The sequence below is a fragment of the Rhineura floridana genome, chromosome 7, assembly GCF_030035675.1.
Source record: "Rhineura floridana isolate rRhiFlo1 chromosome 7, rRhiFlo1.hap2, whole genome shotgun sequence".
Classification (NCBI taxonomy): Eukaryota; Metazoa; Chordata; class Lepidosauria; order Squamata; family Rhineuridae; genus Rhineura; species Rhineura floridana.
The window spans coordinates 21,981,788-22,100,061 of NC_084486.1; the positions used below are offsets into that span (position 1 = coordinate 21,981,788).

The window sequence follows — 118,274 nt, forward strand, 5'->3', positions numbered from 1 at the left end:
TCAAGATAATTAAAATCAAAATATTGCAGAATGCATTCTAGTTACATTATCAGTTCCCAAATACAATGACTTAGTTCCAATTGACTAGTCAATAAGCTAGGTGAGAACTTGATTGTGTCTCTAAACAAGAACAGAATAGCAATAGGAAACTCCTGACCCCACCAAGCTACACCCAAGCCCAGTGCCACCTTGTGACTAAACTATGTAATGATGCTATCTGCACAGGCCTTGTGTTGCTGACCAAACTGCAGGGAGGGAGTCATAAGAACACAAGAAGTGTCAAAGGCCTGTCTAGCCTGCCAGCATTCTGTTCTCATAGGGGACCTCCAGATGCCTTGGGAAGCCTGCAAGTAGGACCTGAGTGCAAGAAAACCCTCCCCACTTGTGATTCCTAGCAACTGGTCTTTCCAACGCATAGCACCTCCAACAGAGTATGTAGAACGCTAAAGCTACCCAAGGGTCATCACTATAGCTTAGATTCAGGAGAAAGCAATAAATGGTGGACACGGGGTAACTGGGTAGGAGAGATGTCACTGGACCAGAGGCAGACAGAAAGCCTCTGGAGGGTGGACTTGACCCATGGATGCCAGTTGTCTGCTCCTGGCCCAGCCTCAGAGGGGAGTCTCAGATCATCTATCCAAGTCCAAAGAATAACGCCGTAACTCTCTTGTTCTGAAGGCTGGAGTATGGAATAGCGACCAGCAAAGCAAATAAACTATCATGAAAGGATAAGGTGTTTTCTCCTTTTTTTCTTTGTAGCTTTACAGAACTGGTTTTTAATCCTTACAGGAAAGCTGGTGATTTTCCCTCTCCTGCCCCCTCTTCCTCATTCAGTGAAGCTTTGGAAGGTTTTCTACACTAAGCTGACACATATTTTTCTCTGAGGTAGCAGCTAAGGCTCTATTCCGGTACAGCCATTCTAGCCAGCTGCTAGAGTCCTCGTCCCAGCTATTGCCCCTGCTCCTGAAGTACAAAGGATCAGAGATGGATTCCAAAGGCAGCTCCATTTGCTGGATATTGCTGAAGGTCACGATAATACTGGGTATCTGGGCTGCAGATGATCTGTAAGAAGAGTCTTCTCTCAAGCCAAAAGTGTTCAGGTTGTCACCTATCTTAAGCAAGCATGAAAGAGAAAATGTAAACGCACAGTGTGTCTGGCTTGGCAACAGCCCATGGAAAAAGAAAGCAACACATATTTGCCAAATGCACTTGGAGGAATCCACTCTTGCCAAGCCACAACAGGCCTCAGGACAATATATATACGAAGAGAGGAATTGGTAAAGAGAGATAATTTGTCTAAACCCACATCCAAAAAACCCAAGGTGAATACAATACGAGCAACACCTGTCAAAATCCCCCTCTTAAATGCATCTATTAAAAGTACAGGAGCCATGTTGCCTTTTGTATCCGGGCCCCCTAAGGGGTGGTAGAATGGACTGTATCACTATGCACTGCAAATGGGAGATACGATTTTCTGAATTCTTCTGCCTGCAGGAAGAAAGAAAGCGTACCTGGGAGAAAGGTTCTAGAATAACCTGTGCCCTGCTACACTACTTTCTACTTGCAAGGAAGATTTCCTTTTTCATAGATGAGCATTACAAAATATCATTCTCACAGACACACACGCACACACACACACTCCTTGCACTTCGAAGTGGTACAGTCTATTCTAATACCTCAGGACTCTTGTCACCTCAATCTCCTGCATGTAGAGACTAGTCCTCAGATTCATACTATGGATTTACAGCAAGAATAGGGAACCTCCAGCCTGCGGGCCTAATTAAGCCTGGCAAGCCTCCCCATTTAGCTTGCAAGACTGTTTCAGCCAAGTCCTGCCCCCTGTCCCACTTTTGACACCATATATGATCAGGTGTGGGGCAGGTAAAGGCAGGGATTGGATGAAAGCCACTTTGCAGGCACCACCAATTCTGTCCCCTGTGAAGCGCTTACCAAGCACAAACTATTGGCTGATTTACAGCGCTTGGAAAGTGATGTGGACAAGCTTCCCAAGTCCTATCAGCTTGCTTAGAAACCCCTATGCTCAGCACTTCTCTAGCATGGAACACACTTTTTTGTCTGTGTGCTTTGATTTCAAACTGCACGGACAAAAATGGGTCACCTGACATCACTGTGTGTGGCCCTGTCCACCTGCTAAACTTGGCCCTTGGCAAGATCCAGTTCCCCACCTCCTGATTTACAGTACAATCCTATGCATGTCTACATAGAAATCCCATTAAGTCCAGTAGAGTATAAGCTTGCAGTCTAAGGGAAGAATGCAGGTGGTCTATGTGAGGCGTCCTTCCCTGGCTCTCCCTGTCAGGTTCCTACCTGCGCGTGGCTACTGCCTGTCACTAGGCACCACCAGGGACTCCACCAGTCCAGACCGCTCTCTCTTATGGTTTCTCTCCCGACTCTAGCACAGATCTCAACAGATCCCCCTGCTAGGCAACCACCAGTAACGTCCCAATACTAGTATTCCCAGAGACTCTGAATACTGGTATTGTTATTCTCTTCACCGCTGCCACCATTTGTTACAGTTCTCCTTCAGCCTTGGTCATTACCTTACCCTCCCTTCTGGTCTGTGAAACCCCAGCCAAGGATCAGGCCTTTGGTAAACCAAATTAAGTATTTATTACAGATAACAAAGCTAACAAGATTAACAAGATTTCTTCTTAAGGCACATAAGCATATGGTTTTACTCAATACTAATCCGAACTCCACCTCCCTCCTTCTCCACTCTCTCCTGGCAAACAACTCTCTAAACCCCACCAAGCAACCCACTCAGTTCTCTTCTCTCCCCCAGATTCCACTCTCACTCTTCCTTTTATACACTCAGCCATTTTAAACACTCAGCCAATCATCTCGCATTCTACTGCCCATTCACTCCCCCTCTTTCACTCCACTTACCATGTATCTTCTAAACAACCAACACTTACCATATATACATTAATATAGGAACATCACATTTCCCCCCCCTTAAACAACAGCAGAGTATTATTCCTGTTCCAGGATTTATACGTCGCGTTAACAAATAAAAGTCTCTATGGGGAAAATGTCTTTCTTTGTTCTTCTGTCTGGTCACGTCACTGCAGTCCCAGCCACTTGCCTGGAAAGTCCATCGGCCAGTACATTGTCCTTGCCTTTTATGAACTGGAAGTCCACTTGATAGTCCTGTAGGGCCCAGGACCACCTCTGCAGCATAGTGTTATGGTTTTTCATAGTCTGCAACCATAACAAGGCCCGATGATCCGTAGTCACTGTGAATCTTCATCCCCACACGTATGGGCGCAACTTGTTCAGTCCCCACACGACCGCTAGGCACTCCTTCTGGACCGACGAATAGTTTTTCTCCCTCGGCGTCAGCCCTGCGACTCAGGTACGCCACTGGATGTCTGGTGCCTTCTCTCTCCTGTAGCAAGACGACTCCCAGCGCCAGGTCCGACGCATCTGTAGCCACGATGAATGGTTTCTCATAGTCTGGTGCTATTAATATGGGTCCTTGGCACAAGGCTTGCTTCAGTAGATCAAAAGCCTTCTGACATTCATCCATCCATACCACACGCTCAGAACACTTCTTCTTTGTTAATTCATGCAAGGGGGTTGCTATTTCCCCAAAATTTCTCACAAACTTCCTATAAAATCCAGCCACACCCAGAAATGCCCTTACTTGTTTTTTGGTTAAGGGGATCGGCCACGCTTGTATTGCCTCCACCTTGCTCCATAAGGGGGTGATTTTCCCACTCCCCACCTTATGTCCTAAATAGATTACTTCCTTTAGTCCAAACTGGCATTTCTTAGCTTTTATTGTGAGGCCTGCTTTTCTTAAGGCCTCCAATACTGTTGTCAGGTGTTGGACATGCTCAGGCACCGACTTGCTAAAAATGGCCACGTCATCGATATAGGCCACTGCAAAATCTGACATGCCTCGCAACACAGTATTGATTAGCCTCTGAAATGAACTTGGTGAGTTCCTTAGTCCCATGGGTAAGGTCACAAACTCATATAACCCATCTGGTGTACTGAAGGCAGTTTTGGCTCTGGATTGCTCGTCTAGTTCCATTTGCCAAAATCCTTTACAGAGATCTAGTGTAGAGATAATGGTTGCTGCCCCCAATAACTCTAACATTGCGTCTACCCTAGGCATAGGATACGCATCTGGGACAGTAATTTTATTGATTAGCCGATAATCAATGCAAAACCTGGTCGTTCCATCTTTTTTCGGAACCAGGACAATACTTGAGGCCCAGGGACTGATGGATTCCCTGATCACTCCTAATTCCAGCATATCTTCCACCTCCTTTTTGATCTCATTCAAAACTTTCCCATTCACACGGTACGGAACAGATCTGATTGGGGCATGATCTCCAGTATCAATGGAATGTATAACTATACTGGTTCGGCCAGGTTTGTTGCTAAAGAGATTCCTATAGGTTTTCAAAACTCTCAGAATCTCCTCTTTTACTTCCTCCTTCACCTCCTCTGACCATTCCACTTGATCTACCCCTCCTTGGTCTTTGCTTTCCTGTACCAAATCTGGAAGTTCAGGCCCACTTCCCTCAGGGAATAAGGTAACTTGCAATACCTGTGCATCCCTGGTATGGTAAGGCTTCAACATATTTACATGAACCACTTTGCTTTGTTTAATTGGTCTGTGGTAATTACATACATCACTGTGTCAAGCCTTTCTCTGATGGTATATGGTCCTTCCCAGTTAGCCTGTAATTTGTCATGTTTCCTGGGTATGAACACCATAACCATATCTCCCACATCATACACACGTTCCCTGGCTGTTCTGTCATACCAGTAACTTTGCTTCTGCTGAGCTTGACTGAGATTCTCTTTCACCACTTCCATCATTTGTTTCACTAGTTCACATTCATCCTTTCTCTCAGCAGGCATCCACAGTCTATATAAAATCCCATTCTCACACACAACTTGATTCCTCAGTTTGTCAGTGAAAGGAATCTGTTGGGTCAGAGCTTGTTCCTTTATTTGATTCAAACTGATATCTTTATGCAGCTCTTCCCTGAATTGCTCTGCCTCTTCTCCAGAGACCAGCTGATACAGTTTGTCTCCTTTAGCAGGCCTGCTAGTGGTTGCTATGGTGACCTGAGGCTGGTTAACAGATTCCACCCTGTTTGTTTCAGCCCCCCTTAATATGGCTTCTTTTTCTCTGCCAATTTGCTGTCTGGTCACTACATAGATCTTTCCTTGGGCGCCCATTACATCCCTTCCCAGTATTACTGGTTCTTGTTGCTGGGCATTAATGCCTACTTTATATCGGCCCTCTCGGCCTCTCCAAGTCATATCCACCAGGGCCACAGGCAAACTTTCTGGTTGACCCCTCACTCCTTGGATAATCACAGTTTCCTGAGGTAATATTACCTCAGATTTTATTAAATCTGGCCTCAGTAATGTCTGAGCAGCACCAGTATCAAGCAATGCCCAATAATTTGCCCCTTGTACACTCACTTTCTCTCTCAGACTTGAATCAAGGTCTGTTACTTCTGTCCAGTTTATCTGGCAGAACTGAACCTTTTTCGCTGTTTCTAAAGCCTTGGGCTCTGTTTTCACTGCCCTTGTCTGAGCAGGATTACTAATGGGGTTGGCAACCTCACATTGAAAACGTAGGTGCCCCGGTCTACCACATTTGTAGCATAATTTCTCCTCACTTTTAGGGTACACAGATCCACTCTGGGGTGTCCTGTGCCCTTCAGATTTTACTGGAGGACTCACTCTCTGTGGTACCACATCCCTTCTGCCAGCGTTATATGGTCTGGGTTTAAAATCTCTTGATGTTTTCCCCACCCAGCCAGTTCTGTTGGAGGCGAAGTGATCAGCCATCTCTGCGGCCTCCTGCACCGATGTAGGGGAACGGTCTTTGACCAGGAGCCTTATTTCTGGTGGTAACTGATGGTATAATTGATCCAATATCATGAGGTTTTTCACCTCCTCCACAGACTGAGCTTTTGCACTTGTCAGCCATTTCCCAAATATGTCCATCAGTTTTGCCCCCAGCTCCACGAAATACCTCCCTGTCTGTATCTGGCAGTTTCTGAAAAGCTTTCTAAAATAATCAGGCCCCAATCTGAATCTTTTAAACACTGCTTCTTTGAATTCAGCATAGGTGACGGGCCTGTCTGAGGGGAAATATTGGTATACCTCTGCCAATTCCCCTTTAATCAGGTTTGATAAATGCTGCATGTATTTATCTTCAGGTAGCCCCCACAACTGAGCTGCTTTTTCAAAGGTGCTGAGGTAAATTTGAGGATCTTGACCAGGCTCATAGACAGCAAAGTCCTTTGGAGTAATTTTTATTTTTGCTCCATCTCTGTCCTTTCTTGTTTCATCAGAATGAAACTTCTCTCTTTCAAATTTTAACTTTTCTACTTGTAATTCGGCATCCACTGCTCGTTGCTTCTCCCTCTCCTCAAACCCCATTCTCATTCTCTCAGTTTCCATCTTCAACTTCTCAGCTTCCATCCTCAATCTCTCAGCTTCCAACTCCCTCTGCTTGTCTTTTTCCTCAGCCTCCCATCTTAACTTCTCTCTCAAGTACTCTATATAAGCGGGATTGCTGAAATATCCTTCTGGGATCTCTTCCCTGACAGGTTGTTTTTGCTGGGCAGTTGCAAATCTATAAGTGCTACCCTCAATTCATCTACCCCTTTACCCTCGTGAGGTAAATTGAATGTTATGCACTTCTCCACCAGCTCCTCTCTTTTCATTTTTATATATTCAGCCATGGTGTTTGAGTTCACTCACTCTTTGCCACACACTCTTTGCCAGTCACTCTCACAAAAAATCTTGTTTTGTTATTTCTGTTTGCCACACCACTGTTCTGGATTCTCTAGTATTCGTATCTGGATTCTCTGTTGTTCGTATCCCACCGCTACTGCCACCACATGTGAGGCGTCATTCCCTGGCTCTCCCTGTCAGGTTCCTACCTGCGCGTGGCTACTGCCTGTCACTAGGCACCACCAGGGACTCCACCAGTCCGGACCGCTCTCTCTTATGGTTTCTCTCCCGACTCTAGCACAGATCTCAACAGATCCCCCTGCTAGGCAACCACCAGTAACGTCCCAATACTAGTATTCCCAGAGACTCTGAATACTGGTATTGTTATTCTCTTCACCGCTGCCACCATTTGTTACAGTTCCCCTTCAGCCTTGGTCATTACCTTACCCTCCCTTCTGGTCTGTGAAACCCCAGCCAAGGATCAGGCCTTTGGTAAACCAAATTAAGTATTTATTACAGATAACAAAGCTAACAAGATTAACAAGATTTCTTCTTAAGGCACATAAGCATATGATTTTACTCAATACTAATCCGAACTCCACCTCCCTCCTTCTCCACTCTCTCCTGGCAAACAACTCTCTAAACCCCACCAAGCAACCCAGTCAGTTCTCTTCTCCCCCCCAGATTCCACTCTCACTCTTCCTTTTATACACTCAGCCATTTTAAACACTCAGCCAATCATCTAGCATTCTACTGCCCATTCACTCCCCCTCTTTCACTCCACTTACCATGTATCTTCTAAACAACCAACACTTACCATATATACATTAATATAGGAACATCACAGTCTACTTGTATTAGCTGTTAATAATTATGTTTAATTGTTACCAAATCAAGATATTAGAGTACTCAGCAACTGAAATTCAACAGGGATAAATGCAAAGTTCCACACTTAGGAAAAAGAAACCAAATGCACAGTTATAAGATGGGGGATATTTGGCTCGGCAATATGACATGTGAGAAGGATCTTGGAATTGTCATTGATCACAAGCTGAATATGAGCCAACAGTGTGATGTGGCTGCAAAAAAGGCAAATGCTATATTAGGTGGCATTAACAGAAGTATAGTTTCCAAATTGTGTGAAGTATTAGTTCCCCTCTATTCAGCACTGGTTAGGCCTCATCTTGAATACTGCATCCAGTTCTGGTCTCCGCACTTTGAGAAGGATGCAGACAAACTGGAACAGGTTCAGAGGAGGGCACCAAGGATGATCAGGGGACTGGAAACCAAGCCCTATGAGGAGAGGCTGAAAGAACTGGGCATGTTTAGCCTGGAGAAGAGAAGACTGACAGGAGATATGACAGCACTCTTCAAGTACATGAAAGGTTGCCACACAGAGGAGGGCCAGGATCTCTTCTCGATTGTCCCAGAGTGCAGGACACGGAATAATGGGCTCAAGTTGCAGGAAGCCAGATTTCGACTGAACATCAGGAAAACGACAATAGAATCAATAACCTAGAGAGGTAGTGGGCTCTCTGACACTGGAGGCCTTCAAGAGGCAGCTGTACAGCCATCTGTCAGGAACGCATTGATTTGGATTCCTGTATTGCACAGGGGGTTGGACTTGATGGCCTTATAGGCTCCTTCCAACTCTGCTATTCTATGATTCTATGAAAGCATACACTAGGAGAAAGTGTGTTCAAAAATGTGTATATTAGTGAAAGCCCTGTTCAAAAATGCATTTTATTGGGGGAAATTGCTTGCAAAAATGTGTATATTAGATAAAATTGCATATAAAATGTGTATATTAGGAGAGGGTTTTTTTTTTAAATCACCAAGTGATGTAGAAATAGGAGAAATTGCATTTAAGATTGGGAAAATGACATGGACAGATGCTTCCAGCCTCCTGCACTAGGGAAGAACTTTTAATAAAGAAGGACCAGATTCTTTTGATTGCTTTTGTTTTATTGGCCATGAACTATGCAATGGTGACTGAACTATACTCCTTCCATAGCATTTTTAAAATATACACCAAGAAGCAAATACTGAGCTGTGAAATATAATAATATGCACTATTACTGCTACCAAAAGTGTATTACAGTCCAGAACAAACCAGTGACATATTTTAACTATAACAAAATGTAAATGTACTGCCTTCAAGTCGATTCCGACTTATGGCGACCCTATGAATAGGGTTTTCATGAGGCTGAGAGGCAGTGGCTGGCCCAAGGTCACCCAGTGAGCTTCATGGCTATGTGGGGATTTGAACCCTGGTCTCCCGGGTCACACTATAACAAAGGTGTGAACTATTAATATCAGGAGCAGACAGCAGGGAGGGGTGAGGCTGTGCACCTGGCCTCCCAGCGGTATTGTTGTTGCTTACTGGGAGGGATGAGGCAGTGGGGAGGTCAGAACTGTGCAGGTGCAGCAACAGACCCAATCTAACCCTTACACCAGTGTGCCTGACCAGTGCCAACCTCCCCGCCACCTCGCCTCTCCCCCTCCTGGTAAGCAGCGGTGATGCCACTGCTGGGAGGCCAGGTGCACTGTGCCACCTCTCCTTAAAAGCATCTATTAACATCTCATTTGGGCATCTCACGTGGAAGGTATTTAATATATGGCACCATTGCATTTCTTTCCTTGTATATCCCATCCCTGATAATATTACACAAAATATTCCTACTATGAAAAGAAACGAGCAATCTGTGATATTCACCTCTGCCACAGAAATGTCATCAGCATCCCCTGAAGTCTATAAAAGAATGATAAAACAGAGACAGTAGGCCTTGGATATACAGATGCCTATCCTTCTCTAAGTGTCCTGTGAGCAAGATTTCGTACGTTATAATTATAATTATCACTAACCATACAAAGTGTTGTGCCTTGTGCAACTATGGAAGACCAGTTGTGGAGAAGGGGATCTAAAAGGAGAGGGATGAGGACTGGCCAATTGTTTAGTATTTTATCTGCCATCCCAGGATTGGGGCCACTCTTTGTACTAGTGCTGCACTGCACACAAGAATATATGACCAAATAGACCATTATGCCCAGTTCAGTGGATCACTCCATCCCTCTCCACCCCACCAATTGCTAATGAGGTTAGAGGATAAGATCGAGATTATTCCAGTAGCCAGTCATCAAACAGCAGCAGGCACATAGGAGCCACAGCAGGTGACACAGCTTGCACATCAAGAAAGGAATAACACAGGGCCATAATAATGCTCAGCTCCAACACCTCTGGAACTGTGAACATGCAAGAGGGAAAGCAGGGAAATTGGTGACAGGGGGTCACAAAGAAAGGGCAGTAAGCACAAAAGGAACCACTTGCACAAACACAAACAAAAGCACCCAACAGGAAAGAATGGTTGCAAGCTGAATAAAGTGTGTGTTTTGTGCATGGGGTGAGGTGGGGGGGAGGAAGAGACAAGCGACATTGCCTGTACACAGTGTTGCTTTGTTCCCTCCTAGCCACTATTTATAGGAATCCATTATTTATGGGACACAACTGCAGTCACAGAGAAGTGAAAGAGTATGTTAGATTTTCCAAAAACAAAAACCACTGGATGAAAACAAGCCAAAACGCAAGAGTATAAAAAATAAAATAAAAATGAATAAAGTAAAATATATTCTGTCAGAACTGCCCTTCTGAGCACAATAATTGCAGACAGTGGTGGAGAGCTGGAAATACAATGCTCGATGTTTGGATTTTTTTTTTAAAAGAAACTAAGGTTGCCACTTTCCCCCACCCCCTCTGGCCCTACCTCTGTGACTCTGGCAGAAATTGGATGTGCAAAATGGAAGGATCCAGTATGATATTTCCCCCAGTGGAGGAATGTGGTAGGAAAATATTCAACTGTTAAACTTGTGTGAGTTGGGCTGTTATCAAAGCTACAGGAGCATGGCCAATGAAAAGATGGCAACTGTGACTCTAGTTAAAACCAACTCCAGGCAGATCTACATTAAAGTGTGTGCGTGTGTGTGTGTGTGACAGATCTAGATACCAAAAGGTCCCCAAGTGCCATCATTTGCATTCACAGATATGATGCACACCATCTCCCTATCTTGGATCCATCTCACCTGATCCCCTCCCCCCAAGGAAAATGCAATGGTATGTGCTGGACAGAAGAACAATATCGACCGTGTTCTTCAAGCTGGGCACTACTCCCCTATTTTGTGACAAACCTTGTGTTCTGAGATGTGGGGAATTTTCGAATGTGAGTGACGCAGGATCTCCTATGCTGCAGAACTGCCCAAAAGCTACAGCATATGTGAAAAACATAATCAGAGAGATGAGGGCCACTTGATTGCCAGGCATCCTTTCAAATTAATAAGATGACACATGTGACAGCTGCTTGTCAGTGTTGGAGGCTGTAATCATGCCAATAGACGAGAGAAGAGGAAGGAGATTAGGTGACGTCACAAAGGCAATCAAGCCATACATACACAGGCTTGCTGTGGTTTTCTCTCTATGATTTCTGTAGGGAAATACTTTTCAAGGGCAGATATTTCTCACAAATAAACAGTCAAAGGCAGACCATGCACGAGCTGCCAAGTCCCCTTCTACTTGAGTCTCCTATGGTAGCTTTCTGATACAGGCTACTGAAGGCGGCATTTTGGAGGAGATGATGGAAAGGCAAGGAGAGAGAAACTTATGGAATATTATACAGAATGATACAGAGATCTGCAAATCAGCCTGCTCTGAGAATGTAACATTTGTTACCTTTTCAAAAATCCCCAAATTGCAGCTTTTCAGTTCAGGTTTGACTTTGATGTCACTCATTTCTGCAGTGCCTTCACCCATGTCATACAAAACATGCCCGCTAGCACCTCTGGAGGAGTTCGGACTAGAGATATCTGCTTCTGTGTCAGTCCAATCCTGCAGTGATATGCTAACATGAAGGCTTTTTAGATATTTTCTATGGGTTTAATTACATTCCCTCAAGCAACTGAGTTAGGTGCCAAATAGATCTAAGTAGTGAAAGGAGCCAGATATGTAAAAGGAACTTAGACAAATCCTGTCTTAGGGCCAGCAGAACCAGGCAGTGTGGCTGTTCCTGGACTGGACCCATTCAGGCTGCCAATGGGGTCAATGTATATGTTGCAAGTTTGAGTGCTCCTCTACTGAATATTTTAAAATCTGTACAAAAACATTTTGTATATCAGAAAGGTTAGACCAAACCTTTCTCCCCATTATGCTTGATTCATAAATATTACCTTTAGTCTTTTGCATTGGTCACTAGGTACCATTACAGTCCTGCCTTGACTATGAGTAGAAGTCCATGCGAAACTAGGGCCAGACTTCAGGGGACCCTCAGTACAATTTAGCTAATGCAGACCCCAGCCACCAATGCCCCTGCTGGAATACTCCCTTCCCCAGCTTTTAAATCTATGTTTAAAAGCTTGGTAGTGTAGTGGATAAGGTGTTGGACTACGACCTGGGAGACCAGGGTTTGAATCCCCACACAGTCATGAAGCTTGCTGGATGACCTTGGGCCAGTCACTGCATCTCAGCCTCAGAGGAAGGCAATGGTAAACCCCCTCTGAATACTGCTTACCATGAAAACCCTATTCATAGGGTCACCATAAGTTGGAATTGACTTGAAGACAATCCATTTCCATTTCAACAATGTCTCTAAGTTGAAAAGGTCTTTCTAGCTGTTGTGGCCAACTGTGGCAGTAGCACAGGTGTTTTCTGGACCACATTTTTCAGGGAGGCAGCAGGCAGCTAGGTGGTCACTGTTATTTTGATCAGGATGAGACCAGGGATAAAACAGATCTTCTTTATTTAATAATTCTCAAACAGTAAAACATCTGAGCTTGTTCTGTGCTTGGCCTCACCCAGCACACACAACACTGACTAACTCACTCCAGTAACTAAATCAGTCTAGCTCCCCCTAAGGTGTGTAACATCCTCTAGAGAACTCTTTCTTTGCTGTGCATCTAACCTAAAGACACATTTCACGAAAGTCACCATGAATGGGAGCTAAGTTTGGCTCTCAAATGGTATCCACACACCTCCACTCAGGCCTGATGGTGAGTGAATGGGTGGCAGGGTGGGCTGGTGAGAAGCCCTTCTAAGCCCTGCAGTGCCCAACCTGGTCAATTGCTGGCACCAAGCCTCAGTCCTAGGGACAAGTTCAGAGTAGGGTAAGGTGCCACTTCTGCCATCCTCAATCAATGCACAGATGTTGGGGTCAGCGGGGCACTTGATGACTAGCCAGTGCAACTCTGCTCCCAGCTCACAGGTTGATTTTCAATGAGTGAGTCCAGGTTTGAAGAGGGCTAAGCCCTGGAACCCAACTAATCCCTGACTTTTTTCCCCCAGGCTCTGCCTCCTTGCTGGGGAGTGGAGACAGTCTTCTGGCCTGCAGTAGTGCTGCATTGTCTCTCCACCAGTTCTCCAGCCATTGGAGGTTCTCTCTTGACTGTGAGGGGCAGTTCCCCCCCCCCCGAGCAAATCAGGCTCAGAAGCTGCAGCCTCTGTGGGTTCTGATTTGGGATTCTCTGGCCTTGTACCTCTATAGGGTCTCCTGACTCAGCTGCCTCCTCATTCTCTGTGCCAGTAGTCAGTCAGGTCACTGCTTGGAGCCAGAGCTATATCATCCTTCTTTCAGGAAGGTCGTCAAGATAATGTTTCCAAGTGCAGCTTGCTTATTTATGTATGTATATATGGTTTTTTAAAAGACCACTTTTCAATAGGTAAATGCATTTGTAGGAGTGAACAGCAGTCAGATGGAAGCATACTATATATAATGGCACATTGATAGTATACTAACAGACCTTAAAAGGAGCTAAATACGCTCCCCACCCCTGTTGAAACCCATTTTGAGGCTGGGGAGGAGAGGGGGAAGAAGCAGGTGTTGCTCTTCCCCAAATTTTGCTGACTGCAGCCCTCATACATTGTCTCATAGAAATCATTGAGACACACAAAGCCCTTTCCCATCTATATAGTGGTACCATTTCTTGGTCACATCAGAGTGTGACAAAGAGACAGGAACCTTTTTTTAAAAAAAAAAGAGTACTCATCCTCGGATATAAGGAGAAATCTGAGAGGCACTGGCCTTGCTGTAAAGAAAGGGCCCATTCTGAAAAAGAAAGGGAGCCAAGAAAATAATGCATGGAAGTGTTGAAATATTTATTTTGTCTCATGTAGAAATGTGTATGCTATATGAGCACGGACACTCCCAAGTTGATTTCTTTTAATGAGATCTGCTTTGTTGGATTTTTAATCAGGGATATAATATATACAGTGTTCAGAACCCTCACAGCTGAAATCTCCTGGAAGAATTCAGAGCATGTCAGCCTCCCCTAAAAGCACATTAGCCTAAAAATGTAACAGCTTAGGGGACATTATAGCATTTTTGTGGTTTTAGAGCTCATGTAAAAACAACAACACCCCATTTGAAAAATAACACATTAATGTGCCTCAAATAGCACAGAAGGAGAATCTCTCAGACTCCCAAGTGCAGAACTGCTTCTGGCTTCTGCACAAGGAACAACATTTGGTGGTACTTAGCAGTGATGCAGCAAGCTGTTAAGAGCTTCTGAAGGTGCGGTGCAGGGCAGAATTGATCGATTTGTCAATTTGTCTAAACCTGCCATCAGATTTCCTTCTAAATGCAGCCCACTTTCCCCTACAAAAGCATTAGCCCTCACTTCACCAACTTGTGTCCTTCACCTTGTCAGGGCTGCGTTCTGTGTTATTGCTGCAGATGTGATATGCCTCCCTCATGCTTCATGTATGCACAAAAAGATCTTGCAAACGAGAAACTCAAACCTTCTGTGAATTGGGCTCTGATCACACAGGAAATCTGAAAAGAGCTTGTTCGTAAGGGTGAGGAAGATGTGAGCCCCCCAGTGTTGATGGACTATAGTTCCCATCATCTTTGACCATTGGCCATGCTGCCGGGCCTGATGGGAACTGTAGTCCAACAACGTCTGGAGGGCCACTGGTTCTTTATTCCCACTGTACATGATCAGAAGCCTCCAGGATAGCTGTAGCAGTTATTGGTTCTGACAGGTGCCACCGTTAGCTGGAGAGTCTGTTTCTATCCTTCTCACTATTGTGACGCTGCATAGCCTCTCATTCACGGGTTGGCAGCACAGGGATTTTTCTTGCAGCACTCAAGAGGAACCATCTTCCCATTCCTTTTTGGAAGACTTTCTTGTCCTGCAGTGCTGAAGCCGGAGCAGGAAAGTGGCAGGGCATAGAGAGGGCTGAAATGGGGCTGTCTGGAGCACCCTATCAGATCCAATAGCTGCTGCAGTCAGCCAGAAGCTTCTGACCACATGGCACTGCTTTTAAGGTCTCCTAAATCAGGGCTGAGTAATGCAGATCTGAAAACCTCCAGAGTTTTCCAGCTTTCTTTGGGTCCAAGTTGGATGTTCCACTCATTCACATATGATGTGTTCATGGAAGTGCAAGAGTGAGTCATAGTTCCCAGTGTTCGCAGAAGGTATCAAAAAGCAGGGTTAAATAATAACATTCAACATGTAATTCTAAAAACTGCCTTGCTAGATCTGACAGAGGTACAAGCTCATAATAGCACACATTTTCTTCCATGCCTAGACTAAATGCCTGGAGGAGGAGGGGGGCTATGCCTGCTGGCCCCACCCCCATCATTGCAAACCCTGTTGCCCTCTACCTGCCAACATCTGTGCATTCCGTGTCATGCCTGAAATAAGCAAATGTAGATGTCCTGCTGAATATGTGGACAGCGAAGGGAGGGGCAATGGGAAGTTCAATGTCAGGGGTAGGTGCAGTCCTAGTTCCTCCTCTATGCATATATTCTGCACATGGAGTTGAATGTGTGTAAGGAGCTATGATTTAGTGCAAAGGTAGCCAATGCGGTGCCCTCCAGATGTTGTTGGACTAGAACTCTCATCATCCCCTATGTCTCCAGCATCCTGTGAGCCAGTCAGAGTAAAAGGAGAGGAGTCAGCTACTGAGAAGTAGCTAACAGTATCCCCTTTCATGCTTATTGGCTCCTAGGGACATCTGGTGATATGGGAGAAGGCATTAACAAGGACCTCATTTCCAACTCAGCAGCAAAACAAAGTGGGGGAAAGGAGCATGGCTGTGACTAATATAAAAAAACTCTGCATGTCTGAATTTTCCACTACACATACCAATAAACTATGGTTTATCACTATATGAAGAAGACTCAAGCTTATCTGCTCCTCTCTTTCCTCTTTTGGCATAGTTGCAAGGAAGATATTGTAAACTCTACCTTTTTTAAATTAACCACAGTGTAGTCTTACATCTATAGCAGGACAAACTGTGGTTAGTCTTAATAATGCTTTACCGAAACAAGCCAACTTCAAACTATTCTTTATGACATTGGCTTTGTTCAGTTAACCATAACTGAGGTTAACTACAGGGTTAGAGTTCACACATAATGCTAAATTGTGATTCATTGAAAATAGTTGTGAAAGTTTCCAGTCTCCTCCTTGTTGCTTTCCGAGTAGATGAGAGGGAAAGTGGGGGCACATAAGCTTGTGTATGTAACATTAAGCCATAATTTATCATTATGTCTGAATGTACCCGACATTAATATACTCTGCTGCTGTTGTTTTATTGATTTGTTCTCTTGTAATCTGAAATGTTGGTTACAGCTTTTCGTTCTTTTTGGGCTGCCTCAAGCTTGAGGAGAGGCAGGCTACAAACAACACATGTACGATGTTAGAGAGCCTCCTTCCTTCCTAATTTTTCTCTTTATTTTTTTGTTTATTTCATTCACTGTCATGGCCATTCTGGCTCTTATAGCTAATTCAATTTTTAAATAATAATTTAAAAAGTCACCACAGACGATACTGTGTGCCTATTGCTTAAGCTAGGGATGGGAAACCTCGGGCCCAGATGCCAAACAGGGCCCTTGTGGCCTCTCTATCCAGCCCCCGGGTCTCTCCCTAGGCCCCACCCCACTCAGGCCACACCCCTCACCAGCCCTGCTCTGAGTCCTCCTTGAGTGCTGTTGCCTGGCTGAAAGGGGTCTTCCAGCTGTGATAATGCCTCACGCTGGCCAGAACTGCAGTGTGTGCGTGTAGAAGCCTCTGACTTTTGCATAGCTAAAATGTAGCCTATTGTACAAGGTCACATCCATTGTTCTGCTTGCTTTTGTCTCTGGTCCGCCCACCACTGGAATGTGGCCCGCACAAAGCTCCTCACCAGGAAATACAGCCCTTGGGCTAAAACAAAAGGTTTCCCATCGCTGACTTGAAATGGAAATGGACTGCCTTCCAGTCGATCCCAACTTATGGTGACCCCATGAACAGGGATTTCATGGTAAGCAGTATTCAGAGGGGGTTTACCCTTGCCTCCCTCTGAAGCTAGTCTTCCCCAGCTGGCTAGCTCCTGCTTAGCTTGCCACAACTGCATGAGCCAGCCCTTTCCTTGTCTGCAACTGCCAGCTGGGGGGCAACTGGGTTCCTTGGGACTATGCAGCTTACCCACGACTGCCCAGGTGGCAGGGCACGTAACCCCTGAGCCACTCACTGTGGGGGTGATCTTTAGCTGGCCCTTGACACGAGCGAGGATTTGAACTCACAGACTCTGGACTCTCAGCCAGGCTCTCCTCCCCACTGTGCTATACCAGCTGTATTTCTAACTTAAGCACTGACATATCTCATCTACCTACCACCTTGCTCTATGCCCTTTCACTTATGCCACATGTTAGACAATGTAGATTAAGGTTTTCCTTACAGATTCACTGTCTGAGGCATAGGATAGCCATCTGTTTCCTGTCAGCAGCCCATTTATATCCGAGGACTGGCTGGTGACAGTAGGGCATCTGATGGAGGGGTAGCTCTAAGATCTGGAGTCCTAATGAGAAACTCTTAGCAGAGATCCAAGGCACGGAAGAAATTTTGCAGTTGCCATTCTGACAGCTAGAGCTAGAGGGAGCCCCAGCTGACGAAGCGTCAAGGCCCCAGCTGACAAAGTGTCAAGGCGAGTTAAGCAGCAGAGCAAGTTCGGCAGCAGGGCGAGGAGGCCAGGGCCCCCCACTCTGCCCGTCTGTTCCCTGACCTCAACTAAACCGCAGTCTCCAATCCATTGACGTAATAAACCTTAAACAAAACTATGCAGGTAAGAAGCCAGCAGGGGTGTGGGGGCTTTCCAGTGTTTTGCACCGCCTGCAGCATGTACGACTATCTGCCTGTTGGACAGAAGTCGTGGGTATGCTCTCGGTGCAATGAGCTCCTGGCTCTCCAGGAACAACTTCATTTCCTTGAGGCCAAGGTGGCGGACCTGGAAAAGCTGAGAGAGGCAGAGAGGTGTGTGGAGGAGGCCTTCAGGGACGTTATAGCTGTGTCCCACTCCAACGATGATAGCTCTTCTGCTATCATGGACAACGATGGTCTCGGGGAAGGAGAGCATCCAGCTGAGGAAGAGGGAAACGATCCCTTAGAAGGGACCCATTCCTTGGGGATGAGCAGCTATCCTCTCGTGCCGAGGATATATCTCCAGGGGGTGGAGGGATCCTTGTAGTGGGTGATTCGATCATTAGGAACATAGACAGTGGGGTGTGTGATGGGCGTGTAGACCGCAAGGTGTTTTGCCTGCCTGGTGCGAAGGTTGCGGATATCGCCCGTTGTTTAGATAGTTTCGTAGACAGTGCTGGGGAGGAGTCAGTGGTCGTGGTGCACGTTGGCACCAACGACATGGGGAAATGCAGCCGTGAGGTCCTGGAAGCAAAATTTAGGTTGCTAGGTAGAATGCTGAAAGCCAGGACCTCCAAGGTGGCTTTCTCTGAAATGCTACCGGTTCTACGCGCAGGACCAGCCAGACAGGCCCAGCTTCGCAGTCTCAATGCGTGGATGAGACGATGGTGTCGGGTGGAAGGGTTTGGATTTGTTAGGCACTGGGGAACATTTTGGGACAAGCCGGGCCTGTACAAAAGGGACGGGCTCCACTTGAACCAGAATGGAACCAGACTGCTGGCACTTAAAAAGGTGGCAGAGCAGCTTTTAAACTGACTGAGGGGGGAAACTCGACAGGAGCTGAGAAAGGTCCGGTTCGGAATAAACCTCCCCCCTGGGATAAAAACCAAAGAAATGATGAAATTTTAAAAGGGGTAGGCCTAGAAGTAGGCATTGTGAGAGCAGGGGCACAGGATATAAATTCAGAAGAGCAAAATTACCACAGGCCTAACCACAAGTGCCAAAGACACTTGAAGAGAGACACTGCTTACAAGTGCCTGTACGCTAATGCTAGGAGCCTGCGAACCAAGATGGGAGAACTGGAGTGCTTGGTCTTAGAGGAGGGCATTGATATAGTGAGCATAACCGAGACCTGGTGGAATGGAGAAAACCAGTGGGATACGGTTATCCCTGGATATAAACTATATCGGAAGGACAGGGAAGGACGTATTGGTGGCGGAGTCGCTCTATACGTGAAAGAAGGCATTGAATCCAGCAAGCTCGAAACCCCAAAAGAGGCAGACTCCTCCACAGAATCGTTGTGGGTGGTGATACCATGCCCCAGGAGGGACTTAATACTGGGAACGATCTATCGTCCCCCTGATCAAAATGCTCAGGGAGACTTTGAGATGAGATATGAAATTGAGGAAGCATCCAAACTAGGAAATGTGGTAGTAATGGGTGACTTCAACTACCCAGACATAGACTGGCTGCATATGTGTTCCAGTCATGACAAAGAAGCAAAGTTTCTAGATATTCTAAATGACTATTCCCTAGACCAGTTGGTCATGGAACTGACCAGAGGGACGGCAACCCTGGACTTAATCCTCAGTGGGGACCGGGACCTGGTGCGAGATGTAAGTGTTGTTGAACCAATTGGGAGCAGTGACCACAGTGCTATTAAATTAAACATACATGTAACTGGCCAATTGCCAAGAAAATCCAACACGGTCACATTTGACTTCAAAAGAGGAAACTTCACAAAAATGAGGGGATTGGTAAAAAGAAAGCTGAAAAACAAAGTCCAGAGGGTCACATCACTCGAAAATGCTTGGAAGTTGTTTAAAAACACTATATTAGAAGCTCAACTGGAGTGCATACCGCAGATCAGAAAAGGTACCGCCAGGGCCAAGAAGATGCCAGCATGGTTAACGAGCAAAGTCAAGGAAGCTCTTAGAGGCAAAAAGTCTTCCTTCAGAAAATGGAAGTCTTGTCCAAATGAAGAAAATAAAAAAGAACACAAACTCTGGCAAAAGAAATGCAAGAAGACAATAAGGGATGCTAAAAAAGAATTTGAGGAGCACATTGCTAAGAACATAAAAACCAACAACAAAAAATTCTATAAATACATTCAAAGCAGGAGACCATCTAGGGAGACAATTGGACCCTTGGATGATAAGGGAGTCAAAGGTGTACTAAGGAACGCTAAGGAGATTGCAGAGAAGCTAAATGAATTCTTTGCATCTGTCTTCACAGTGGAAGATATAGGGCAGATCCCTGAACCTGAACTAACATTTGCAGGAAGGGATTCTGAGGAACTGAGACAAACAGTGGTAACGAGAGAGGAAGTTCTAAGCTTAATGGACAATATAAAAACTGACAAATCACCGGGCCCGGATGGCATCCACCCGAGAGTTCTCAAAGAACTCAAAGGTGAAATTGCTGATCTGATAACTAAAATATGTAACTTGTCCCTTGGGTCCTCCTCCGTGCCTGAGGACTGGAAAGTGGCAAATGTAACGCCAATCTTCAAAAAGGGATCCAGAGGGGATCCCGGAAATTACAGGCCAGTTAGCTTAACTTCTGTCCCTGGGAAACTGGTAGAAAGTATTATTAAAGCTAGATTAACTAAGCACATAGAAGAACAAGCCTTGCTGAAGCAGAGCCAGCATGGCTTCTGCAAGGGAAAGTCCTGTCTCAGTAACCTATTAGAATTCTTTGAGAGTGTCAACAAGCATATAGATAGAGGTGATCCAGTGGACATAGTGTACTTAGACTTTCAAAAAGCGTTTGACAAGGTACCTCACCAAAGGCTTCTGAGGAAGCTTAGCAGTCATGGAATAAGAGGAGAGGTCCTCTTGTGGATAAGAAATTGGTTAAGAAGCAGAAAGCAGAGAGTAGGAATAAACGGACAGTTCTCCCAATGGAGGGCTGTAGAAAGTGGAGTCCCTCAAGGATCGGTATTGGGACCTGTACTTTTCAACTTGTTCATTAATGACCTAGAATTAGGAGTGAGCAGTGAAGTGGCCAAGTTTGCTGATGTCACTAAATTGTTCAGGGTTGTTAAAACAAAAAGGGATTGCGAAGAGCTCCAAAAAGACCTCTCCAAACTGAGTGAATGGGCAGAAAAATGGCAAATGCAATTCAATATAAACAAGTGTAAAATTATGCATATTGGAGCAAAAAATCTGAATTTCACATATGCGCTCATGGGGTCTGAACTGGCGGTGACCGACCAGGAGAGAGACCTCGGGGTTGTAGTGGACAGCACGATGAAAATGTCGACCCAGTGTGCGGCAGCTATGAAAAAGGCAAATTCCATGCTAGCGATAATTAGGAAAGGTATTGAAAATAAAACAGCTGATATCATAATGCCATTGTATAAATCTATGGTGCGGCCGCATTTGGAATACTGTGTACAGTTCTGGTCGCCTCATCTCAAAAAGGATATTATAGAGTTGGAAAAGGTTCAGAAGAGGGCAACCAGAATGATCAAGGGGATGGAGCGACTCCCTTACGAGGAAAGGTTGCAGCATTTGGGGCTTTTTAGTTTAGAGAAAAGGCGGGTCAGAGGAGACATGATAGAAGTGTATAAAATTATGCATGGCATTGAGAAAGTGGATAGAGAAAAGTTCTTCTCCCTCTCTCATAATACTAGAACTCGTGGACATTCCAAGAAGCTGAATGTTGGAAGATTCAGGACAGACAAAAGGAAGTACTTCTTTACTCAGCGCATAGTTAAACTATGGAATTTGCTCCCACAAGATGCAGTAATGGCCACCAGCTTGGACGGCTTTAAAAGAAGATTAGACAAATTCATGGAGGACAGGGCTATCAATGGCTACTAGCCATGATGGCTGTGCTGTGCCACCCTAGTCAGAGGCAGCATGCTTCTGAAAACCAGTTGCCGGAAGCCTCAGGAGGGGAGAGTGTTCTTGCACTCGGGTCCTGCTTGCGGGCTTCCCCCAGGCACCTGGTTGGCCACTGTGAGAACAGGATGCTGGACTAGATGGGCCACTGGCCTGATCCAGCAGGCTCTTCTTATGTTCTTATGTTCTTAAGAAACTGAACCTATCAGTATTTTTTCTACCTAAATGAAGCTGCAAGAATAAAACATACATACGTAATATTTTCATTCTTTTCTTCACAGGCTGAAATGGAATTCATTGAGGTGGAGGGAAGAGGGAGAGAGGCCATATAACATTAAAGACCTCTTAGGATTGTAAAAGACAGTTGTAGAAAGCTATAGTTGGACTGTAAAACTCTCATCCAGTTTATAGTTGTGTGCAACAGCATATGCACAGACAGAAGCACATGATGAGAGTGTGTATTCCCTCAGTATAGTGGGAAATAAATATTACCATCTGTGTCATGGAATGTGAAGGGAGGCTGCATCAAATGAACATACACACTTTTTGCCTGTGCATGTGGTTTTGATCCCTGCACAATGCACATAAACTGCCTCTAGATGGACTGTTGCATTTTCAATTCAGTTGGCAGAATCTCCATGCGGTGAGCAGTTCCTGGGTGACAGTTTATCAGTTTCATCTGCTGCCACTCAGTTTTCTCCTTGCTACCAATAAAACCATCTGATCTCAAAGACAGACGTGCATGCAAACTTCACCGTTCTACATATAATATCCAGAATAGTTTTAAAAAATATCTCACACACATTTATTGTACCCCTCTGTATATGCTAAATGGTCTTTACCACTGTAGGCGAATCAGAATTCAGGAACTGGCAAGCAAAGACATGCCAACAATTCAGTAAAATAAATCATTGAGCCAGGAGTGTATTCTGACTTTACATGTCGGGTGGAGAAGGTTTGTCCTACACTTCTAACAGTTGGGTATAAGAAGGAGGAGGACATGGGGGCTGCTTGTCATGTCATAGGACTGGAAGGGTGAGAAAAGCTGTACCTGCCCAAAATCCCTGTATGTGCACAGCTGTTAAAACCACCTTGTAAATAAGCCTGCAAAAGTTACTAGTATTCTGCCTTTCTATGCTGGATATAGGGGAGGAAGGAAGCCCCCTTTGCATCTAGCATGGCAATGCAGGATCCTGGCCTCCATTTTTGCCTTCTACCCAAAGAGGCTGGTGGAAGAGGGATGGATTTGATGGACGGGCTTTCCTCTCTCCGTAGGCAGTATGGCAACCAAGCAAACTGGCACAGGAGAGACCAAGAGATCAGTCCCTTCTCCACCAGCCCACTCACTCACTCACCAGCATGGCATTCCTTGCTGGTTCTAGCTACTGGGTGAGATGTTAAATATACAGCTGTGTTAAAACTACAGGAGTTGCATCCTCTCTGGTTGCCCAAAAAGAGGGCCTGCCATCTGTTTCAATCCCCACTTTTTTTTAACAAAAGGTGACACCTACCTGTGTTTGGGGTGGACAATGGGATAAATGGTTGGGTTGTAGATGGCTGGAGCTTTGGCAATCACTGCAGGGATTGAGTTCATGAAGGATGTGAGGACATGAGAATACCTAAAATAAGGCAAACATACTTTAGACCGAATTTGCCCGAGTATTCTTTGTGCTTCTTTTCTTTTTTACATCATATATTGCCCATCTGAATGTTCTTCCACAAACTTCTTTCAAGTGCTAGCCACATAGTGTCAATTCAGACATGCAAAACCTTCTCTTTGATGCACCTCAACTGAGCGTGGGGACACATTCACATGGAGAACAGATTTATCAGCCTCCTCCCTGATCTGAAAACAACAGCTCAACAACAGCATAATTAAGTAAATACATTAAAACAAAAGCTTTCTGTTGAAATAGCGCTATCACTCAAGGCTACTTGAGCCATTTTCCATTCAGTCTTCATCCTAGTACCATCTGGACTGATGCTTTGAACAGCCCTGGGAAAAGTAAGCAAATTAAGTAATGTCTTCCCAGAATAAAAGTGTGGTTAGCTAACATAGAATGTATTTCCTTTTTTTTTAAGGGCCACACAATAGATAATAGTTTGGATCCAAAGATCCATTTTCATGAGTGGAAGCATTTCCATCGCACACATAGGAGTGTGTGTGTTATCAGTTCCCCTTTCCCAGATGCAGCCTCTCGTGTCGGTCAAAAGTCCTTCCGGAGAGTCAGCGGCCCTCTATAGAGGAAGCTGCCTTATATCACGTGTGTGTTTGGAAGGACTCTGTGCTGCTGAAGCTGTTGCCACCTCCCCATAACTTTGCCATATTTTCTTCTGCTCCAGGTATATAAAGGGAAGGGACTGCCTGAGGCAGCGCCTCAGCGCATGCCTTGGCGTCGTGCAAAGTGTGATGCTAAGTGCACACTTAACGTCACACTTGGAGTCGTGTTGGAGTCTGGTGTCCACCACCCACCAAGAAAAATCATTGCTGCAAGTGCTGGAGAGAGACGGGCAAACCAACAAGTTGTTGTAATTGAAAGCCTGCCCTTCTTTAGAGTAAATATTCGATACTTGAATGGTTATTGTTCCTTAGTTGAGAGATTAGGAAAGTGCCATTGCCTACAATGTGGAAAAAGTGGTTGCTATACCCCCAGGGTGAGAGCGTGGTGGGCATAGTTTCTGCCCCCTTGAGTGAGAGACAAGGGGGAATGTTTGGTATGAATGTTGTATTTAAAATTTGTGTGTGCATTATCTTTTTTCAGCTGCAGTTAGATGAAATGCTGTTATAAAGGGGGCTGGCTGTTTTAATTGTTTTGCTTTTTTTATACTGTGATTAAGAAATGAGTTGATTTGTTCAATTTATTATGTTTAAAAATAAGCTTGTTGTAACTTGTTTTTTCTTGAAGCTTAGGGAATATTCTGTTTAGTCTACTATGTCTGTTTTTTTTTTCTTGTACTCAATTTTATATGCAATGTTTATATGCTGATACTGAAGAGGATGTTTTCGTCAATTAATTGTATTTTATTTATTGTGTTTTTTTGTATCTGCTGTTTTAAGATGTTTTGACTTACGTTGTACACTGCTTAGAGTTTTATTTAAATACAAGTGGTATATAAATAAATAAATAAATAAAATATCAGGTCAGGCTATGCATCTATCAAGCTCAGCATTGTCTGCTCTGAGTGGTCCTCCAGAGTCTGCTATCTAGTCTTTTACTAGGGATTGAACCAGGAAGCTGGTGAGCAAAGCATGCGCTCACTGAGCTACAGTCATCCCTGCTCTGAAGCAGAACCAGCACTTGGAAAGGTCATTTTTTTAAAAAAGTGAAGTAGTTCAAGTTCAGCATGTCCCAAAAGGAATTAATTCCAGGTCATATTCATCCCTTTCCAAAATGAACTCGTTCAGTTCACAGTCAGTTCATAGTTCGATTCAAGTTCATCCAAATGATCCTCAGCATTTTTTTTCAGCATTCAGAATGTTACTAACTTCTGTGCTGAAGTACAAAATATACTCAAGAAGGTTAAGACAGTGGAATGTTAATGGTTTGATTTATTTTTCCCAACAATTAGTATCTTTAAACTTATAGGCCCAAAGAGTCTGAACAGCAAAAAAAAAAAAAAAAAAAGTAAGAATGAATTTGAAGATGAACTGGAAATCATTCAAAGTTCTACCCCCAAATAAACTTATTTCACACTCAGATCACTCTGCAATTGTGGGAACGACTTTCAGGTGTAGTTCAGAGATTTTTGACCTAATTCAGTGGACTTTGTTAAACGGAATTAATTCATTCCAAGCACTGAGCAGAATGCAATGAAATGATGGGAGCTACATGCTCCCATCCTCCCAGGGGGAGTCAGAAACTCCAATTATGTGTGAGCGCTTCTGCTTCTTCAAGTGGATCTTTAGGTACAAGCCTATACAACATAATTACATACTGTTTTCTTCCCCCCAGTATAATCAGTTGTAAGGTTTGTATTTGCCAGGAGCAGTCAGCAAATTTTGCTTGAAAACTCAAAACCGTTTTTGGATATGCTCCCAAAATTTTTTCCTATCCTAGAGCACATCTATACTACCAGCTCGAAACAGTTTCAGACCTGTTGGGTTGCCTTGTGTCCCAATCCAGGGACCTTAGGAATTGTAGTTCTGTGACTATGAAGAGGCCAGAGTCAGTTCTCTAACCAAGAAACACTGGCACCATCACAAAACTATAGTTCCCAGTTTCACTGGGGCACATAATTTTCAGTGAGGTTTAAATCTGTTGTGTAGATCTGCCCATTTCAGAGTGTAGTTTGCATGCAATGCCATTATAAATCTAATCATGCTGTGAAGACATGGATACTTCCACCCTTCCTTCTCCCTGTATCATTTCTTTTTCACTTAACGTGCCCTCTCCCAATCTTTACTTTTATACTACTGATGCAGTAAAAAATGCAGATATGTCATCCTTTGTACATGAGTGTACCACAGATATGGGGAACTTTTGGCTCTCGAGATGTTGGCTATGCTTACTGGAGCTGATGGTAGTTCAGCAACATCTGGAGGGCCAAAGGCTCCCCTCACCTGCTGTACAGTTTCATCATTCTGCCCTGTGCCTGTCAATCTTGGGGGAGGATTCTCCAAAACCCCTCTCTATAGCAGCAAAAGCAGAACAACTTACGCAAACTAAGAAAATAGACATAAATTGGACATCATCAATGGGGATTCTCAGTGGGTCTACTCTAAGCATGACAGGAGTCTGGACAACAAATGGTTTATTATTTGTAAAGTGCTTTCAAAAGCATGCATGAAACAAAGTAAAATCTAGTGGACAAAAAGATGGGGAAAGGGACAGGCATAATACAAAGAGAAATAATAGTTTGCATAATTTATACAGGTTGCAGAATTATGCTTTTCATGGCACAGAATGAGGTTTTCTTTTTCAAAGCAAAGAGTACAAACAGCGCCTTAGATGGACCTTTGGACTAATACAGCATGTCATTTCTTAATTGCAACCATGCTTCTCATTCATCTTTGTAAATTAGAGTCCAGTAAACTCCAATTCCTCTTTATCTTTTCATATCCTATGGAACAATTTTCTAAATCAGTCACCCTAATATCTATCTAAAATCTGGTCCAAGCGTCTATCAAAATAACATGGATCTTGGTGCAGAATCTACAGGCATTTTTCCCTGTACTTCATGTCCCTGTTTTGTTTCCTGCTGGCTGGAGGTCACAACTTTTTCTCCCCTTAAAGTAACCTTCCACTAATGCAAACAGTGGGAAGCTAGCATATGGGTGACTCATATGCTTGCATTCCGGATGGCTCTGAAAATGAAGACATATATGATGGCAATTAGAATGAAGAACACAAAGCAGAAGAGGAACATTGTGTAGGCATGGATTGAGGGGGTGAAGGTCAAATAATTCCTGGAACAGGAAGTCAGGAGGCCCTCCGGAACATAAGCATCTTAACAGAAAGACAGAAAAATGTTTATTCCCTCCCAAAAGTTATTCAATTTACATTTAAAATTAAAGTAGAAACACATTTCAAACTTGCTAAATAATACTGTAAGCCACATTTCAGAGGGCAGCCTCTGGAAGTAGATTATTTTTATTTTATGTTTTTACAAGGTGCATAGTGAACTCCCAGAGTTTGTTGACATTCAATGTCTTTATCCAGACACAAAAAAGCCCCAACAGAGTCTTGTGGCACCTTAAAGGCTGACAGCTTTATTCTGGCATAGGCTTTTGTAGACCACAGTCCACCTTATCAGATCCACAAACTGTTGTCCTGAGTAACAGGTCAGTGGTAGGCAATATTGAGCTAGATGGACCAAGGTCTGACTCGGTATAAGGCAGCCTCCTATGTTCTTATGACAGGGATCTGTGAAAATCACCCCCCTCCTGCACAACTGCAAACGTGTTTTGCTTGCAAAGGAGACTTCCATTTGTCCAAGAGCACTTTAGGATGCAAGCTGTAGCACTGTGACAATAATTTCCCTGTAACTGAAAAAAGACAATAATAATGGACCATGGAGAATGAGTATGTGTTACAGGGTAAACAGGTTCAGTGCAGCTGAGATTTGACATTGTCCTCTCCTTGCTTCAGCTCCTGTAACCTAGGTCTCTCATTACAGAGATGGCTTTTAAGTTCTTGACCTCACCGTGGCCACAAACCAGATTGTGCAGACTGACACCTCACTGGTCCCCAGTCCTAGTGAGAATAAGTTTATTTGATAGGCTTTGATGAATAACTAACATATCTCCTTTTGCTGCCTTAAAAACCATACCTCTTGCGAAGCAGACTATTGAAGTGCTCAATAAAACCACCAGAAGAATAGAAATTATATTTAAAGAAACACAAATTAAAGAGGAAATATTTTCCGGATGGATGCTGTGCAGGAATAAAATTAACTGTGACTATTAAACTGCTTTTAGCCTCAGTGATTCCCAGCATTTCTAGCAATAACTTCTATAATTTCTGCTTTAGAAAAGATTATACCAGATGTCAAGCCCAGCTTTCCTTATTGGTCCTGTGAGAGCACATATTTTGGCTACAAGGGGAATCTAATTATAAAACCAGTGATTCTAATACCCTGTAAGTGATTATTCTGCCTCATCAAATTATGCCTCTCTCTTTGAAGTGTGTTTTCTCTGCTCTCTTCAGCCACTCATTAAGCAGAAGAGTCTCTTGTGAAAGCAACTGAAATTTACTTTCTGTGCGTCTTACACAGAGAACACATATCCCTTTACTGAGCTGGTTTTTACAAGGCCTCAGTATGCAAGGCCTCAGGATTGGCCAGCCTGCTAGATACACTGAGACCTTTGCCTCAAGGGACACGACAGGAAGGGTGACAGATCTGCACGTCCTCACCTGGCCAGACCAGGGCCGGATTAAGCTAAGGAGGGCCCCTAGGCTGATTGGTGTTTGGGGGGCCCTTCTCCTCTTAGGCAATATTTTTCTCAAACCCCTTACAATGAACCCTGCCTATACATACAGTATGCACGCCACAAACAGCGAAGATTAAAAACAGCGATCAATACTAAATATTGGTGCAGCGCGCAGGCGCAGCAAAGTTATGGAAAATAAAATGTTTAATGGACCGGGTTTTTTTGGCTGGTGTGCATTATGTCTTTTAATCCATCCATTTAGAACGTTACGAATGTGATTGCAAAGTGCAAACATTTTCTTTTTGTACATAATGAAAAATCTATATTATAATTTTTTTTAGCTTATGCACGGGCACCCAAGAGCTCCAGGCCCCTAGGCTTCAGCCTACTAAGCCTAATGGATAATCCGGCCCTGGGCCAGACTGCCCCCCCCCATTTAGCACTCTAGGAGCACTGCAGCTGCTTTGCTACTGCAACAAGGTGCTCAGCGGCACTCCTCCCCATGCTAGAATGTCTCGTTCTGGCGTGAGATAGCCTGAGATCACCAGTGCTTTGCCACAGCAAATACTGTTCAAAGCTTAACAGAAGGAAACAATTAAACATGAAGCTCTCACAGCTTATGACCCTCCAGCTTTAAATCTTTATTTATTTATTTATTATTTGTGTTTGCAGCCAAATGGTCCCGAGTCAGGTCACAAAAACAGATCAATCAAAAAAAGTGCAATGTACAATTAAAACAGTTAAATAAAACCAGACACAACTAATACCAGAATAACAAAACAGCAGCACAGAACTGCAAGTGCACAGCAGTGTAGGAGAAGGGAAAATATCCACACAACTAAAGGCCTGGGTAAAGAGGTGTATCTTGACCAATAATTGAACAAAAAACAGGGCTTGGAAAAGTTCCTTTTTTAAACTACAACTCCCATCAGCCCAATCCAGTGGCTATGCTGGCTCGGGCTGATGGGAGTTGTAGTTCAAAAAAGTAACTTTTCCAAGCTGTGAAAAAAACATATAGAAATTAATGAGCCCAAGTTAGTCATGTCTATTAACTTCAATGGATCTACTCTGAGTAGGCCTTAATTGAATACAACCCAATGAAGTTAACATAAAAGGTAGAAAATTATACTCTCCTGATCCAGTTCCTGATTAATACAAAAGGTGTTCATGCCATCTCTCTTTCTTTTCTTTCGTTGCTGTTCTCTATCTAACTCTTTCCCACATTCTCCCTCCCACCCCTGTGGCTAACTATGAACCGTATGCCAAACTGCTAAGTAAAGTAGGATATTCTCCTAGTTCCATGCAACTAAGAAATTCTGTTTCACAACTTGATGGGCTGGAGGGAATTAAGAGGCCAAATATTCAATTAGGAGAGGAAATAAACTCTAATTGCTCTGTAAATGCTGTTATAAATGCTTTTCTCATGTTGTTTATATTTCTAAATATTGCTTTATGTTGCTGTGTTTTGATTAAAAGTTCAGAATATCATTCTCTTCCATATGAAGACAATAATATGCTTTGAATGATGCACTGAACATCAATACACTGACTGATTTGTTTCTGTTTCACTCTTGAGTCTGTACTCTTTATCACTGGCTCTGCTCTGCTCTTTGTCTCACTGGGTTGTTAATCTGAACTCTGATTAGAGGACCCAATTATCATTGGTGCATTGGCCGTGTGTTAATATTGATGGGATCTCCAAATTAACATGGAGGATGCAATGCAGATTCAAATATACTGCCCTCTCCTATAAATTTGTACCTTGTTTCCCATCTCTATGACACACTGTGACAGGTTAAGCCTTATAGAAGTAGAACGTTGGAAACTGGCCATAGTTAGATATATATGGACAGAAGATGCCACATGATCAAGGCTTTCAATATGGCCCTTTTGTGAACAATAACAATCATTCTGAATATATTATAACCCCCACCCACAACCCCCCTGCATTTATTCATGCTCACTCTGACGATAGAAGCTTATGCAAATATTATGCAAGATGTTTTCCCCCCATTAGTTTTCATCCTTGATTTTTATCTCTTTTCTGTGTAATTCACTAATGAGTTTTCCAGCACAAGTGTCACTGCAATGTAATTGAACGGACTGTAAGCATTTCAAAGCTTTCCCCTTGGTTATATGTCTTAGAGATTTGTTAGCTGTGAACCAGTCTCTTTAGAGAGAATTTCTTCATGTTAAATATGTAAATCCTTTTTATCTGTCACCAGCTCTAAAAGGCCATTATATAAATTCCTGTTTTCCCTCTCAGTATCAAGTAACCATATTTTGATTCTCTCACTTACTCCATCCAAAGAAGAGGGCAAGGCTCCAAGCTAAAGAATTCAGCCATACTCCTAAAAGGATTAGCAGAGCCTTCTTCTTAGATATTACTCCAATGGAGGCCAGGGGTCGTGTAATCACAGGATACCTGTCCGGGGCTATCACTGTTACAGTGATCATGGAAGCAGTGCCGAAAACGGCTCCACAGAAAGCTCGCAACCTTTCCAGAAAGAGCACAGCAGAGTTAGCACACAGATCAAAATGCACACTTATTTTACTTTGCTTAATCATATGTACTAAGTGTGGGGAACCTTTGGCCCTCCAGCAATTACTAAACTACAACTCCCATCATCCCTGGCCATTGGGCCTGCTTGCTGGGGCTGATAGGAGTTATAGTTCAGCAACATTTGGAGGCCAAAGGTTCCCCATGCCTGACATGTACTAACAGTGATCACAATGATCCAAGCGTCAGTCCTTATGGACAGCCAAAATGGCACCACATGCATACAAGAGGGAGGTATCAGCAGACTGGGGAGTGGGACCCTGAGGTTTGCAGAAGTACAACGAAGCTCTAGAAAAAATCTTCAGGGTTTTTGAGGACTGAGCATGTGTGGTGGGCATGGGACTACAGCATCATGTGACTTACCTAGGTGTTTAGGCTCACATGTTTCAACCATAAGATCAGCTTAACCTATACACAAGCATCATGTAAGTATGCTTTGGGCTTGTTCAGTGAGCAGGGCTGGATAGGAGGGAGATGCCAGCATGATAATTTGGCCTTGATTCTGAGGCTCTGCTGCAGAGCTTCCAACAATGGGTGAAGGCAGACAGACATTCTTATGTGGAGCTTGAACACACCTTTGCTGCACTGAGACATCCAGACTGCTTGCACCACATTTTATTTAGATCTGGATTGGTGCCATGTGAAAAGTTACGGGAGTTCAACTCTTTCCCCCCTCCAACTAAAGGAGTAAGGGGTTCAGCAAAGGCACGGAAAATAAAGCAAGATTCATCTCAAGATTTTGATTTAGTTTGAGAGTGATGATGCAAGGAGAGAAGTGAAAGCATTGGTAAGGGGGTCAATTTTCACAAAGGCCTAACACAGGGAATGTTGTGTGTCGCAGTGCTGGCTGGTGCCCATTGGGACTGGTAGGATGGAAGGCAGGGAGACCAACAGTAGGTGGAGCCAGAGCCAACAACAGGCAGAGCCAACAAATTCTAGTTTTGTTTCCATGCTCCTCCCTGCTGAGATCTATGAGGGCAACACTGAGGGTGAGGAGGAGGAAGCTGACAAGCAGTGCCACTCCCTGAAATAGTTATAAGAAGACATGCAGATGGGGAATAGCTGAGGGCAGATGGAGATTATTGGGGCTACGCCCCATTTGCCCTCATACCCTGCCTCCATTGCCCCATTGTAATATACAGCAGGAAATAGAACTCCAACAAGTCGTAGGATATTTGATGTGGCTTCTTATTACTCTTTGGGATTAATCAAAGCATGAAATGAGATGACCAGGAGCTATTGCACTGCTGAAAGGAAGGCATTACATATCTATTGCTTGATCTCTTCTTAAGAAAGGTCCTTTCCTCCCACCTCTTCCTTTCATTCTCTATTTCTTTTCACTTCTATCTTTCTTTCTTCCTTGTCTCTGGGTTGGGGTTTGCCATGTGTGTGACAGAAATCCTGGTTTATGCTACCCAACAGGGCAAAGTGAAAACATGTTTAAGTTACGACAGCACTGGTCCCATGGACGGCTTTGCCTAATAGAAGGGGGTGGAGTGTGTGAAAAATTGGGAAACCATCAATAAACCATGGTACATTCATTGCAAAAACCTTCAGTGACAGCTGACCGAACAATAGCAGTCCCTTGGGCAGTTATACAAACTTCCAAATCAGCCCATTCAGTCTAAACGATTCAGAAGAATTTGCTGCTAACACACCTTTCTTGCCAAATATCCATCATTTATTGAGGCTGTTGGTGAAGAAAACTGGGCCCTGAGTGATGGACATTAGGAAATCACTGACAGCCAGGTTGATAATGAACATGTTGGCTGGAGTCCGAAGGCTCCTATGAGAGAACAGAAGGGAATGAATGCATTGGAGACTGATGGGAGTTGTGGTCCAACAACATCTGGAGGCACACTGGTTGGGAAAGGCTGCTTTAAGGGGATGTCACTGCTATATTTCTTTAACTGTAGAGCAGGCATGGGGAACCTCAGACCCAGGGCCCAAATATGGTTCTCCAGGCCTCTCAGTCAGACCCTTGGGACTCTCACCAGGCCACCCCCCCTTTTCCTTCCTTGAGTATTTTTGCCTGGCTGGGCTGTGTTCTGGAGCTCAGTATAACAGCCCTTGCTTGCCTCAATGGGGACACAGAGGAGTGTGTGAATGCAAAGTCTTCCCGTTTATGGGCAATGCATTCAGGCACAGTGGTGCCTACAAAAATGTGCACTTACATGAGAAATACAAGGGCAAGGGCTGCAGCTAAGCGGTAGAGCACCTTCTTCGCTTGCAGAAGGTCAATGGTCCAATCCCTGATTTCTCCAGGTAGGGTTGGGAACACACCCCATACCTGAAACTTTGGAGAGCCACTGCCAGTCAGTGTAGGCAATGCTGAGCAAGATGGCCCAATGGTCTGATTCAGTATAAGGAAGCTTCCTAGGTCCCCAAGTCTGTCTTTTTTTTTTTTATAAAGAACAATGTAACATTACAAGCACAGAACAGCTCTTTTTCGTACAACGTGAAACTATTTTTCTTTTCCTTACAAATGAAATGGTGGACAAACGTTTTATCTTATCTTGATCAAAACTGGGTAGGGCCACCAGAGACCAGCTCTTCCTGTATTTGCATGCAACACAGTGAAGTACATGGACAGGCTTTGATCATTAGCCCCGTGACACAAATAGAATGCATGCCTCTTTGAATGTCTCTTCTACTGTTCTCGGATGCTGGTGATTAAGAGGAAATTAAAGCAGATGTACTATGAATTTTCTGCATCTGGGTCACACTGAATTGGGAGGGCATTTCCCACTGCTGTCCAGATTAGCAGTAGCTTCCAAATAGAGGGATTAGGCAGAATGATTTTATATTGCCTGCAACATTTTATTTGATATTAGCTGCCCATGCCGTGAAGAAACTGCAGAAAGACTCATCTTTGGGTTTATCCTTCTGCCAACCTGCACAGGAGGGGGAAGGAGGGAGTGTCATGACCGTTCCCTCAGTCCCTGAGCAGTAATAGCTCTAAGGAGGAGATGGGCCCATTTCCTGGCCTAACCTGAGTAGACCCACTGGCACCAGATTCCACATCTAGCCCCACCAAACACCAATAATGTTGGTTTGTCTATGGACTCTAGAGAATGCACTAGTGACTCCTCCAAGGATTAAGAAAGCCCTGCAAAGTATCCGCGGGCCAAGTCTCCTTAATCCCAAACCCCACTGCCTAAAAGGTGCACCAAAGGATACTGTTCCTTTATCTAGGAGGCTGCAGCCCTCATAAAGTGGCGCTTCTGTGGACCATTCAGCCCAGACTACAAAGTTTTTGCAGTTGCAACAAGCATGTGCTGCTCAGGCAACTTTTTCCTAGCTGTTGGAGTGCTGCCTATGGTCCTGAAACTCTTGCTCTTGAACCCTGACCCAGCACTCTTGGCCCTGTCTAGGGTCTTGACCTTGCTCCTGCACACTTGGGCAGTCCTAAGCCTGTCTCCACCATCTTGTTTGGGTTGTCACCAGAGCTTGGAAAAGTTACATTTTTGAACTACAACTCCCATCAGCCCAATCCAGTGGCCATGCTGGCTGGGGCTGATGGGAGTTGTAGTTCAAAAAAGTAACTTTTCCAAGCTGTGGTCAAGACAATGGATATCATGATGGATCAGAAACAATGGATTGAATCATTTTCATGTCCATGACCTCAGTGTGGTTCATGAAATTCATCCCTTTTTTTCTAATCTGGACAGCATCTCCTTTCATATATAATTAAAATAGGTTTCTGGACCTCATGATTGTGGAAAAATCAATATCATCTAATTATTGTGGTTGCTTCCCTTAGTAGACTGAAGCCATGCCACAGTTGCTTTTTTCTCGAACTATTCTCATGATATCTTGACACTACACATTTATTTCCTAAGATCCTCTCCAGCCTCTGGTCTAGTTCTCACTGAGGTGGTTAACCTTAGTCTGGTCTGAAATACTTCAGAATCCAGGTGTGGTTTGCACGACTCATTGTTTATTCATACAACAGCTTTCACTGCACACATAAAACTAGCATGACACAGAAAGGGCTAGGTCTGAACATTTCACCCTGAAATCTAGTTTTCTAAGTGAAGGGGTTTTTTCCCATAGTGAAGGAGCATTCAATCACACAAGCCCCTCGCCTCCCCCACAACCTGCAGCCTGAAATGATACCACCCAGGCAAAGCATTACTGCTTCTAGCGAGAGGACTAGGCCTCTGTCCTTCCCTACAAAAAGCATAATTAAGAAAGGCAATCTCTACAATAAATACAGCACCAGAGATATTTAACACATAGTTCAAGACTCCTTGAACATAATGTAACATTCCATAGCTATCATCAGAAGACTGATTTTCTGACAAGGGTTGTTGTTGTTGTTATGTGCCTCCAAGTCGACTACGACTTACAGTGACCCTATGAATCAGTGACCTCCAAGAGCATCTGTCGTGAACCACCCTGCTCAGATCTCTGACAAGAATCCTTCCTTTCAATGTCATAAGATTCGCCTGGAATGGAAACATTGATTCCTTGGGCACTTTTTAAACTGTTTTTCTTGAAACAAGTGCACACTTTTACACAGTTAAGCTGTTTCAAGAGCAGAACAGTTTAAGGATCAAAATGCAGTAAGAGCAAAGTGGCCAGCTGAGATCCAAAATTACCGTTTGCTCACCGCTTGATTCCTCCCAAATGGAAATGCCCTACAATGCAATGAGAAGCTATATAATAGTCAGGGGAAGGGCTGTGGCTCAGTGGTAGAGCCTGTGCTTTATATGCAAAAGCCCCAGCATCTCCAGGGAAAGCTAGGACAGACCCGTGCCTGAAATTTTGGACAGCCACTTCCAGTCAGTGTAGGCAACACTGAGCTAGACGGACCAATGATCTGACTCAGTGTAAAGCAGCATCCTATGTAGGCTCCTATGTTCTCTGGTACATTTATCATGAAAATATGCGTGAGGGATATTGTAAAGCAGAAAGGAACTACACTGAGTACCTGCAGAAAGCAAAGATGACCAACAGCAGAGCTTGGAAAAGTTACTTTTTTTGAACTACAACTCCCATCAGCCCCAGCCAGCATGGCCACTGGATTGGGCTGATGGGAGTTGTAGTTCAAAAAAGGAACATTTCCAAGCTCTGACCAAGAGGTTACCAAGAGCTCCTGTGATCCCACTGCAAGAACGAACAAGCATGGGCTGGGATGTCCACTGTTGGGAAAGGGGGGGGGAGGTTCAGCATGGTCAGCTCCTATAAGGAAAAAGAGAGTGGCAGAAATTCACAAAGGCTCAGTTGCCTTTCAGCCACTGATGGGCAGATGTCCCAACGGCTCTTGGAAAGAAAGAAGAAAAGGCAAAATCTGGATGGAACAAACATTTCAGAGAAACAAATTGTTTTCCAGTTATTTTTGCTCAGCTTTGGAACGCAAACACTGTTGCTATGGTTGGAAATGCTTGGATTAAAGGGCTATTTTGGTTTGTATTCTCGCTTGAGAACCAGACATGTATGTAAAAGAAAATGTAACCACCACCACCCCGAAACAAGAGACAAGAAAAATACACAGGGATCTGTCTGACATATTATCTACAGTGAAAGTTATATCAGTTTTATAGCCCCCCCCCCCGAAATCTGGAAACTATAATTTTGTGAGCACCCTCTGTTAGGGTTCTCTAGCCCACCCTCCTCTTCACAAAACAGTTCCCAGGATTCTCTGGAGAGAAGGAATGACAAAGTCTTTTTGGCATCTGGTGAAACAACTTTCTAATTTGAATATATATAGGAAGGCAATAATTAACATCTTATATGCTTTATGCCTGTGCTTACTCTGATGATGATGATATAAAAAGTCAAAATTTGCACCAAGATAATTTATATTCTGTGCCAAGGAAAGCTGAGTGCTGCCACTTATGTGTATTCAAATTAAGCTGATTTGAATTTTTCCACTACGCCTATCCTCCCCCCCCCCCCGGCTAATGAAGGGGCCATAAGATGACTTATGCAGATCATGGAATCCCTCTGGAAATCTTATTTTAGCTATATCCAGCCTAACCGTTATACTTGTTTCACCACCCCCATCTACCCCCTGCTTTTTGTACCTTCTAGCTTGATGAAGAGTTCTGGAAAACTCAAAAGCTTGCTTGCTATTTTGTGACATTTTGGTAGGTCGTAATGAAGGGGTTGCCTAACTGTGGAGTTTGGAGATCTTATTTTAACTATATCCACTGCCTACTTATTGCACTTGTCCCCATCTCCATTTGCCTCTACCACCACCCCATTTTTTGTAACTTCTAGCTTGATGAACAGCTCTGCAGAACTTGAAAGCTTGCTCCCTTCACTATTTTGTGACATTTTGGTGGGTCCTAATAAAGGCATTGCCTAAAAGGCATTGGAATTGATGTTGTTTTTCCCCCTTATAGACCAACATAACTGCTTTGCTTTTTCTACTGGGGTGGGGGGAAGAGACAGAGAGATGTGTTAGGACTGTCTACAGAGACATGGCAATCCATTGATGTTTAATGCAACACCTCTCAGAACACCACCAAATGCCTCTAGTCCAGAGAGATTAGAAGCAGCCAGCTGGAATTGCTGGGTGGTACTTCTGTCTGAAGGTCATCACGCCCTTTCTTCAGCCACGAAAGAATGAGGTGCAGAAAGAATCTTGCATCTGAGACTTCAGGCCGCTTGGTGCCAGTATGCCTTCACTGTATTGATAGGAGGTGAAGGCAACATCCAAACCACAGCATCTCCAAAGAACCCGAACTCCCCTCATGCTGCTACTGAAAATAAATGGAGATAGAAGTCTTCCTGTTTAGGAACACTGACGGATTTCAAATTGCTCCTGACAACAATGAAAGAAAGCACAGAGAACGTTAGCTTGTTACTGGCATTATCCATGCAGATCCTTTTGAACCAACAGGTTCCCCCCCCCCACCCCAGCAAGGCTGTAAGCAGTTTGCTGAAGGCACTGGAGGGTAGGCATGTAGGCAGCCTAACAGGATCCCAATCCTTCTGGGAGCCCAAAAAGCTACGGCATAGAATCTAAGCCTTAGATGATAAAGAAGAAACAAGATCGTGTGTGGGGAGAACATGACAAACGATTTATAAAATAATGAATGGAGTTAGGGCGTGTGTGTTCCCCTCCCTCTCCCATGAAATTAGAATCTCTCAATGCAACTGACTGGCAATAGGTTCAGGGCAGTCAAAAGGAAGGGCTTCTTCACACAATGTACAATTAACTTGTTGAATTCACTGCCACAAGAAGGGGAAGAGACAGTCACTAGTTTAGATGGATGGATTACACAAATTCACAGAGGACAGGCCAATCAATGCCTATAAGGTGTGCTAACTAAATGGAACTTTCATGGTCAGAGGCAGATCCAGACATAAGGCCAGTTGCAACAGGAAGCAGAATGTCCCACTCCCCCACCCCATCTAGGAGATTTTTCACTGAAGATGGGATACATAAAATTTAAAAACACTTCAGAATTATTTTTTTAAAAAACAGAGTTTTAACAATCTTGTCAATCTTGTAAAGCTGGACACTGGGAAATGTATTTCCAAAACCAGGGGCCATTTTCAAAAGTGACAGGTTCAATCAGTTTTTGCATTTCCCACATTTGAAATCCTAATGAAAAACCTACATAGGCTTGGAATATACTTTGGGCTGCTCTACATTAGCAGCCAGAATTGACACGTTCAATACTAAAAGGCAGAAATTGCATGTGACAACACCCAAGATGTTAAAGCTCTTCACTGAACTGGTGAACTCTGCATTTTAAAACAGCTTAAATCACACGAGCAAGAAAAAAATTTTTGTACACTGTTTTGTATCTGTTTTGTACACCGCCCAGAGAGCTATTAGCTATGGGCGGTTTATAAATGAAACGAAATAAATAAATAAATAAAATCTTTAAATAAATAAATAAATAAATAAATAAAATCTGGGCATATATTTCCCATTTCATTTTTTTAATGCACACAAAATGAAATGTCAAATTCATCCAGTGCCTAGCAGGGAAATGGTTGCAAAATATCCTGACCCGACTATGTTTACATCGCTGAACATTCTCCAGTTTTCCAATATCTCCATATAATCCACTCAAAATATTATGCAGCAAACTAGGTCATTTTTCATGGATGATCATGCCATTGTTAAAGATTTACTAAAAATAATACAGTGTTTGCACAAAATCAATTAAGCCTAACAAATGTGCAGAGAGGAGGCAATCATATCTTCTAAGGCACCAGGATTGTTTCCCCAGGATTCAGCATTTCTCTACAAAAACAAATATAGTGTCTTGTCTAACATTCATATGAAAAGAAAAGAAGTGGACTTGCTCTGTTTCCTTCCATCCGGTACAAATTCAGGACTAGCTCCAAGTCTGAAGGAACCCTTGGCAAAATACCCTCTGCTGCCCCCCCTCTTATCACAGAGGACCCCCTTAGGTAGGCTCTAGTGGGCTTACCTGCTAGCAGTGGGCAGCATCAGTGTTCTGAATCACCGACAGATTGTTGGGAGCCACCATTTTCATTCCCCACTGCCCCAATGTTGCGTCACTCTAGGGATAGCCCTTCAGATCCTGCTGAACTCCGATGATCATCAGCTACGGCTAGCTGTGGTCAGGAATGATGAAAGTCATAGTCCAATAGCATCTTGAGGACACCACTTTGGCTACCTCTGCTCTGGGGCAGCTATCTTCAACCTTGGGTCCCTAGACGTTGTTGGACTACAAATCTCATCATCCCTGGTCATTGGCTAAGCTGGCTGGGGATGATGGGAGTTGGAGTCCAGCAACATCTGGAGAAGGTTGGGGAAGGCTCTTCTAGGGCACTGCAGGAAAAGGAAGGCCTGAGGCAGGTGCCGGAGGTTTCCAAGTGCTGATGCTAGGCCTTGGCAGGAGCATGTTTGCAATTAAAAATCTGATCCTACCTTTTCACCGGTACCTGCGTATTTATTCAGAAGTTCAATGGGGCTTGCTCCCTAGGATTATATAGGATTGCAGCCTATACAACTAGTGAAATGGGTGTCCTTGTGATGGTTGGGATATGTATGTGTGGAGGACTGTATTTCATAGACTCCTGAGGGTTCTGAGTGCAATGTGTCTCTAGTCCTCTTCAGGTGTCCAAACTTCATGGGATGGATGGAGAGAGTGAGGACAAACCTGCTGGCCCCACTCCCACTGTTATGTCTGTGTTGCTGGCTTCATCACCTCCCCCATGTTAGAAAAGGAACTTCTGTGAAGTCGGGAGCCTTCTCTACTTGTGTAGGGCCAGAGCTCTAGATTATGTGAGTAGCCAATGCAAGCTGAGAAGCCTCCCCACTGCAGAAGCCCCCAACGTATGAAGGGTGACAAAGACAGCAATGGTGATGCAAAAGAGGAAACAAGGTGAGAGAGTGTCCTGCTCTCATAAGAATGTAAGAAGAGCCCTGCTGGATCAGGTCAAAGGCCCACCTTAATCCAGCATCCTGGTCTCACAGTGGCCAATCAGATGATCCTGCAAAGGCCGCAAGCAGGACCTGAGTGCAACAGGACTCTTCCCATCTGTGATTCCCAGCAACTAGTATTCAGAGGCATAGGCCATGTCCACGCTAGGGCGATAATGCATGGGTCACTGTTTCCATGTGCGCATTTGTGCACCTTTTGTCCACACATGAGCGCTTTCAACTGTATGCCTCTGAAATTTATATCAGTGTTTCCTGTCCACTACAAAAGAGCAGTCAAAAATATTTTTTTAAAAAAATGTGTGTGTCACCCCAAGCCAGGAAACCTGGGATCCACTGTGGGCATGCATGCAGGTATTTGCTTACCTGTGTGTGCACACCTTAATTTTTTATTTTATTTTTGAAATACAGGCTTTTGCATCTACCAGATTTGCGCAAAAGAGCAGCCACCCTAACCCCAACCCTCACAGAGCTACAATTCTCAGAGTTCTCTGGGAAGAGGAAAAAGCACTTTGGAAGCTGTAGCTCTATGAGGGGAATAGGAGTCTCCTGACAACTCTCAGCACCCTTCACAAACTACACTTCCCAGGATTCTTTGGGGGAAAGCCATGACTGTTTAAAGTGGAAGAAGAGTGAATAAATGCCTAGTGTGAATGTGACCCCAGTAGCAGGCAAATTCTGCCCTCCCTGCCGTTTTGTTCCCAAGGGGAACATTTTGCTTTTCCTCCACGGGAGTGAATGGCAGGCATTTATTAATATGAGTGAGTACAGAGCAGAATCTGTAGGGGGCCATTATTTAAATTAATATGAAATGGCATTCTATTTTCAGTGCGGTATGATGGGGTTTTTTAACTGCTGCTGTTTTTAGTTTTTGTAATTGGGCTGCTTTATTTGCTTTTTTTAAAAAAAATGTTTTATGGTTTTAATTATCTTTTGTAAGCCACCTTAGGAGGGATTTGCTCTGAGAGATAGCACAGAAGTATGTTAAATAACACACATAAATAAACACACCACTGGGCCAGGGGTTAAGAAGATGGCAGACCACAATTCTCCTCCCCCTTTCATGGGGGCATCTGTCTTCCATAAAAATGGGGAGGGGTTAGTGACTTTCAGGAGTGCAGGCATGTTGCTAGTTACTTAAAGGACATGAGGCAAAACCCCATGCCACAAATTTGCATTAAAGTTGCATATGTATAGATGTGTCAGGACAAATTAAGACAGCAGGGGAGGGTGTGTCTCCCTAATACTGTGTTTTGCTGTGTCCCCAGTTACCACGTAAACGAAGTTTTACAAAAAATTTCACAACCTGCTCCCCCTCCAGATGTGGCCAATGGAAACGCTTTGTTGTAGGCTACTAGTATGCTCACAGCCTAAAGCTGCAATGCTCCTGTATGTACTTACCTGGAACTAAGTTCTGTTTAACTCAATGGGGCTTACTTTCTGAGTAGTCATGTGTAGCACAGCACTGAAAGACATATTAGGGTTATTCACTCATGCACTGCCATCGCTTGGTGAGTTATTACTCCAGGATTCTTAGTCAAAGAGTGGGAACTATCTTCCTTGAAAAGAGCATTGTGTTTGGGTTGACAGTGGGTCATGTGACTGTTCTGTCTGTGGAGGTTAATCGGCAATGGTTGGTTTGCATGTGCAGGTCACTGACTCAGTGATACCATCAGTGCCCTTGACTAGAGTCAGTTCATACATTTAAATGACTAGAATTGGGTATAGAGAAATGAGAAAATACATGCATATATACCTCCCCTTGTGTTCAAAAATGGATGAAGAGGATTGCAAGGCTGAGCTCTGTGTGTGTGTTTCTTGCTCCTTAAAGGGTGCCTAGTTGAGCAAGAGCTGCAGCATCAATATCTTCTCCCAGGTTATATTCTGCATCACGCACATGTGACCACTCTTAAATGCAATCCTTATGCAGAATAAAAAGCACCGACAGAAACTGAGATTTAAACAAATGACACATAAGTGGCAGCCGTAGAAAAGATGCCTACAGCACAGAGCTTGGAAAAGTTACTTTTTTGAACTACAGCTCCCATCAGCCCAATCCAGTGGCCATGCTGGCTGGGGCTGATGGGAGTTGTAGTTCAAAAAAGTAACTTTTCCAAGCTCTGCTACAGCAGCAAAGGAAATCCCAAAGGTTTGACCTTTTCTCCATTTGTAAACGACTTCCTTATTGGAAGACCCAATTTGGTTCACTTTGCAGTTATCTTTTCTGTGTCCCCACCCCACCCTTCCATTGCTGCACAGTCTGCTACCCATTTTCATGATGACATCCGATTCAGCTTGCATGGTCCTTGGAGGAGATAACTTGCCTATTCGCCTCTCAAATGCAATTATAAAAACTGAACTACATTTAAGGCCCGTCCATACAACTGTATAATCTACAGTGTTATTGCTTTGTGTCCTCATTAATTCACCATCGTCCTTATGATGTTGCAAGCTAATACGGATTTTCGAGTTCACAAATTTGCATTAGAAATACCACTGAAAAACTGATATGCTTTCCTGTTGTTGTTATATGCCTTCAAGTTGATTATGACTTATGGCAACCCTATAAATCAGCAGCCTCCAATAGCATCTGTTATAAGCTACCCTGTTCAGATCTTGTAAGTCCAGGTCTGTGGCTTCCTTTATGGAATCAACCCATCTCTTGTTTGGCCTTCCTCTTTTTCTACTCCCTTCTGTTTCTCCCAGCATTATTGTCTTTTCTAGTGAATCATGTCTTCCCATGATGTGTCCAAAGTATGATAACCTCAGTTTCATCATTTTAGCTTCCAGTTATAGTACTGGTTTAATTTGTTCTAACACCCAATTATTTGTCTTTTTCACAGTCCATGGTATGCATCCACAAAGCTCTCCTCCAACACCACATTTCAAATGGGTTGATTTTTCTCTTATCTGCTTTTTTCACTGTCCATCTTTCACATCCATATATAGAGATTGGGAATACCATGGTCTGAATGATCCTGACTTTAGTGTTTGGTGATACATTTTTGCATTTGAGGACCTTTTCCAGTTCTCTCATATCTGCCCTCCCCAGTCCCAGCCTTCTAATTCCTTGACTATTGTCTCTATTTGGGTTAATGACTGTACCAAGTATTGATAATCCTTGACAAGTTCAATGTCCTCATTGTCAACTTTAAAGTTACAGAAATCTTCTGTTTTCATTACTTTAGTCTTTTTTACTTTCAACTGTAGTCCTGCTTTTGTGCTTTCTTCTCTAACTTTCATCAGCATTCGTTGCAATTCATTACTAGTTTCTGCTAGTAGTATGGTATCATCTGCATATCTTAAATTATTGAGATTTCTCCCTCCAGTTTTCACACCTCCTTCATCTTGGTCCAATCCCGCTTTCCGTATGATATGTTCTGCATATAGATTAAACAAATAGGGTGATAAAAGACACCCCTTTCTCACACTCTTTCCAATGGAGAACCAATCGGTTTCTCCATATTCTGTCCTTACAATAGCCTCTTGTGCAGAGTATAGGTTGTGCATCAGGACAATCAGCTGCTGTGGTACCCCCATTCCTTTTAAGGCATTCCATAGTTTTTCATTATCTACAAGGTCACAGGCTTTTCTGTAATCTATAAAGCACAGGGTGATTTTCTTCTGAAATACCTTGGTCTGTCCCATTATCCAATGTGTGTTTTCAATATGATCTCTGGTACCTCTTCCCTTTCTAAATCCAGCTTGAATATCTGGCATTTCTTGCTGCATATATGGTAAGAGCCTTTGTTGTAGAATCTTGAGCATTACTTTACTTGCATGGGATATTAAGGCAATAGTTCGATAATTACTGCATTCCCTGGGATCACCTTTCTTTGGAATTGGGATGTATATTGAAAGCTTTCAGTCTGTGGGCCATTGTTTTCTTTTCCATATTTGTTGACAGATTTTAGTCACAATTTGGACAGATTCTGTCTCAGTAACTTGTAACAATTCTATTGGTATGCCATCTGTTCCTGGTGATTTGTTTCTTCCAAGTATTTTAAGAGCAGCTTTCACCTCACATTCTAACATTTCTGGTTCTTCAACATATAGTTCCTCTGTGAATGAAACTGTCATTCTTGCATCTCTTTTATAGAGTTCTTCAGTGTATTGCTTCCATCTTCCTTTTATTCCATCTCGGTCAATCAGTTTGTTCCCCTGATGATTATTAACATCCCTACTTGTGGTTTAAATTTTCCTTTAATTTCTCTAATCTTTTGGAACAGGGCTCTTGTTCTACTTTTTTTGTTGTCCTCTTCTATTTCTTTACAATAACTATTGTAATAGTTCTCTTTGTCCCTACGTACTAGTTGCATTTAGGGTTCTGACCATGTTTCTGTCTCCTTTTGCTTTCGTTCTTTCTTTAACCATTTTAAGACCTCAGTCATCCATTGAGGTCTTTCTCTCTTTTCAACGAGAGGTATTGTCTTTTTTAATTCTTCCCTGATAATGTCTCTGACTTCATGCCATAGTTCTTCTGGTTCTCTGTCAACTAAGTTTAAAGCCTCAAATCTGTTCCTTATTTGATCTTTATATTCTTCTGGGATGTTATTTAAATTGTATTTTGGCATTATGATTGCTTTGTTGTTCTTCTTTAGCTTTACTCTGATTTTTGATATTACCAGTTAATGATCTGTACTGCAGAACTGTACCGCAATCTGCTCCTGGTCTTGTTTTTGTATGGAACTTCTCCATCTTCTGCTTCCAATTATATAATCAATTTGATTCCTATATTGACCGTCTGGTGCTGTCCACATGTACAGTCGTCTTTTCGGTTGCTCAAAAAATGTGTTTGCAAGAAACAAATTATTGGCTTCACAGAATTCAATAAGTCTTTCTCCTGCTTCATTTCTATCTCCTAAGCCCCATTTCCCCACAATTTCTAGTTCTTCTCTGTTCCCTACTTTTGCATTTCAGTCCCCCATGCACATCTTGGTTTGGAGTGTGATCATTTCTTCCTGTACATCTGCATAAAATCTCTCCAATTCCTCTTCTTCTGTGTTTGCTGTTGGAGCATAGACTTGGATGATGGTTATGTTAATAGGTTTCCCGTTAAATCTCATTGCTATCACTCGCTTAGTCCTTCCATTATAGCTCCTAATTGCTTTGGCTACATCACTTCTCATTATTAAAGCAACCCCATTTCTTCTTAATTTCTTATTTCCTGCATAAAATATTTTGTAGTTGCCTGATTGAAAGTGTCCCATTCCTGTCCATTTCAATTCACTCACACCAAGTATTGTAATGCTGATGCATTCCATTTCTTGCTTGACAATTTCTAGCTTTCCCTGGTTCATGCTTCTCACATTCCATGTTCCTATTGTGTATATCGTACAACTCTGGACTCTCCTTTCGCATCTGTGCACATCAGTCTCTGGGCTTCTATTCAGCTTTGATGCAGTGGCGTCATTAGTCACAGCGCTACTCGTACCTGTCCAGTGTTCTTCCCCAGTGGATTGCTGAGTGCCATCTGACCTGGGGGTCTCATCTTCCAGCACTATCTTGTGTTGCATTTTGGATACTCTGTTCCTAGGGTTTTCATGGTAAGAGGTATTCAGAGCTCTGAGTCTGGATGCTTCTTAGTCTGGGGTCTCAGCTTTGACCATTCCGCCTTGGGTGACCCTGCTAGGAGTCTAGCCTCTTGGTCTAGACTCCTGATGGCAATGCTCTCAGCTTCTTTGACACTCTTAAACCCCCTCACTTTAAGGTGTGCATCCTAGAGGAAGATGCTTTCCTGTATCGATAATCAATCACATCAATGTCTGTGGGCTCAGATACAATGCTGCGGACGTTCCTGCAATAGGTGGTCCATGGGTGTTCCTCCGTCATATGGCAAGCCCCCTGTTTCCTTCCTATCAAATAGCCCATCCACAACTCTGCACATGTGTGAGAATTAAAAAAAGATATACATGTCTGCGCTCTTCCGAAAAAGCGGGCAAAGAGCAAACAACCATTATAGACCAATCACTGAAAAGGGGTGGACTTAGGGGCGTGGCCAATGCTAAAGCAATTTAGACCAAAAAAAAGACCAGATGTATGGATGCTTGATAATCAGGTTTTCACAATAATCTGACCACAAACAGGACATGTATGGATCCCGAGGCCACCAACCGAATATGGAAAATGTGGGTTTTGTGGTTAGGTATGGATGGGCCCTTGCTTATTGTACCTAACAAGTTCATTCTTTACTGAAACCAAGCCTATGTATGTATATTGGCATTTTTCACATATTACCAGTTGCAAGGAATCACAAGTGGGGAGAGAGGTGTTGTGTTCATGTCCTGCTTGTGGGTTTCCCATAGGCATGTGATTGGCCAGTGTGAGAACAGGACGTGGACTAGATGGTCTGATCCAACAGATCTCTTCTCATTCTACCCATTTTCCTTCTCCTTCTCCCTCTCTCCTCCCTTCCCTTTGTTGTCTCCTGCTCTCTCCAAAATAGACTGTAAGCTTTTGGGGACAGGGGCCCGGTTTGTTTTTTGTTTGCTTACATTAACCTGTAAAGCACCATGTTCATCGATGCTGGCGTACAATGAATCAATACATTTTAAATAAATCCTCACAGTCAAATCCTATAATTTCCCCAATCCCTTGCCTTCCTACAGAGTTTGACACAATTATTTAGATCTTTTGTATAAACAGATTTTATTTCATCTATTTGAATAGATAAATATTACAAGTAGGACTTGCAATAAAATGTTGCAGCATAGAGAGCTCTTGTTTGGTGTTCCAGTTAGCCACCCTGTTCTCCAAAATACTATATTCCATTCCCCCTCTCACCCAGTTTTCCATTCTCTCCTCCCTCCATCCCCAGTCATCATTCTCTCGCTATTGACAATGCTCATAAGGCAGTTATTGGGCTTCCCTTTACCTTTGGGATTTCCCCCCCAAATATTGTTTGAACTTCTGCAAACCTTTGGTATTTTTACAAACCTGCGACATCCCTCTTCTGTATGAATAGTGCTATTTTGGTGTGCAATTGGTGCTGTTTGGGTACTTGGAGAATTGAGTTTACTATTAGTGTATATAAGAAATTGTTATAAATTTTATATTGTATACATCTTTGATTTAAAATTAGCACACACATGATTTAAACAGAACAGTAATTATTGTATGTATCATATATTGACTTCACCTCAGACAGTGGTGGCTTTTGTACATTTTTATGCTTGTGCAAATGATCATTTTGCACAACAGTGTAACATCAGAGGAGGGAATTCACAGAAGATTGTGCTTTGAGAACACGCTGTCCTCAAAAAACAATCTGAAATTTTCTGTGTTCTCTCCTGTGACGTTCTGTGCGTGGGCCACTTGCATGACCTGCCCTCTGAGCACTGATTTCACAGATAGCCATGCCAAAATCCGCTGACAAAGGTAAGTTCTCAAAGATCTCCAAAGGCAGTTTCAAACATGGAATTAATATCTATGTAGAAAAAAAAGATGCACACACATCACTTGTGATGTGCAAATAACAGGCCAAACCTGTTTAGTGTCAGACAAACTGAAACATATAGTAAGTGTTTAAGTCACTGTGTATGCATGAAACTCTCCATCAAGCCTGCTCAAAACATCCCACAATGTAGCCCTTCCCCCCCCCGCTGCCCCTCAATCTCAAGATAGTTTAGCCATCTTTGCTTCTCTGTTTGCTTGTTTCAGTTGTAAATACTGTTAAAAAGTGAACAAATGTTGAGAATCTCCTCTCCAAAGTGAGAGATTGAGTGATAGGGCATTTTACTTTCAGAACTCCTGAGATAAATTTGTTCCATTCAGTTCCTAAAATACACGTGGAATGATCACAGGACAACAGGTTAAAAATAAAAATTATGCCAATGAATTTCTTTCTTTCTTTTTAAGCCTTTTGATGCTTTATAAGGGTAATAGAGAATGTATTGTGGCATCAGCTTTCATAAAAAAGAGGTACAATTTAAAAAGAACAAAGAAAAGTGCTACCTTCATAGACTACTTCCGATGGAAGCTCATGCTATAATAATTGAAAGCAGAGTATCTCTATGGTACCACAAGGCAAGAGACTAACAGCATTCACAGAAGCATTTTCTTTCAATTGAAAGTTTATAAAAGGCCTTTGAGGACGCTCACTCAACAAGTGAATAAAAACACAGTGACATGTACTTGGGTGCCATCAAAGAGCAACTCTAACACAGGTTCACATTGATGTATACCCATGGGCTGCCACTCATTTCTCTAATGGAGTCAGCCAATTGTGTGATAACAAGGAAACAGTTTTGAATTTTGCAATCTATTGGTTTCTTTCTCTTCATGTTTCTGAACATTATGTTTCCCCTCATATGCAAAAACTGTAAAATGGCAACCTGTACTCTTCTCCCCGGTGTAGACATTGTCAGCTTTAACACAGAGAGGTCATCCACATTCTGACTAAAGAAGTTTATTTGCAATGCTCTTGGTGATCTTTAAACAAATTACCTTCCACCTCCCCTTAAGTTTCCCTTGAAGATGCTCATCTATGAATTGCTAACTTCACAGGTAAAGGTCACACATGTACACACACACACATTTGCCTGACCCTAACGTCCCTGTACAGTTCCACTAAAACCAGGCAAATTACCAGTCAAAATGTTTACTATACAGGCTTAAATCACAGATAAGCAATTTTGTGGGTACACTTACTGTTGAGCTTAATGAAGCCAGGTCCACCAGCTTGAAGGCATTAGCTTCCAAATCATTCAGGACATCTACGATTTTACTGCAGTTGAAGTCTGTAGGTGGCCACGAGGTGTCTCTTTCCGTGGGCTGTATATTCATATAGGTAAGATCAAAATCATTTCCCCATGAAATGCCACCAAAACAAAACAAAAATCTCTCTGCATCTGACTTTTTAATCAATCAACAAAATTTCACCCATTTTAAACTTCTCAGAAAGACTTGTCTGATCTGTCTCTGTCTCTCTTATGAAACTGTACACAATCCAATGGGGATTTGTCTCTGTAATGCCTCAGAGACCCCTTTTCAGTCTCTAAGCTCAGCAATAGGCAGCAGCAATGGACGTAGCTTTCCATTTAAATATAAGAGCCTGCAAATTGTGCACATGCTCAGTAAGATCCTGATTTGTCCCATGCAAATTCAAGGCAGCTTAACTATTTCATCAAACCAATGGACATTTCAGCGTAATGTATCTTCCATTGTCCCTCGGACAAATTTGAGACATGGGGAAAAGAATGCATCAGCCTAATATGAGGGAGGACAGGTTGGTCTTATTCCAAGCTGGCCTCGGTTTTTATCATATTAAAATATATAGAATTGTGCATCTAATCATTTTGCAGACCTGGCACATTAATTTGCCAATACCTGAAAATGAGTTCTCCTCTGACTTCAAAGCATAAATGGCATGATCCAACCAATAAGCAGCTTTTACAAGCATCACTGATATTTCAGTGGGAGACAGTTAAACATATGTTCAGATGCCCCATTAAAATCACTCTCTAGCTGGATGGAGCCTTAAGTGTCTAATGGATTATGAAGCCATTTGGGTATGTGTTAACAGGTTTCCTTAAAAATCTAGGTCAAGATTAATAATTGCCCTAGTTAAAAAAGAGAGAAAAAATAAATATTATAACATTAAAGCAAATGCAGTTTGTGCTATATTGAGGTCCCTTTTGGCTCTGGATTTAAAAACAGGCAGAAACCAGGCTTAAAAAAACCCCAAAAGCTAAAAGACCAATGTAGTCCCCAAAAGCAGTCCCCAGTCTTCTTTCCCCATCTCATGAGCAGAGTGCTAAACTCATTGGAGAACTGTGTACACATAATAGGGTTGCCAGGCTCAGGGCCTGAGACTGATCCTGTATCTTTAGGAGAAGAGAAAGTCAGCCAAGTGCAGTGTTCTTGCAACACTGTAATAAGAAAAACCACAAGGTGGAATTCTCCCTTCCCCCTGCACAACTTTTAAAGATACAGAAGAATTCCACCTTGTGGTTTTTCCCATTACAGGGTTGCAAGGACACCTGCACTTGGCTGACTTTCTCTTCTCCTAAACATACAGGATCAATCTCAGGCCCTGAACCTGGCAACCCTAACACATAATGAACAGACAGGATTGCCCCCTATGGATGAACTTATTTTAAAAATCCTGGCCTAGTAAGTTTTTTAAATGTTCTCCTTCACAACTTTTGACATGCCAAGCCAAATCAGCCAGGTATGGTGGCCTGAAAGGCGCTTATCAATTCCCCTCATTCTTGTCCACCAGGCAACAAATAAAGATAGTTTATCAGTATTCTTTTGAGCCCTCCTCCAGCCCTGTAGCCAGCCTTCCTTGTTAAGTGGGGCAGTTATTTTTCTAGGTGGGGCAGCCACATCTCTAGGTGGGGCATTTCAGGGGAGAGGCACATAGCACCAGCCAATCCCCCCCTCACTGGTGGAGAGGACATGAGGGCGACGCCAGGGGAAGGGAAAAGCAATTACCGTCCCTTCCCTTCTCCTCTGTCCAGAGAGCGTGTTAACTTACATGAATGAAGTTTAATCTACAGTAGGGCCCCGCTTTTCGGCGCCCCGCCTTTCAGCGTTCTGCTAATACGGCGGCGCCAGCAGGGCTGTGGAGTCGGTACGCCAGACCTTCGACTCCAACTTCTCTATTTTTCTACTGTCCGATGTGAGGCGTCCTTCCCTGGCTCTCCCTGTCAGGTTCCTACCTGCGCGTGGCTACTGCCTGTCACTAGGCACCACCAGGGACTCCACCAGTCCGGACCGCTCTCTCTTATGGTTTCTCTCCCTGCTCTAGCACAGATCTCAACAGATCCCCCTGCTAGGCAACTACCAGTCACGTCCTAATACTAGTATTCCCAGAGACTCTGAATACTGGTATTGTTATTCTCTTCACCGCTGCCACCATTTGTTACAGTTTCCCTTCAGCCTTGGTCATTACCTTACCCTCCCTTCTGGTCTGTGAAACCCCAGCCAAGGATCAGGCCTTTGGTAAACCAAATCAAGTATTTATTAAAGATAACAAAGCTAACAAGATTAACAAGATTTCTTCTTAAGGCACATAAGCATATGGTTTTACTCAATACTAATCCGAACTCCACCTCCCTCCTTCTCCACTCTCTCCTGTCAAACAACTCTCTAAACCCCACCAAGCAACCCACTCAGTTCTCTTCTCCCCCCCAGATTCCACTCTCACTCTTCCTTTTATACGTTCAGCCATTTTAAACACTCAGCCAATCATCTAGCATTCTACTGCCCATTCACTCCCCCTCCTCTTTCACTACTTACCATATATCTTCTAAACAACCAACACTTACCATATATACATTAATATAGGAACATCACTGTTGGCAAGTAAAGGGTTCCTGAGAGTATTTTTTCCATGGCAGAGTTACAAGGCCAAGACGCTCAGAGTCCATGCAGATCTCAAGGACAAGTATCCAAGGCAACCAGCTGGCCTTATCTATAAGACTTGGCAGATCTGGCCAGTTGGTGTGGGGGCAAGAGAAAGGAGAAAAGCGCTTGTATAGAGAGAGAGCTTGTACTGTATTCTAAAAACCTCTAATGTCAGTAAAAGTGACTCTTAAAACCTATGTCTTGTCTGGGGGGCGTGTCTTTCAGAGCAGTCTCTGACAGGGCAGTCTCTGACATTTCAGGTTGTGATCCAGTGGGGGGGCAGGGAACTGAGCACACTGTGAACTCTCCTTGCAACTCATCCCCTCCCTCAGCTCATTGCCCCAGTCCTCAAAGTCAGTATCACCCTCATCGATGTCTCCCCTCCCATCCTGGGTTGCAATACCACTACCTCTCCCATACTGAATTTCCCTGCACCCTGGGGGTTTGGGCTTGTCCAGGTAAGCTACATGGAACTCTGTCAACAAATCTGGCATGTTGGTCACCGCCTCTCATGACCTTTCCTCTGGACTGAACCCCAACCAATGGATCAGTCACTGCAACTTGCCCTGGCGCTGGTGGGAATCCAAAATCTGCTCCACTTCGAACTCCCCCTGCTATCGATTAGTATAGGTGGAGACGAAGCTTCGAGTGTTCGATGGGGGTCTGGTGGCTGTTCTGGAGTTCGCAGGGAGCAATGAAAGATGGGATGGATATTTAAAGTAGCAGGAAGATGTAGACAAAACACCACTGGGTTGATCTGGGCCTCCACCCTAAAGGGTCCCAGTCTCCAAGCCTGCAGTTTCTGATTGGGAACTCATGTGGGCAGATATCATGTGGAGAGCCACACTTTGTCACCAACCTGTATCTCTGAGCCAGGCTGGTGGTGTAGATCTGCCACCCATTTGTAGTTGGCTTTTGCCTGCAAAAGTTACTCTTGCAGCAACTGCTGCATTGTCTGCAATTCTTGCACGGACTCTGCATCCGCTGGGACAGCCGGATTAGAGCTGGGGTTGGTGAAAGTCCATGGGTGGTATCCAAAATTGGCAAAGAATAGTGACTGCTGTGATGGAAAATTCTGTAGTTTGTTGGACTGGGGGTCCTTGAGTAAAATTGAAGAACACAGGTTTGCAGCAAAAAGGTAGGCCTTTATTAGATTACAAGCATATGCTTGGTCAGTCTCGCTCATAGTGAGTGGAGAACTGCAACATGGCACCGGTTGCCTGGGGTTTTTATATATTTCAGGACAAAGACTTTAGCATCTACCAATCAGGAGTTAACACATCAGTATCACACAGGATGACATAGGCATTACAGTATTGCACAGGTATTTGCATAGGCATTGCGTAGGTACTTGCATAAGTACTGTACTTCCTGCATCATATTCTAGTGAATTTGGCAATGCCGTACTTCAGATGAAAGTACAATTTCACAGTGAGCTAAGCACTCCAGCTAATGAGCTAAGCATTTTAGCTACTGCAATTCTTTCTACGTCTTAGAGATACTGAGATGTTCAGCACAATGTTCTATGTTATCTTATCTATTAGAGTTGAAGCTATGCCAAACATACCAGCACATAGAGAAAAAGACAGCTCTAAAGAGAAAAGGATTCTGGCTGGTTACTAAACTTATTAAAATATTATAAAACTTTATAGCTTTATAAAAGTGTTTTTGCTTATTGTTTGTATATAATAATTTCTCCATCAGCTGAGTCAAGGCGTGCACAGAATTATTATAGGCGAACTCAGCCAGAGGCAGTAAGGACACCCAGTTGTCTTGCTGGTAGTTTACATAGCAGCGGAGATACTGTTCCAAGGTAGCATTCATTGACTCTGACTGTCCATCTGTCTGGGGGTGGTGTGCAGATGACAGCCTTAGCTCAGACTGAAGCAATTGCCATAACGCACACCAGAATCGAGCTGTGAACTGGGTTCCCCAGTCCAAAATCAAACTGGTGGGGAGTCCATGGAGCCGAAAAATATGCTGTACAAATAGAGTTGGCAGCCCAGCACAGGGGATGAAGTGAGCCATTTTGCTGAAAGCATCTACAACTACCAAAACAGTTGTCTTCCCATGGGAAGTGGGTAGGTCTGTGATAAAGTCTAGAGTTACCATTTGCCAGGCTCCTTTGCGCATGGGAAGAGACTCCAGCAAATCCACGGGTCGCCCCAGTGCGTGTTTTGCCCTCATGCACGTTGGGCACAATTGGATATACCTCTCTACATCATGCTTAACCCTTGACCACCAAAAGTCCGATGTGACCACCTGCAAAGTTTTAAAAAACCCCAAAATGTCCAGCAGTGGGGGTATCATGACACTGGCAGAGGACTTTGGCTGGCAGCTCACCTGGAGACATGTACAGGGTCTCATAGTGATAGAGCATCCCTCCTCTTCAAGAGAATCCTGATGCACAGCCCTGAACTGCTTGTTCCAGCTCTCGCACCTAGTCCTGAGCGTACGGATCTTGCTCTTGGGCTCTGCGCAAGTCCTTATACCAAGAATCAGGGCAACTGGCAGCAACCATCTTTTCTAAAGGAATGATGTGACGTAGTTGTGTAGTGGGTTGGTTTTCCTTGTACTCCGGCTTGTGGGACAAAGCATCAGCCCAGTCGTTCTGTTCCTGGGCAATGTAGTTAATATGGAAGTGGAATCTGGTGAAGAACTGCCACCAAAGCACATGCCACTGATTCAATTTCCAAGCTGTCTGAAGGCTCTCCAGGTTTCGATGGTCAGCGTGAACTTCCACTTCATGTCGTGCCCGCTTCAAGAGATGACGCTAGGTCTCAAATGCATCACAAATGGCCAGTAGTTCTTTCTCCCACACTGTGTAATTGTGCTCACCGCTTGCCAGCTTTCTGGAGAAGTACGTGCAGGGTCGCAAACCCCCGCCTTTCAGGGCTGGCTGTAATAGCACCACTCTGATGGCTACATCTGCTGCATGACTTTCCACAATGAAAGGTTGCTGGGGGTCTGCGTGCTGGAGGATGGGCTCTGAGGAAAACATCTGCTTCAGCTCCTCAAACACTTGCTGCGCTGAGTCAGTCCAATGAAAGGGGCCTGATTCTTTCAGACAGTCAGTAAGGAGAGCAGTCTTGTTGGAGAAGGCTGTAATGAAGCACTGGTAGTAATTAGCAACCCCCCCCCAAAATGCTGGAGGTCCTTCTTGGTTTTGGGGGGGTGCCAAAAGAGCACACAGTGCACCTTCTCCAGGTCCATCTCAACTCCTGTGGGAGAGATGTAGTATCCCAGGAAATCCAAAGTGGTCAGGTCACACCTGCACTTCTCCAGCTTGGCTTTCTGAGTCTGCAGCATCACCTTCACATGCGCCTTGCGTTGTTCAAGGGAGTCAGAGTAAATAAGGATGTCATCTAAATAGGCTATCATGAAGCAATCCAAATAGTCCTGAAAAATGTCATTCATGAAATTTTGGAAGGCAGCTGGAGCATTCGACAAGCCAAACGGCATGACCAGGTATTCAAAGTGTCCATAACATGTCTTGAAGGCAGTTTTCCAATCATCCCCCTCCTTGAATCTGACCAAATTGTAAACTCCGCATAAATCCAGTTTGGTGTAGATTTTTGCCAAATGTAGGCTCTCTAGCATCTCATTGATCAGAGGTATCTGTTGGGGATAGTAATCCTGTTTAGCTCCCTGTAATCCTGGCAAGGATGCAGCTCACTGTTTTTCTTCTTGACAAACAGCCACGGGGCACTGGCAGGGGACTTGGATGGCCATATAAACCCTTGCTGAAAGTTAGTGTCCAGGAACTCCCTCAGTGCCACCAGCTCCGGCTCTGACAGGGAGTAGATGCACCCTGAAGGGATGCTAGCCCCCAGCATTAAGTCTATGGTGCAGTCATAAGGGGGGGGGAGCTGGTCAGCTTCCTTTTTATCAAACACATCTTTAAAGTCCTGATACTTTTCTGGCAGACGTGCCTCCTTGGGCAGGGATGTAGCTGCCAGCGTTACTGGGGGAGATTTTGTGGGAGGCTGGCAGTGCTGCTCATAATAGTCCAACTGAAGTGTCACTGTAGCTCTTTCCAAGAGATAACAGAATCATGCTGAGCCAGCCAGGTAATGCCTAGCACCACAGGGAAGTGGGGCAGGTCAGCTAGATAGAAGAACATCCTTTCCACGTGCCTGGGCACTTCCACCCTCAATGGTATAGTGGCCCTGGTGACTGCTCCAGAGTTCAGTGGCCAACCGTCTATGGTCTCCACAGACAGTGGTGACTCAAGCTCCATGATTGGCATGTTGTGATTTTTTGCAAAGTCCAAGTCCATAAAGTTGCTAGATGTGCTGGAATCCACCATAGTGAACACCTGGGCCTCTTCTCCTGCAGGCAAGCCACAGCGAACTGGCGAATGTAAGGTGGACTTCAGCAGGAAAGGCTTAACTTGAGGTCGCTGACTTGCAGTTGATCCCAGTTCTTGGACCTCTACAAGGGCTAGGATTTAGAGTTTTCCTGCACCAGAGCCTCTGACTTAGCTGGACAGGACTTAGCCAGATGTCCAGACTTCTCGCAGTATAAGCACAGCCCCTCTTTTTGATGCTTCTCCTTCTCTGCCTCTGTCAGGTATGGCCATGCTTCCCTGGTCTGCATGGGTTCCACCCCCGGAGGCAATGAGGTTCCCACACCAGGAAGAATGTGGATGCAGGGCAGCGGTTCGGGGACCAGGGATTGAGCTGACTCAGCCTTGCACTCCTGATGGTGACCTTCAAGTCAGCTGTCTATCTGCAGGCACAATTGGACCAGCTCTGCAAAAGTGCTCGGCCACAGGGCTCATGCCAACTCATCCAGAACCTCTGTGCTAAGTCCCTGGTGGTACAAATGCATTAATCCAAAGTCATTAAAGTCAGTTTCTTGGGCCAGGATGTGAAAGGCATTAGTATAAGTCCCAACTGAGTTTTTCCCCTGCTTCAGGTTCCCCAGTTGACGGGACATGGTTTCTTTCCACTGGGAGTCTTGAAGGGTCTCGGCCATGGCATTAACAAAAGCGGTATACTGGGTCAAGGCAAGATCATTCCAGAGCAACAATGGCGTAGCCCACTGGGCAGCTTCTCCCTCCAGGAGACTGATGATGACTGCCACCTTCACATCGTTGTTGGGGTATTCTGACGGTCACACCCACATGTAAAGCTCACACTGGGGTAGGAATGTGAAGAATTGCTCTACTCTCCCTCCATAGCAGGCTGGCATTCCCACAGGACACTTGATTCAGGGTGCTGGCTGGGGCTGGGCATATTGCTGCATGGGGATTCCCTGGGTCACTAGCTGAGTCATTTGGAGGCACAAGGCTTGATTCTCAGCTTGCAGAGACTGAGTTTCAGTTCAAAGGCTCTGAACTTCAGTTAACAAGGTTTCCAGGGCTCTATGAAGGTCCTCCCCTGCTCAACTGCTAGCTTCCATTTCGTCCGTCATGGGGGCATCGGAGGGAGAAGGCTGGTTGCTGAGTCAAACTATCCTGCTCGAAGCCAATATACTCAGATGCACTCAGTTCTGTGAGTTTTTCTCTTTTTATTAAAGTAATAGATACATCAAAAGCTTTGTGACTCATCAACCTATCTACACTTTCTAGGAACGTTTGCCCTAACGCTGACTAAGTTTGTCTTCACAGCCCACAGGTGTTGACTCAGCAACAAACCCCTACCCTGAGCCCACTTCAGTAGGCTTGGCTTTCGCACGTAAGCAATGGCTCCTCCTTAACTACAACCGTTGAACTTTGCGCCTCTGTAGCCTCTAAGTGTGGGATGAGGAGGGCTGGGTCTCAGCCTCCCCCTCTGACTGGTAGGGATCTGTCTGCTTGTACATGGGAAGCTGTGGGGTGCTCGGCTGGGAAACATCAGGTTGACAAGGTAGCACCTCTGGCGCAGACAAGGAGAGCATGTCCTTTGGAGCAGTCTCTGACAGGGCAGTCTCTGACAGTTCAGGTTGCAGTCCAGTGGGGGGGGCAGGGAACTGGGCATGCTGTGAACTCTCCTTGCAACTCATCCCCTCCCTCAGCTCATCGCCCCAGTCCTCAAAGTCAGTATCACCCTCATAAATGTCTCCCCTCCCAACCTGGGCCACAACATAGGGTGAAAGGCAGGGAGACCAACAGTAGGTGGAGCCAGAGCCAATGATAGGTATGGCCAACTGACTCGTTTTGTTCCCATCCTCCTCCCTGCCGAGTTCTGCAAGGGCAACCCTGAGTCTAAGCTGGAAGAAGCTGACAGCCAGTGTATTCCCCTTGGACTGGTTGTAAGTAAGAAGGCAGGGCAGGTGAGGGCTGACTGAGGGCAGACTGAAGTTGGTGGGGTGGTGCCTCATTTGCCTGAATGAGGGTTACAAGTTAAGATGGCCTGGGCTAAAGGCAAATACCAAAAAGGCAAACATTGACCAGCATGCACATTCCTGCCCAGAACCATACCAGGGCTAGAGCTGGGAAAATGAGAACTTGCCCCACATAGTGAACTAGTGGAGCTGCAGTTTGGTGCATCTTCCCAGCAGTGAAGAACTCTCAGGTTATGGACTGGCCATGCCCATCCAAGCCACCTATTGGGCCTTCCTGGTCAGGAAGAATTGTAGAAGGCTTCTGTTTGGGGTAGGACTTCACTTGAGCAATGAGGTTTTCCCTTCTCTGGTGTGTCCCACAGCTCTAGCTCCAACTCTTGATCTATCCTGAATATCTTGGCTCCCAGCTTACCTTTGATAGTTGCTTGTGTGTCCGCCCTGACAATGCTAATCACATAAGGGAAAAAAATGGAGGCAAAAATGACCGTGTGAACTTGTCCTCAATTTAATATCATAATGTCATAAAACATCATGTGTCCCTTATTTCAGGCACCATCTGGAAGCACCACCTAGAAATTATTTGCATATTTTTGTACAGTTAGTGAGACCTGCTGATCTCAAAAAACAAAGTTGAGATTATCATAGCCACAGAGCTACATCCAGTGTCCATGCTTTTACAGCCTGTCTGTCAGGAGTTTCCACAGCTTCACCCTCCACAGCTTGGGTTTGTGGGCAGTTGTCCTGTGTGGTGAGCCATGAACTGCATGTTGTAGCCTCGCACAGGCAATTTAGTATCCTAAAGTCGGCTAGAGCGAGAATGGAGAAAAACTCTGTCTGCTTCCAATCGAACACAGGCTAGAGCCCATTTTCGAGCCTATCATGTGGCAGTGATGGCAGCGAAGAAAGGGCACTTCTCGGCCACCATTGCGTCTGCGATGCTTTTCCGGCTGGTCCGGGGTCTTTCGGGCTCTGGCCCTACATTAGACTCTGAGCCCTCAGTCGCTCACTGTGACATGTTTGCGAGGCACTTTGCAGATAAAATTGTGTGCATTCGGACTGACTTGGACTCCTCATTAACTACAGTTGTGCCAGATGTCCCTGTTCAAAGTGCTGGTTCGGACCTTTAAAGTCCTAAATGGCCTTGAACCAATGTACCTGAGGGACCACTTACACCCATATGTACCTGCCCGGGATTTAAGAACATCTGCCTCTGGTCTCCTCTGCATGCCTGGAGTGAAAGATGTTAGATTGACAGGGACGTGGGAGAGAGCTTTTTCAGCTGTGGCCCCCAAGCTTTGGAATACTCTACCCCAAGAAGTTTGCTCTGCTCCCTCCCTGTTGGTTTCCTGGAGACTTTTGAAAACAATCTTGTTCCGGAAAGCCTTTGGGAGGGACTGAAAGTAGAACCTGACACTGATTTTATGCCTTCTACATTAAATTTTACCTTTGTAGTCCCTTTAGTACCAATTCCTATATATATGTATATATGTGTGTATATTGTATTTTATGTATTTTAATTATTTTATGTATTTTAATGTTTTTGTGATTTTACTGTTTACAATTTTATTATGTACATGTTTGATTTTATTTTTGTAAGCCGCCCTGAGTGCCCTATTATGGGGTAGAAGGGTGGGATAGAAATATTTTAAATAAATAAATAAATAAATAAAGTCCTAGCCTAGGGATAGCTGATCTAGTGCCCTCCTGAGGTTGCTGGACTCCAGTTCCCATCAGCTGTGGCTAACGTAGCCAACGGTCAGGGATGATGGAAGTTGGAAGGGCACCAGGTTGGCTATCCCTGCACACCTAACCCAAGATGCTTATTGGATCCTCCTGGAAGGAAGAAGCACAGGCGTGCTTTCTGTTCCTGTTAAACCTTGCTTGAGCACAAGGTATTTCTGAGCGTTGGTGTGTTCCTGTATCATTTCATTCCGGTTTGCTTTTGATCCTGCTGCCTAGTGTGCTCAGAGCTGCTGGCTCACCTCAGACTGGTTTCTGTGGCCCAGACTTGACACTACCTGATAGACAAATGCAGATTCAAGCCCTTCTGTCATGGATACGTCCTGGCCTGCATGTCCTCTTGTGATGGCTCAAGCTGAGAGTGGATCAGTTGATTTCTGTCAGCACCCCTGGTCAGCCCTAAGCAAGACAGCTTTACAAAATGGCTTCCGTATGTTGCAGCGTGAGCCCTCCTTTACAAAACTGCAGACCTCTGGGCTCTAAGCACAAGTGAGGATCAAGAGACTGAATAACATCTGGCCAATTATCAGCTACCCAAATATCACAGCCACATTTAATTGCTGCTGTCATGGTTCCTGAGCCTCCCAGCCACCCTGGCTGCTCCCTGATTGACCTTAATTACCATCATTAGATTTCGTTGTAAAAATAGATGGCATTAGCTATTACTGAAAAACCTTGGTGAGGAGAGAGAAATCGTACTGTAACCAGGAAAATTGGGCCCTGAGGGACCTACTTGGAGATTACAGCTCTTACATTGCTTTTCTGGCTATAGCTAACCTCAGTCCTCTATTGGGAGACTAAAGTGGTCCTTTGCTATGGGAACTGATGATTCTGCCAAGGTATCCTGTGCCTTGCTGCATCCCTCTCTTTCCAAGTTTCACTCTACACTGGAGAGAGAGGGGGAAGCAACAGGAAACCGACAGGGCAGAGGGTCACTCCAGCTTCCCCTGTGGTTCCTGTTTGGCCCTCAGTGATACAGATCAACCACTGCCACTTGCAGGGGGAGGAACCGCAGTACAGCACACGTTTTGCGTGCAGAAAGTCCCAGGTTCAGTCCTTGCATCTCCAGTCATTAGCTCTTGCTGCTCCGTCTGCAGTCTATAAAAGGCATTCAGTGGATTATTCTTCCTCTACACTTCTCAGTTTCAGTTTCTTGCACTGTCATCTTTGTTCATGCAGTTTGCCTTTGTAGCAGCTTACAAAAGTTTTTTTTTTTAATACAAAAGATACATAATATTTTAACACAAGGACCTAAAATGCTAATAGCTGTATGGAAACATCAATCAGTAGACAATGACAATGCAGCCCTACAACATCATCACAGTGATCCCCAAAATGTCATGGCTCCGATTGATATACAGAAGGGAGAAAGCTCTCTTAAAAAGGAGGACAGTTTTTATTTCAGCATCTTAAATTAAAGAAACAGGAGTGTATATTTTGCAATTCATAACAACGCTATCATTGCTTAGCTGCTGGACCTAGTTGCCATCATCACACAACTGGAATGGTTCTACTGTAATTTCTTGCCTCCTCATTCATCAGCACCAATCATGTAGGTTACTTTTTAAGAAAATTGCAGAAGTAATTCTACTGCTGAAACTCTCTCCCCCACTCCCTCTCTCTCTCCCTTTCTCCATCTCTCATCCCCATTATCAGAGAAATCTATGTGCTGATTTCCTCCACATGAATATTATATATGGTAATCTGAATGACTATTTACTGGTTTTCAGAACTTTGTGAAAAATAGATGCACTGATGAATCTTTGCACCAGGTAAAACTGGTCCCTCCGACACAGAGAAGTTCTGTAAGTGGTTTAATTGTGGACATTGGCTTGCCAATCTCCTCAAGGTTTGTATTCTCTGTCATGTTTCCAGGAAGGACTGTAGCTCTGTAGCAGATGATGTGTTTTGCATATATGAGGTCACACTTTTTAGTTAACTCCTGTGTCTTCTGTTAAAATTGTTCCTGCAGCACACTTGGGAAATATCTCTCAGAGATTCAAAGATGTGGTTTGTTGTCAGGAATTGAATCCAGAGTACACTTTGTGTTTTCACAAGTCTACTTGGGGCTTCATGGCCTCTATCCTCATGCTGATTAGCCACTAGCACTGCAAGTCAAACTGATTATAACAGTGGTCATTCTTAAAACATCTACAGCAGCCTTTCCCAACCAGTGTGCCTCCAGATGTTGTTGGACCACATTTCCCATCTTTCCTGACCATTGGCAATGCTGGCTGAGGCTGATGGGAATTGTGGTCCAACAACATCTGGAAGCACACTGGTTGGGAAAGGCTGATCTACAGATTGGCCATCATGCACAGTGTATATTTTCCTAGGTCATCTAGTGTCTACAGTTTGAACAACCAGCAGGATATAATTCAGACATCTATCCCAGTTGTCATCTCCTATTCTGTTACTTTACTTTCTTGGAGGGTCCCAGCATCCAACACCCAATTTATTATCTCACATAGCACAAGCTACAAATGTGCATATGATATCCAGTCCTCGCATGTGATTCATGAACCCATGCATATCTCTTGATGTCTCATCCTGATTACTAGTGGGGCCAGTTCACATACAATTGAGGCTCTTATGCAGTTATGTGTGGGGAGTGCATAGGTCCTCTAGACTATGCTTCTCTGTACTGGCACCTTTACACAGGTAGTGTACTTTTTACAGTGGCAGCAGTTAAAAATGGATTTCCTGCATCACTGGTTGAATATGCACTAAACACAAATTGGCACAGCCTGGTGGCAACCTTGGGCAATTACATAAGAATCATATGTGAACCAGCCCTTGATGACTCACAACTGAATATATGGACTGCCTCCATTGACAAATATTGTGTACAAGTAATATCCTTGAACTCTGTGTTGTGGACTGGAAAGTTCCCATTCTCTTACAGAGGAATTTTAGAAGTGTGGCTCCGGTGTAAAACAGCTGATTGAGAACTAACAAGAAAGTTTGATTCTCTTCATTTGGACATAAAAACAGTGGGTGGTGTTCAGCTAAGGTTTACTCAGAGTAAACCCACTGAAAATCACGGACCTAAATTTGTCATGTTCATTAATTTCTATGGGGCTACTCTGAGTAAAATTTAGTTGAATACCACCCAGTGGTTCCCTGTCCCAAAAATATGTGTTCATTAATTTAACAATACTACAATGATTGTATGATTATGAGTTACTGCTGTTATTAATGGTCACTGTGCTTTTTCACAGCTTTAAGCTTTAATTGAATTCCCCCAGTCTGTTCTTTTTGCATTTCATTGACATTTGAGTCCACTGTTTACAATTTCCCCCCTCCACGCCTGTAAACATATCCCTGCCAAGTTAGGATAACACTTGATGCATCTGATGAAGGGAACCCCATTCCATGACAAGCCTATGCCATACAAAATGTCTTTAACATTCCACAAAATGTTATTTTTATTTATACCTGTATCCACCTCTTCCTCTCTGGAATGCTTTGAGAGGCTCCCATGAGGCTCCCATTGGGTTCCCACCCAGGCACTGGTGCAAATTTCTACAAAGCTACAGCATCAGCTGTTCCCAGATATGACACCTCTGTGAGGATGACTCTTTTGTACATACAAGCCATCCTGGATGTGTCAACATGAGCATGTATGTATGTGAACAGGGCTTTAGACCAATGAGGGCATCTGTTCAAGGGTATTCTCCTGCCTCAGTCTCCTTATGCCCATGTGAAAGATGGCAGTAGCCTCCCTGCATAGTGGTTTGTATTAGAGACCTTCCCTGATAAGAGAGAACAGAAGCTGACATGGTTTCTCTGTATGCTATTAATGAACAAAGTAGTAACTGTGCGATGGCACAGGAAGGAAGAGAAGAATGCAAAGCATCTGTTTCCCCAAAGCTTTGGGGGGGGGATAAATGCCAGCAATGTTCCTTCAAAAGCATCAGTTGGGGACCAATGAAAGGCATAATAACAAGCTGCCCATTTCTATAGTCCCCAAATGTACTGAACCTGGGGGATCCCTGGCCATTTCTGATGAAATAAAAGCACGGCTGGAATTCTATTGTTGTGGGGTTTGCTGCTGTAGTATTCCTAGGTGGGGATCACAGGCTTATTATAAGCAGTTGACGGTACGTTATCTCTTCTATAATTATCTTTCAAAAAGAAGCCGTTTATTTCGTTCTGAGCACTGTTACCTGGAAAGTGGAATGCAACCTAGGCAGAAGCCTGCTCACTTTTGATTTGTATTTTGAGAACGTTAACAGCAGTGCCGCTACCTTGGAGCCACCGCTGCATAACTAATGAGTGCCCTTTGACAAACAAAAACAAGATGTAAAAATAGAGATGTGACCCCCCCCAAAAAGGGAAAAATTGGGGGACCCCATTCCCCCCCCCATTTTTTCCAAACTTTTCTGGCCTTCACATCTCTATATGAAAATACTAACAATAACAACAGTTTTATTAAATCAACCAGTATGCATAATATCAATATAATTCCCTCAATTTCTGATGTTAAGGCTATGATTGCCTCTGTTAATGTAGCCAGAAACAGCACCAATTTGGGGCCTCTTTGTGGCCCCTAAAGACTATTTCACCCAGCTTTCCATGGGTTTTATTGCTGACACCTTAGCTGATGCTGTTTTTATTGTACACTTTTCATGCCGTTATTGTATTGCTTTTAACATTTCTATTGTAAGCTGCTTTGTGAGGGCTCCCCTAAAAGACGAGGTATGAATGTATGTATTAAGAAATGAAAGTTAAAACTAAAGAAGAAAGAGTTAAACAATAGTTGATCTAGTACATAATTTCCCTGGGACAAACAGATTGAAAAAGCATCGACCAGTCTTGCAAACAGGTACTAGCTTGGTCACTTTTGGTGAGTAAGATTTGCCTCCAAGTGAGCAGCAGGAATACTTCTGAAAGTTGGGGAAACGACTAACTTAGGAATGGGGGAACAGTATTTTTAAAATTATTTTCTTGTGAGCAAATCACTTTAGGGATTTATTTGCAAGTCCCCAAGTGAGTTTAGTTGTCTGGGATTGCTGGCAAACGATGATGCTGCAGACGCGTCATCTGCTTCTACTATGGAAACCACTGGGGAGCTGTCCAGGAGAATTAGTGTTGTATGGCGTCAGGGCCAGATCCTGATCAGGGCAAATACACCTCGGCCAGAAAACCATTAGCCTGTATCCATCTCCCATGGATCAACCAATTAACAGATTAAAGATTGCCCAAGCAACAAGGACTTCAAGGGAATTAGGATAGGGAGGCAATCATTATTCTGTCCACAGAGGTTTCTGCTCTCTTTCCAAAGAGCAGAAATTAACAGAATGCATTCACCCAGTTATTATGGAGAATCCAGATGCTAACAAACCATTGTTTTGCAATGCTTTCTGTGTAGTTCCCCTCACCCCCGCTTAAAGTTATAATGGTATAGTTAGCTGCCGGCATAGATAAGCCCAGAACTGGCTTAGTACTATTGCCACACCAGTACAGAGGAATGGCTGGTGACCCTTACCTCCTGTTTCAGCACCGCTGTCCATCCATTCTCTTTGAACTGAAACTGACAACATGTGAGTCTCTCTCTCTCTCTCTCTCTCTCTCTCTCTCTCTCTCTCTCTCGTGTGTGTGTGTGTGTGTGTGAGAGAGAGAGAGAGAGAGAGAGAAACTTTGATGAAACTGATATTGATTATTTTTCTTTTAAAATTTTAAACAATACTGGGGCAAAAGGGAGGTGATGGGAGAGAATAGGAGGGGAGGGCAGGTTTGATCATTTGCAGGCTTATTGAGTTCAATGGGATTTACTCCCATGCAATCATAGTTGGGATAGGTAAAACTGACCATGGGGGAGGGGGAGGGCAAAGTGGAGGGGAAGGAGGAGATTAGAAGGGGAGGGTAGATTTTATCATTTGCATGCTTTTTGAGTTCAGTGGAATTTATGCTGTGCAATCATGCTTAGGATAGATGAAACTGACCTGGGGGGCGGGGGGGAGAGGAGAGCAGGAAGGGAAGGGAGGAGAAGGGAGGGGGAGGGGAGAAGATTGAGTGGGTGAGCACTGGGCAGAGGGGAAGCCCCTTCCCTTTCCGAAATGAAAACATTGTGAACAGTATCATTCTTTTTCAGGGTCTCCCTCACCTTTTTACTCTACAGCAGGCACATGTAGTCTCCCACCCAAATAAACCAAAACTGTCCCTGACCACATCCACACCAGACCTTTATTTCACTTTAGACAGTCATGGCTTCCCCCAAAGAATCCTGGAAAGTGTAGTTAGTGAAGGGTGCTGAGAGTCGCTAGGAGATGACCTGTTCCCCTCACAGAGCTTCAATCAGAGCGCCTGACTGTTAAACCACTTTTGCCACTGGAGCTGTCAGTGCAATAGGAGTCTCCTCTCAGCACCCTTGACAAACTCCACTTCCCAGGATTCTTTGGGGAAAGCCATGACTGTCTAAAAAGTGAAATAAAGGTCTGGCAAGGGTGTGGTCCCCTGATTAGCCAAGCCAAGCAGCTGTGAGTCTGGCTTTTAGAACACTGACAGCTGGTTCTTACTGAGCATGCCCACACTTATAATTGACTGTAATGCTAAATTTATTAAATTTATTAAAAATCAGCCAGGCATTTTTTAAACTTTTAAACTGCAGAAGATGAAGGTCAGAGTCTGGGGCAAGGTCAGTAATAGGATTACAGGTACGCTGTGTACATGGCTGATTTTTAATTAATTTCAACATATTATGAGAATTCTGACAGAAAAAAGTCCAAAAGGGGTCTGTTTCCCCCCTCTCTTTTTACACTTTGAACTCTTGACTCTCTCTGATGTTTTGTGTATTGCCAAGAAAATTTAGAGGGTTGTTAAGCAAGCATTTCTGAGTTCAGGACTATAAGTTTTGTAAGGTTTTGTTTTGAAATGAGCTTATGGGAAGCATCAGAATGGCATGGGGGGTATTTTCAATTTATTTATTATTTTATTTATATCCCGCCCTTACTCCCGGCACGAGTCCATTGCAGAATGTGAAAAATACATGCTGACTATAGTATGCAGCCACTCTCGTGGCTATATAACATATCTCACCTGACCTTTCTTCCATGATGGAACCCAATGGCATGCTAGAGTGGCCAGGTGAAAAAGAGGACAGGGTTCCTGCATCTTTAATAGTTGCACAAAAAAGAGTTTCAGCAGTGCAGCTTGTCAATCCTTCTACAAAACTACTAAAGGTGCAGAAGTCCCTATTCTTTTTTTCCCCTGGCCACCTTTTGGCAGACTCCCATCCATGCACTGACCAGAACTGGACTTGCCTCACTTCAGCAAGATCGCTGGATCATGCTCCTTTAGACCAGACCCTGAGGCTAATACCCATCAGTATAGCTTGGCCTGGCCAGTAGAAACAGTGGTGGGAAGCTGCTGTGAGAGCAGCAATCTTTGGTCAGGACATGGCTCCAGAGGCCACAGCTGAGACCTGTTGTGAACTCCCACTGATGTTCTTCAGCCATTTCCTCCCTTGAGCTAAGCTGTGGATTCACATGGGCATTAAACAGAAGAGTGAGTTGGTAAGGGAGTTCCAGGTATGTCATTACTGCAATTACTGAAACAATTACTGAAATAATAAACAGGTAATTCTTGTTCCCAGGTGATGGGACCTTTTAATTATTTGTTCAGGTTATATTATTACTTCTCCAAATCCTAATTGCCTAGCAATGTAATTGCAATTTTTTTTAATGTAACAACTAAAACTACCAGTTGCCAGGGAAAAGGAAATGACCTATCCTCCTGTACATTTAGTTAGAAATAAGCACCATTGAACAAAGTGGAGTAAATGTGCATATGACTGGTCCGTACAGGGGTGATTTCAGTGCAGTTCAAAGCAGCTCCTGTACTTTCAATTTGAGTGGCAGTTCTACTGAGACTCCCTTGTAGCAACACAGGCTGGGGAAGAAGATGTTACAAAATGATGAGGCATGTAATTGCTTTGAAGAGGGGGAACCCATTTGGTAAACCTCTTGCCTCCTGCACTTGGCGAAACCCTGAATAGATTCACTGTCTTATTGACACACCAATCTCCATCTTTCTAAGCTGGCTCTCAGAAACGCTGAAGCACCTTGGCCAGGTTCTTGAAAGTTCAGAGTAAAACCCGGACCGGATTCCACTGCCCACTGGCATGCAGCCACCAACTGCCACTGCCCCAAACTCTCTTCCATTGCAAAGCTAGATAGCACACTTGCTGCTCCTTGCTAAGCTTCCTCTGCCAAGTCATAGAACCCTGTCAACTGGAGATGGAGGCATTTGTCTGGACTGGATTAAAGACTACGTTAAAAATATTTTTGTTTACTGCCTTTGCTTTGTCATGTTTTACAGGAGATCTGAGCAGGTATTTGGGGTTTGTGTGTGTGTATGTGTGTGTGTGTAACATCCATCAATTGTTATAGCAAAAAACAGGTACAGATAAGTGAAAGGTTCTTCCAAGTCTGGCCTTTTTAACAACAACAAAAGGATGAGAGGAAGAGGAGGGGGGATGAATGTTATGCCCCATTTATAATGTGAATCTTTTCTTTCTCCACAACTGAACATTTCAAGTAATATCCAGTCCTGAAACTGAAATGGGCTATATAGGGAGGGGGTAGAGAAATACCACCTCTCTTTTGCTGGGAAAAATAGGCACACACACACACACACACACACACACACACACACACACACACACACACACACACACACACACACACACACACACACACACACACACACACACACACACACACACACACACACACACACACACACACACACACACACACACACACACCCCAAACTCAAAATAAGACAGGGGTGTGCGGCTTAAACCACCCTGACACAATTTCCCATCAAGCCTGAATGATTTCATTCCTGGAATGCCATTACATTTCATTTCCATAAAATAAACAGAACCTATTGGAAAAATGAAACACATTAAATCAAAGAAAACACATGAATGTTTCCACTGCTTTGAAGAGACTGATTGAAAAGTTCTTCTTCCCTCTGTGCCCCATTTTATTTTGTTAACTGTTGAAGACTGTCGGAGTATTAAAATGGGGGACTTTTATCTGGCTTAAATTATGGATGTGCTTTTTTAAAAAAATGTAAATGTCTCCAGAAAAAGCAAGAAAATGAGCCTGTCAAAATATTGTATCTTGCCTGTTTGGTACACATGTAATAAAATTAGATAACCTCCATGATCCAACAAGTTTACCACAAGCAGATAATATCTCTTATATGCTAATAATGCAGCAGACTGTTCTCTGAGTGCTGATACTTACATAACCAAGACAGCATCTACACACAAGAGGAAGGTACTAATAGGCCTTGGGCAACCCCAAGGTTTCCAGAAGTACAAAAGCACTTTGGACTGAGCATGCTCTATAGCCACAGAATCCAGAGAGTCTGTTGATGAAGGGACAGAACACGGGCAGGGAGGGGAAAGGAATGGAGCATGCTGGGAAAGGGTATGGTTGGTGGGCTGGCTGGATCATTGAATAAGAGCGTTCCACACTGCAACATTTTGGGGCAGGTATCACTTGTTCGGTCCAGTTTTCTTTCTCAGTATAGTCAGGGTGCAGTCACAAGGCTACCTCACATGTTCCTAGTGATAAAAAGCTAGTTGAAAATCACAGCAGTCTCATGGCTACAACATATGCAACAGCTGCTGTCAGATGCAAGATCTTCATGTTTTATGCATTCATTTGCAAAGTCTTGAAAGAGACATAGCTACTGTCTCCTGAGCTCCTTGGAATGAAGGCAGGATACAAATAATGCAATTTGTAAATCCTTTGGACATCAGTTTCATTTGAAAGCTTCGAAAGAGTGGGTAAGTAGTTGTGGTTTGTGGTCCACATCTGACTTCCCTGGTTGTAGAGATGTTTGGGTACAATGTACATGAATCGTCATCATTGACAGTGTAGTCCTCAGGGCTGGAACTATCCACTGTTCAGGGATTTGCATGGAGATGCAAGTCATTCCATAGTATAATGGATCCAGAAAGTGATTCAGAGGCCATCTAATTTAAAGCTTGCACCAAGCCAACCTTCGCTGTACTGAAATTATGCCTGAAAGATGTTCATCTAGTCTGTTACAACGTCAAATGAAGAATGGCCTCAACATTTTGTGTTTTAGAACCTGTTTTTGATATCATGGTTCAGCTGCAGCACAAAGTCAACATATGCTTTATTTATCTATTTATTTCTAATCTATTTGCAACATCAAAGCCAGCTTTTGGATAATCTTAAAGGACACTTGCTATAGTTGAAAGGAGACCTATACACTTAAATTGCAGAATGTATTTTTGAAGGGGGGGGAACAATGGTTTGCCAATTTACCCCCAAGATAGATAAACTCAACAAAAGAGCACCAGAGGTAAATATAGACTACAGACTTCAAAATCTCTTTAGCCACCGTCTATGAACTTGTGTGGCATCTTGTTCAGCTAATGCCAATATCTATTTTGATTTTACTGTTGACCCCCCCCCCCAAAAAAAACAAAACAGGTTCCAACAGTTTTGGCAACTGTTTTCTGGCTCTTTGAATCAAATGGGCAGATTTCCATTTGGCTGATCTGTGAGCATAGTTATTCCTGTGTTTAAGAAGAGGCAATGCAGCTATTACCCTGTTTGTCTCATTAAAATCCATGCTAAATGATGATGTTCTAGGACTGAAAATTCTGTGCTAGCTGAGAAACAAGTGGGGTTCCGGGAGGGGGGCAGGGAGAACTACAGATGGTCACTGCTGTATTTTTAACAAATCCAGAAAAAGAAAAAGCAAACTATATCTGTATGAAGCCTTTGTGGGTCTGGTGTCAACATTTGACCATATTGACGGATCTCATATATGGCAAAATTTCAAACAACTGAAGTTTAATCTAAACAAGATAAAGGTGATCCTGGTCGCTAGAGCAGCTGATCTTGGGATATGATATCCACCTGTCCTTGGTGAGGCAGCATTCCCCTTAAAAACCCACTTTCACAGCCTAAATATGCTTCTGGCTTTGAGACTGAATGCTCAGTTGACAGCTGTAGCCAGGAGTGCCTTTACCTGGTATGCTAGTTGTATCTGTTCCTGGAAAATTAAGATCTGGCCCTGGTGATGCATGCCGCACATCATGTCTGGACTATTGCAATACACTCTTCAGGAGGCTGCCTTTGAAGGCAATCTGGAAACTACAGTTGGTCCAAACTATAGCAGCAAGATTACTGGTTTCCCTGCTGAAACCATTGCTTTGACTTGTTTCTGGACCCAATTCAAAGTGCTGGCTATGATCTTTAAAACCCTTTATGGTTTGGGACCAGAACACCCGGAGGACCTCCTTCTCCCTTACAAGCCTACCCTCTTACTAAGATCATCAGTGGAAGCCCTTTTGTATGTCCTGCCAGAAGTGAATGTGGCTGGGACCAAAGAATGAGCCTGTCCTGGATGGGGTTGCACTCCCCCTGAAGGAGCAGTTTGTAGCTTGGGGGTTCTCCTAGAACCATCTCTGTCACTTGAAGCTCAGGTAGCCTCGGTGGCACGGAGTGCCTTCTACCAACTTCGGTTGGTGGCCCAACTGCGTCCCTATCTGGACAGGGATAACCTGGCTTCGGTTGTCCATGCTCTGGTAACCCCCAAATTAGATTACTGCAATGCACTCTATGTGGGGCTGCCTTTGAAGACGGTTCGGAAACTGCAGCTTGTGCAAAATGCAGCGGCCAGATTGGTAACAGAGACCAGATGGTCCGAACATATAAAACCGATTCTGGCCTGCTTGCATTGGCTGCCTGTATGTTTCCGAGCTCAATTCAAGGTGCTGGTTTTGACCTATAAAGCCTTACACGGCTTGGGACCACAATACCTGATAGAACGCCTCTCCCGATACGAACCCACCCGTACACTACGTTCAAGACCAAAGGCCCTCCTCCGGGTGCCTACTCCGAGGGAAGCTTGGAGGGTGGCAAATGTTGACCATTGAACCACACTGTCACTGAGTGTTTTTCCATCAAGTCTGAAAGTGTGGAAATCTGTAGCTAAGAAAAGTTATGTCTTTGCCCAGTCTGGGAACGGATAGCCAAGGCCGTTGTTATGGCAGCATCAATATAGACTGGGAGAGTTCTAGCAGCTATCTGTGTTGAGCTGAGTCTTCTGTGTAATGTCTTTGAACTGAGAACTTCTCTCCTAGAGGGGGGGATCTTAAAGCCTTAAGCCATAATGTCTTAATAAAAGACTCTTAACCTGATCTAATGCATCTGAGAAGTTTCTTGAGCATCTTAACTCCAACGTAACGTATGCTGTTTCACGCAACAACGCACACACATCAACAAGGGTTATGGGCCCAGATCCACAGCGTGTTACACAAGAGTAAGTTGCTGGTCTGAAAGGCAGACGGAGTTCCAGAGGGCAGCTTGATTGATTGTACCAGACAGAGGTGAGCAACATGGCTGTAAACCTGTCTGGGGGAGGCATGCCAATGGAAAGATTGACGGAAAAGAATTTTGCCAGCTGGAAGCCGAGGATGAGGGCTTTGCTGATAAAAGAGGATTTATGGGACATTATAGATGGACCCCTTCCGGCGGTACTGACCGCGGCCTGGACGCGTGGAGATCAGAAGGCGCAAGCTTTTATGCTTCTGGCTCTATCAGACTCTCAACTTCTACACGTGAGAGATGTTACAAACGCCAAACAGATGTGGGACGTGTTGGAAGGCATTCATGTGCAACAGACTGCGGGATCTAGATTGTGTTTGGCACGGAAGCTTTACCAGATGCGCTTCACGGGTGAGTGCGAAATGAGTGAGCATCTCACGGAATTCAGACGTTTGTTTGCTGAGCTGACGGACCGAGGCGTCGAGCACTCTGAACTTCAGAAGACCTATCTGATCCTGGCTTCGCTCGATGGGACTTGGAATAATATGGTCATGGCTTTCGAAGCCATGCCTGACGGAGGTCTGAATGTTGCGTTTATTGAGGAAAAGCTGACCCAGGAATGGCAGCGGAGACAAGAGGCGAAAAGTGCTGAGGAAAAGCAAAGAGCCAAGCTGAAAGAGGAAAGCAGCAGCAGACAGGAAAACAAGCAAGAACAGCAACGGCTGAAATCTTGTTATGCCTGTGGGGCTCATAGGCATCTCCGAAGAGACTGTGCAGTCAAGCGAAACTCCAGGGAAGGAGGCTTGAAGCAGGGAAGTGTGAACTTTGTTTGTAAACAGAAGTCTCAAGATTTAGCACCTGTTAACTGGATTGTTGACAGCGGGGCAAGCCATATATTAATTAAAGACAGGAGTTGTTTTACACGTCTACAAATGAGCAGGACTTTGTTTTACTTGCGGATGGATCGCAGAAGAGCGTGGAAGCCCGAGGACTGGTGAGATTTGATAAACTTGGAATAATGTCAGATTGTTTGTTTGTACCAGAATTGGATCATAACATTTTGTCAGTCAGAAAACTGATGAGTTGTGATTTTTCTGTATTGTTCCACAAAGACAAATGTTATGTAATGAGGGGAGATCAAGTGTGTTTGCAGGGAAGCCTTAATGATTCACAGTTTGTAATAAAGAGCAGTCAAGCAGGGTGTGCTGTGTTAAATGCTGAGGCACAGGTACATCAGGGCTGCGTCCATGAATGGCATCAAAGGCTGGGGCATGCAAACCTTGACACGATTAAGAAAACCCCAATGCATAGTGAAGACATGCGTTTAAGAGATTGTGGACAGTTAATGGATTGTGATTCTTGTCATAAAGCTAAAATGACTGTTGCACCAATTAACCGGGAGGCTGAAAGAACCACAACAGCTCCCTACCAGCTAGTTCATGTTGATTTATCAGGGCCAATAAATGCTTCACGTGGAGGTGCGAAATTCTTCATGGTACTGGTGGTTGATTTTTCAAGATTTTGTCATGTTTTTCTGTTAAAGCATAAAAGTGAAGCTGAGCAAAAGCTGAAACTGTTCATTAAGAGAATCGAAACTCAACATGGCACCACAGTGGGGGCTATACGCTCGGACCAGGGGGGGGAATTCAGAAGTAAAGCATTGAGTGACTTCCTTGAGAGTAAGGGAATAAAACAGAATTTTACTGCTCCATACAGCCCGTTTTCCAATGGAACTGCAGAGAGAAAAAACAGGGTGCTGCAGGAAGCAATGAAAGCCATGTTAATGGATTGCAGTTTAGGGAATTCTTTCTGGGCAGAAGCAATTCTTTATGCGAATTATATTCACAACAGGGTATTACACAGTGCACTTGGAATGTCTCCTTATGAGAAAATCACTGGCAGAAAACCAAAAATACAACACATTCAAAAATTTGGGGCAAGATGCTGGATCCACATTCCACAGGGAAAAAGGAGGGGCAAGCTTGCGCCCAGAGCACTGCAAGGTTTTGTTTTGGGATTTCAGAATGCATATTTCAGAGTTTGGTGTCCAGAAACACAGCAATTAATTCTGAGCAGAAGCATTAAAGTCTCAGAAAAGCCTTGGGATCAAAGGGAAACAGTTGTTCTTACAGGGTCAGATGACACACAAGCACAATCATTTAAGCCAAATCTAGACATTAAACTGGAGGGCACACATATTCCACTCAGAGATGCGTTAAATGAGCTCATTTGTGGGAAACAAAGATCAAAGAAACGTAAGGCTGAGGAAATGGAATCTCCTGCGCAGGCTGTGCCAAGCACAAGCACAGAAGGGAGGGGCAGAGAGAGCAGAAGCCCTAGTGCCATTAAGACGTTCTACAAGAGTAAACATAGGGAAACCGCCAGAAAGATATACTGTGGGGGTAATTACCAGTCCTGGAATGCATAAACTGGTGGAAATGGATCCTGACACTTTCTATTTGACATGCGTACAGCCAAAGTTTGATTGAATAAAGTTTTAGCTAAATGTGCAGAGATGTTCTGAACTGTACTGAAATGTAAGCTGTATTGCAAGAAGTATTGTAGAAATGTATTATTGTAATTGTTGTAATGAATTACAGACATGATGGGGAAAGGGGGGGATTGTTGACCATTGAACCACACTGTCACTGAGTGTTTTTCCATCAAGTCTGAAAGTGTGGAAATCTGTAGCTAAGAGAAGTTATGTCTTTGCCCAGTCTGGGAATGGATAGCCAAGGCCGTTGTCATGGCAGCATCAAGATAGACTGGGAGAGTTCTAGCAGCTATCTGTGTTGAGCTGAGTCTTCTGTGTAATGTCTTTGAACTGAGAACTTCTCTCCTAGAGGGGGGGATCTTAAAGTCTTAAGCCATAATGTCTTAATAAAAGACTCTTAACCTGATCTAATGCATCTGAGAAGTTTCTTGAGCATCTTAACTCCAACGTAACATATGCTGTTTCATGCAACAACGCACACACATCAACAGGGAGAGGCCTTCTCAGTGGCGGCCCCCAAACTATGGAATGATTTCTGTGATGAGGTGTGCCTGGCGCCAACGCTGTTATCTTTTCAGTGCCAGGTCAAGACTTTCCTCTTCTCCCCGGCATTTTAGCATGTGTTTTAAATTGTTTTTAAAATATGTGTTTTAAATTGTATATTTGTTTTAATGTTTTTGATTGCTGTAAACCACCCAGAGAGCTTCGGCTATGGGGCGGTATACAAGTGCAATAAATAAATAAATAAATAAATAATATTTTCTTTAACTATTGCCTAAGGTTTAACCACCTCACTCCCTCTTTGTTGGTTTTCTGCTACACAGCTAAGAGCTTTGTGTGGCAGGGATCCTCCACATGCATCTAGGAATGTGTCTCTTTCTAAGGGGTCAAGGGATGGTGGTCCCAAAAGCCCAGTCTTCAGTGCCTGACTTCTTTGTGCCACCAGCATTCTGATTCCTCAGCAAATTGGGCAGGTTAGGTTTTGTGGATTAAGGGCACTCTGAAGTTCCAGACTGAATACAGTTAGTTGACCCCACAGGCTGATAGGGACACAGTCTACTAAAACTCTCATATCCAAGTCAGTTCCTCATTCTGGGCAAGGCTCTGGTGCCTCACTTGCTTCCCCAGAATTTGACCACAAGCCTGTCTTTGACCACATCCATCCACTGCCTCTCACCTTCTTGATCATTCCCTGTCTCCTCCAGGATCTGAGCACCATCCTGTTTTCAACCACATCATCCATCATTATCCTTTTTTATTTTGATTCTCATTTGCTTGCACCAGAACTGGACTCTTCACCCCCAGCTGTGGCGTCTTTCAGAGCTTGGCCAAGGCCTAACGCTCTTAAGAGGGCTGCTCCTCCACTGAAGTGAATGGGGAAACCCTAGCAAAGAGAGGAGAAGTGTGTGAGCAATGGAGCTCCTGCACCCAGAAGGAATGGTTGGCTCAGGATCACTATATGTAATTCTCTTCCTTTTCCTCCTGTCCTGCTTTGGGCCTTTGAACTAACCATGCCACAGCTAGGGCCACAGCTAGGATGAGGGTTTTCAGCACCTCCTGGAATAATAGAGTGCACTGATCCTAACAGTGGGGAAGGTTAACTTAAGCATTAAGACTCCCTTGCAATTATTTGTAAAGGAAGAATTAAATTCCTCTCACATGTCAGTCGATAGCACCTGTCATTTGTTCTAATAAATTATTTCGTATGAAGAGTGAAAGGCTGCCACTCTGCTTGACCTTGTGTCTTAGGAAAATTTTGGATGCACGCATTTTGCTCTGAGCCTGAGAATATCGGGCATTTTTTCCTTCTCTTGCTATTCATCTCAACATATTATTGTTGTTGTTAATTAAATTTATATCTCGCCCCTCCTCCCAGTAGGAGTCCAGGGTGGCAACAAAAACTTTAAAAACACTCTAAAACATCATAAAAACAGACATTAAAATATATTAAAACAAAACATCTTAAAAATATCTTTAAAAAATATGTAAAAACATAGACCTTTACCGTGTAATTGTATGCATGTTTACTAAGAAATATGCTTCCTCTCTAGTAAGATCCACGGAAAGATCCTCCGTGGCGCAGAGTGGTAAGCGGCGGTGACGCAGCCGAAGCTCTGCTCACGGCCGGAGTTCGATTCCAACGGAAGGAGGAAGTCGAATCTCCGGTAAAAGAGGTCGAGGTCCACTCAGCCTTCCATCCATCCGTGGTCGGTAAAATGAGTACCCGGCATACGCTGGGGGGTAAAGAAAGGCCGGGGAAGGAACTGGCAATCCCACCCCACATATACGGTCTGCCTAGTAAACGTCGCAAGACGTCACCCTAAGAGTCGGAAACGACTCGCACTATCAGTGCGGGGACACCTTTACCTTTTTACTAGAAAGCTTCTTTAGGGGTGCAGCCTTAAAGAGATACTGACACTTTGCTAATCCAGCTCCTTTTCCACATACCAGTCACCCTCTCTCTTCTCCGTTGTCTGCCAAATTACAAACTGTTCCAGTTTGTGATTTGGCAGTGTCTTTGAATCCAGCCCCTGGCTGCTGCTGCTTCCCCATGCTCACATGAAGATGAGATCCCCCCCCCATAGCTGTACCCTCCAAGACTAATTGTGCATGGGAGAGGTATTTTGGGGAGGACCCCTTACACAATTATGGCCCACAAATTACTTTCCTTTATGTAGCAATTAACCTTACTGCTGCATGGGGGGTGGAGGCAAGGAGGGGAGGCCCAGGGCCAGATTCAAAGGCACTGCAGGCCACATCCCTCCAGTTCATGTTGTCCACTGTGCCAATGACACAAGGGATTCAGTCCAAGTTTCATTGTGAATTAGCTGTAACTGTAAAACACAGCCGAGGCAGTATCCAGATCCCCCGGCTGTCTCTATCATTACCTAATTTCAACAGAATTTGAATGCTGTTGTTATTTATCATAACAGAAGGGGATGCACAACTCCATGATCTTTTGAATATTTGCATCTTCCAGTTGCATCTTCAGGGACCACAGCATTCTTTCTGAGATCTGAATCCGATGAATACTTCCAAAGAGACATGTAAATTTCCAGAGGCTTTTGGGGGGATGTCTACAGAATCTGAACTCCATATTGAAGCAGAGCAAATTGTATATCTGAACGTACTTTTAAAAATAATTTTAAAATCAGATCTTTGGGAGGTTGCTTAAAATGATTTCATAGATCAAATTATGACTCACTTGGCAGGTTCTGAATCTTCTGATTATGGTATAGCTTGATAACCTATGAGTCACACAGTCCATTAATCCTTCTCTTTATGTTGACTTTTATCTCCGGCTCACTTTTTCTCCTGTTAGGCTCCCTCCATGTCCCTTTCTCTTCACTTTTCTCTTTTAGGGTTCGTTCAAATGCATTGTCCAGTTTCTGCTATTTCTTGCCACTTCTGCAAGGGGGCAAAAAAAAGATGTTTACAAGAATGTCTCGGCTTTAATTATTTTCCTTTATTGTGTTATGAATAAGCTTTGAAATGTCACTTTATTACTATAATTATTTTCCTTTGATGCATCTTGCTGCTCTCCGTCAGATGCCGTCCATCAGATGCAGATGGGGCCCCAACAGGAAAGTCGTGGAACAGATCAGTGGACTGGGGCAAAAGTCATATAACTAGCTCATGGATGGAATAGATCTTTTTGTAATGAAATATTAGGAAGAAAACCCTTTCCCACAATTTCCCCAGTGTTTATTAAAAGATCCGGATGAACAATGCTGCAAGTTGAAGGCTCTTTTCTTGCGCCGTGCACTTATGGTTATGTAGACTGAAAATTGGTCTACCTCAATGAGCTTGAAAGTAAAATACAGAGGCAGGTGTGAAAATGGGTGCAGATTTTGGGGCAAGTTTTTGCCTTGTTCTATTTTCCCCCAAGACTCTTTGAGACAAAGGATTGTTTCTACAAAAGAAATATTACCTCTTGTCCCCTTCTGCAGTCCCTCAGAGATCACAATGAAAATTGAATCTTGAATTTAAAACGAGCTGTCAGGTGTGGAAATTGCATCAAATATCTGAGGGGAGATTTCTTTTCAACCCTGCATCCCTTCCCCATGAGTGGTTGTGATGGAATATTCCAAAAGGAGGAGCATAGCTCAAATGAGCTGTTTTTGAAACATTTCATCCCTTTGTATACACTGCTAACGATCAGACACTGAGGCTGCAAACTTATACACCAGGGGTCAGGAACCTGGGATTTCCCTCCCCCCATGTTGTTGGACTCCAACTCCCATCATACCTGAGCATTGGCCATGCTGGCTGGGGCAGATGGGAGTTGTAGTCTAACAAACCCCTGGAGGACTGCAGGTCCCCCAGTTCTTGCTGTACACACTTACTCCAGCAGTAAGTCTTGCTGAACCCTCATTATTTGTATTTATTTAGCAATATTTATATATCACCCAATAGCAGTTGTTCTCTGCATGGTTCGCAGTAAGACATTTTGTAGTGCTTTTTAGATCTTTTGCACTGATGGCTGTTGCTGGGTTAACTGGTTTATGCTGTTTTAATTTGTTTCAGAATTGTGTTTTATCTCTTTGTATGAATGTGATTTAAAACAAATTGAAACCAGCCACAGCATAAACCAGAGTAAACCCAGCAACAGCAAATACCACAAGTACAAAAGGTCTAACAAGCACTTTAAAAATAGAAATGTTTTTTTGATGGAAAAGGATGAAAAAGCCTGAGAAAATAAAAATGGCTTTCAGTTGGGGTTTTGTCTGAGTAGATGTGTATTGGATTGCACTATGAGGCTGCAATCCTATACACACTCACCTGGACGTAAGCCCCATTGAAGGGTATCTCACAAGAGCGATTATGTTCAATGCTTCTTTTAAGTGCTGTTGTGCATTTGTGTATTTGTATATGTTCAGTTTGGTCTATGACCGTAAATAAAAACCAATCAATCAATCGATGGGGCATGTATCGGAATGGATATGTACAGAATTGCACAACATAAGTCAAGAAGAGACACGGCTGGATCAGCTGCATGACCCAGTTCCCCAGAGGGAACTCAGTCGTGCAGCTGACCCCTGCAGAAAGCAGGGTTGAAGTCATTGATGGGGGGGGTGAGTTCAAGCCAAATGTTGGGCATTTGGGAACCGCTGTGCCAAGTTCTTTGAAGCCCTGTGCTCAGCATTTCCCAAGTGCTGAACAAAAGGTAGGCAAAGCCCCTTGCACTGCAGGTGCCAAGCACCTGACAACCATCTGGTTGCCAGGTGCTTGGGAAGCCCTTGGGCAAGGGGCTTTGACATGTGGGTGAGGGATAGCCTATCTGTCTATCATCTGATTCCACAACGATGTTGGGTGATCAACAGATGGGTTGTCCCACCTGCTTGTCAAAACTGGTCCACGGGGATACGGATCTGATCCACTGGGCCCAAATGATTCTCCATCCCTGCTTCAGATCATACCCTTGGATCTCCCCTCCAAATATCTTACGTCTTCTCTGGAGCCTAATAGTGCCATCCTATACATGTTCACTCAGAAGCAAGTCCCACCTCTTCAGTGTGGCATCACCCCAGGTGAGTGCACGTACAGGATTGCAGCCCTTATAGGTGGAAAAAAGTAAAAAGATTTTGTGTCAGAATGGCACCCTTTCTTTCATTTTGACAAGATTAAGCATAATGTTAATGTTTATCAGTGCTTTCTATATTCTGCTAATTGGGTTGTATTCAACTAAGCCCTGCTCAAGAGCAGACACATTGAAATGAATGAACCAAGTTAGTCCTGTCCATAACTTCAGTGGGTCTACTCTAAGTAGGCTAACATGGAATGCCACCCATTAGGTATTTCTATCAACGTATGTTTACTGATGCTGCTGTTTTGTATAAGTGTTGTTTTGCATATAGCTTGTAATATAGTGCAGAATGCCGCGGCCAGAGTTCTTATTGGGACGAAGAAATTCGACCACATAACACCTATTCTGGCCCAACTGCACTGGCTTCCAATACGTTTCCGGGCCAGATTCAAAGTGTTGGTCCTTACCTATAAAGCCCTTAACGGCACTGGACCGCAATATCTGATGGAACGCCTCTCTCGCTATGTTCCTACCCGTTCACTCCGCTCGACGTCTAAGGCCCTTCTCCGGGTCCCAACTCATACAGAGGCCCGGAGAACAGTAACAAGATCTAGGGCCTTTTCGGTGGTGGCCCCTGAATTATGGAATGCCCTCCCAGATGAGATACGCCTGGCGCCTTCTCTGTCATCTTTTCGGCGCCAGGTAAAAAACCCACCTCTTCACCCAGGCATTTTAAGCTTTTTATTTTAATTTAATCTTATGTTTATTTTCTTTTACTCTGTTTTTAAATATGTTTTATAATTGTATGCGCAATACACACTTGCTTGTATTTTAAATATTGTGGTTTTATCGTGTTGTACACCGCCCTGGGAGCTGTTAGCTATAGGGCGGTTTAGAAATGCAATTAAATAATATTAATAATAATAATATTAATATTAATAATATTAATAATAATAATAATAATAGAAAATAAGTAAATTGCAGGTTGCTTGGCAGAAACCCAAAGAGTAGATGATGACTTATTAACGCCAGCATAAATTTAGCAGCTATCACTATATCTGTATAAAGTCTCCCACAACAATAATCTGATAGGCGATATTAATTGCATCTCAAAATGCCTAGCTTGCTTTCCTAGCCAATTCTCAGGATATGGTTTTCAAACTGCTTTCTAGAAAGAAATCTGTTACACCCCCTAAATGGAACTTCTGTTGGATTTAAGGCCACACAATTATGCCTGCAGTAGGCAGGGAAACCCCATTTCCACATTCCCTTTTGTCTTCCACAATTTGACATTTAACAGCTGCCAGAATGGACAGACAGGCTAGTCCAGTGCCATAAAAAAGACAAAACAGGGTGGCGTGAAGGGGGGAGGCCTTTTCTGTTCTAAAAATAGGTAAAGCAATGGAGCTTAAGAACATAGGAGGCTCGGTATTGTCTATGGTGTCTGGCAGCAGAGCTGCAGGCCTTCAGGCAGGAGTTTCTCCCAACCCTATAGGAGATGCTGCAGATTGAACCTGGGACCTAGATGCTCTAGCCACTGACCTGTGGCCCTTCCCAAGTTGGTCATGGAGGTCCTGTGGACAGTTAAGCAATCTTAGAGACTTGCTTAAAAATTAAAACAGCCAAGTACTGATGAATCCAAACCCCGACCCCTACAAAAACCCAGTCCATTTCTGATTGTAAACAATCAGGTGTAAGCCTGACGGCAATTGCAGTCATTCAAAAGTGCTCATTTTCCTTTCTGTCCTTCCTCCCTGCCAAAGAGGAATGAATTGGTACAGTCAAAGTGGCATTCTTTAGGGAGTCTGTTTGCATTGTCTTCCCGCCTCCAAGCTTGTTACACTGAAGTTATTTATTACATTAACTCTCTCTGTTTCTAATATTGAGCTTTTGCAAAATGCTTCTCTCAGATTCCTTCACTTGTCAGCATCCAAATGCATTTTGGTGTTAGCCTTGAAGTCAACAGGAGATCCATGGGGCTGAATGCAGTTCACAGAAATGCTAATTTCCCTCTCGCTTGTCTTGCAAATATTCACCCAGAAAGAAAGAAAGAAAGAAAGAAAGAAAGAAAGAAAGAAAGAAAGAAAGAAAGAAAGAAAGAAGACCAGCTGATGTTAAGGCAACGCTTCTCCAGGCATGCATGAGTGCATAGACTTTAGGCAGTTGGTGTTTTTTTTTAAACAGGCTGAAAGTTTCACTTGATTATTGGGTAGGAAGTCAAATTTTTATTGATGACGGCAAAATTGTAATTGGTGGGGCTGTGAGTTGAGTTTGTTGATTCTGGTGTTTTGCTGTACTAGGGATTTTTTAAAAAGCGATCTCATGCAGAAATTCCACTTTGAACATTATGAAGAAATGTAGAAATTAGGGTTGCCAGGCTCAGGGTCTGAGACTGATTCTGTATCATTAGGAGAAGAGAAAGTCAGCCAAGTGCAGGTGTTCTTGCAACACTATAATGGGAAAAACCACAAGGTGGAATTCTTCCTTCCCCCTGCACAACTTTTTAAAATACAGAAGACCTCTTGGAGGCGGGGTTGAAGGCTGAAGGAAGGTGCTTGTAAAATACCAAGTCCATTGCTCGTAAAAAGTTTTTTCCTCCTGCAATGGTGCTTTTTGCAGATTGTCTGGGAGAGGGTGGAGGGTGGGGAGAGAGAAAGAGTTAAGAAGAGTTGGTGGTATTTTACAGACATCACTACACAAGACAGAACTTCTCACCGCTGATCTACAAAAAGCAGGTTTCTTCTCCTTGTAAAATACAGGCAGCCTCATACTTCTTAGCCCTTTGCTCTTTCTGCCTCCCCCCCCCACTTTTTCATAGACAATCTGCAAAAAGCACAATCCAGGGGAAAATAACTGCTTTACAGGCAATTTCCCTTGTACTTTACAGGCAGCCTTCCTTCTCCCTTTCTTCAGCCTTCCTTTGCCCCCTTCTTTGTAAGGAAATGCCACCTCCCCTCACTCTACACCCACTCGTCTGAGCCTCTTTCTCTTTCCCCCCTTGCACCCTCCATTTTGGCTGCAGTGAGTCTGTGCAAGGAGAAAGAAACACTTGTCAAGCAATGCCCCTTGTATTTTACAGGCATCACGTGCAAGAGAGAAGTCCTTCTCTCAGCTGTGAGGGGTTACTTTCTTGCAGGCAGCAATGCCTGTCCAATACCAGCTTCTTTGTCCCCACCCCCCATGGGGAGGTCAGAAATAACCACTTTGCTAGCTCTATGTTTGGTGCTTTGGGAAGCGCCGAGTACAGGGCTAGCAACCATGTGCAGTGATTTCCAAGCACCTGCTTGCCATCAGGATGTTGTTGCAAGGGGTTCTGATAAGTGGGTTGGATAATGATGTCATGTGATTGACAGGTAGGTGCCCTCAGTCACCTGTCAAATTTGGCCTGTGAGGCTGATCCTGATGATTCATGAAGGGACCCTGGACTTCTAAATCTGCCACTACACAACTGCCTGGAACACTTGCTGTATGAAAAGTTAAAGATTTCAGCAGGAAGCTACAGGACATGCACTGACTGGAGGTGAAGCAGTATGAGGACTCAAAACCTTTTTCAGGCGCAAACAGTATTGAAAGGGGGATCACATACAACTGCCCTGGCTGATACTACCATGCAGTGGTGATTGGGGCCCATTGGGAGTGGCAGGGTGGAAAACAGGGAGACCAACAGTAAGTGTGCCAGAACCACCCCCTGACTGATTGTAAGCAACAAGGCAGGCCTGTGGGGCTGGTTGGTGTCAGATTGAAGTTGATGGGACAGTACCCATTTGCCCCAATGGACCAGCCTTCACTGATCAGCACAGATCAGCATGAATGCACAATAAAAATAATGTCTGGAGGACCTCATAGATGGTCACCCAGTTTCTGCTGAAATGTCTCTAGCAAAGCACCATCATGTGGTATAATTCTGAAGCGAGGAACAGTGAGAAGATGATCAGATTTGTCTGTGGATGGGAATGTTTTCCTTGGTTTCTTCTTCTGAGTCTTCTTGCTAATTATTTTTCACTGACACATAACTGAAGCAAGTGTAAAATGCATATCCGTGTGTCTGGATCCCATACCACTTTGGTAATAATATATTGGTCAGACAACTGACATGGCTTCTTCTCATCCTGCCATCGCTCAGACTGCAGAGACGGACAATGCCGAAGTGGGAAAGAACCATGAGGAATCAATCCACCAGCTACCGCAACTGTTTAGGTTGTGTATCAGTTGGCCCCAATCAAGTTTCAATCAGGAGCAATTTCACCCATGCACACAAAAGTACACTGTGTCATTAAGATCTGTGACATAATTGTGAATAAGCTTGATGGCTTCAATCCAGGACAGATTTGATTAAAAGTTGATTCGAATCAAGGGACATAGGCCTGGCTGTTGTTGTGGTTGTTGTTAACCTTATTTATAGGCTTTCATCTGAAGGTCCCAAAATGGAAAAAGCCACAGAATGATAATCAGAGCTAAATAATGATATTAAAACCATCCAACATAAATCCCATTAAAATAAAGCAGCAGCAGTAATAAAAGTCCAAGCCAATGTCCCTCATCCTTCCCCAAAAGCCTGAGCAAAGTGGTGTGTCTTCATCTGATGACGAAATGACAACAATGTCATAGTGAGATGCTTTTCAGAGCAGGCTTGTAGCTGAGAGGGGGCTCAGGCTGGGTGGGAGGCTGGCTGCCCTAATTTTTCTCCCCCCATTTTTTTTTTTACAAGTAATTACATTTATTATAGTTTTTACCTGCCCTCTGTTTTTGGTCTCTCCCTGAACCTTTATGCTGGCTACGAGCCTGCTTCAGAGGGGTGGTTCCTACCCCATGGATCTCGTTGGGTGTGAGGACCACTAACAGGGCTTCCTCTGCAGATCTTAAGACATGGGAAGGATGATACAGGAGGAGACATTCTGTCAGACACTTGGGACCCAGATTGTTTAGGGCAGGGATGAGGAACAAGTGGCCTTCCAGATGTTATTGGACAAACTATAGCTCCCACCAGTCTTAATCAACATGGTCAATGGGCAGAGATGAGTAGAGTTGTAGTCCAGCAACTTCTGGATGGTCACAGGTTTCTCATCCCTGGCTGAGGGCATGAAGTACTAATAGAACATGGTTCACACATGCAAACATCTAACTAGATTTCTCTGTGTGAAATCTGTACTACTTGATGGCTTGCAGGTGAATGTGTAAAAACCATCCTTCCCTAACCTGGTGGCCTCTGGACGATTGACCATACTGGCTAAGGGTGATGGAGTCCAGCAACATCTGGAGACCACCAGCTTGGGGAAGGCTGGATTTTACACATTCACCTGGCAGCCGTCAAGTAATATACATTGGGGAAGGCTGTTGGGAATTGACTTCAGCACACAAGCACGTGTTATTTGTTTGTAGGGCAGAATATGTGGAGCTGTATTTTTGGGCCTGCTCGCAACAGTGGATTCTCTTTTCAACAACCACATGTGCGTGGTTGTTTGTTAAAAAAAGAAGCCCAACGTGTGAGCTCCCGCTGTTTGCGAGGCCGTCCTATCACACTCACGCACCACACCTCCTTTCCAGCCACTATCCTTCCATTTGGGCCACACCCCTTACCAGTCCTACTTACCAGTCCTGGCTGGAATGTGTCCTTGATCTAGGATAATGCCTTTTGCTTGCATGGATGGAGGATGTGTGAGTATGTGTAGAAACTTGCCTACTGTACAGAGGTACAATTTACATACATTGCTCCATCTACCTTTGCTTCCGGCCTCTCTGACCACTGGCATGTGAGCCCCCAGAAGGGAATGGGGCCCTTGGCCTAGAAAATCCCCCCCCCCCGCCACTATAAACCCTTATATGCTCAGGGCTGCAATCTTTGACTGTCTGCCTCTCCCAACAAGAATATGCCCAGACCTTACGAGCATCATCTTAGGCCCTTCTCCAAGTCCCCCATCCAAGAGAGTGAGATGGCCTTTCCATTGCAGCTCCCAAACTGTGGAATGCTCTCCCAAGTGAGGCCCACCTAGCACCAGCGTTGGCATCTTTTTGGTGCCAGGTTAAGATTTTCCCCCAACCCCTGATGGAATATGATCCAGCTGAGTCAAAGCTTTATGTTAGTGAAGCTCTGGGTTGCTGATAAGCTTCCCTCACTCCCCAGGCAAGGTGGTGTTTTATGTATCGATTTGATTGTTTAAATTTGATGGTTGTTTTTAACCATGTTATTTATTTACTGAAACGGACAGTATCCAACTAACCTGTTCCATCAGCACAAGGATTTCTCCTTGCACAATGGAACTCTCCCCCCCCCCAAAATCTGTTTTAGGGGTTTCCTCCAACCCTCTGGAACAAATTTGGGGAGGGTGTGGGGTGCACATGGGGAGAGGAGTGGGGAAATTCCATTGTGGAAGCAGAAATCCTTGTGGGGACGGAATGTGTTAGCTAGACACTGCCCATTATTGCGACCACATTTTTCATAGAAGTGCAATGTACAACATACATAAATACAATGAGGTTAATAAAAACATGAATAAAAACTGGTTGGGGAAAAGAAATTCATGATTCAAAGACCTGTCTGAATAACACAGTTTTCAGGAGATATCTAAAAGTAGGCAGGGAGAATTCCTGCCGAGCCTCATTGTCAGAACTCATTTCCACAGAGCAGAGCCTGCCACACTGAAGGCTCGGTCCCCCTGGTATCCGTGTATGCCTTTAAACTTGATTGTGGGTCCTCTAAAGACTTTCCTGTGTTAGGCTGCTAATAAGTAAAATAAATAGGCTGAGATAAGATGACCAGTCCAAGGTCAGTCAATGAGCTTCATGGCTGAATGGATACTTGAACATGATTCTCTGTGACACTCTAATGACTGCACCACTCTGGTTCTCATCATCCTGGGGTTGCACTTATTAGTAATGTATAAACCAGCTTCCCAGCATGCCTAAAACGATGCTGAGTGAATGGCCTATGTGGTGGTTGTTTTTTTTAGAAGCTCCATTAGACTTAGAAGATGGAACCATGCAAGAAACTTCAGTGTCATCAATTGCTTGGAAATGATTATTAATTGTTCTTTATTCAGCAGGAGCAATTCATACACTTGATGTTGTGGTTATTTGATCAGTGTTTTAATCCGCAGCACACTGCAGTGTAGCTTCCAGATCCTTAGCCTGCCACTGATCTCAGGCAGACATGATAAACGCTCTATACACAGCCCCTTTCAGCCCCTTCATATAATGCAGTCTGGTTTGTAAGAGCCAAGTTACAGTGGCCCTTTCAATGGCCTCTTCTTAGAAAGAATAACACTCCATTTAGATGCAAATTTCCTTTCATGCCCAAGGAAGCTGCAGGGTTTTCATGGGATATTGGACATTAACAGAACCACTAAGCGTAACCAAGGCCTGAGGAAATGTTTATGCCAAACAAATTGCCAGCCATTTAAGTGCTGGGCTAATCCTCTTCTTGTGGCTTTTGACACTTTTATTTTTTCATTCTTGCGATTCCCCCCACCCCACTCCGCTCTTATTTTTCACATTGGTTTCCTGTCCTCTTTCAAAGCTCAGAGCAGCTTTCATGGCATTACCCAACTATAGTGATTATGCTGTTTAAATTATAACAACATATTTTAACCTCACAACAATCTTGTGGGGGAGGTTAGGCTGACAGATAGTGACAGAAAGTGACCAGGCCACCAAGTCAGCTTCATGTATGAGAAAGGATCTGAAGAGATCCAAATTGGCCTGATGCACTACACTGGCTCCATCTGATCCTGTTCTCACAGCGGCCAAACAGATGTCTATGGGAAGCTGGCACACAGGGCATGAGTGCAAGAGCACTCTCCCGTCCTGTGGCTTCCAGCAACTGGTATTTGGAAACATACTGCCTCCCACTATGGAGGCAGAGCATAGCCATCATGGCTAGTTTTTGTCTGTCCTGAACCTTCCAACCTTTGGCTTCATTGGATGGCCCCAGTTTCAAGTGTTATGAGAGGGAGAAAAACTTCTCAGAAGGCGCATTGGGAATAATGGGAGCTGTGAATGCCAACTGACATGACTGGACTCCACTGAAATAAATGCAAGCTCAGATGTTAAATGTGATGAAATCTTGATGGGATAGTAACTGCCCACTGGAATAACGTCCTCCTTCTGAATAGGACATGGGTAGAAAATATCCTTATAGCCAGATTTTTGTATAGTTCCTTGTGCTGTGGTGAATCACAGAATAAGTAGAATTGGAAGGGGCCTATAAGACCATTGTGTCCAACCCTTGCTCAATGCAGGAATCAAAATTAAAGCATACCCGACTGGTGGCTGTCTAGCTACCTCTTGAAGGCCTCCAGTGTTGAAGAGCCCACCACCTCCCTCGGTCATTGGTTCCATTGTCATACCACTAGCAGTTAGGAAGATTTTCCTGATGTCCAGTCAAAATCTGGCTTCCTGCAACTTGAGCCCATTATTCTGTGTCCTGCACTCTGGGATGACCGAGAAGAGATCCTGGCCCTGCTCTCCATAGCAACCTTTCAAGTACTTGAAGAGTGCTATCACATCTCCCCTCAGTCTTTTCTTCTCAAGGCTAAACATGCCCAGTTCTTTCAATCTCTCCTCATAGGACTTTGTTTCCAGTCACCTGATCATCCTTGTTGCCCTTCTCTGAACCCGTTCCAGTTTTTCTGCATCCTTCTTAAAGTGCAGTGTCCAGTACTGGACACAGTACTCAAGATGAGGCCTAACCAGTGCCAAATAGAGGAGAACTAATACTTCACATTATTTGGAAACTATACTTCTGTTAATGCAGCCTAAAATAGCATTTGCTTTTTTTTGCAGCCATATCGCACTGTTGGCTCATATTCAGCCTGTGATCAATAATTCCAAGATCTTTCTTGCATGTAGTATTGCTGATTATGTGGTGTGTGGATGGAAGGAAAATCTGCCATGCTAAACAAGAGAGTGCTTATTAAACAAAAAGCCCTAAAGGATAACATAGCCAGCATGGTACAGTGGTTAGAGTTGGACTGAGACCTGGGAGACCAGGGTTCAAATCCCTACTCAGCCGTGAAACTCACTGGGTGACCTTGGGCTTTCTCTCAGCTTAACCTACCTCACAGGTTGTTGTGAGGATAAAACTGGGATAGGGAGAACCATGCTTGTAGACCACCTTGAGCTTCTTGCAGGAAAGGCAGGGTATAAATGTAATAATTAAATAAATAAATAGATAGATTTTACTGGAATGTGAGAGTCAATCAGAGTGTGAGCAAACTGTATGTGAGAGACAGGGAAGCCTAGGGTTAAAGCAAATGACTTTCCCAAAGAATCTTGAGAACTGTAGTTTGATAAAGGTGCTGGGAACTGTAGCTGTGTGTGAGAGAAACCACAGTTCCCAAGATTCTTTTGGAGGAAGCCATGTGCTTTTAAATGTATATTGTGTGTACGTCTCCTGTGGGTACACAGCAGCCTGACTTGGATGAGGTGTGTGCTTGGTGCCAAACCCTAAAAGAAATTCAAAAAGAAAGCATACAGAAATGGCATAGGCTGCATCAAGTAATCTTAAATCATTTTTGCCAAGCACTCTTCGGCTGCTGGTATTGCTACCAGCATTGTGGGAGAGAAAGTTGATTTGGAATTAAAAGAAAGGGGTCAAACAAAGCAGGGGAGACCTAATTTTTAAAAATGAGAACCAGTAGCTCCCTTTCATCAAGAATGAGAACGTTTGCATCAGTAGGAAGTACTGTGCAAGAGAGGCAACCATTGAAAAGTGAGGTGTGTTATTATCAAGGCAAGAGGCTTGGTGTGTTTATTTTTGGGGAAAAAATCCAGAACTGAAAGTATTTGAGGTTATTAGGAATGGGGAAAAGCATGTATGTTGCCTGTGAACAACGGCAAAAATATTTTAGAGGTAGCAAAAAAAGTGCTCAAGAGAATGTTCGTATTGCTAGTGGTATCTGAATAGAGAAGCGCTTTGTTCATTCTCAATGCTAAATTTATTTTAATCGTGTTTGGCAGTAAAATACATTTATCACAGTATCACTTTATGATATAATTTGTATTTTTCTGAAAGTTTAAAAATGTCCTTTTGAGTTCATTTCTCACCTGTGAAAATGCCTTTTAAAAAGCAGTGCGCTATTGCATCTGGCCACCCTAGCAGAGCCCACCCTTAGTTTTGCATTCAAGCTAGTTTTCTTGACAAATGATTAAAATTGCTATCTACTACAAAGTGAATGCCTCTCTAGATAACCAGCAAGTCTTAACTGCTAAGGGCAGCTACAAATGGTACTGGAGAGGGAGAGAGGAGCATTGCCCTTGATGTATCTTTCTTTACTCTCCCCTGATCAAACAAGTGTTGAAGATTTTCGAAACACTTGAAATCTACAAAATCGGCTAACCAGAGGCAATGGGCATCCACATTGTGGGTAAACAACGCTTCTGTAACGCTACATTCAGTGCAGCATTCTCCAGCAGTCCAGAGAGAGTAGCGCTCGATTAATTCCTGGTTCTCAATATGGATGCATATACCTATCATCTTCTTGTGAGCTAGTAGGAAAATGCTGTGTTACTGAGCTGTTCACAGAAACACAAACATTTATCACAAATAATATACCATGATGCTCTTGCATGTCACTGTCAAGGCCAATTTAAAGAATGATTCTTAGGAACACGGGGCCAATGAATGGAGCCACAGTAGTCTGTTAAATGGATGTGGTTTCAACTGACATTTGGAGCGGCTATGGTTTATCACGTCAAGCTTACTGGGATGTTTTCCAGGTCACAGAACACAGAACCAAGGAAACTGTGAGGAGTGTACATATGAGGGGTGAAGAGTTTTTGTTTGCCAAAGTGCACTGTGAGCCGTATATATAATCGTATCCTTGAAGGCTCCGTTCATCAGAAAAGGATTCTCCTGTGTTTTGCATACTGGTTGTAACTCAAGGGGGAAAATAGATCAGTGTGTGTATTTGAGGGGCTGGCCATGCAGAAAGGTGGCAGAGCCTGTTACTCGCAGCAGCATCTGTTAAAGCTGCTGCCCCTGGCCTCCCAACCCCTTCTGATGGGGAAATCACACCAAATCCATACATGTTCCCAATGAACACATGTTTAGGTGAAGGCTGATGGAGACGCTATGGATGGGATCTGGATGGTGTGATACAACTGGTCCTGGATAGAGCTGCATTCCCCGCAATGCCTGAGTTCATAGCCTGGGGGCCGTCCTGGAATCTGTACTACCTGTGGAAGGGTGTGGCTGGCACCTGTGGCTATCATGCCTTTTACCAGTTTAGGCTGGTATGCCAGCTGCGATCCTATCTAAAAGAGATCGGACCATGCCTCGGTAACATATGGCACTAATCACATCCAGGTTAGACTACTACAATGTACTCTTCATGGGGCTGCCTTTGAAGATGTTTTCCAGAAATTCCAAAGGTACAGAATGCTTCAGCTTGGTTGCTAGTGGGAGCAAGGACATCAGAGCACATGACACCAATTCTGTATCAGCTGCACTGGTTACCAGTGCATTTCCAGGCCCCATTCAAAGTGCTGGCTTTAACCTTTAAAGCCCTAAATCAGGGATGGGGAACCTTATTCAGCCTGAGGGTTGCATTCTTTTCTGAGCAACAATTTGGGGGCCACGTGCCAATGGGGGGCAGGGCCAGAGGAAAAAGCAGGCAAAGCAGTGGATGAAAATGTCACCCTTTCTACAGTAGGCTAGTTTCAGCACACATTTACACACATCTCCATCCAGGCAAAAGTCATGATCAGTGTTCAAGGACACAGTCCAGCCAGGCGAAAACACACAAGGAGGGTGTGGAGCAAGGCTGGGGAGGGGCGTAGCCTGGGGGAGGGGCACGGTTGGGGAAAGGGTTGTGATGGGAGGAGGGTTCTGAGGGGCAGACAGAGAGGCTTGGAGGGCTGCTTGTGACACTGGAGCCTGAGGTTCCCCATCCCTGCCCTAAATGATTTGGGATCGAATTATTTGAAGGACTGCATCCACCCATGCGAATCTGCCCGGGCACTGAGATCTGCCTCAGGGGCCCTGCTTGTGTGCCAACCTGTGAAGTCAGTCCAATTGGTGGGCATGGGAGACGAGGCCATTTCTCTGGTGGCTCCCAGACGATGACACTCTCTCCCCTCAGAGATGTGCAACGCCTCTACCCCAAGGATTTGAAAATGGGTTTGAAAGAAACCCATCTTTTTCAGACTGCCTTTTCCTACAGGTTTTTCCTATGGAGCCATGTGGCACAATAGAGCTCTGCTTAGTTGTTCTATGATTATTTGAAACTGTTTCAGTTGCCCAATTTAATAATTATTCATGTCGCCGCCTGTGTTGAATTTGGATTATTTTAGATCATTGAATTTATTGTGCTTTTAGGATATTGTGAGGTGCCTTGGGTGGGCTGTGTCCAAACAGGGAGCATCTAAATAATTTTATAACTAAGAAATCAGTGAACATTTCTGGGGAAGTGGGGCCAGAAGCATCGCCTTGCATTCAATGTAATTCACTTTTCTTATGCCATCCCATTCTGCATTGTTTCCAGAGGGACTGAATTGAATGGGGGCATCAAAAGAGGATTGGACAGGAGGTGAAGGCGGCCAATGGCTACTAGTCATTATGGCTGTATATTACCTCCCTGATATGAACACTAGTTGTTGGGGAACAACAGCAAGACAGAGCTGCTGTGCTCATGTTCTGCATGTGGACTTCCCGCAGGCATCTGGTTGGCCATCATAAGAACAGAATCCTGGACTGAATGGGCCTTTGTCCTGATCCAGCAAGGCTTTTCTTATGTTCTTTAATCTAACTATCATTTATTGAATAAGAGGCTGGAAATCTTGCATAGTTTCCTAAGTATACAACTGGTCTATAAAGATAGGTCTGTATGATATATCTTAATCATCTTGGTTCACACAACTGGGCAAGGACCTACCAATATATCTACAAGGAACATCTCACCTTCCAAAGTTTTGCTATCAGGAACAATTTGCAACTGCTAGTTCCTTTGAAGTAGTTTCTCCTTTAGTGCATATTACTAAATCCTAATAAGCAGGATCACCACCATATATAAATGCCGAGTGTTAGCAGAGATGTTTAAAATGAACCTACTTTACAAAGCAATGACACAAATGTTTTATTCGTATTCCAAAGATGGTCATTTGTATCGTCACTGTCTTTTGAGTTATGTCATTTTTAGATGATCAAAGGCTCATTATACAATACAGTCTTCCACCGTGCTAATCAAATTAGGGTTGTTTTGTAAAGCCAGAGGCTGTGTGGCCTCAGGAGACATGGAGCTGTGACCAGGTGGTCAGGTCACTATAGTTTTGTGCACATGAAATGGCAAACTTGAATCCCACAGTCTCCTTGTGAAGGTCGGAATTATATTTTAGTTAGTTTGGGGTTTTTTAAATGAGAGGGGCTCTAACTCAGTGGTAGAGAACATGCTTTACAAAAGGGGAGAGGAACCTCAGGTCCAGGGGTCCAAATATGGCCCTCCAGGCCAGTCTTTCTGGCCCTCAGGACTCTTTCCACACCACACCCCCTTCTTAGCCATGTCCCCTCTCCCCAGGCCACAACCCTCACCAGCCCTGCTTTGCACTCTTGCTTAAGTAGTTTTGTCATGTGTCCTTGAACTCAGATCATGTCTTTTGCTTGCCTGGAGGGAGGATGAAGAGGTGTGGGTGTAGAAACCAGCCTACTGCAACTTTTCCATTTGTTGCTCCGCCCACTTTTATGCCCCACCCATCACTGATGTGTGGCCCTCAAAAAAGTTACCCCTTAGATACCCAGGTAACCACTACGCTCTGCAGGTGAGGGCTTTCTGCAGATACCATCTTATCAAGAGGTCTGTTCCGCACAACGTAGAAGCGGACCTTTAGCGTTGTGGTACCTACCATTTGGAATTCCCTCCCTTTAAATATTAGACTGGCGCCATCTCTGTTATCTTTTCAGCGCCTACTGAAGATCTTTCTCTTTCAACAAGCCTTTTAAGTAGAGACCTTATCCCAGGCTACATCTGTGTTGGAATTGCTTTTTAATAAGTTTTTAAAGCTTTTTTAAAAAAGATGTTTTCAAAGCTTTTTTTTTAATAAAAAGATGTTTTTAAAGTTGTTTAGTTTTAATAAGTTTTTAAAGTTGTTTTGTTGTAATATATTTTAAAATCTGTTTTTATGATGTATTAGAGTGTTTTCAGTGCTTTTGTTTGCTGCCCGGGGCTCCTACTGGGAGGAAGGGTGGGATATAAATCTAAATTTAATGATGATGATGTTGATGATGATGATGATGATGCAGCCCTTGGACTGAAAAAGTTTCCCTGTCCGTGCTTTGCAAGCAGAAGGTCCTAGGTTCCGTCCTGGCCCCCAATGTTAAGGATTACAAATAGCAGGGGTAAAAAAAAGGACTCCTGCCTGAAACGTGGAGAGTTGCTGACAGTTTGAATAGACAACACTGGGCTAAACAAACCAGGGGTTTGACAAGTGAATATGATTATGGTTGATAACACTTACGCAATAATCTGTTCCTTACATTTTTCTTTGTAAGCCTTGTGTTTCTGTACTAGCAGCAGGCCATGGAAACAGCCTGTGAGATGCAGCTACATTGTGCTGTTTGGAATCTTCCAACAACCTCTACGGTGGTATGAACCTGAATGGCAATAAAGCATCCTCAGCAGAGAGATATTTGCATTCCTCGTCAAGCACTGCTGTTGTCTCAGTGGGTTTCAATTTCTATTCTATTATTATAATGTTTTCTGAAATCTGTCGTTAATATTAACTGACAGGGCCAACTGAGAGTCTTGGAATTTCCTATTACGGCTAAGGAAGCAAAATACAAATTGATGTACCAACTGCCTTTTTGTATTAAATTGCATTATGGTATTTTAATTAATTTACTGCTAATTCCAGTGGCCATTGATTATTGTATTTTTTGTACCATTTGCCTTGAAGGAAGAATCATTGGTATAAATCTTTAAATGCAGGTCCACAAGGGTAGACCAGTGTGGTACAGTGGTTAGAATGTTGAAGCAAGGGTGGAAAACTCTGGGTTCAAAACCACTCTCAGTCATGAAGCTCTAAGAGTGACTATGAGCCAATCACACCCTCTCAGCCTTGCCTATTTCACAAAGTTGTTGTTGGGGGGGGGGGGGAAAGGGAGGAGAACCACATAGATTACACTAAGCTCCTTGGAGAAAAGATAGAATATAAAAGAAACACGTTGTTGGGTCTATCATAATTATATCTCCAAATGTGTGATCAGCAAAACCTTTTTAAAAAAGGTAAGGAAGTGATCACACCTTAAATAACTTAAATAAAAAAGATTATTTAAAGGTTCTTGAAACAATCTGTCAAAAGCAGCCTGTACTGGGGGGTCCTCGATGTATAATATCAAAAGTTATGAATTGTCAGACAAAATTATACATGTAAGCAGTAGTGTAGTGACAAATTCAGTCCCTTCATGCTAATCCCAGCCCTGCTCCCTCACGGCCACACCTAAGATTATACAACCTTCTAAGACTATAGAATAATCTGGCCAGGCTTGAATATTGCTTTCTGCTTCTCTATCACCATCACCAGGGAGGTCAGATGGGAGAAAAGAAGTGGTTTCCCCAAGTTCTGGAAATGCCTTCCACTCCCCTATTGCTCCCCTCTGCAGCTCTCCTCCTTGCTTCCCCCCCCCCCAGATATAGGAGTCCTGGGTGTGTGTGAATAGGTTTCAGATGATCCATAGGTGTGCAACACCAAATAGTAGCCTGGAAGGCACTGCAAGGGAATGACCTGTTTCCTTTGACGCTTCCAGACTATTGCTATTTTGGGGTGGAGTTTAATTATGTACTGGCAGATTCAAGTCATGCATTTATAGCTGTGTGGGATGTCTTGCACAACAAACTTGCTTCCCCCAAAGAACTGACTTTGTGTGATAAGGAAACTGACGGGAACATGCACTGGAGAGGTTGGGATATAACCCACCTTTCTCCATTATGGAACTCAATGTAGAATACATGAGGCTTTCAGAGTGTCCCCCATCCAGCACTGACCAGACTCAGACCTACTTAGCTTCAGCAGAATAGCTGCATCAGATATGCTCAGACCATGCCCTATATTATTATTATTAATTATTATTAATTAAATTTTTATACCGCCCCATAGCCGAAGCTCTCTGGGCGGCTCACAACAGGTAAAAACATCTAACATACAATTAAAACCACATATTAAGCAATTTAAAATAAGTTAAAGATATCAAAAATTAAAACATAATTAAACAGATACTAAAATGCATATTAAATACTACTAAAATGCTGAAAATGCCTGGGAGAAGAGGAAGGTTTTTACCTGGCGCCGAAAAGAACATGGATTTGAAGCCACATGTATTTGTGGAATCCAGATGATATCCTCTTTATCCAGGCAGCAGCCCACGCTTTCCCCCTGCTGAATCCAAAAAGGGAATAAAACTGAACAGAAAATAACATGTTACCTGACAATGGACGCACTGAAGAGCATTGCATGTTTGGGCTTTTTTTATATGCATGATGATGTTTTGCTGGGTGCTGTTTATCACCACATACCCTGATTCCATTTTGTTTCCAAAGGAAAGGATGCAGCCTGCCCTTTTCCACCAGTTTTGCTGAAGGCACATTGGCTGCATTTTTAGTTTTATTTTTAAACCAGCTCTTTAGAGAGGAACTACTCTTGCACACAACAGCTGTATTAAAAATAGAAATAAAATTTGCCCTTTACAGGTATAGGAGATGGGAAAAGAAAAGGGGAGGAAAAGAAGTGGCTGGTAGACAGATAGACATATATTTGACTGCCCTTTTGTGCAAATTTGGTATTTTGGACAAGTGGTATTTCAAAAATCATTTTTAAAGACACAGGTAAACAAATACCTGTATGGATGTCCACAATGGAAGTCAGGCTTCTAGGCTTGGAACAAAACATACATTTTTATTATTATTTTACTGGTCTTTTGTGCAAATCTGGTATTTTGGAAAAACTTGTATGTCATTTTTTTTTAAATGTAAAGTGTACCACGCAGCTAAGCAAATACCCATATGCATGCCCACAATGGATCTCAAGTTTCCGGAACTTATGATGGGTGGAAGTACTAATTGAGGGGGCGGAACAACAACACACCGCTCAAATATATGCTATCAAGCACCACCCACTAGCGTGGATAGGAACTTTTGAGATATATTTTGGAGGCATAAAACTGCAAGCGCTCGTGTGTGGACAGAAGTGCACAAACGTGCACATGGAAACAGCAACCCACCTGTGCATGAATGCCTTAGTGTGGACAGAGCCCCTGTCATGTTTTCTAATGTAGTCATGGATATGGTTTTCATTAACAAAAGCGCTACCAGGCACCTGAAGAATTTTGCCTCTTCGTTCATTTTAGTATTTTCACAATCTGCTGTTTAGGTATTGATATTTTATGACTTGTCCCCATGAATAATTAAAATAATAAAACTTTCTCTTTTTCACTCCAGATCATCTTGCTAACATTTTGGGGGAAACCATAAATACGTTCATGCAGCCCTTTATTGACCCCACATACTGTAGTTTTCATTTCTGATTCAATTACATTTTAACTTCATTTCGTTTAGCTCCAATTTTTTATGCAGTCTTTGCTTCCATGCATTTATATCTGTCAAGGACCTGCTTCTTGATTTATAATTTAATGGCGTTCCTCTGAAGACAATGATAAAAAATGCACTCAAGTTACAGCCTAAGCCCTCTTTTGAATAATAAGTTCACAGCTTTGCCTTAACTATAATTCAGGCGTCTAACATGATTTTCACCTTGAATTACCACAATCTCCTTCTTAATGAACCAAAGGACAGAGATGTGAGTTAAACATCCCTGGCATTTTTTTCAGAGCCACTGCCATGCTCTGTGTTTCCCATTAGGTGTCAGTGCAGACCAATGCAGTATGGTGCCACGAAATACGCTTTCAACCAAGCTGCTTTTCTATTTTATAAAAACACACCAAGGCACACTTTACAAGGGAAGACTATGTGAAGTGCCTATCATTATGTCAGGTAGGGAGGAGAAAGTGCCCATATATTGTAAGCACCCATAAAGCAAGCTACATACAGGGCAAGCCCAACGTGGGACATAGCTCAGTAGAGCATCTGTTTTGCATGCAGAAGGTCCCAGGTTGAGTGTCTGACATCTCCAGGCAGGGCTGGCGGACACTCCTGTCTGAAACCCTGGAGGGTCTATAGTGTAGACAATAGAGTTAGATAAAGCAAAGGTAGAAGACAGCTTCCTATGTTCCTGCGTGCATTTTTGATGTCCATGCATAATAGCAAATGCTTTTCCCTGCCACATGTCTAATAAAACCCAAGGCTGGCCCGTGAGACAATAGCCCACAAGCATCTCTCCCTGTCCTCAGCAAATAAAAATACCAAAGGAACAGATAAAATAAGTAACAAGCTGATCCCCTTCAAGACACCCAAAGTCATTTGCCTGATGCAGCCACCTCACTCTGCCTAATGGTAGGGCTGTCCCTGTGGTGTGTCTCTCTTAGTGGACACCAATCAGGAGTGTGTAGGTGTGTGTTCCCACAATGGTGTTTTCAAGCATAGCGCTCTTTATGGTAGTGAATACCCTTCCATGAAAGAAAGAAATGTATATGGGAATACCGCTGGGGTGAAGGTTACCCTTAATATCTGTGCTATTTTGTTGACAGCAACCTATTTATTTTGTCCCATAGAACTGAATGGGAACCATTGAGAAATGGGCCTGCTGCTATATGCATACTTCCATCTTTTTGTTTGCCTATGCCCTAGACTCACCGGGGAGCCATTTCTTGGTCACTCTAGGACAGAGGTAGTCAACATGTTGCCCACCAGATGTTGTTGGACTTGTTGAAGATGGCAGGTGGTAAGGGAAGTTGGGAGTTGTGCTCCAGAAGCGTCTGGGGGGCACTATGTTTACTACTCCTGCTCTAGAACATAAGAAACCGATGGAATTGAAAATAATAACCCTACATCAGTTGCTGGTTTTTCTAGGGCTTGCTTTCAGAAGGAGTAGTGTTGGACTAAAGTCCCTCACCTCTCCAGGCTTACCAGAGAGTCTTGCCCTCCAGGGGCGAGATTTGATCCAGCATCAGCTGGTTGCTGATCCTTTCATATCTCCTTTATAAGAAAGACAAAGATAAAGAGGAAAAATTAAGACTTCCAAATCACTTATTGGTCAACTCTGTTATTTACCAGCTGGTATGTTGTCTCACTGTGTTCTTCTAGGAAACCTTGGGACTCTTCGGAAGCTTCTCAACAGTTCCTCGGTAAGCGGATCAATAATGGTGGATGAACATCCTTGAAAGACATTTTATTCATCATTATTGGTGTTCCCCAGCAATGTACAAACACTGCAGGGCACTGGTTCCCAAATTTTTCATATGATGACCACAAGTCCAAATTTACTTAGTATGGTGATCCATCAATTTATTGTCACATCAAATTTGGACCTTAGGTTGACTGCCACCAGCCATCAGAAAACAGTTCCTAAGTGTTAAAATGTAAAACCTCAGCCTTTCTGAGGTTTGGTTACAAGTGGCAATACAGCATTTCAATTTGCCAACAAAATAAAAAGTTGTAAGAGGTATTCATCATGCCAGGTAAAGATTATAAGCACTAATTATTTTGAGTTTACTGTAAAGCATCCAATCTACTTGCACAGACTTCGTGATTCACAGCTTGGGAAATGCTGCTGTAAGGTATTGTAGTCTATTCTACAGGACATTCCCTATTGGTGAAGACCACTAGGCCTGGCCAGTTTCCTGCCTGAATCAGTGTGTGTCTTCAAACAGCAGTAGGCAGACTTCAGGCCTGCAGGATCTTCTTTGTTTTTTATTAGAACCTTGAAGTCCATCATCCAGAATCAGGTGCAAAATAGAGGCTCACATGGGCAGAGACATATGCTAAAACAGAGATAGAGAAGTTCTAGTCCTCCATATGTTGTTGAACTATGATCCCTGACCATTGGCCATGCCAGTTTGGACTGATCGGAGTCCAACAACATCTGGAAGGCCACAAGTTCCCCATCCCTTTGTTAAGAATTAAGGAACACTGCACCTCAGACAGACTTGTAGCCAGCCTTCCTTGTTGGGTGGGGAAGCCACATTTCTAGGTGGGACATTTTGGGAGGGGAAGCACATAACCTATCCCCCCCTGGTGGAGAGGATGTTAGGGCCAGGCCAGGGGAAGGGAAGGGCAGTGACCTTTTCCCCTCACTCCTCCATGCAGAGAGTGTGTTAACTTACACAATGGGCTATGTAAAGGCCACGTTAACACACAATTTAGTATGAACACCAGAAATTAAATGACTGGCATATGTTTTGTTTCATTAAAAAAAATGATGTTTAGGATACAGTGAACAAGGGGATATCAAATGGTGTAAAACAAACAAAATAGTTTATGCTATAACTAAAAAGTTAAAAGATAGTGTGGAGTTTGTTTTCTCAAAAATTAAGTTTTAATCTTGTATCATGACAACATCAATACAAACAAACACAGTTGAAAAACAGAGTAAGAGCACATTACAATGCAACCATAGTCAAACATTTAGGGAGAATGGTGCTGAGACCAATATGCATAAGTTTCTTGTTGAAGTCAATGAGATTGAATCCTTAACTTTGTAAAATATTTAATTTCCTTTTGTAAACTTATAAAAATGCTTGATAAACATGCAAGAAGGTTTTCTGAATGATAAGTTCACAATACACCTTTTCAGAGAGAAATACTTTAGGATATTCTCATTGAGGATATTCTCTCCTTTACTCTTGTCCCTGACCTTTAGATCTTCCTTTCTGTTGGGCAATCAAGGGAAAACTTTTTAACTGGTTGCTACATAAAGGACTATCTAAATGATTGGTAACTAATTGCAGAAACCAACTGGATTTTTTTACTGGATTGTTGTTGGGTTGATTTTTTCTGCCCAGGGACCCTAAAAAGGCCTCATGCTGAACTGTACACATTGGGAAAATTAGAAATTAGGCCTGAGTTACAGCCTAGGTGGCCAGCCAGTTGGTTAATTGTAGCAATGTTTCTATTCCTCTAGGGCTGTTTTCATCCTTTGCCATCAAGCACTCAAGAAAAAGAAGAAAATATAGCCACTATGATTGTGAATATAGTGAGTGCTTTAAAAGAGTAAAGGGTAACTTAGGGTAGATCTTTTTTTAGATCAGTTTAAGTTTTCACTATATTTCACCCTTTAACAATAAGTATCCAATCCTGCTCTGATAATTATAATAACTGTAGAATAAACAAATTCTTACTTCTTACTGCAGATATACAAACATGATTCTCTACTGCTGGCTGGGTAGAGAACATAACTGAGACTGAAACTAAAAAGCAGAGCAAAGGAAAATCCAAGGGTGGAATCTAACTCTAGCCCATAATACAAAGTTCTAATATTTAACTCTTCAAGGGTCATGTTGCTATACAGACTGTTTTTTTCAGGATCACTTAAGTGGTCACGAAAATTGTGATCACAAAAAATCCACCCTCAGTCAGGGAAAGTCTTGAGTGAGCAGACTTGTGGGGGGGGGGGCTCTTCCAGATGAGGCTTTTGTTGTGCACTTGCCCTGCATTTTTCACTGAATTTTTCAGAGAGTCCTATTCTTAAATTGCTCCTGTTCTTAAAACAGTTATTCTTTAAATGGAGGCTCAGGCTGTCATTGTCTGTCATGCCACAAAAAGATCCTGGGGTTTGTGTGTCAAAGCACAACTCTAGGGGAGTGGCATTCATTTGTCCCACCCTGGCTACAGGGCTGGCCTCAGAGCACATGCTCAGCCCAGAAATGATTATCGGTATCAGAAGGAACCTGGCAATCCTTTCATAAAAAATCTACTAATTGTTTTCTCCCAAACATTCTTGGTTTCAGCAGTCTCCTTTAGAGAGAAAAGCTTCTTAGTTGTTGCTATTGTCATCCAACTGGGAGTCAGAAACTTTTGCTGATCTATTAGAAATCACCTAGAGATCTACTGGTAGATCTCAATCTACCTTCTGCCCACTCTTACTCTTGAACAGCAGGCCCGAGAATTTTCGGCAGTCTACACAGAGATGCCATAGCAAATACTCGGCACACAGTCGAGAAGTGGAAAGGGTTCTTTGAAAGCAGAAAGTTTCAAAACCGCTTCATTAAGTAATATACAACTTATCCTCCTTTCAGCCCAGTTCGAGGTTAGAATCAATATTTTGGGATGGCCCTGCAAGGTGGTGACTTTGAAGATGCCTGCACTGAAATTGGTACCTTGGGACCTATAGATGTATCAGCTGTAAATGAAGTCAAGAGCCAATCAATGGTTGCTGTAGGTCTCGGTGCAAATTACAGTCTGGGAGATAGGATGAGTAAATGTTCCACTGTTGACATGTAGTTGTCCCTATGTATATATCAATGTCAGACTGCCTCCTTTCACAAGCATATGAAAGCCAATTAAGATTATAATGAACAAGATGGGGGTAAAAGCATGAAATGAGTCAGTGATAGGAATTGGATGCACTTTCTGAAAGGTCTGGCCTGTAAATCATATCTCAAAGGAATAAAAATAATAATATTAACCTTTCCTAAAACCATTAAGAAAGTTGATTTGTAAAACAAGTTAGGCAACACCATCATCCTTGCCCTCATTTAGGAAACATTAAGCTTCCTCATTTCTCTACCCAAGTATGCGTGACTCAACTTCCAAAATAACACCCACCTACCCTTAAGTTTTTGGTGTGTCTCAAGGACCAACCAGCCCTTGAAGCTGCAGCCTTTGAATGAGTAATCATCTAGTGCATTTTCAAGAATATGGAATATTTTGTAGGAACACAATGGACAAAAAAGAAAGGGAGGCTGATGTCTTTGAACTAGGGCTGGCAACAGATTTCTGCGGAGGGGGCCATTTGTTCCTTGCTCATTTTTCTTCCCTTTCTTATGATGTGTTTGTTGACATTCTTTAGAAGGCTTCACCTACTTAATAGTGATGCATAATCTGTTGAAATTCATTACAAATCAGCCATGTTCACAAAGTACTTGTAATCCTATTACTGACCTTGCCCCATACTCTGACCTTCATCTTCTGCAGTTTAAAAGTTAAAAAAATGCCTGGCTGATTTTTAATTAATTTAATAAATTTTGCATTGAACTGAATGATAGTGCCAGGCATGCTCAGCAAGAACCCACTGTCAGTGTTCTAAAAGCCAGATTCACAGCTGCTGGGCTTGGCTAATCAGGGAGCCACACCCACACCAGACATTGATTTCATGTGAGACAGTCATGGCTTCTCTGAAAAAATTCTGGGAAGTGTAGTTTGTGAAGGGTGGTGAGAGGAGGCTCCTATTCCACTAACAGAGTTCCAGTGGCCAGGCTGGTTTAACAGTCAGCCACTCTGATTGAAGCTCTGTGAGGGGAACAGGGTGTCTCCTAGCAACTCTCAGCACCCTTCACTAACTACACTTCCCAGGATTCTTTCAGAGAAGCCATGACTGTCCAAAGTGAAATAAAGGCCTGCTGTGGATGTGGCCACCATATACTCAGAGGCACATGTTACCAAATTCTTCCAAGCTACACAGCAAGTGGATTGGACTGTGAAAGACCAACCCAAATTGTCTTGTCATTTTGACAAATTTGTAGGGCAGTACAATATCTCAGAGAGGAGGTCAGGTCTCCTGTTCCCCTGGTGCATTCACTATAGCTGCCCAGTTTCCCTGCTTTTTAAAGTTTGATAGAAATATCTGTGGGCTATAGGTATGTTCTTAAACTGCAAGGTTTTTTGCCCTATCACGTCCCACCTTACTCAGCTTTTTTTTCTCAACTGAAAAGTCCCAAAGGTTGTATCCTTTCCTCATAAGGAAGTTACTCAATTTCCTTTGTCATTTTGGTTGCTCTTTTTTGAAACTTTTCCAGTTCTTCAGTGTCCTTTTTGCAGTGAGGTGACTAGAGCTGTACACAGTATGATGACCTGAAGACAAAACAAGGAGTTGAGACAACAAGTCTGGGTTGAACTAGGTCACTATACATTCAAAGCAGTATTATACTACTTTAAACAGTCATGTCTTCCTGCAAAGAATCCTGGGAACTGTACTTGGTTAAAGGTGCTGAATGTTAGGAAACCCCTATTCCTCTCACAGAGATACAGTTTTCAGAGTGGTTTAACAATCATTCCCTCTTCACCAGAGCTTGGAAAAGTTACTTTTTTGAACTACAACTCCCATCAGCCCCAGCCAGCGTGGCCACTGGATTGGGCTGATGGGAGTTGTAGTTCAAAAAAGTAACTTTTCCAAGCTCTGCTCTTCACAGGGAACTCTGCGAACTAGGGTTGCCAGGTCTCCGGTTTTTGGCCGGAGTTTCAGGGAAAAAGGGGCCATCTCCGGCCTCCGGCAATACTTTGCTTAAACTGGATGATCTCCGGCTTTTCATTGGCCGCCTTCCCACCCTTTGTCATTGAGGCAGGGAGAGCTGGTGCCGCCGGGGCCAGGCTCTGTCTTCCCAGGCAGCAGCCTGTCTTGGACAGGGGCGGGCGGGAGCAGCAACGAGGGGCTGGCCCTGGGCGCGCGAGGCGGGCGCTGCTTAAAAGGCCAGTCGGGCGAGCGCGGCGCTGTCATTCTCCCTCCTGCTGTGGGCGCCGCTGGGCGGGAGTGGCCGCGATGGAGCTCGGCAGTGGTGGCGGCAGCGGCGGCCGCAGCGTCTCTGGCTGGGGAGCACATCGTGGCCGCTGCTGCCCAGCGGCGCCCACAGCACGAGGGGTGAAGCGGCCGGGCGTCCTCGGGGCTAAGAAGGAGCTGGCCCCGTCCGGCGTCCGCTGCTGCTGTGGGTAGCAGGCTGGAGAGAGAGAGAGAAAGAGAGAGAGGCTGGAGAAAGAGAGAGATGCTGGAGAAAGAGAGATAAAGAGAGAGAGGCTGGAGAAAGAGAGAGATGCTGGAGAGAGAGAAAGAGAGAGATGCTGGAGAAAGAGAGAGATGCTGGAGAGAGAGAAAGAGAGAGAGGCTGGAGAAAGAGAGAGATGCTGGAGAGAGAGAAAGAGAGAGATGCTGGAGAAAGAGAGAGATGCTGGAGAAAGAGAGCGATGCTGGAGAGAGAGAGAGAGAGAGAGAGAGAGAGAGAGAGCGATGCTGGAGAAAGAGAGAGATGCTGGAGAAAGAGAGAGATGCTGAGAGAGAGAGAGAAAGAGAGAGATGCTGGAGAGAGAGAGAGAGAGAGAGAAAGAGAGCGATGCTGGAGAAAGAGAGATGCTGAGAGAGAGAGAGAAAGAGAGAGATGCTGGAGAGAGAGAGAGATGCTGGAGAAAGAGAGAGATGCTGAGAGAGAGAGAGAAAGAGAGAGATGCTGGAGAGAGAGAGAGAGAGAAAGAGAGAGATGCTGGAGAAAGAGAGAGAAAGAGAGAGAGAGAAAGAGAGAGATGCTGGAGAGAGAGAGAGAGAGAGAGAAAGAGAGAGATGCTGGAGAAAGAGAGAGATGCTGAGAGAGAGAGAGAGAGAGAGAGAGATGCTGGAGAGAGAGAGAGAGAGAGAGCGAGCAATGCTGGAGAAAGAGAGAGATGCTGGAGAGAGAGAAAGAGAGAGAGGCTGGAGAGAGAAAGAGTTTGGCCCTAATCCTCAGTTTCTTACTATTTCCTCTGGATAATTGCACTGCTGGAAACGGACAGAATCATCATGTAATTGTCTTTTCTTGACAGGATGTGGGAGTGAGATTGAAATGACAACAAATAGGAATGTGTGCCATTGTTCCATTTTTCTGCACATTTCCCATCTCCCCAAAGCAGCCTTCCCCAACCTGGTGCCTTCCAGATATCTTTGGGCATACAGCTGCCACCAGCTAACATCTGGAGGGCACCAAGCTGGGGAAGTCTGCCCTAAATTGTCAGCTGCTTCAGGTCTATCAGATCTAAGCATATGGTCACCCTGTTGTGGGAAAGTTCCCATTAAACTGACTCGTGTTGTCTCATTAAGTCTCTAATGTGGCAATTTAAGCGAACAGACCTGATCTTGTTCTGGGTTTTGGACTTCCAGCAGGGGCTTAGACTAGAAGGACTAAAAGGCCCCTTCTAGCTCTGTGATTCTATGCTACATGTAAGTGTGTGTGTGTGTGTGTTACACACAAACGCACAGGCACACACACAAGCATACTTTTTTTCTTTGATCAATTTTGCTTAGAAAAAAAGTGTCTTGTTCTTGTCAGTTGACTTCCTTTTTTATTCTTTGTATGTACTTAAACAAGCTGGTCTGTTTTAAAAGAAAAGCTTGGTGGTGTTTGTGAGAGCCCACGAAAGAGCAATTTCAGGTAACTGCCACAGCCAAATGGTTAAGAATTGGCCTTATGACATAATGTGTACTGGCTGGTCTCTACAGAATTCCAAACACCATTTCAGACTTAAGGCTGCCATCTATTATCCCAAAGGCAGCCAAAGTAGCATCCTCCAGATATTGTACTAAAACTCCCATGAGCCCTATCCTGCTTGGCCAGCAATCACAATAAAGTCCAAAAACTTGACTGCATCTGTTTAATTATATGCATGGAAATGGAAATGGACTGCCTTCAAGTCGATTCCGACTTATGGCTACCCTATGAATAGGGATTTCATGGTAAGTGGTATTCAGAGGCGGTTTACCATCTAAGGCTAGTACTCCCCACCTGGCTAGGGCCTGCTCAGCTTGCCACAGCTGCACAAGCCAGTCCCTTCCTTGTCCGCAACTGCCAGCTGGGGGAAACGGCTCCATGCGACTATGCACCTTGCCCACAGGTGGCAGGGCACATAATCCCTGAGCCACTCACTGTGGGGGTGATCTTTAGCTGGCCCTTGACATCCAGGAGACACGAGTGGGGATTTAAACTCATAGACTCTGGACTCCCAGCCAGGCTCTCCTCCCCACTGTGCTATACCATCTGTTGCATGAGCATACAGTTAACATACAACTGACTTCATAGCACCATGCAGATAACAACTGGCTCATTCTGCATTAGCATAGCTGCTGCAAGCACTCTTAGTTCATTTTTACAAGATAGTTCAACATGCTATCTTGTTCATTAAAAAAATGCATTCATTCCTGACTTTACCTCTTACCACTTCTCCAGGCTGTAAAAAATAAAATAAAACACCTTCCACTTTCCTTTTTTGTATCTTTAATTCAGTTGTTGTTGTTAATGTGCCTTCAAGTCAATTTCAACTTATGGTGACCCTATGAATCAGCGACCCCAATAGCATCTGTCATAAACCACCCTGTTCAGATCTTGCAAGTTCAGGTCTGTGGCTTCCTTTATGGAATCAATCCATCTCTTGTTTGGTCTTCCTCTTTTTCTACTCCCTTCTGTTTCCCCCAGTATTATTGTCTTTTCTAATGAATCATGTCTTCTCATTATGTGTCCAAAGTATATGTGTCCAAAGTCAGAGGAAGGCAATGGTAAACCACCTCTGAATACCTCTTACCATGAAAACCCTATTCATAGGGTCACCAAAAGTTGGGATCGACTTGAAGGCATTCCATTTCCATTTTCCATCCATACTCCCTAAGATGGTGAGAAGGAATGACCTTGTCACTTCAGCTGGACCTCTTTTAGGTAAGATTTCTATTTTAATTTCCAATCAGAAAATTTTTTTTGAATGGTATGCTGCACGCAAGCGTGGTTGATACAATGTATCATGCTTCATGACGTCACTAGGGCCCGCCCCATGATGTCACTAGGGCCCTCCCCGTGACATCACTAGGGCCTGCCCCGTGATGTCACTAGGGCCCGCCCTGTGATGTCACTAGGGCCCGCCCCATGATGTCACTAGGGCCCGCCCCATGACGTCACTAGGGCCCGCCCCCATTTTCTCAGGTTTTTGGATGGTTCCGACCTGGCAACCCTACTGCGAACTGTCATTCTGTGAGGGGAATAGGGGTCTCCTAACAACACTCTGCACTCTTAACACTCTAGAGTTCCCAGGATTCTTGAGGGGGGGGGAGCCATGACTGTGTAAAGTGGCATAATACTGCTTTAAATGTGTGTTAAATGTATAGTGCCGATAAGGCCAGTATTAGTGCAGGATTTATAGTGGACTGTCCACACATCATTCCTTTTTAGTAGTTGTTCTGTGATGCTTCCTCACTGTTACTGCATTATTGCTGTCTGGAATGGCACTCTTGCACTATAGTTTCCAGGATTCTTTGGGGGAAGCTATGACTGTTTAAAGTGGTATGATACTGTTGTAAATGAATAGTGCAGATGGGGCCTTTAAATTACAAAATATCTGCAAATGAAAAATCAAGCAGTGAGGGAACTAAATGACCTTTGTTAGGCCTACCCTGCATTTCCTTAGGGTGAACAAAGCCTGTCAAAGGGGAGGAGCAGAGTTTCTGTTTTCCACTCCCCTCTAGCCGGACTCACTTCCTGGGCCCCAAAATTCCAGGCTAGTGAGACAGATTAGTCCCAGAGGCATCCCATATCCGCTAATAGGCCCTAGAGCCCTGACCGACAGTCAGACTTTCGGAACCTCCCATTACCCTAAGCGTACCAAAGGTTGCTTACTTAGGTAGCCTACCTATTCCAACTTCCCACACCTTACTTCCAAAAATAACCAAATTTACTTATTTAGAGGCTGCAACACGCTAACATTGTCAAGGATTATCAATACCTTGGCACCGTTGTTAACCAAAATGGAGACAACAGTCAAGAAATCAGAAGAAGGCTAGGACTGAGGAGGGCAGCTGTGAGAGAACTAGAAAAGGTCCTCCGATGGAAAGATGTATCACTGAACACTAGTCAGGATCATTCAGACCATGGTATTCCTGATCTCTGTGTATGGATGTGAAAGTTGGACAGTGAAAAAAGCCGATAAGAGAAAAATCAGCTCATTTGGAATGTGGTGTTGGAGGAGAGCTTTGCAGATACCATGGGCTGCGAAGAAAAACAACTGATTGGGTGATAGAACACATTAAACCAGAACTATCACTAGAAGCTAAAATGATGAAACTGAGGTTATCACACTTTGGACACATAATGAGAAGACATGAATCACAAAAAAAAAAAATAATGCTGGGAAAAACAGAAGGGAGTAGAAAAAGAGGAAGACCAAACAAGTGATGGATTGATTCTAAAAGGAAGCCACAGACCTGAACTTACAAGATCTGAACAGGGTAGTTAATGATAGATGCTCTTGGAGGTCGCTGATTCATAGGGTCGCCGTAAGTCATAGTCAACTTGAAGGCACATAACAACAACAATAAACAGGCTAATAAATTCTTCACAAAGCAAAGGCATGAGCTAGCAAAACATTCCTACATGGTCCAAGAAGTGGCTAGCTAAGCCCATACTGAGACCCAGGGGGGAGGGGGCAGAAATCAAAGTGGAGGGGGAGGAGGAGGCAGGAGCTTTGGCTGCCCCTCCTCTTCTACATGTTCTCACAGCATTCATCTGCACACAAAGGACAGTGCATCTCCCCATTCCTCTGTCCCAGCCGCAAACACACCCCACCGCCCAGTACTTTCAGGCCAAGATGGCGAAATGGCCTTCCAAGTGCAGTTGTGCCATTGATATGAATAATGACATTGTGATATTGGCAGTTTTATTTTCATTCCTAATTATGCCTAACATAGAATTTACCTTTTTCACAGCTGCCACACATTGGGTCAACATCTTCATAGAGCTGTCAACAGTGACTCCAAGGTCTCATTCGTGGTTATTCACCACCAGTTCAAACCCTAGCAGTGTATGTGTGAAATTAGGAGGTTTTTGCCCGATGTGTATCACTTTACACTTGCTTACATTGAATTGCATTTCCCATTTTGCTACCCATTCACCCAATTTGGAAAGATCCTAGCAACAGTGAAGGTAAAACATAGCCATCATGGTTAGAAGCTGCTGATAGCCTTATTCTCCATGAGGATAACCAGTTAGTGATTGAGTGGAATTCTGGGAAATGTCATTGACAGTTTGACAGGAACTCTGGGAACTGAGTTATTCAATCCACCTGCTGAATCAGGGATGGGGGACCTGCGATTATTCAGATGTTGTGGGACTGTTGTTGTTGTTATGTGCCTTCAAGTCGATTACTACTTATGGTGACCCTATGAATCAGTGACCTCCAACAGCATCTGTCATGAACCACCCTGTTCAGATCTTGTAAGTTCAGGTCTGCGGCTTCCTTTATGGAATCAATCCATCTCTTGTTTGACTTTCCTCTTTTTCTACTCCCTGTAGAATCTTGAGCATTACTTTACCAGCATGGGATATTAAGGCAATAGTTCAATAATTACTGCATTCTCTGGGATCACCTTTCTTTGGAATTCTGATATATATTGAATGCTTCCAGTCTGTGGGCCATTGTTTAGTTTTCCATCTTTCTTGACAAATGTTTGTCAAAATTTGGACAGATTCAGTCTCAGTAGCTTGTAGCAACTCTATTGGTATGCCATCTATTCCTGGTGATTTGTTTCTTCCAAGTATTTTAAGAGCAGCTTTCACCTCACATTCTAAAATTTCTGGTTCTTCATCATATGGTTCCTCCGTGAGTGAATCTGTCATCCTTTCATCTCTTTGATAGAGATCTTCAGTGTATTGCTTCCATCTTCCTTTTATTTCATCTCAGTCAGTGTGTTCCCCAGTTGATTATTCAACATCCCTACTCTTGGTTTAAATTTCCCTTTCATTTTGCTAATCTTTTGGAATAGGGCTCCTGTTCTACCCTTTCTATACAACAATTGTAATAGTTCTCTTTGTCCCTACGTACTAGTCACTGTATTATTGCATTTAGGGTTCTAATCGTGTTTCTATCTCCTTTTGATTTTGCTTTCTTCTCTCTTTAACCATTTTAAGAGTTTCTTCAGTCATCCATTGAGGTCTTTCTTTTTAATTAGAGGTACTGTCTTTTTGCATTCTTCCCTGATAATGTCTCTGACTTCACTCCATAGTTCTTCTGGTTCTCTGTCAACTAAGTTTAAAGCCTCAAATCTGTTCCTTATTTGGTCTTTATATTCTTCTGGGATGTTACTTAAATTGTATTTTGGCATTATGATTGCTTTGTTCTTCTTCTTTAGCTTTACTCTGATATACCACTTACCCATTGTGTAGAAGTGGCTTCTAAGATTTATTTATAAAGATCATGGTTAGAGTGTTGGACTGGGACCTGGGAGACCAGGGTTCAAATCCCCTACTGGACCATAAAGCTCACTTGGGCCAGTTGCTGTCTCTCAGCCTAACCTACCTGACAGGGGTGTTGTGAGGCTAAAATGGGGAGGGGGAGAACCACGTTTGTACACCACCTTGAGCTCCTTAAAGGAAAGGTAGGATAAAAAGTAATAAATAAATATTTATCTATAAAGGTATTTCTGTACCGCTGTATAGTAAAACCACAGGGCAGTGTATGACTATATAAAACATACAACACCATTTTTAAAAAAACAATACACATATTAATTGAAGTGACTGGCTGATCAGTTTCAGACAACTGCTTGGGCCTGTGGACATTAAAATGTCTTTAAGAAACCCTTGGAAGTCAAAAGGAAGGGTGCGTTTCCCTGTTGATTATTCAACATCACTATTCTTGGTTTAAGTTAGTTCTTCTGGTTCTCTGTCAACTAAGTTTAAAGCCTCAAATCTGTTCCTTGTTTGAACTTTATATTCTTCTGGGATGTTATTTATAATGTATTTTGGCAAAATCAATGACAGTTACAATTTAATCATTCAGTCTCTGCTCCTAAGAAACTGCATGACTCTTATAAAAATCCTTTGGGGTTTCTTCAAAATTCCTCAGATGTTTTGCCTGAGAATGACCCTGAAAATTCACTTCAAATTGGGCCTTAGGGAAAATCTCAGGACAACCAAGGGATATGCAAAGCACATAGAAATAGTGCTAGTCTTGGCAAAATTCTTTGACCTTTGCAAAAGCCTCCCTGGATGTTTTGCCTGAGAAGGAGCCACGAAGTAAAATTTTCTTCAAATTTCACTTTATGAGAAATGGTGATAGCAACCCTATAAAAGTCTGGGCTGAAAAGGGCGAGAGGTTAAAATAAATACTCTTTTCAGTAGCACCGTCTTTGACAAGCAAACATGCTCATTGTTTACATAGGAGGTGGGGGAAGACTGCACTGAGTATGTATTTGACATCCAGTGGGAACACTGTATCAGATGCATGACTATTCTTGTTGCTTAATCCTGCAGAACTAGTATTTCCAGAGATATTACCTACTAGGGAGGATTTTCTAGTTGACATGATTGTACCAGATGGGAGTTCAAACTCTAGAAAAGGAAAGGTGCTTGAGCACAGTACTTCTCTGCTGATTGGCTTGTGCTGCTGACTCAGGGGAGCCATGATAGGGATCATGTATTGATTACCCACAATTGCATTATATGGAAATGCTGTTTGATTCCAGTCACTAATGCTTGGGTTTTATCTTTAACTTTTTTTTTTACTTGCCATCCTTTATGAAGCATTTTAAGCACTAAATCTTCAGGCCAGCTAAGTGTCATAGGCTGCAATAGTAGCAAAAGCCACCAGTCAGCAGCTAACAGACTGCTAGCTGAAATGAATTCAGGTCCTGCTTCAACAGGAGACTCAGAAATATGATCTCGGGCGTGTAATCAAGAATATATTTTTAATCAGTCCAAATTAGTTGTGAAAATACAAATAGCATTGTTTTTTTAAATTAACTTATATAGCTCTGTCAGCATACATGTACTATACAATATTAATATATGCAACCCCCGCTCCAATAAGCCACAACAGATTACTGCCTCCAGAAGCTTGCAATCTGCATGGGTGAGGGAAGGTAATGACACATTATTTTTGTTTCATGGAAACTGGAGAATATGAACCAGAAGAGTAGATTGAAACAAAATCTGAATACATGTGATTGCTTTTGTTCACAAATATCCCTTGTCAATCATTCCTTCCTTCTAGTTATCCTTCTTTCTTCCTCCTCTCCTTCTGTTGTCTCTGGCTGCAACGTCAAAATTTAAACTGTAAGATCCTGAAGGCAGGGACCTATCAGTTTTGCTTATGTTACTTTGTAAAGCACTGCTGTGCTAATGAAGCTATATAAAGTAATTTTGATGATGCTTTCAGCATTGTATTCTAAAGAGGATTGGGGGAAGAGAGCCAGGTCTATCACACAAACGTGCATGCAAACACACACCATCTGTTTTCCAAGTATACACTTCTATCTCATATGCGTGTATGGCATTAATTCTTATGGGACAAAGTAAACTCCAAGAAGTAAAAACGTGTCAAGAACAAACGGCTTTGAATTAATTGCATGATCAGATCAGTGGTGACTGGTGCCCATTGGGACTGGTAGGGCGGAAGGCAGGGAGACCAGCAGTAGGTAGAGCCACAGTCAATGGCAGCCAGAGCCAACTAATTTTAGTTTTGTCCACATCCTTCTCTTTACTGAATCCTAAAGGGGCAACAATGAGACTGAGGAGGAGGAAGCTGACTGTCAGTGTCACCCCCTGGACTGGTTGTAAATAAATAATAATAATAATTTAATTTTTGTGTCGCCTATCTGGCGAAGGCCACTCTAGGCGACGTACACAATTAAATTCCAGTAAAATACAATTTAAAATACGATTTAAAATACATAGCAATACAATACAGTCGACAATAAAGGATTAAATTACAGCATAAAACAGTATGTAAACAACAGGCGTTCAGTAATAGTGATAAAAGCTTAGCCCACCCCGGAGGTCCCGAAGGCCTGTCCAAAGAGCCAGGTTTTTAATGCTCGGTGGAATGCATCCAGGGAAGGGGCATGTCGAAGATCGAACGGGAGGGAGTTCCAGAGAGTGGGGGCCGCCACTGAAAATGCCCTCTCCCTAGTTCCCACCAACCTAGCTGTTTTCGTTGGTGGTACTGAGAGAAGGCCCTGCGTGGCTGATCTAGTCAGGCGGCTAAGTTGGTGGTACTGGAGGTGCTCCTTCAGGTAAACTGGGCCGAGACCGTATAGGGCTTTAAAGGTTAATAAGGAAGAAGGCTGGGCAAGTGGGGACTGACTAAGGGCAGAATGAGTTTGGCGGGGCAGTGTCCCATTCAGGCTAATGGGCCAGCCCCTACTAGATCAGACCCCCTATTTGATACACCATGTTTTCTTTCATATACTTCAGAAGTCATAATCAATAGGTCATAACAAATAGGAATGAAGCCATAGAAATAAGTGAATGGGACAAAATTATGGAAAGCTAGATGCGGAAGGATCCGCTTTCCCCTCCAAGAAACTTCTGACTTGTGTTGGAGATAACTTTCTCCTACAGAAAGTGGAGGAAGCAACCATAGGATCAGCTATCCTGGACTTGATTCTAACCAATAGAGACAATTTGGTGGATGAAGTGGCAATTACGGGAACTCTGGGGGAAAGTGACCACACCATACTTGAATTCTTGATTTTAACAGAAGCAAAAGCTGAGAGTAGCCATATGTGCACCTTGGACTTCAGGAAGGGACCTTGATAGCCTGGAGCATTGGGCTGAAAACAACAAAATGAAATTCAACAGGGATAAAGTTCTACACTTAGGAAAAAGAAACCAAATGCACAGTTATAAGATGGGGGATACTTGGCTTAGCAATACATGTGAGAAGGATCTTGGAATTGTTGTTGATCACAAGCTGAATATGAGCCAACAGTGCAATGTGGCTGCAAAAAAGGTGAATGCTATATTAGGCTGCATTAATAGAAGTATAGTTCCCCTCTATTCAGCACTGGTTAGGCCTCATCTTCAGTACTGCGTCCAGTTCTGGTCTCCGCACTTCAAGAAGAATGCAGACAAACTGGAACAGGTTCAGAGGAGGGCAACAAGGATGATCAGGGGACTGGAAACAAAGCCCTATGAGGAGAGACTGAAAGAACTGTGCATGTTTAGCCTGAAGAAGAGAAGACTGAGGGAGGATATGATAGCACTCTTCAAGTACATGAAAGGTTGTCACACAGAGGAGGGACGGGATCTCTTCTCGATCATCCCAGAGTGCAGGACACGGAATAATGGGCTCAAGTTGCAGGAAGCCAGATTTTGACGGGACATCAGGAAAAACTTCCTGTTAGAGCCATATGACAATGGAACCAAATACCTAGAGAGGTAGTGGGCTCTCTGACACTGGAGTTATTCAAGAGGGAGCTGGACAGCCATCTGTCAGGAATGCTTTGATTTGGATTCCTGCATTGAGCAGGGGGTTGGACTTGATGGCTTTGTAGGCCCCTTCCAACTCTACTATTCTATGATTCTATAAGGAAAGAGGAAAAAGGGAACTTGTGCAAAACATGAAGATAATCTAGTTATGACAGTACAATCTGAGAGGTCTGAGACTTGTTCTTGAATTTTCCTGTGCCTCCCTCCCCCACTTCCTGTTCAGGGTTGGTATGAGGCTAAAATGCTGCTTTAACCTCTTTGGAGTAACAGTGGGATACATTTTTTTAAAAAAGTTGGTGCAATACTGCCACTGAAGAATCCAACAGTAGTTTCACAATTCCCTAGAGATCCAACGCTACATACCCTAGGACTAGAATACCTTATAACACTCTCCCCCCATATTTTGTAATGTGTCCTTTTTCATAGGCAACATACGTAAACTCCCTGCAAAGGCTATGGGATAGTTTCATTTTTAAAATTTATTTATTATTTAATTTGTATCCTGCCCTTCCTCCCAGCAGGAGCCCAGGGCGGCAAGCAAAGCGCTAAAAACACTTAAAAACATCATAAAACAGATCTTAAAATACATTAAAACAAAACAGCGTTAAAAACATAAAAAAAACTTTTAAAAAGGGTTAAAAACATTATTAAAAACATATTAAGCAATTCTGACACAGACAGACTAGGATAGGTCTCAACCTAAAAGGCTTGTTGAAAGAGGAAAGTCTTCAAAAGGCGCTGAAATGATAGCAGAGATGGTGCCTGCCTAATATTCAAAGGGAGGAATTCCACAGGGTAGGTGCTGCCACACTAAAGGTCCATTTCCTATATTGTGCAGAACGAACCTCCTGATAAGATGGTATCTGCAGGAGGCCCTCACCTGCAGAGCGCAGTGATCGACTGGGTATATAAGGGGTAAGATGGTCTTTCAGGTATCCTGGTCCCGAGCTGTATAGGGCTTTGTACACCCAAACTAGAACCTTGAACTTGGCCCGGTAGCAAATGGGCAGCCAGTGCAATTCTTTCAGCAGCAGGGTGACATGTTGGCGATACCCTGCCCCAGCGAGCAGTCTCGCCGCCGCATTTTGTATCAGCTGCAGCTTCTGGACCAGCTTCAAGGGCAACTCCACATAGAGCGCATTACAGTAATCTAGCCTGGAGGTTACCAGTCAGTGGACAACTGTGGTCAGGCTATCCCGGTTCAGAAACGGACGCAGGTGTCTCACCAGCTGAAGCTGGTAAAAGGCACTCCTAGCCACTGAGGTCACTTGGGCCTCTAGTGACAAAGATGGATCCAGGAGCACCCTCAGGCTACAGACCTGCTCTTTCAGAGGGAGTACGACCCCATCCAAAGTAGGCAACTGACCAATTATCTGAACTCGGGAACCACCAACCCACAGTGCCTCCATCTTGCTAGGATTCAGACTCAGTTTATTGGCCCTCATCCAGCCCACCACCGAATCCAGGCAGTGGTCCAGGGCTTGCACGGTATCTCCCGATTCAGATGTTATGGAGAAATAGAGCTGGGCATCATCAGCATACTGCTGACACCTTGCCCCAAAGCTCCTGATGATTGTTCCCAAGGGCTTCATATAGATGTTAAACAGCATGGGGGACAAGATGGTACCCTGCGGCAACCCACAGCACAGCTGCCAGGGGACCGAAAGACAGTCACCCAATGCTATTCTCTGAGAGCGACCTTGGAGATAGGATTGGAACCACTGTAAAACAGTGCCTCCAATATCCAGCTCACCAAGTCGTCCAAGAAGGATACCATGGTCAATGGTATCAAAAGCCGCTGAGAGATCAAGTAAGAATAACAGGGTTGCACTCCCCGTCTTTCTCCTGATAAAGGTCATCCATCAGGGTGACCATTTTTGCAGCACACATAGGATCTTATAGACTAGAGCTAAAACAGATAAACTGCATTGAGCCTCCATCTTGGAGAATTCCCCCCCCCCCAAAAAAATTGGGCATTCATGATGTTGAAAAAACCATCAGTTGCCACTTATTTTCAAACAAGTGTTCTTTCTGGAGAAACTCCAGGAAAACAGTACCTCTAATTTTCCAAAAAGAAGTACATGTGACATGAAGTGATAGAAATATGGCTTCAGAATTCTGACTTCTGTAGCACACCTAGATCTGTAGGTGCATGATGTATAACACTGGAAATGTAATATGGTGTAGCCTAGCTACAGTTAAGCTCCATTAATATCTATGAGAGGAACTTAAGTCTGTGCTTAAAGCAGAAATCCTATACACGTTTATGTAGAAAATAAGTTCCATTGAATTTAACAGGCTGACTTCCAAGTAATGCTTGCAATCAATTTGAGCCTGCACATGAACCACACATAAGCTCAGCCAGCACTTTTCCAGTGAAATCAGTGAAGCAGTTCTTAACTTTGGCTGCACTGAACCTTGCCCATTTTGGAGGACCGTTGTTTCTACCGCACATGGATTCTGCCAGATAAGAGGATCAGACTGTGTTTAATGTGATAAAGCCGGCATGATGTAATGGTTAGGATGTCGGACTATGACCTGGGAGACGAGGGTTTGAATCCCCACTTGGCCATGAAGTTCACTGAGTACCTTGGGCCAGTCATTGTCTCTCAGCCTAACCTACCTCACAGGGTTGTTGTGAGGATAAAATAGGGGAATGAGGACCATGTTTGTATACCACCCTGCACTTCTTGGAGGAAAGGTGGAACATAAATGTAAATAATATAAATAAATAAATGTTCAGTCCACACTGAAGTCAAACCAGAGGAAAAATGGAGTTAGAATGGCAGTGGAAAATGGTTCATTCAGATGTCCTAGAAACAAATCCAAACCTTTTTTTGTATTATTGTTACAGTTTACTTGTATACTGTACTGCTTTCTGGCCCAAGGGGCCCCTCGACAGAAGAACAACATATTGAAATACAATGCAATACAACACTGAAATACAATACAATACAATACAAAAAACAACAAAACCACAAAATCAAAG

At 43.7% G+C, this 118,274-nt stretch overlaps 1 protein-coding gene and 1 long non-coding RNA gene across 2 annotated transcripts; both read right to left on the reverse strand.

Annotated features, from left to right (window-relative positions):
* Positions 1-830: 830 nt before the first annotated feature.
* On the reverse strand, positions 831-55,370 carry OPN4 (opsin 4). The gene is given in 16 exon segments (XM_061634582.1): positions 831-1,112; positions 9,455-9,490; positions 11,459-11,614; positions 17,441-17,618; positions 23,258-23,417; positions 23,672-23,745; positions 27,034-27,193; positions 30,918-31,114; positions 32,199-32,201; positions 32,832-32,960; positions 36,105-36,144; positions 36,270-36,304; positions 36,306-36,364; positions 49,206-49,328; positions 54,018-54,170; positions 55,107-55,370. Coding segments are annotated over 16 exon segments (2,049 nt in total).
* Positions 55,371-77,961: 22,591 nt separating this feature from the next.
* Positions 77,962-99,505, reverse strand: LOC133388345 (uncharacterized). Its single transcript, XR_009763748.1, has 3 exons — positions 99,417-99,505; positions 96,535-96,630; positions 77,962-78,149 (listed from the first exon to the last, which is right to left on the reverse strand). It is a non-coding gene; the product is annotated as an uncharacterized LOC133388345 (long non-coding RNA).
* Positions 99,506-118,274: the final 18,769 nt, after the last annotated feature.